Below are 144179 nucleotides of genomic sequence, written 5' to 3' on the forward strand. Positions count from 1 at the left end.
GTTGTACATTTGTTTTTTTTAACCGCATGGATCACAGTTTTTCTGCATAGTATTCTGTTACAGACAGAGCAAATATGATATAAACCTTCCCTAATCTTACTTTGAAAAGCTATGATCCTATGATCTAAATCATGTTGAACTGAGAAGTTTGAATTATGGTGACTGGACAGCTACGATGAGGTTCATAAAATGATAAATTAGCAATTCTCTTAATTAAAATAAGGAGAATTGTGTCAACAATTTACTCGAGAATTGATGGAGGCTGACATTGCAGCCCACAAGTCATTAAAAACTCTTGACACTAGTGTGTTCGGTTTCCTGTCTTTGCAATTTCTTTCTTTGTGTTTCTGGTCGAATACTGATCGTGTTTAGTAATGAGATCGTTAACTTCTGTTGCTCAAAGTTATCATAATTTTTCTGGGCCTTAGGTCCGTCCATTTTGTAAAACATAATAACGGTATAACCATTGAAATTTCTTATATTACAGTTTTCCACTAAGGAGTCGAATATCCTCAGTTACTTTCGCGTGCGACACTTTTTATACTGCATGGGTAGCCTGATAAATGATTGTTTCCCATCTTTCCTCAACGGAAGCTACAATCATTTTAGAGAGCAACTTCACGTAACTTATAAGTTTTACCTTTCATCTGCACGCGTGCGTTTACAAAAGAAAATAGACCAAATTCCGAGAATACTGATATGGCGACCAAAGCTTATTTTTTACGTTACACAGTATAGCCGCCGTGATGTCAAAGAGAAACATTGCGTTAGTTGCATCATCTACTTCCCTAAATGCTCGGCTCCTTGTCGCTTGGAGTTGTATCACTGAGCGCAAAGTACTTGTCGAACCCAATCTGTAGGTTAATGCTCGGAAACTTAACGCTGAAGTATCAAAGAGAATTTTTCGTTTCAGAAACGACGATCTTTGTTGAAATGGAAATTTCTTGATACCTGCTGTCAAGCATCCTCCAAAATAGCTCAGCCGTGAAAAATTACTACAGGAAACGCACGTCCACGCAAGCAACAGGATGTCATTAAAGACGACCTTTGCCGTTTATCCAAAGGAACCTTCTAAGGGGGGGGCACATTGGGATTTTCGGCAAGGTGGGGGAGGGGAGGGTAAGGCTACACGTAGGGTGGGTTTTTTTTATCAACGCCACCTCGAAGTTGGTGACCAAGTTGATTCAACATTCCAATTGAATCTCCAAATTTCAGCTCTTGGTTCGTAAATGGAAATGTTAGATTAAGGATTTTCGATGAAACTTATTAGAGCTATAGCTTTTTGCGACTGCAAAACTGCAATCCTATAGGGGACTTTTGTGCGAATTCCTTTAGACTAGGCTCCATTACCAGCTGCTGGGTCCGCAGAGACCACGCTAGAGGTCCTGGGGAGAGCAACTGTTAATTTAAGCAGATACTAGAAGATACGAATGCCAAGTCCATGGCCTTTATAAATCTTGTAATGAAATAAGTGTAGTTTACTCTGTATGTTTCACTTGTCACCACTGTATCGGATCGATCAGGGTTTTAGTAACTGGGATGTGAAAATGTATCGGTTTTGACAGTTTTGCATGCGGTTTTCGGTTTTGACCGAATTTTTTTTGCGGTTTTTCGGTTTTGGATGATTTTTTCTACGGTTGTGCGGTTTCTAATAGGCCCCAAAGCCCCCCTCTACTAACGGTTCAGCTCACCATCTTTGATTTAAATTTCCTCCTTCGATTCTGTACCGCACAAGCGAGACATGACGTCATTTACGGACTGGGGAATCCCCGAAACTTTTCACAAAATAATTTGCATAAGGAAATGTCAATTTAGAAGTCACGCAATCTTTTGTTTACCTTACGTTCTCAATCGTTAAGGGAATAGTTATGGTCATTTTCAGGTGACGCATCTTTGGGCAATCTTGCTAAAATCTTCAAAGTAACGACCGCTCCTTTTTATTCCTCAAAATTGCCAAGGATCAGTCTTTTGGCCGCAGATAAAGTTGTTCAGACTAAAACTAATAAAGACATCAGACCTACAAGTTTGTTTATTAATTCAAAGCGACACGAACTGTAACTTTAAGTTCAAAATTCGTTTAAACGAAAGGAAATCAATTGTAAACCAAAAAAATTGAGATACAAAAAAAACTCCTAATAAAACAGATAATTTACAAGCATATACTCGCGACTGATACTTCATGTTCTATGTAAGTTAAACGTTACTGGTTATGATATAAACAATTCATTCTCACGACCACCAGAAATCAACGTAACCCAATACATTCGAGTTAAATCACAAATTAATATAACATTTTATCTCTTTATTTCGAACATTAAAACAGCCTGTAGAAATGCCAGGAAATTTGATCTCAGCGCTCCCGGTATCTGTCGAATAAAGCAAAAAATATAAAATGAAAAATTCTGTTCTTAATTCATAATTCATTATACGGCCGAATGTCGGAAAGCTCCGTGCTATGCAAGAGAAACTAGAGGGCTTAGACGGAAATGACCTCATGACCGTTTAACGTTTCCACGTTTCGTTTTTGCTCCCTAAGTAATGTAACGTCATAGTCTCAAAATTAGACAGAAATTCAACCAATTAACCTCTATGTGTAACTTCTCCCTAAAATATCCAAACATTATGCAGCAAACAGTTAATGAGAATACTTAAACTTATTAGATAAAGTTTGTTATCTTGATCTGCCACCAAATTCTCAAAACCAATTTACAAGGAAATGTCTAGCAGCCTGAGGGGAGAATTAACAATCAGATTTTGTGAGTTTGGGGTGAAAGGAAATTCATAACCAAAGCGAAATTATAATTTTACCAGCCAAACCACGCTTTTTGATTCTAAAATTATCATTTCTAAATCATTAAGTAACTGTGTGCACTTTCCACATTACTCAATATTTACTTGGCGGCCTAAATGTTTAGAAACTAATTTTTCAGAGATAAATCTGTACTCACATTTGATCTAAAACCTCTCTTCGTGTTCTTAAGGCATCTTCGCGGGTCTCTCGTCATTTTCTACAGGCTGCTTCTCAGGCGGGTTATTACATCCACTCAGTCGTCTTCTTCCTCGCTCTGGTACTCTTTCTTCAGTCTTCCACAGCTTCAAGTACAGGATTGTCACAATCCCACCAAGAAATGCACCAAAGAGTGCACTGCATAAAAGTTCTTCCATCTCTGACAGGGTTATCGAATGAACCTCGAAAATGATTGAAGATTTTATCTACGGCGGCTCCACACAAGCGCGTCGTTAACAGCGCAAGCAACTGGTAGACACCTCTGTGTTTGGATCAATATCAGTACCTGAGTTACTGCCCACCTACCCCTCCCTACCTAACCCAACAACAGTCAATTAATTGCAAGTTAGGGTTAATGTTGGGTTAGGGGAGGGGTAGATAAGGGAACTATATCACGCTTAATAAAGATTGCAGAAGTTAAGAATGTTTGAATGTAGATGGAATGTGTACTAATCTACTTCCGGTATTTCTGCCCACCCAATCTTTTGTTTTATCGTCTAAACTTAATCTCCTGTCATTATTGAAGCTGGCAAAGACATATTTCCTTTTTCGGTGAATATTTTTGTCCAACTAAACTACTAAGAAGCTTTTTGGGGGCAACTTTATCAAGTTCGTTGGACACCAATGCAAGTCGATTCAACTCAAAACTTTCATTACTTTTCATCGAGAACCGGACTGAAAAAAACCGTGTTGCTGTAGTGAAGTCAATAAGAACGACAGCCAATAGAAAACGTCGAGTTGTTGTATTAACGTCAGTGAGAAAACGAGAGCTAATTACATTTGGCGAAGAGAGAAAGGAAACACTAGAGAAAAGAACGCGTGACGGACAGGAATACGCAACGGAGCTGCAATTATTTTAAAAGAAACTGGAGGACTTTCGGCTAACGCTCGGAATTTCAGCCTTTTAACTCTAAGCGATATTATTCACTTTGCCTGATCAAGTAAACCAAATCACGCACGAATAATGTTATTAACTTAGCTTTCAATTGGTCGCGGAAACAAATCACGCGCGAATCATAAGAGGTACCTAAATGTTTACAATCACTTAGAGGCAGAGCTTCTAGCCGCCATAAAAGTCACACCAGCAATTCAACATCAGAGCCCACGTGAGGCTTTCTCGTGATCTGTTCCAGCGAGGGAACGAAGTGATCGTCGCATACTGAGGCCAATGCTCCAAACATATAAATGGCCAGTAGACGATGCATTACAACACCTCCTTGCTTTAGTCGCTGATACTGTGTCATAAAGTCGTTTGGAAAGTCGTCTATGGAGAGTTTGACGCAATTTTCTGATGACATCGAGATTGTTTCGAATTGCACTTTCGAGTTGTTTCGGTTGCATCAAATTCGACCCATCGGATCTCTCGAACGGAACCACGATGACCTGAATTGATTTATTCCGTTGTAAACGATGTTATTGACCCATAAAGTAGACTTGGGTACACGAGACAAGCGAAAAGAACTAGAATTGCAAATCTAGTTATGATGTTTCATTCTCGTTTCATTTCGACACGCAAATCGAGTGCAGAGGGAACTGAATTTCTGATGTTTGTGCCCAGTAACGTTCAATATTGTAAGCAATGTAAAATTTAATAGGGTGGGAGTGCAGATTGTCAGTCTCCAACCATACCATAATTTTTGTCACGCAGCTGTTATAGAGAAAGTTCGTTTTCGTTACTTACGTCACTTGCCGAATCTTTTACGTAAAATAAAACGCTGTGATTATCATAAAGGATACAATGATTTAATGTATCTTACAATAATTATGTTTTATGAAACGGATGCGACACATCAATCAATTTTGCAAATTTCGCTTGATAAAAAATGGCGAAAATAGGTTGATGTGAGTGTCATATGAAAATATAGTTACGCGAAATTCTTGGATGGGCTGTGTTCCATAAATTGGACAATTAGCATTTTTTTATTAATTCTAATGATTTTCTCAATTTATTTTCTTTTGTTTTCTGGTGAACACGGAAGTAATAAGTCATATGCAGGTTTTTCCTTGTGCAGTTCGAATTCCGTCCGTCTTTATCCTACTTTCCGTCTAACCCTTTCGTATTTGTCATGCAAAAACAAGAGGTCTCTCTTGCTGAAATTCATTAACATTTACCTTTAACCATCTCATTTTTAATCCATCTGTGTTTTTCAAATCTTGTTGTATATAAAAATGATAATTGATTATTGTACAGTTACGTGCATTAGATTTGATAAATTGGACGATTCTAATCACGACACCTATTGTTAATGATATTATAATGTCAAAATATCTCCATTTCTTTTTGTACTCTGTATTACATTGAGTACTTTATAATTATGTCATTACCTATACGGGTTTTTCCAACATGCATGTCTTAATAAAAGCACTGTTATAACTAAACGCACAATCCTGTCAAGTGTAGAGTTCTATCTTAACTTGACCTTAATATTAGATACCTATAGGCAAGACTTATCTTCGAAGTTGATTCGATACGAATCGATTCGATACATGGGCTGCGTAGGATACGTGACTGCTCTTACTAAAGTTATATCGAAACGACTGTAAACCTACAGAAGACTTGATGTTTTCTATTCTTCATTCTTCAGTTTTAAGTAAACGGCATCTTACAAGGTTGCTTCGAAGACTCTTGAAATCTACCACGCACAATAATTAACAGAAGTGTGCTAGTCCATAATGCTATGAGCACAGAAGTTGTAAGTGCTACTGAAGTATGTCTTTTCCATCTTCTTCGCCAAACAGCCATAACAGCCATGTTCTGATAGTGAGTCTCGATCGCGAGGGATACGCTGGTGAAAAACCACTCAATCACCAACTGAAGACAAGTTGTTAGAGCAAAAGGCTCCAACACCTCTAATAAGGAGGTGTTTTGAAGGAAATTGAACTTACACAAATACAAGCAGCCGTTAACGGAAACTATAGCAGTTGATTCAAACAGCATGCTCATAATAGCAATATCAGCCATTAGCCTCTCACGGCGAGGAGTGCGAAAACTTCCCCAAGGAGCGGCTGTTCTTTTCCAAATCGAGTGGCAAATATGATCAATTAAGACCATTGCGCTTCTTTCGATTACTTCCACAGTCCCGTGAGTTATCCCTAGAATCGCGATGGATTGTAAACTGCCGAGATCTGCTTGTAAAACGCGAAACATGATCGCCGAAGAGCCGAACAACGGCGCCAGTAAGACATATAAATATCCCGGATGAATGATATCCCGGTGAAGCCGCTGAACACAAATTCGAGAGGTAACCTTTAGAACGACTCCAATTAGAGGCGCAAAGAGAGCGATTAATAGTTTTCCATTCTTGGTTTGTTTATTAAAAGTTGGGTAGATGATCTCGGCCACCGGAATTGCAAGAATGATAATAGATACAGGAACAATTGCCACTTGAAAGAAAATCGTAATCCTCTGCCTTGTTGATTGTCGTGAAACGAGAAAAAAATGATTCGTTACGAGATGTATTTGCCAAGATATAATTACAACACCAAGAAAGTACGGTGGAAGCTTTTGTATCGTAGAAAGTTTAGAATGGGACATTCCGAGGGCTTGAAGAGACACGCGGTAAAGTGCATCCAATAGAAATCCACCGCAGCTCAATGAAATAAGTTTTTTTCTTATTCCCTTGATCTGATAAGGTCGAAAGAGAAATAGGACTACCAAAAATAAATTATTATACATGATGCTACAACACGTTACATCTGATATTGATCTTAACCATTGAACTTTCACAGGAATGGATTTCTTTGGGTAAAATTCGCAGTTGTTTACAGTTTTGTACAGTAGAAATGAAATCAATATGTATAGTGAACCTATGACGGTAGCAGTTAGAAGTGAGATCGAGGCTCCAAAGTACATTGATTTCCAAGCAGTGTGGAGAGTGGATGGTCTTAATCGCTTCCACGCCATTGCTCTATCTTCATCATCTTGTGAGTTGTTTTCGTGTGTTTCTTCATCGTCGTCTGATGAGAATGCGTTTATGACTCTTACCTTAGGACTGCAAGCCATTAAATAGTCCAAGCTAGTTGCTTCTCTCTCGCTGTATTCCTGATAAGTAACCTCCTCAACAGGTTGATAGTTCCATTCTAAACCAGTCTTCTGTAGAGGATCGTAGCCAAAAGCCATTAATCCAGGTTCTTCCGGGTTGTAATGCTCTGTCACGCCTCGTGTAAAACTGAATACGATATGGCCAAACACCTCTATCAGCGTATTGCTTCTCATGGTGCCTTGTCTAAACGTCAAATGTCTTAGTTTGGTGTCTGAAGCGAAGGATTTTATTGCTCTCCGCTTTTGTATTTGATGTTAACTTGCTCAGACGATATTTTATTGTTGTTGTTTTCTGTCAGTTAAGTGGCTCAAGGAAAGGCCAGTGACTCAGTGTTAAACATACATTCGTGTTTTTTACCTTTTAAATGACACTTTCCTCGCCTCATCTCCTCTTACATTCTTGACTCAAGACCAAACCGTGTGAACGGTCCGGCTGCTTGGGCAGCAGCACGTAAGCTTAAGGAATTCTCTCCCAGGTTATCTTGACAAACAACTGTTAAAGTTATTTTTCAAAGGCGTCGAACAACTAGTTAGACTAATTTAGGGAAAGTCTCGTTGCTTTTATGAAATGATTATTAGTTGTGGTGAATTTTATAATTGAGAAGAAAGGAAGTTGATGTCGATGTTTCGAGACTTTGTAGCGGCACGTTTCGAAACTATACAGGGGACATAACTCTCAAGATCTGATTAACTAATTCTTCCTTTAGCTGCTATACATTTACTTGTAAATTATTGACGATCGCGAGAATTTGGTGTCAGATCAAGATAACAACTAACCCGAACTTTTTTAGGATTCTTTTCAGCAATTTCTTTAATTGCATCTTACCGATGAGGATCATTTCCTCACATAAATTTCAACCAAAGGTAAAAAAAATTGGTTATTTTATTTGATTGCGACTCCATTTAATCTTTTTGAGGAAGTTTTCAAGGATGAATTGAAACTGGGATTCGTCACCTTATGTTCGTGGATAACAAGATACATATTTGTTCAAGGTCATAGCTAGAGTCCGAGCAACTGCGTACCTACCCCTCCCTTAACCCGATACTAATCCTTACTTGCTATCAGTTGACTGCTGTTGGGTTAGGGGAGGGGTAGGTGCGCAAACGGTCAGATACTGACATTGTTTTCTGGTGTCTTTCACAAGAACTTTGCACCATTTATCTTTTCAATGTTTTCAGAGACGCTTAATTTGCAATTTTTATTTCAGTTGATTTGTGTGTGCTCGAAGAAAACAATTTCTCTTTTCAGAATCAAGGCTGTAACTTTCAGTAATTTTTTTTAAGCTGCAAAATTTGAGGAATAAGACATTTTCATTTTACTCTTTGGTTTTCATTTCACATGCAATGTTTGTCGTGTGATCATCAATACAGGGTTGTTGGTATTGTTTGATATCAGCAAGACAATACCATCAGGAGTATGCTTATGTATAATTTTAGGGAGTTTCAATTCGTTTAAAACCAAATGATAGGTTCTAAACACGAAACTTTTTCCAAGGAGAGAAGGTAATTTCAAGAAGATTTCATCCACAATTTTACGATACGTGAAGACCAATTAAGAATAAAGACCTCAAACATGCACGTTGCGCTTGGTTGGTTGAGGGTATGGAGATTCGAAACCCCGTTTCACGCTCCTAATAAATGAATAACATTCATTTATATGTCTCCACATTATTCAAATCAAACACCGGATGTCTTTCAGCTGACTATAAGGGCGTGACAGTCATTCTAATTCCTTTTGCATGTTCCCACATTATCGCCATGTGAAGTCAGGTCGTTTCGGCTCGTTGTATTTCAAAGTTAATTTCCCTTTATCCGCTGATAACAGCCATTATTCACCACTTTGAAGGTTTATTTGGATCCAACATAATGACCAGCTCCCAGTTAATCTCTCTTTACCCACTTCTAGTTGATAATCAAATAGTGTGTCACTTGAGTTTCGAAACCTCGAAGGAGGGTCATATTCTTTCTTTGTTCCATGGTCTTAATAAATGGATAAAATCCATTTACAATGGCTGGAAACATATGAAAATCATTTTTGTGCACTGCGGTTGAAGAAACAAATATAGGATCGATCCTTGCAGTTATGAACACTACTGAACTAGCAGTAACTGCGAGGATCGATTCTATATTCGTTTTTTCAACCGCAGTGCGCACAAATGAATTTCATATGTTTATAGCCATTATTCGCCACTTCGAAGGTTTATTTGGATACAACATAGTGACCAGCTTCCAGTTAATCTCTCTTTATTCATTTACAGTTAATAATCAAATTAGTGTTTCACTTGACCACCAACGCAGCATAACTTGTTCTTCATTATTATCTTGTTTGGTTTAACTCATAACCTTGCTCTACTTTGAATGGGTTCGAAACCGTAAAATCCACAAAGAACACAAAAGGTTACTAAAGGAAAGGCACACCTAATTTAAGAGTAATAGAATTCCGCCTTTCTGATCATTGTCTGTCAAACACTTTGAACAGCGCCATGAGTAGCAGTACACTGACTGAGGTCTTTGGTCATAATGTGTTCAGTTTTACGCGAGGCGCGACAGAGCATAACAACCTAGAATAAACTACATTTACGGGGGAATCTTTTGGCTACGATCCTCTACAGAGTAAGGGTCGCGAATGGATCTAACAACCTTTTGATGAAAGTTATTTATTAAAAACATTTATCAAGAATATAGCGTCACAGAAGTCGCAGTTGTGAGATAGCCCAAGACGAACAGACGATAGCCCTAGACGAACAGTTTTCCAAATTTGCTGCGAAGACAACGGTACCATGAAACTTAGCTTACGCCCGTTAGATATTATCGAGGACCATGGCTGGAAAAACTTTGCCTCTTCCACAAAGAAGACCATGAACCAGAAGATACAAACGAAGGAATTCACTGAAGAGAAAAAGGCAATGGTAAAAACAGCAAAAGGGAAAAAAATGATTTCAATGTATGTCATTTCATTTCATTTGGTTAACAATCATTATTCAACGAGCCTTTTTTTAACACTGATGAAAGGCCGGGCCCAAAATTTTTGAAACCATCATCCAAAACATGGCACCTTTCTTTTCATGTTTACTGAATACTTTGCTACTCAGTGCCACGCAGCTCAAGGGTATCTTTCTTTAAGTCGTTTTTATAAACTCATTTATCCATTTATCTTTTATCTATCTAGTTTTCTTTTCTCAGAATAAAAATCTGATTATCACAGAGTTTGTTTTGAGTAATCAGGACGAAAAAACAAACATTTACAGCATTTTAACCGGTTTCGAGATTTAAACTTTGCCTGTTGTAAAATCTTGCGGTTTCTCAAAATTTTCTGGAAAATGCTGGGTGGTTGGAATACGGCAATGATCCAAACCGTACAATTTCGATGACTTCATTGTCTCTCTTCGATCATTTTCAAAGCTTTCAACCGTCATTTCACCTTAACTATTAACTTTCAATGGAATGATCATGCCTTGTGAAGCAAACTTTATCGAAACATTTACATCAATATTTGATGTAAATAAAAATTATATTTTAACTTGTAGCTGTGCTGTCTCACCTGTCAATCGGGTCCATTTTCTCCAGTAAAAGCAACAGCCTTTCACCAACAAACTATTTCACGTGTAACTCAAGACAGAGAAGCTGAACGTCATGATGAAGACCAACAAGTTCACGAAGCTCCTGTACGAAAGAGGAAGAGAAACAAAACGACTATGTAGTTTTTTTAACTGCAGCTTTAGCAATAGATCTTGATGATTAATTTTGGTGATATTTCAGAGCATTTGGTACTGATGTGCAAACTGAGGACTCACACATTCACATACAGGATGACAGGAAAAAGAACAACAACTTGGCAAAAGATCTAATAAATCAGGCTATTTATAACATTAATGGGGTAGGTTTCTAAAGAGGCTGTGGTGTTGCGTCGGTGGGAGAGTATAACAGGGTTATTTTGTTTTATCAACTGAGTTGATAACGTGAAATTGGCCATCGTAAGTAGTTCAGAGCTGGCGTTCGAGCGTTATCCCTCGTCAGCTTTGAAACTCGTAGCGGTGGCCAATTCACGTTATCAACGCAGTTATTAAAACCAAATACCCTATCAATGAAATAACTGAGAAACTACGAGCGCCCTGATTGGTCAAATAACCTGTCGCTTGGACCCATAGAAAATTGAAATATATTGTGTTTTGTTTTAAGTTTATTATAAATACAATATATCCCACTTTCTATCGGTTTACCGGACGGGTGTAAATCACTCGCCTCACAAGAACGCGCTTCGTTCGTTTTTTACCTTAACAGAAGAGTAGGTGAAGTCCATTGTGTCAATCATTTTACACAGGACGAATGCTCTTATTTCAGTGTCTTTAAGCAAAACCTAAAGCATCCCTAAAGGTTGACTTAAGCTTTAGACGTCTTTAATTCTAAACCGAAATATCCAAAAGCTAACCGCTACCTTTCATGAATCTTTAACATAAGGTGAACTTTAATAACGTAAATCTTTTAGCATCCTTTAAGTGGTCTCTTTCTTGGCACAAAAGAGGGTTTTTAATTAATATACATTTAATTTACCTTTGAGCAACTTTACGTCTTAATCAGTTTTACCTTTTATTTGCGCGCGTGCGTTTACAAAGGAAAATAGATAAATTTCCGAGAATACTGAATTAGCCATCAAAGTTTATTTGTTCAGGTAAATTAAACAATATAGCCGCCGTGATGTCAAAGAGTAAACATTGTGTTAGTTACATCATCTACTTCCCAAAAACTGGGGAACGTTCTATGCTTGGTTTTTAGTCGCTTGCAGTTTTATCACTGAGCGCAAAGTATTTGTGGAACCCAATCGGTAAGTAAGACGCTTACTTATTGTATTATTCAGTATTATTTTTTGTTATTGTCGTTTTTACCGTGATTGAAAAATTTTCCGCGAATTGAAGTCAGAGATGAAAAAAAATTGAGAATAGCTCAGGTATGCACTTTGTTATGTTTGAAATTTTTTGATCAGGGCCGGTGAAAACTAAGACAAGAAAGTCATGCTCTCGCTTCGAAATAAAATGACAATCAACTTGATTTCGGCACAGCTTTCTGAATCTATTAATTTGATTCAGTCTTGAACGACTTCATTCGTTTAAAAAAAATTAAATTAAACAAAAACGAAAAAAAACAAAACAAAACAAAACAGGAAGGAAGTCTTACTCCTAAGTCTAACCGTTTCGTTGGTGACTAGCTTGAGTTAATTTCATTCTTTCACGGGTCGCTTGGGTCGCTTGGTTCATACATTTTTTCGCTATAACTTCTGATAATTCCGTTCAAAATGTATTTCAACTCTAAGAAGGTGGTGCTCAAAAGAATATTCAGTAAACAAGGGGAAAAACGACGACGATTTCCAAATTATCCTTTGCAAAATTATGAAGAAAATCGAATAGTGCTGAAATCTAGTAGCACGAAAAGAAATGACAGCGACACAAATCATAGAAAAAAAGCTATTTCGTGGGCTTCAAAATTTAATAGATGATCAGCAGACTCGAGACTAAACTGAAATGGACTAATTTTAAAGTTTAATCGCCCATGTGGATTCATATCAACAACTTACTTGCCGTATCTATAACTATCCTCTGTTTGCGCTTGTTATATAACTCTCAAAAAAGATAATTTCGTTGTCCTTAGAGTGGTCTATAAAACCGAAAATTCAAAGGTGATGGTGATCTTTAAAAAGCCGAAGTGATGATTCTCGTTGCAACGACTGCTACATCTTTCAACACAACGCGACGGCGTTCTCGACCCAGTTTCTTATCGACATTTTTGCTGCGCGCGCCGTTCTGAAATAACGTTCCCGCCCTCTTGCTAAACCACTCTAATGTCTTTTTAATCCAAAGGGTAATTTAGTGTTAACAACTGAGTTGAAAACGTAAATTGGCCACAGTAAAGGGTAAAAAAAGCTGGCATTTCGAGCGTTAGCCCTACTAACGGTCCAGCTCACCATCGAGTTCTCTGCAGCTTCGTGTCAGAGCATTCGATGGTTAAATTCGACGGTAGAGGGTTTGATATTTTGTGAGGGTGAGACACGGAGTCTTTCTTTGTATCACGCTCGTGACAAAACGAGTATTTACTTTATTTCACTTCGAAACAGTTTAAGTTAGTGAAGTGAATGCGCCACCTAATAATTTTAAATGCTGTAACTACAGTTCAGAATACTCTGAGCCTCCAGGCAACCATACTTTAATTCTCAGTTCTTTGCAAAAAAATCCGCTTTCCGGCATTAAAGAGAAGAAGCGAGCAGAGTGTAAGTACAGGCATTCCAGTATAAGCGACGAACAATTTCATAATAAGCTTTTTTTCTGTCGGTAATATCAAAAAGCTCGTTATCGCGTGTGAACAAGCAAGTTACTAATTAAAAAAAAGAATTCATCTCCTGAATGACATTTCCATAACTCCTTGTAGCAATTCCATTCCTGTCATTAACACGTTTATAACACGTACACTGGATTAATTTCACACCAAGTCTAGGTTTTACTTTAGTTCAAATTTCCTCTTTTGATTCTGTGCTACAGGCGCGGCGACTTCTCAAGTGAGACATGACGTCATTTATGGTAGGGGAATCCCCGAAACTTTTCACAAAATAATTTGCATAAGGAACTGTCAATTTGGAAGTCACGCAATCGTTTGCTCACCTTTCGTTCTCAATCGTAAAAGGGAATAGTTCAGGTAATTTTCAAGTGACGCATCTTTCGGTATTCTTCCCAAAATCTTCGGAGTAGAACTTCTGATAAATAACTCTCTGAAAACAAAGACCGCTCCTTTTCATTCCTCAAAATTGCCAAGCATCAGTCTTTCAGCTACAGGTAAAGTTGTTCAGACCGTGAAAATTAATACAAGACATACAGGTTTGTTTATTTATTTAAAGCGACACGAACTGTAAATTTAAGTTCACAATTCGTTTAAACGAAAGGAAGTCAATTGTAAATCAAACAAAAAAATTACAATGAAAATAAAGAAAAACTCCTAATAAAACAAACAATTCACAATCATATACGCGCGACTGATACTTCAAGTTCTATGTAAGTTAAACGTTACTGATAATGATAAAAACGATTCATTCATGCGACTACAAGAAATCAATCATAACCTGTGACATACGTGTTAAATCACACATTTACAGTTTTTACGCTGCTCTTTCTCGTACATTAAAACAGCATGTAGAAATGCCAGGAAATTTGATCTCAGCGCTCCCGGTTTCTGTCGAATAAAACAAAAAATATAAAATTACCAATTCTATTATAATTTGTTATTCATTACACTGCCGAATGTATTCCGAATTAATCTTTCAAGCACAAGCAGAAGCCTAGACGGAAATGACATCTATGCGGTTCAGAGCTACGGCAAGCGAAATTTCAGATTTTAAATTTTCCTTTCGGCTATTTTCGCTCTTTACTTAAATTTGATGCGACGTTTCCATTCGACAGAATTTTAACCTATTAACCTATAAAATATCAGAAGCGATTGAAATGTAACTTCTCACTGTAATGTCCATACATTATCCAGCAAACAGGTAATGAGAAAACTTTAACTTATCAGATAGAGTTTGTGATCTCATCATCTTAATTATTTACAGGCTGGAAGTGCACTCTACTCAGTCACAAATAAATTGTAATCAGCGTTAGAGGGGTTCGGGGGTCATCAAAAATTTTAGCAATTTTAATAATTCGTCTAAAATGATCACTTTCATGTACCTGTAAGCACTTTCCACATCACCCAATATTTATTTGGTATCCTACAGTTTTAGAAACTAATTTTTCAGAGACAAATTTATACTCATATTTGATTTAAAACCTCTCTTCGTGTTCTTGAGGCATCTTGGCGGGTCTCTCGTCATTTTCTACAGGCTGCTTCTCAGGCGGGTTATTACATCCACTCGGTCGTCTTCTTCCTTTCTCTGTCACTCTTTCTTCAGTCTTCCACAGCTTCAAGAACAGGATTGTCACAATTACACCAAGAAATGCACCAAATAGTGCACTACATAAAAATTCTTCCATCTCTAAGGTTATTACATGGACCTCGAGAATGTTTGAAGATTATACTGTGACGTTTGCGTTCAAAGCGTAGGACGGCCCCTATTTGGGGCGCGTGATGAATTAGTTAATTATGTTTGGCTTACTTTTAAATTTAGCCAAACTTATGTAAAAATAAGTTCACGTCACGTTTCGCTCAATTTCAGGCGTGAATTTGCATAACTTTCATGGACGAAATCTCTATGAATTTCAAAGATCCAAACCATTTTCTAAACTACATCTGCTTTATCTTTATCCACTTAGCAAACAAAGCTTTCCAAATTACGGTCAAAACACCAGACGTAGTTCGATTCGAATTTCTCGATCTATCCTAGATTCTCCGACCGCATCGAAACAGGTACACAGCATCCATCTAAGAATCCTAGTGGAACGTGACGTAAAATAAGTCACGCGTTACTTGGTGCTTATACATATGCACGAAACCGGTTCGAAGAATTACACTCTTTGTCAGGGTTGAAGTCGTCGATTAAAACCGGAATTCTTAATGGATTACACACTTTGTCCGTGTTGAGGTCGTAATAAGTAATTTGTTTCCAGTCGGATTTATATCTACTGTAGGATTTTACACCACTAGCTGACGGCGTAATTTCATTTAGTAATTCCATTTAGTCTCTATTTACATGCAGTAAGACTTTACGCCTGGCCCAGTAACTGACGGCGTAATTTCTTCAGTCGCGAAATCCGTTGTTTTCTTGAGACTACCAATCCCACTAAGAGATTACGATCTCAAATAAATTTCTTGAAAAAAAAAAACGCAACAGAAGAGATTATCGAAAGCAGTCAATAATATTGGTGAAAAGATTTCTGCTTCTTACGTATAAGCGCTGCTCTTTCAAGGAATAGCATATTGTGCTGCTACGATATAAAGCTTCCGGCTAGGTGTAGGGAAGGGGAGCTTAATCATGACGAAGTAAGATTCACACAATTATTAAAGGTTTCTCTCGTTTGATACTTGACGTATGGGGACTCAAACCGCACCAATAACCATTGCAAATCTAGTAAGAAAAATGTGCCAGTCTTCAAATGTGGCAACGAAACGACCGAATTGGGTTCAAGAAGACCGTATGCGACGTTATCATGTTAATCCGGTGAGGAACTAGCGTGATAAATGTGATGAACTTATCCCTGTATTGAGTGGTCACCCATGGGAAATGGCGGGATGAACGTTTAATCGAGGATAACATTCTCCCTCTAGGAAGATGGAAAGAACCATCAAAAATAGCTCAATGCAAAGTAGAGAATAATGGATCCATTTGAATTGGATCCAGCGCTGGAACGGGGATTTCCCTCTCTGATGTAATTGCATAATAATCTCTCGGTTTAAAAATAACCCAATGACCGGTTCTGTTTACAGTTTGTTCCCGAATTTTTCTTGACTTCCCGATTATGTCCCATTTAGATGTCTTATTCTTTGTAATGCAGCCAACAACTTCAATTTCAGAATTATAAGCGAATAATTCACAAAATAATTGTGCGGAAGCTGTTAAATTTGTCTTTTTCCTAGGACAGAGCGGTTATCTATTCCGCAAACAAATCACGCGCGAATAATACGATATTCTTTAAAGTTTACTCTGATTGACAACAGAACTTTAAGCGAGACTTAAGATACAAAAAGATTGAAAAAGCGGACCTTGAATGTAACTTTTCTTTTACACAAAATATTTCATGTGTTGATAGCCTATGAAAAAGGGTTGTCTACTCACAAATAAATAACTGTCACCGAAGAAGTTTGTTACTTTACGGACAAGTCATACCTCACAGTAAATCATAAAAAAAACTATCAGCAGAGTACTCCAAAAGCTTCAACAAAAACTTATGACTTGGGGCTAGGAAGTTGTTATGCATAGAGATATCAGCTCTAACAATTCTTCGCTCAATAAGTTCCCACACAGTAATGCATAGAGATATCAGCTCTTAGTAAAAATTCTTCGCTCAATAAGTTCCCACACAGTAAATGCTAGCTACGGTATACGTTCTTCTTTGGCAGCTCTTTATATCTGTTGAATTAAAGAAAAAATTGCATCACTAGAGTTTCAGTATCTTCCTCAGTTATGTGTAACTGGCCACCGATTCTTCGGACGATGTCGTGTAACGCTACCCCGAAATCACAACACGTGACTTAAAGCTACGTTACGGTGACGTAACGAAAAGCAGTCTGCTGTTTTACTTTGTGAAAATGCTAATTATATAACGATTGATGGCGTTTATCAGAGGATAATGGGAGCATTTCAACTAAAATAATAGTTTGAACACCGACCTTAATAACGCATCTCCTCGTGTTCTTCTGCCCTCTTGTCAAGTCTTTCATCATTTTCTTACGGCAACTTATCCACAGGGTTGTTAAGATCATTGGGTTCGTCTTTCACTTCTCCGATCTCCTCTCGCGCTCCTTTCGGTCCACATCCCTTACCTCCCAAAAATTTGAAGACAAGCCATGCGGTGATAATGCCACTTATGGTGCTGCATACTTCACTCCAAAGAACTTTGTTAGGGGACATTTCGTCAAGTTCGTCGGAAACCAAATCTATTTACCACGTCTCGCTTAACACTTTAAGTCAGTGCGCCTCCACTACACCCGCTAACTCGAAATCTACTGCCAAATTCGCCACCGTTTCCATAGCGTTTGAACATTTTATGACGTCATGCTATGCCATGCACGAATGGGCCTCAGCGTACCGGACTCCAAAATCCGTCCGAAGGAGGTCATCTCGGGTAGATTTCCGATTACGAAATCCGAGCTCCGCCGATGTTGTGCTCGTGATAAAGGCCCTATTTAGCATTTTTGACCCGCATAATAGAGTAGAAACGAACAGGTACTTCGTTTTTACTCATGTCTTCGTAGTAGCGTTAAGATATTTGCATTTTTTTCCGTTGCTTACCTATATTACAGACTCCAAAAAATTTTTGCGATGCCTCCTTTTCATGGATGGCCGATCACAACTACAACATAGTGACACCTCCACGAAATCTGTCAAAAGGAGGATATTAAAACACCAGAGGTCATCTCGGGTAGATTTCTGATGGGCCTTCATCACGAAGACAACATCGGGCGAACTCGGATTTTCGTAATAGGAAATCTACCCGAGATGACCTCTTTCTGACGAATTTTGGAGTCCGGTACGCTGAGGCCCATTCGTGCATGGCATAGCATAGTCGGCGCTTGAGTTGACATTCTTGATGTGTGCGAGTTTCGGCTGTTTGGCAGGCTGGCGTAGCTAGCTTAGCAAATTTTTAAAAAAAAATTAAATATTTATGTAGTATGATGACGGTTACGGCACCTGCCTTCGGAGAAAAAATAAAAATATGGCATGCTACGTAAAGGCCTGTCTCGATTGCACTCGGCAACTTTTGAGTAGCTTTTGGCGTTTAAAGCAACTTTTTGCGATTCTTGTAAAGGCCTTAAAAATTTTGGTATTTCTGAGCAATTTTTGCACAGAATATAGGTTTAGAGCACATGTTAAGCATAAAAGAGTCAACGATATCCACTTATGCAAATTTTTTGTTGATCAACCTTCTTAACGCATATCCTGTTATTTGAACGTTTCGTTCGGTAAGACGCCAAATGAACCATGCGTGATAAATATGCTTAACTTAAAATATGATAGTAATACGACCAAATGCATGAGTGGAGACTCGGAGACAAAGCCAGAGTAGGTGCTTTTTAGGTCAAGTTTCGTAGAAAAGCAAAACACGGTAAACCCTTGATGACTCGTACAGTAAAAAGATAAAGCATAATACAAAACACGCCTCACAGAAATGGTGATTGACGGATTTCAGTCAAACCTTCATTAAGCGGTCACCCACGGGAATTGGCGGAATGAACGCCAATAGGTTGACTGCTTAATACAGATTCCACAGATTTGGGCTAATATGAAAAAACGTTGAAAAACGTCATTTTATGTCACAACTGTCAGCTAGATGTTCAAAGACTCGCACAGAAATACTACGAACATTGATTTCAAGATATGAATAGGAATTGAATTTTACTTGAAAGATTATACTTAGCTTTATTGGAGTGCTCCCGCTTTCAGGCGCCGTTTTCATGGTCTCGGGTGCCCGAGACAACCTTCCCCCCTGAGTTTCGTTCACTACTAGTGGGACACGATACAAACAGGCCATTGGTACTCACTTAAAGGTGACTCAGTAAAGACCGCTTAATAGAAAATGATAGTAACTAAGGGGTAGAAATTTCGGGACTTTGAAAACCGACCGCTAAATATTGGGTGATCGCTTAATACGGTGCCGTATTACGGTTTCGGAATAATGCCACCTGACAAAACAGGAAAGAAAAGAAAAGAAAAGAAAAGAAATACTTTTTATCATTAAATCATCCACAGCCGCGGTGATTATGAATGTATATGTAGCCTCAGAAGTCGAGAAAGGTTAAGGACGATTGATTGTACAGGGAGAAAAAAAACCTCTTGATAAACAACAAAGGTTAATGAAGGATTCGACCGCAAAAAGCGATAAAACTCGAACGGAAATTGATGGTTAATAAGATTTAGTTCTGCTCCAGGGGATTGATACCCTTTTTCTGCTTTTGTCATGAAAGTAGTGTTCTTCTTCTGATAAATATCTCACTGAAAACAACGACCGCTACTTTTCATTCCTCAAAATTGCTGCGGAACGGTCTTTAGGCTACGAGTAGAGTTGCTTAGACTAATACGATTAATACAAGTCAAACAAGTCCGTTTATTATGGAATGTGCAAAGTTGTACCTACTCCATGGTGAATTGTAAAGACGAAAATGGCGTCATTGCGGTTATTCGAGATTCTAAATTTCCTCTTGGCTGTTAACCTTTAAACTTTATGAAATGATTAAAATGTTACTTCTCCCTTTAATATCCACACATTATCCAGCAGATAGGCGATGGGAATACTTAAACTCGTCAGTTAGAAGTTGTAACCTTGATCTAACACCAAATTCTCGTAACTAATTTACAAGGAAATGCGTAGCAGACTATAGATGTTCTCGTTGCTTTCTTGTTCTCGGACTGGTGGGCAAAAAGTATATGGGAAGAAAAATTATTCTTTTCGCAGCGAGGTCATGAACCACATCGCCATTTGTTGTGCCAAGAGGGGATTCCTCTGTTGGATGTCGTTAGAATAATTGTCTCTTGGTTTAAATGTCACGCTATTCTTGGCTGTGTTTTCAGTTTCCTTTGCAACTGTCTGAATGTCTTTGACGGGCTCGCTTTAGATGTTCTATTTTGGTAAAGTGACCGAGATCGTCAGGATCAGAATTGTACGAGTACAACTCATTAAAAAAATCGTAGGAGTTCGTCACTTTTTTCTTTCCCTAAAACGTCGTTTTATTTCGCCTGGCCAAGGACACGTACCAAGCATGAGGAATATTATTCACTTTCCCCGATCAAGCAAACCAAATCAAGCACAAACAACTTTATTCACTTAGCTTAGTCTACGAAACAAATCACGCGCGAACAATGAAAAGTACTTCAATGTTTACGATCACTCAACTTGAACTAAAACTGAAAGTTTAAAAATCTCCAAGAAAGGTAGCATCAAATTAAGTTTTCCACTAAACAATAAAATATCAATAGCATAAAAATAGCATCGATCAAGTTGTTTGGCTTTCGATTGTTAACACTTTTGACATGACTTAGTGTGCCATTTACTAAACGGTCAATTAAAAATTCCAAAACCTACCGAAAAAAAGTTTAACATATTACAAATAATTTGTATCACACATATACAGTTCTCAGTTCTAAATGTCTTAGGTTCCCACAGCAAATGCCAGCTACAGCATAAATTCTTTCTTGATAGTTCTTTGTATCTGTTGACTGAAATAAATAAATAAATAAATAAATAAATAAATAAATAAATAAATAAAGGAATAAGCACGGGAATCCAAACGACCGGAAATGGCCTGGCCCTTCTTGTAACGTCATGGATATGTTGACAATTTTATTAAATGCCGTCAACAACGAAAAAAATACGCCTGGTCAGGTTAAGGTTTAAGCCAGACATGATATGCAAATTTCATGGCGCCTAAAGCAGAAACAAAACACTAGAAAGTTATTAAACTAAAAAGCGCGAAATGTTCACGTTTCCATCTATAGGTTTGACATTTGAAATAAAATAATGCAATAAAAACTTACCTTATTAGAGCCTTTCTTCATGTTCTTGAGCTCTCTTCTCGGGCCTATCATCATTTTCTTCAGGCAACTTAGCCGCGGGGTTATTACGATCGTCCCGTTCGTCTTTCACTTCTTTCATCTCCTTATGTCCTCCTCTTAGCTGAGATCTTCCACTCTCCAAAAATTTAAGGAAAAGCCATGCCACGATAACTCCGCTTATGGCACCGCATACTAAACTAATAAGAAGCTCCTTTGGGGACATTTTATCAAGTTCGTCGGATACCGATGCAAGTCGATTTAAACTCAAGACTTTCACTACAATTTATCCAGTACCAGACTGAAAAGAACCTGTGTTGCTCTAGTGAAGTCAACAAGACCGACAGCCAATAAAAACCGTCGATTTGTTGTATTAACGTCAGTAAGAAAACGAAACCAATGATATTTGGCGAAACCACATTCCATTGTTTTATATACTTGTTTTGATATTTTAGAGACAAAGGAAATTAATAAAGGAATAAATTAATAAATCAACCAAGGAATTATTAGAGAAGAACGCGCACAACTTGGAGCACTCCAGTTCCAAGTTGCGCGCACAACTTGGAGCACTCCAGTTCCAAGTTGTGCGCTCAACTTGGGACACTCCAGTTCCAAGTTGTGCGCACAACTTGGAACAAGAGTGTTCGAAGTTGTTCTTAATTGGTCACGGTAAAGAGTTTCTAAAGCTAGCTCGTCCTATATTCTTAATGTATTACCAACTTTGAAGCCAGTTTATTTTTCTGCTGGAAGTTGATAATGTTAGAGCTATGCTGCAATTTTAGAGCATACAGGTCTTAACTCAGATATTGATTTGATTCTCGTTCTATGAGTTATTTTGTTATTGTCTTCATCCTTTTCCTTTGAGAATAATATTCTCTCTCCTTATGTGATCGGTTACACCTGTCCGTTAATATGCGTCGTTGATATGCTCTTCCAAAGTAGCGGTTTAGTTTTGCTCTCGGCGATAATACCATTTTTTCTATTTTTGACATGAAGATATTGGCAAAAGCCTCAGCCGTTGTATCTCGCTTCATTCCTCAAAATTAGTGCGGATCGGTCTTTTGTCCACGAGTAGAGTTGCTTAGACCAAGATTAATGCAAGTCAAACAGGTCTGTTAATTATAGTGACACGAACTGTAGCTTTTAGTTCAAAATACGTTTCAACGAAAGGAAGTCAATTGTAAATCAAACAATAAAAAAAAATTACAATGAGATTCTGGCAAGTATTACACTCCCTGCTGCAGGATGTGCAAAGTTGTGCTTATTTAGCAAAATGTCAAGACGAAAATGGCGTCATTACGGTTATTCGAGATTCTAAATTTCTCCTTGGGTGTCAACCTTTTTAAAAACTCTCTGCAGTGATTAAAATGTTACTTCTAGGAAACCACATCGCCATCTGTTGTATTAGGAGGGGATTCCCCCGTTGGATTTCGTTTGAATAATTGTCTCTTGTTTTAAATGTCACGCTATTCTTGGCTTTGTCTTGAGTTTCCTTTACAACTATGTGAATGTCTTTTACATGCCCGCTTTAGATGTTCTATTTTGGTAAAGTGACCGAGATCGTCAGGATCAGAATTATATTTGAAGAATTCATTAAAAAATCATAGGAGTCCGTCACCATTTTCCTTTCCCTAAAACGTTAATTTATTTCGCCTGGTCAAGGAAAATGTACCGAGCGTGAGGAATATCATTCACTTTGCCTGATCAAGCAAACCAAATCAAACACGAATAATTAACGAGGCAAAAAACTGAGGGGCAGGGCTTCCAGCCGCCATAAAAGTCGCACCAGCAACATCAGAGCCCATGTGAAGCTTGTTCGTGATCTGTTCCAGCGAGGGAACGAAGTAATCGTCGCATACGTACTGAGGCCAGTGCTTCAAACTTATAAATGGCCAGTACAAAATTAATTACAACAACCCCTTGCTTCTGTCGCTGATACTGGGTCATATAATCGTCTGGAAAGTCGTCTATGGGGGGTTTGACGCAATTTTGTGATGACACCGAAGTTGTTTCTAATTGCACTCTTCGAGTTGTTTTGGTTGCATCAAATTCGACCTAGCGGGACCACGGTGATTTGAATTGATTTCTTCCGTTGTAAACGATGCTATTGACTTATAAAGTAGACTTGGGTACATGAAGCAAGCGAAAAGAACTAGAATTGCAAATCGACTTAAGACTTTATTTCCTCGCTTCATTTTGAACGCGTAAATCGAGTGCAGAGCGAACTGAAAAATCTTACAAGTTTACTGATGTTAGTGCCCAGTAACGTTCAACCACTAAGAGATGTAAAATTTAACAGGGTTGGAGTGCGGATTGTCAGTCTCCAGCCATACCATAATTTTTGTCACGCAGCTGTTATAGAGAAAGTTCGTTTTCGTTACTCACGTCACTTGCCGAATCTTTTACGTAAAATAAAACTCTGTGGTTATCGCAAAGGATACAATGATTTAATGTATCCTACAATAATTATGCTCTATGAAACGAATGTTACACATTAATTAATTTCGCAAATTTCGCTTGATAAAAAAAATTGCAAAAATAAGCTGACGTGAACGACAAGTGTCATATGAAAATATGATTACTCGAAATTCTTGGTTAGGCTGTGTTTCATGCATTCCACAAAAGTGTAAATTGAACAATTCTCATTATTTTTCTTTTTCTAATGATTTTCTCAGTTTATTTTCTTTCGTTTTCTCGTGAACAGGAAAGTAATAAGTCATTTGCGGCTTTTCCTTGTGCAGTTCGGATTCCGTTCGTCCTTTATCCTGCTTTCCCTGCAAACCTTTCCTATTTGTCATTTGTCAACCACTCTCTAAATCAATTATAAGACCCCCCACCCCTCCCCCCAAAGGTTCATGGAATCAAGTAACAAGGGCAAAATAGATAAAACTGAAGTCATCAAGGAAAGCGAGACCTTTTGTTAATGATATTATAATGCAAAAATATCTCCATTTCATTTTGTACTGTGTATTACATTGAGTACTTTATAATTATGTCATTACCTATGCAAGTTTTTCCAACATGCATGTCTTGATAAAAGCACTGTTATAACTAAACGCACAATCCTGTCAAGTGTAGAGTTCTATCTTAAACCTTAAAATTAGATCGTGACCTATGAGCAAGATTTATATTTTAAAGTTTATTCGATACAAGTCGATTCGATACATCGACAAAGCCGATTCGATACATGGGCTGCTTAGGTTACGTGACTGCTCTTACTGAAGTTATATCGAAACGACTGTAAACCTATAGAACACTTGGTGCTTTCTATGCTTCATTCTTCAGTTCTAAGTAAACGGCATCTTAAAAGGTTGATTCGAAGACTCTTTAAATCTTCCATGCACAATAATTAACACAAGTGTGCTAGTCCATAATGCTATGAGCACTGAAGTTGTAATTGACATTAAAGTATGTCTTTTCCATCTTCTTCGCCAAACAGCCATAACAGCCATATTCTGATAGTGAGTCTCGATCGCGAGGGATACGCTGGTGAAAAACCACTCAATCGCCAACTGAAGACAAGTTGTTAGAGCAAAAGGCTTCAACACTTCTAATAGAGAGGTGTTTTGAAGGAAATTGAAATTATACAAATACAAACAGCCGTTGACGGAAACTATAGCAGTTGATTCAAACAGCATGCTCATAATAGTTATATCAGCCATTAGCCTCTCACGACGAGGAGTGCGAAAACTTCCCCAAGGAGTTGTAAAAGCTCGCAATTTCTCTTCTCAGAATCAAGGCTGTAACTTGTTGTTGGGTTAGGGGAGGGTTAGGTGCGTAGTTGCTCAGAAACTGACATTGTTCCTCGGTGTCTTTCACGAGAACTTTGCACCACTTATCTTTTCACTCTTTTCATCATCAAGGCTGTAACTTTCAGTAATTTTTTAAGCTGTACAATTTGAGGAATAAAACATTATTTACTTTTCCTTTTACTCTTTGGTTTTCATTTCACATGCAATGTTTGTTGTGTGATAAGCAATACAGGGTTGTTAGTATTGTTTGATATCAGCAAGACAATACCATCAGGAGTATGCTTAGGTATAATTTTAAGGAGTCTCGATTCGTTTAAAACCAAATGACAGAGGTTCTAAACACGAAACCTTTTCCAGGGGGAGAAGGTAATTTCAAGAAGATTTCGCATGGGGAGAGTGCGGCATCCTTTTCAAAACCGCCTTACCTTCCCTCCACAGACGTGATCCTAAAATCTAGAGCGTAATCATGCCGGACACTCCACTCGACTTCTTGGTTCAGAACTCAGCTGTAAGATCGACAGCAACGAATCTTAAGCCACAGGATAACAAGTATAATGACTGCTTTTAATTAGTGAGATGCGAACGTGTACAAATTTCAGAAGCAATAATTTCACAGCGGGTTGCATAATCAGTCACAATTTCTGTTCCTACATAATTTCTGCTCCTTTCTCTCCACACACCATTCAAGACACCGAGTTCAGATGAAATTTTAGAACTAAACTGGTAAAATCGATACCCTGTTTGACAAAATAATTCTGTTAACAACCACACCTTAATGAACTGTGCATGCCACCACTTAGCTAGAAGAACCTTAAATCTTGGAGTGACGTTACTTACAAAAATAATTTTAAACCGCTGTAGGATGCCTTTTGGCTGACTAAAAGGCGCGCCAGTCATCATCACAGTTTCACAGACCCAACTCAAGATTTCATTCGCCCGCTTTCGTTATATATTTCACAAATGAAGCTTATTTCACTACCTGTCCGAAAGCATGCAGTCGAGAAAAGAAAACTTACGAAAAACAAAACAAAAATGCATCTACAAAGTATCCTATTTTGAGGAAGCAAAGGTGGTAATCATATGCCAATTTAACTAAACGGCATTTTACAAGTCTTATTTGACGAATCTTCAGCAAAGCGCTGATGGACAATCGTTAAAAGGTTTGTACTGGTCCAATTTGCTATAGATACTGATGTAATAATCGCCAGAACTATATGTCTTTTCCATCTTCTTCGCCATATGGCCATGATAGGCATATTCTGATAGCGGGTAGCGATCATAATCGACAGGGTGATAAAGAAACACTCGATCGTCAGTGGAACAGAAGTGAAAATGGCAAAATACTTGAGTAAATTTACAAAGGTTTCGTTTTGTAAGTATATCATTTGATACAAGTATAAAACACCGTTTACAGACACTATAGCAATTGATTCATACAACATGCTCATGATGGCGATATCAGCCATTAGTCTCTCACGGCGAGGAGTGCGAAAACCTCCCCAAGGAGTTGATCCTCTTTTCAGGATCGCATGGCAGAGATGATCAATTGCAACCATGGTGCTTCGTTCTATGACCTCTGCAGCGCCGTGAATAATCCCAATAATAGCGATGGACTTTAAGCTATCTAGTTCCGCTTGTAAAATGCGGAACATAACCGCCAAAGCGCAATACAACGGCGCCAGCAAGACATACGAATATCCCGGATGAGTAATGTTGCATAAGCGCTGAACAAAAATTCGTGAGATGACTTCGAGTACGACTCCAATGAGAGGAGCAAATAGAGCGATTAGTAATTTCCCTTCATTGTCTTGTTTATTGTAAGCTGGATAAATCAACGATGCCACTGGAATGGCTAGAAACAAACGAAAATAAGCAGGTACTATCAGTTGAAGGAACAAAATCAGCTGTCCTTTCTTCGTTGTAGGGCGGAAATGTTTAGTCAATAAATATGCCTGAACGCAATCGTTCATCACCAATAAAATATTTATCGGAATCTTCTGCACTGATGATAGATTGGAATGAGATATATTCAGGACTTGAAGACCCAAGCGATAAAGGGAATCCAAGCAGTACGTCACACAACAGACTAAAAATAGTTTTCTTTTCACTCCTTTTAACTGATACGGACGGAAAAGAAATAGCAAATACACCAAGAACCAAATGTAAAGGAAGGCACAGGCAATGATATCCGAGATCGATCTCATCCACTGTATTCCTATTGGAATAGACTCCTTTGGGTAGAATTGGCAGTAGTTTACAGTCTCGTAACATATGTACGATGTCAGTATGAACACTGAACCTACAAAGGTAGCCGTTAAAAACGAAATCAAAGATCCAATGTACATTGATTGACAAACTGAAAGGAGAACGGATGGTCTGAGTCGCTTCCAAGCCATTGCATCATCTTCCTCTGTTTGATTTTCTGGTACTTCTGGGTTCTCTACTGAAGAGGCGTCGATAAGCCTTGCACAAACATCGCTGGAAGGTAGATAGTCCTGAGCCGTGGCCTTTCTGTAGCTGTATTGTTGATAAATGACCTCGTCGACAGGATGGTGAAACCACTCGCGTCCATTGTTTAATAGAGGATCAAAAACCCGCGCCGTAATTTCAGGTTCCTCTGGGTTGCAATGCTCTGTTACACCGCGTGTAAAACTGTACACGATACGGCCAAAAGCCTCAGCTATGAGTGTAAGGCTGGACATTTGAGATATGCTCAAAAGAGAGGTTTAAAATCCTTGTACTGCGATAGGTGACTGTAATATTGACATTAGTATAAATTTGGAAACCGAAATATTCTTCAAAATTATCTTTCAGCTCGAATTTCGTTAATCATGTATAGCGCTGATAATATAATATTTATTATCGGGTTCGAAACGACCGGCTGTTGTATCAGCTTTGATACTGCTTTACGTCAGAAGGGAATTACTGCGCATTAGGCGGATATTCATCCACAATTTTTCGATACGTGAAGACCAATTCAGAATAAAGATCTCAAGCATGTACGTTATGCTTGGATGTTTGAGGGTAGTGAGATTCGAAACCCCGCAGAAGGGTCATTTTTTTTCTTTGTTCCACGCTCCTAATAAATGAATAACAGTCATTTACATGTTCCCACATTAAATAAAATCATCAAATCAAACACCGGATGCCTTTCAGCGGACTATAAGGGCTTTTGCATGTTCCCACATTATCGCCATGTTTAATCAGGTCGTTTCTGTCCGTTGTATTTCAAGGTTAATTTCCCTTTATCCACTTTAAGTTGATAATCAAATTAGTGTTTCACTTGACCACCAATGTAAGATAACAACTTGTTCTTCGTTATTATCTTGTTAAGTTTGACTCAGAACCTTTCTCTAACTCGAATGGATTCGAAACCGTAACATCCCCAATGAACACTACAAGTTACGAAAGGAAAGGGACACCTAATTGATTTACGGCGAAGTCTTGGCTACGATCCTCTACAAAGTACAGGTCGCAAATGGATCTATCAAACTTTTGATATAAGTTATTTATCAAGAATATTTATGAAGAATATAGCGTCACAAAAGTCGCAGTAGTGAGATAGCCCGATACGAACAGATGATAGCCCGAGAAGAACAGTTATCAGGATTTGCTATGGAGACAACGGTACCACGAAACTTAGCTTACGCCCGTTAGATATTATCGAGGACCATGGCTGGAAAAACTTTGCCTCCTCCACAAAGGAGACCACGAACCATGCGATACAAACGCAGGAATTCACTGAGGAAAAATAGGTAATGAAAAAAAAAAAAATGATTTCAATGTATGTCATTTCATTTCATTTGGTTAACAATTATCATTCGACGAGCCCTTTTTTTTTTCACTGATGAAAGGTCGGGCCCAAAACTTTTGAAACCATCTTCCAAAACATGGCACCTTTCTGTTCATGTTTACTGAACACTTTGCTAATAAGTGCCACGCAGCTCAAGGGTATCTTTGTTTAAGTCGTTTTTATGAATTCTTTTATTCATTCTATCTAGTTTTCTTTTCTCAGAATAAAAATCTAATGATCACAGAGTTTGTTTTGTGTAATCAGGACGAAAAAGCAAACATTTACAGCATTTTAACCGGTTTCGAGATTTAAACTTTGCCTGCTGTAAAATCTTGCGGTTTCTCAAAATGTTCTGGAAAACGCTGGTTGGTTGGAATACGGTAATGATCCAAACCGTACAATTTCGATGACCTCGTTCTCTCTCTTCGATTATATATATTTTCAGAGCTTTCAACACTCATTTCATCTTAATTGTTAACTTTCAATGGAATGATCTTGCCTTGTGAAGCAAACTTTTTCGAAATATTTACATCGATATTTGATGTAAATGAAAATTATATTTTAACTTGTAGCTTTGCTGTCTCACCTGTCAAACGGGTCCATTTTCCCCAGTAAAGGCAACAGTCTTTCACCAACAAACTGTTTCACGTGCAACTCAAGACAGAGAAGCTGAACGTCACGATGAAGACCAACAAGTTCACGAAGCTCCTGTACGAAATAAAAAGGGAAACAGAACGACTTGTAGTTCTTTTAAATGCAACTTTAACAGAAGTTATTGATGATTAATTTTGGTGAGATTCCAGAGCATTTGGTACTGATGTAAAAACTGAGGACCCACACATTCGCAACAGGATAACAGAAAAAAGAAGAACAACATCACAAAAAATCCAATAAATCAGGCTATTTATAAAATAAAGGAGATAAGTTTCCAACTCACGTTGACAACGCAGTTGATAAAACCAAATTACCCTATTTATAATGGTAATTGAACTGAGTGGAGTGCAATTTGGGCTGAAATCACTAGTACGATTTCAGACCAAAATTGCACAACACAAAGTTCAATTACCACTTTATTACATCCATTTTGAAATCGCCCAAATACAGGACTTCAAATATTTTGTTACTACAATACTGAGCCAGTTTCAAATTAAATTAATCCATTTTTTGGGAGGAAAAAATAAGAGTTTTGGAAACAAAAGTTGCAAAATTTGCCACATGACACTTCATGTCTTTCATCTTCCTGCAATTTGATCGGTTACTTTAAACAAGCCTTAAAGTCTGATTGGTTGTTTTGTTTTTGGTGTAGCCTCCTCATAAAGCAAAAAAATGGTGCAATTTGTAAATAAATCGCACCAATTAGAGCCAATCAGATTACAGGGACCACCAGTGATTTCAAAAAGGGTGTAATAAATAAAATAAATGAGACGCTACGAGCGACCCGATTGGTCAAAAACCTGTCGCTTAGACCCATAGAAAATTGACACATACTGTATTTTGTTTTAAGTTTATTTTATAAATGAAATATTTCTCCGGGTTTTCTGGTGTAAATCGCTCGCTTCCCGTTCGTGATTTACACACTTCTCTCTGTTCTCCTAACATCCCGCGTGGCTTAAGACGCTGGTAACAGAGAGAACGTACAGTCTCAGTATTGCTTAACCCTCGACTCCCTAACATCAGTATGAATATTCTCCATACTACTCCCTTGAAATTTCCTAAGGTTCTGACAAGGAGAATTTGTTGAACAATCAAGAGCTTCTTTAGTTGGTGATCATTTCCTTTATTCTCATGACTTTAATGTTTGATTCAGTGGTGATGTTGTAAGGAGAAGTTAGATGTTAGTCACTCTTAGGGGTTAAAGGGTTAAATGGACAGCGGCAAAAATCATCCATCTATTGACTGACTAACGAGGATCTCAATGTACGAGATCCAGATTTAAAACTCACTGCCTTGAATGCAACTCTTTCAGTTCACTACTTAAGCATCTACCTATCTGTTTCCTATCTTTGCAATTTCTATCTTTGTGTTTCTGGTCGAATACTGATGGTGTTTAGTTATGAGATCGCAACTTTTGTTGCTTATAGTTATCATAGAATTTTCTGGTGCCTTGCGTCTATTTTGCAAAACATAATAGTGGTATAACCATTGAAAATTTCTTACACTACAGTTTCACCATTAAGGAGTCGAATATCCTCAGTTAGTCTCGCGTGCGACACTTTTTATACTGCGTGGGTAGCCTGATAAATGATGGTTTCCTATCTTTGCTGAAATCGAAAATTCTTCATACCTGCTGTCATGCATCTTTCAAAATAGCTCAGCCGTGAAGGAAACGCACGTACTCACAAGCAACAGAATGTCATTAAAGACGACCTTCGCTGTTTTATCCAAAGGAACCTACTAACGATCCAGCTCACCATCGACTTCTCTGCAGCTCCGTGTGGGAGCATTCGATTGTTAAATTCGACGGTAAAGAGTTCGATTTTTCGTGGAGGTGAGACACGGAGTCTCTCTTTGTATCTCGCTCGTGACAAAACGAGTATTTACTTTATTTCACTTCAAAACAGTTTAAGTAAGTGAAGTGAGTGCGCCACCTAATAATGTTAAAAATCTGTTACTACACTTCAGGATACTCCGAGCTTCCGGGCAACCATGCTTTAATTCTCTGTTCTTTACAAAAACCCGCTCACCAGCATTAAGGAAAAAAACGAGCAGAGCGTTAGTACGGGCATTCCAGTTTAAGCGACGAACAATTTCGTAAAAAGCTTTTTTTTCCGCCGGTAATATCGAAAAGCTCCTTATCGAGTGTGAGCAAGCAAGTTACTACTAAAAAAATTCATCTCCTGAAGGACATTTTCATTACTCCTCTCAGCAATTCCATTGCTGTCATTAACACGTGGATGGCACGTATACGAGGTTAATTTCACACCAAGTCGCGGTTTTACTTTAGTTCAAATTTCCTCTTTTGATTCTATGTCGCAGGCGACTTCACAAGTGAGACATGACGTCATTTACGGATAGGGGAATCCCCGAGAGTTTCCACAAAATAATTTGCATAAGGAAATGTCGATTTGGAAGTCACGCAATCGTTCGTTTACCGTTCGTTCTCAATCGTATAAGGGAACAGAACAAGTCATTTTCAAGCGACGCATCTTTCGACATCCTTACCAAAATCTTCAAAGTAGAACTTGTGATAAATAACCCACTGAAAATAACGACCGCTCCTTTTCATTCCTCAAAATTGCCAAGGATCAGTCTTTCAGCTACAGGTATAGTTGCTCAGACTAAAATTAATACAGGACATACAAGTTTGTTTATTAATTTAAAGCGACACGCACCGTAACTTTAAGTTCACAATTCATTTAAACGAAGGAAGTTAATTGCAAATCAAACAAAAAAAATTACAATGAGATACAAGAAAAACTGCTAATAAAACTAACAATTCACAATCATTTACTCGCGACTGATACTTCATGTTCTATGTAAGTTAAACGTTACAGATTATGATATATACGATTCATTCAAGCGAACACAAGAAATCAATCGTAACCTGTTACATACGAGTTAAAACACACAAAAACAGTTTATGGCTTTATTCCGGTACGTTAAAACAGCCTGTAAAATTCCAGAATATTTTATCACAGCGTTTCCGGTTTCTGCCGAATAAAACAAAAAATATGAAATTATCATTTCTATTCTTAATTCATTATTCATTACACTGCCGAAAATCCTGAAGTTGAGCTTTTGCAAGCAAAAGCTCAGATAGAAATTACGTCATTACTTTGGCGAGCTTAATTTACATTTAAGGTTATTTGTGCTTTCTAAATTACTACTGAATTTGCACGGATGTGACGTCATGTGTTCAGAAACACTAGTTATCTAAGTGCTAGTGAACCGAAAACTTATACATCTCAGAAGTGATTAAAATGTAACTACTCGTTGTAATATTCATACATCATCCAGCAAACAGGTAATGAGAATACTTAAACTTATCAGATAGAGTTTGTTATCTTGATCTAACACCAGACTCATAATTAATTTACGAGTAGGTTGCTTTGCTCGACGGTGGGCCTCGCAGCTTCCAGCATCACGGGTATCGCAGGATTACGTAAATCAGTCTGGTGCATAATGAAAAATTATAAAACACACCTAAAGAAGTCCTAAAAATTGTATTTTTCGCTGAGAGAAGCGTATCTAAATAAAACTAAGAAACACTGACGTGCAACATCACAAACTAGCTAAAACTAAAACAAAAAATTCTTACGGTTCCAAAAGCGTGCGATGGTGGCGTATATCAAAGGATAATGGAAGCATTTCATCCAAAACAAAAATTTGAAAACCGACCTTAATAATGCATCTCCTCGTGTTCTTCAGCCCTCTTGTCGAGCCTTTCATCATTTCCTTCAGGCAGCTTATCTGCTGGGTTGTCACGATCATACTGCTCGTCTCACAATTCTCTGATCTCTTCTCGCGCTCCTTTCGGTCCCGATCCTTTCTTTTCCAAAAGCCATGCGGTGATAATGCCGCTCAAGGTGCCGCATACTACACTCCAAAAAACTTTGTTGGAGGGCATTTCATCAAGTTCGTCGGAAACCAAATCTATGTACCACGTCTCGCCAAAATCAACTCACACAGCGCGCGCCCTGATTAAGGATGCAAGTTTGATGACGTCACACGTTTTCTTTTTCAAGCCCTTTATTGGTGGAAATGCCGTCTATAAATAAGCCTCCTATCGAGGATGAGTTCCTGTCTTTAGCCATAGGGGCAAGCGCTTAAATAACTTTACACAATTGATGAAAATCGACGATCCGGAAATCAACCGATCAATCGAACAATCTTTGGAAATCGATGATCTGAACATCAATCAATTAATCGATACTATCGAAAAGCTTCTTACTGAATAACTTACAGGGAGAAAAAAAACCTCTTGATAAACAACAAAGGTTAATGAAGGATTCGACTGCAGAAAGCGATAAAGCTCGAACAGAAATTGATGATTAATAAGATTTAGTTCTGCTCTAGATGATAATACCCTTTTTCTGCTTTTGTCATGAAAATAGTGGCAAAAGTTAAGCCTCGGCCGTTGTAGTGTTCTTCTTCTGATAAATATCTCACTGAAAACAACGACCGCTACTTTTCATTCCTCAAATGATTGCTGCGGAACGGTCTTTAGGCCACGAGTAGAGTTGCTTAGACTAATACGATTAATACAAGTCAAACAAGTCCGTTTATTATGGAGAGTGACACAAACTGTGATGACTTTTAGTTCACAATTCGTTTCAACGAAAGGTAGTCAATTGTAAATCAAACAAAAAAATTACAATGACATTCAGGCAAGTATTACACTCACTGCTGCTGAATGCCCAAAGTTGTGCCTACTTAGCGAAATGTAAAGACGAAAATGGCGTCATTGCGGTTATTCGAGATTCTAAATTTCTTCTTGGCTGTTAACCTTTAAACTTTATGAAACGATTAAAATGTTACTTCTCCCTTTAATATTTACACATTATCCAGCAGATAGGTGATGGGAATACTTAAACTCGTCAGTTAGAAGTTGTAACCTTGATCTAACACCAAATTCTCGAAACTAATTTACAAGGAAATGAGTAGCAGCTTGCTGTTCTCGGACCGGTAAGCAAAAAGTATATGGGAAGAAAAATTATTCTTTTCTCAGCGAGGTCCTGAACCACATCGCCATCTGTTGTACCAAGAGGGGATTCCTCTGTTGGATGTCGTTAGAATAATTGTCTCTTGTTTTTAAATGTCACGCTATTCTTGGCTGTGTTTTCAGTTTCCTTTGCAACTGTCTGAATGTCTTCTCGGCAAACGTGCCTCTCGCGCACAGACCAATAAGCGAGCGCTAATTGCAGACTGCAATTAGCAATGCAGACTGCACTGAGACCACCGCAAACATAATCTCACATGTACAGATCTTCAACGAAAATAAACAATAAAAGAACAAGCACGGGAATCCAAACGACCGGAAATGGTCTGACCCTTTGGCCACTGTAACTTCTTGTATATTTTTCCGATTTAATTAAATGCCGTCAACAACGAAAAAATACGCGTGGTCAGGTGTAAGGCCAGACATAATATACAAATTTAATTGAGCCTAGAGCAGAAACAAAACACTACAAAGTTGTTCAAACTAAAAGAAAATTCCTGACAGGCCATGCAGCGCGAAATGTTCACGTTTCCATCTATAGATTTGACATTTGAAATAAAATAATACAATAAAAGCCCACCTTATTAGAGCCTTTCTTCATGTTCTTGAGCTCTCTTCACAGGCCTATCATCATTTTCTTCAGGCAGCTTAGCCGCGGGATTATTACGATCGTCCCGTTCGTCTTTCACTTCTTTCATCTCCTTATGTCCTCCTTTTAGTTGAGATCCTTCACTCTCCAAAAATTTGAGGACAAGCCATGCCACGCTCCGCTTATGGCACCGCATACTAAACTAATAAGAAGCTTTTTGGGCGGCATTTTATCAAGTTCGTCGGATACCAATGCAAGTCGATTTAAACTCAAGACTTTCACTACAATTCATCCAGTACCGGACTGAAAAGAACCTGTGTTGCTGTAGTAAAGTCAATAAGACCTACAGCCAATAAAAACCGTCGATTTGTTGTAATGACGTCAGTAAGGAAACGGAAGTCAGTGCTCTTTGCGAAACCACATTCCATTGTTGAATGTACTTGTTTTGATATTTTAGAGACAAAGGAAGACAAAGGAAATTAATAAAGGAATAAAGTAATAAATCAACCAAGAAATTATTAGAGAAGAACGCGCACAACTTGGAGCACACCAGTTCCAAGTTGCGCGCACAACTTGGAGCACTCCAGTTGCAAGTTGTGCGCTCACTTGGAACACTCCAGTTCCAAGTTGTGCGCATAACTTGGAACAAGAGTGTCCCAAGTTGCTCTAAATTGGTCACGGTAAAGAGTTTCTAAAGCTAACTCGTCCTATATTCTTAATGTATTACCAATATTGAAGCTATTGCATTTTCGGCGGTAAATTGATAATGTTTGAACTACGCTGCAATTTTAGAACATACAGGTCTTAACTCCGATATTGATTTGATCCTTATTCTATGAGTTATTTTGTTGTTGTCTTTATCCTTTTCCTTTTAGAATAATAGTCTCTCTCCCTATGTGATCGGTTACGACTGTCCGTCAATATGCGTCGTTAATATGCTCTTCCAAAGTAGCGCTTAGTTTTGCTCTCGGTGATAATACCTTTTTTCTATTTTTGACATGGAGATATTGGCGAAAGCCTCAGCCGTTGTATCTCGCTTCATTCCTCAAAATAAGTGCGGTTCGGTCTTTTGACCACGAGTAGAGTTGCTTAGACCAAGATTGATACAAGTCGAACAAGTCTGTTTATTATAGTGACACAAACTGTAGCTTTTAGTTCACAATTCGTCTAAACAAAAGGAAGTCAATCGTAAATCAAACAATAAAAAATTACAACGCGGAAATTCTGGCAAGTATTACACTCACTGCTGCAAAATGTGTAAAATTGTGCTTACTTAGCGAAATGTCACGGTGAAGACGAAAATGGCGTCATTACGGTTATTCGAGACTCTAAATTTCTTCTTGGCTGTCAACCTTTAAACTCTCTGAAGTGATTAAAATGTTACTTTTAGGAAACCACATCACCATCTGTTGTATCAAGAGGGGATTCTCTCGTTGCATGTCATTAGAATAATTGTCTCTTGTTTTAAATGTCACGCTATTCTTTGGCTTCGTCTTGAGTTTCCTTTGCAACTATGTGAATGTCTTTTATAAGCCCGCTTTAGATGTTCTATTTTGGTAAAGTGACCGAGATCGTCAGGATCAGAATTATATTTGAAGAATTCATTAAAAAATCATAGGAGTCCGTCACCATTTTCCTTTCCCTAAAACGTTAATTTATTTCGCCCGGTCAAGGAAAATGTACCGAGCTTGAGGAATATCATTCACTTTGCCTGATCAAGCAAACCAAATCAAACACGAACAATTAACGAGGCAAACAACTGAGGGGCAGAGCTTCCAGCCGCCATGAAAGTCGCACCAGCAACATCAGAGCCCATGTGAAGCTTGTTCGTGATCTGTTCTAAGCAAGTGCTCCAAAAATAAAAATGCCCGATAGAAAATTAATTACAACACCTCCTTGCTTCTGTCGCTGATACTGGGTCATATAATCGTTTGGAAAGTCGTCTATGGAGGGTTTGACGCAATTTTGTGATGACGCCGAGGTTGTTTCCAATTGCACTCTTCGAGTTGTTTTGGTTGCATCAAATTCGACCGAGCGGAACCACGGGGATTTGAATTGATTTCTTCTGTTGTAAACGATGTTATTGACTTATAAAGTAGACTTGGGTACATGAAGCAAGGGAGAAGAACTAGAATTGCAAATCGATTTAAGACTTTATTTCCTCGCTTCATTTTGGACGCGTAAATCGAGTACAGAGCGAACTGAAAATCTTACAAGTTTACTGATGTTAGTGCCCAGTAACGTTCAACCAGTAAGAGATGTAAAATTTAACCGGGTTGGAGTGCGAATTGTCAGTCTCCAACCATACCATAATTTTTGTCACGCAGCTGTTATAGAGAAAGTTCGTTTTCGTTACTCACGTCACTTGCCGAATCTTTTAAGTAAAATAAAACTCTGTGGTTATCGCAAAGGATACAATGATTTAGTGTATCCTACAATAATTATACTCTATGAAACGAATGTTACACATTAATTAATTTCGCAAATTTCGCAAAAAAAAAAAAATTGCAAAAATAAGCTGACGTGAATGACAAGTGTCATATGAAAATATGATTACTCGAAATTCTTGGTTAGGCTGTGTTTCATGCATTCCACAAAAGTGTAAATTGAACAATTCTCATTATTTTTCTTATTCTAATGATTTTCTCAGTTTATTTTCTTTCGTTTTCTCGTGAACAGGAAAGTAATAAGTCATTTGCGGGTTTCCCTTGTGCAGTTCGGATTCCGTCCGTCCTTTATCCTTCTTTCCCTGCAAACCTTTCCTATTTGTCATTTGTCAACCACTCTCTAAATCAATTATAAGACCCCCCACCCCTCCCCCCAAAGGTTCATGGAATCAAGTAACAAGGGCAAAATAGATAAAACTGAAGTCATCAAGGAAAGCGAGACCTATTGTTAATGATATTATAATGTCAAAATATCTCCATTTCATTTTGTACTCTGTATTACATTGAGTACTTTATAATTATGTCATTACCTATACGGATTTTTCCAACATGCATGTCTTAATAAAAGCACTGTTATAACTAAACGCACAATCCTGTCAAGCGTAGAGTTCTATCTTAAACCTTAAAATTAGATCGTGACCTATGAGCAAGATTTATATTTTAAAGTTTATCCGATACAAGTCGATTCGATACATCGACAAAGCCGATTCGATACATGGGCTGCGTAGGTTACGTAACTGCTCTTACTGAAGTTATATCGAAACGACTGTAAACCTATAGAAGACTTGGTGCTTTCTATGCTTCATTCTTCAGTTCTAAGTAAACGGCATCTTACAAGGTTGATTCGAAGACTCTTTAAATCTTCCAAGCACAATAATTAACAGAAGTGTGCTAGTCCATAATGCTATGAGCACAGAAATTATAAGTGCCATTGAAGTATGTCTCCTCCATCTTCTTCGCCAAACAGCGATGACAGCCATGTTCTGATAGTGAGTCTCGATCGCGAGGGATACGCTGGTGAAAAACCAATCAATCACCAACTGAAGACAAGTTGTTAGAGCAAAAGGCTTCAGCACTTCTAATAGAGAGGTGTTTTGAAGGAAATTGAACTTATACAAATACAAACAGCCGTTGACGGAAACTATAGCAGTTGATTCAAACAGCATGCTCATAATAGTTATATCAGCCATTAGCCTCTCGCGACGAGGAGTGCGAAAACTTCCCCAAGGAGTTGTAAAAGCTCGCAATTTCTCTTCTCAGAATCAAGGCTGTAACTTTCAGTAATTTCTTAAGCCGCAAAATTTGAGGAATGAGACATTTCTCTACTTTTCCTTTTACTCTTTTGTTTTCATTTCACATGCAATGTTTGTCGTGTGATCAGCTATACAGGGTTGTTTGTATTGTTTGATATCAGCAAGACAATACCACAGGAGTATGGTTATGTATAATTTTAGGGAGTTTCAATTCGTTTAAAACCAAATGACAGAGGTTCTAAACACGAAACCTATTCTTTGGGGAGAAGGTAATTTCAAGAAGATTTGGCATAGGGAGAGTGCGGCATCCTTTTCAAAACCGCCTTACCTTCCCTCCATAGACGTGATCCTAAAATCCAGAGCGTAATCATGCCGGACACTCCACTCGACTTCTTGGTTCAGAACTCAGCTGTAACATCGACAGCAACGAATCTTAAGCCACAGGATAACAAGTATAATGGCTGCTTTTAATTAGTGAGATGCGAACGTGTACAAATTTCAGAAGCAATAATTTGACAGCGGGTTGCATAATCAGTCACAATTTCTGTTCCTAAATAATTTCTGCTCCTTTCTCTCCACACACCATTCAAGACACCGAGTTCAGGTGAAATTTTAGAACTAAACTGGTAAAATCGATACCCTGTTTGACAAAATAATTCTGTTAACAACCACACCTTAAAGAACTGTGCATGCCACCACTTAGCTAGAAGAACCTCAAATCTTGGAGTGACGTTATGTACAAAAATAATTTTAAACCGCTGCAGGGTGCCTTTTGGCTGATCAAAAGGCGTGCCAGTCATCATCACGGTTTCGCAGACCCAACTCAAGATTTTATTCGCCCGCTTTCGTTATATATTTTCACAAATGAAGCTTATTTCACTACCTGTCCTAGAAGTATGCAGTCGAGAATAGAAAACTGACGAAAAACAAAACAAAATGCATCTACAAAGTATCCTATTTTGAGGAAGCAAAGGTGGTAATCCAATACCAACTTAACTAAACGGCATTTTACAAGTCTTATTTGACGAATCTTCAGCAAAGCGCTGATGGACAATCACTAAAAGGTTTGTACTGGTCCAATTTGCTACAGATACTGATGTAATAATTGCCAGAACTATATGTCTTTTCCATCTTCTTCGCCATATGGCCATGATAGGCATATTCTGATAGCGTGTAGCGATCATAATCGATAGGGTGATAAAGAAACACTCGATCACCAGTGGAACAGAAGTGAAAATGGCAAAATACTTGAGTAAATTTACAAAGGTTTCGTTTTGTAAGTATATCATTTGATACAAGTATAAAACGCCGTTTACAGACACTATGGCTATTGATTCATACTGCTCATGATGGCGATATCAGCCATTAGTCTCTCACGGCGAGGAGTGCGAAAACTTCCCCAAGGAATTGATTCTCTTTTCAGAATCGCATGGCAGAGATGATCAATTGCAACCATGGTGCTTCGTTCTATGACCTCTGCAGCGCCGTGAATAATCCCAATAATAGCGATGGACTTTAAGCTATCTAGTTCCGCTTGTAAAATGCGGAACATAACCGCCGAAGCGCAATACAACGGCGCCAGTAAGACATACGAATATCCCGGATGGGTAATATTGCATAACCGCTGAACAAAAATTCGTGAGATGACTTTGAGAACGACTCCAATGAGAGGAGCAAATAGAGCAATTAGTAATTCCCTTCATTGTCTTGTTTATTGTAAGCTGGATAAATCAACGATGCCACTGGAATGGCTAGAAACAAACAAAAATAAGCAGGTACTATCAGTTGAAGGAACAAAATCTGCTGTCCTTTCTTCGTTGTAGGGCGGAAATGTTTAGTCAATAAATATGCCTGGACGCAATCGTTCGTGACGAACAAAATATTTATAGGAATCTTCTGCACTGAAGATAGATTGGAATGAGATATATTCAGGACTTGAAGACCCAAGCGATAAAGTGAATCCAAGCAGTACGTCACACAACAGACTAGAAATAGTTTTCTTTTCACCCCTTTCAACTGATACGGACGGAAAAGAAATAGCAAATACACCAAGAATCAAATGTAAAGGAAGGCACAGGCAATGATATCCGAGATCGATCTCATCCACTGTATTCCTATTGGAATAGACTCCTTTGGGTAGAATTGGCAGTAGTTTACAGTCTCGTAACATATGTACGATGTCAGTATGAACGCTGAACCTACAAAGGTAGACGTTAAAAATGAAATCAGAGAGCCAATGTACATTGATTGACAAACTGAGAGGAGAACGGATGGTCTGAGTCGCTTCCAAGCCATTGCTTCATCTCCCTCTATTTGACTGTCTGGTACTTCTGGGTGCTCTACGGAAGAGGCGTCGATAAGCCTCGCACGGACATCGCTGGAAGGTAGATAGTCCTGAGCCGTGGCTTTTCTGTAGCTGTACTGTTGATAAATGACCTCGTCGACAGGATGGTGAAACCACTCGCGTCCATTGTTCAGTAAAGGATCAAAAACCTGCGCAGTTATCTCAGGTTCCTCTGGGTTGTAATACTCTGTTACACCTCGTGTAAAACTGTACGCGATATGGCCAAAAGCCTCAGCTATGAGTGTAACGCTAGACATTTGAGATATGCTCAAAAAGGAGGTTTAAAATCCTTGTACTGCGATGGGTGACTGTTATATTGATATTAGTATAAATTTGGAAACTGAAATATTCTTCCAAGTTATCTATCAGTTCCAGTTTCGTTAATCATGCATAGCGCTGTTATTATAGTATTTATCATCGGGTTCGAGACGATCTGCTGTGGTATCAGGTTTGATACTGCTTTACGTCAGAAGGAAGTTACTGCGTATTAGGAGGATATTTATCCACAATTTTACGATACGTGAAGACCAGTTCAGAATAAAGATCTCAAACATGTATGTTGTGCTTGGATGTTTGAGGGTTTTTAGGTTCGAAACCTTGCAGGAGGGTCATATTTTTTCTTTGTTCCACGCTCTTAATAAATGAATAACAGTCATTTACATGTTTCCACATTATTCAAATCAAACACCGGATGCCTTTCAGCTGACTATAAGGGCGTGGTAGTCATTCTAAATCCTTTTGCATGTTCCCACATTATCGCCATGTTTAGTCAGGTCGTTTCGGTCTGTTGTATTTCAAGGTTAATTTCCCTTTATCCACTGATAGTTGATAATCAAATTAGTGTTTCACTTAACCATCAATGGAGCATAACAACTTGTTCTTCGTTATCATCTTGTTTAGTTTGACTCAGAACCTTGCTCTGACTCGAATGGATTCGAAACCGTAATATCCACAAAGAACGCAACAGGTTACGAAAGGAAAGGGACACCTAATTTAAGAGTAATGAAATTCCACCTTTCTGATTATTGTCTGTCGAACACTTTGAACAGCGCCATGAGTAGCAGGACACTGACTGAGGTCTTTGATCATAATATGTTCAGTTTTACGCGAGGCGCGACAGAGAATAACAACCCAGAATGAACTACATTTACGGCGTAGTCTTTTGGCTTCGATCCTCTACAAAGTACGGGTCGCGAATGGATCTAACAACCTTTTGATGAAAGTTATTTATCAAGAACGTAGCGTTACAAAAGTCAAAGCAGTGAGATAACCCAAAACGAACAGACGATAGCCCTAGACGAACAGTTATCCGAATTTGCTATGAAGACAACGGTACCATGAAACTTAGATTACGTCCGTTAGATATTATCGAGGACCATGGCCGGAAAAACTGTGCCTCCTCCACAAGGAAGACCATGAACCAGAAGATACAAACGAAGGAATTCACTGAGGAAAAAAAGGTAATGAAAAAAAACAACAAAAGGAAAAAAATGATAATTTCCGTCAATGTCGTATTTCAATGTATGTCATTTCATTTTATTTGGTTAACAATTATTATTCAACTAGACCCTGTGAGCAGGGTAACTGGGATACATGGATGGAACTGGATCCTTGAGATCAAGGGTAGTGATACTACGGGTGTTGGACTAGTATACTGAAATAGTGAGCTCAAGTCTGGCCAAGGGCATACACCTATTTCAAAAAAGGTTGTCACCAGGCGATAGGTGAGAAGTCATTCCAAGACGGAAGGGAATTATGGGTATACAACTCAGTAAATAGTTCTCGCTGAGTGTTGTACATTTGTTTTTTTTTTAACTGCATGGATCACAGTTTTTCTGTATAGTATTCTGTTACAAACAGAGCAAATATGATATAAACCTTCCCTAATCTTACTTTGATCATGAAAAGCTATGATCCTATGATCTAAATCATGTTGAACTGAGAAGTTTGAATTATGGTGACTGGACAGCTACGATGAGGTTCATAAAATGATAAATTAGCAATTCTCTTAATTAAAATAAGGAGAATTGTGTCAACACTTTACTCGAGAATTGATGGAGGCTGACATTGCAGCCCACAAGTCATTAAAAACTCTTGACACTAGTGTGTTCGGTTTCCTGTCTTTGCAATTTCTTTCTTTGTGTTTCTGGTCGAATACTGATGGTGTTTAGTAATGAGATCGTTAACTTCTGTTGCTCAAAGTTATCATAATTTTTCTGGGCCTTAGGTCCGTCCATTTTGTAAAACATAATAACGGTATAACCATTGAAAATTTCTTATATTACAGTTTTCCACTAAGGAGTCGAATATCCTCAGTTACTTTCGCGTGCGACACTTTTTATACTGCATGGGTAGCCTGATAAATGATGGTTTCCAATCTTTCCTCAACGGAAGCGACAATCATTTTAGAGAGCAACTTCACGTAACTTATAAGTTTTACCTTTCATCTGCACGCGTGCGTTTACAAAAGAAAATAGACCAAATTCCGAGAATACTGATATGGCCACCAAAGCTTATTTTTTACGTTATACAGTATAGTCGCCGTGATGTCAAAGAGAAACATTGCGTTAGTTGCATCATCTACTTCCCTAAAACTGGGGAATGCCTTATGCTCGGCTCCTTGTCGCTTGGAGTTGTATCACTGAGCGCAAAGTACTTGTCGAACCCAATCTGTAGGTCAATGCTCGGAAACTTAACGCTGAAGTATCAAAGAGAATTTTTTCGTTTCAGAAACGACGATCTTTGTTGAAATCGAAATTTCTTGATACCTGCTGTCAAGCATCCTCCAAAATAGCTCAGCCGTGAAAAATTACTACAGGAAACGCACGTCCACGCAAGCAACAGGATGTCATTAAAGACGACCTTTTCCGTTTATCCAAAGGAACCTACTAAGGGGGGGGGGGGGGGCACATTGGGATTTTCGGCAAGGTGGGGGAGGGGAGGGTATGGCTACACGTAAGGTGGGTTTTTTTTTTATCAACGCCACCTCGAAGTTGGTGACCAAGTTGATTCAACATTCCAATTGAATCTCCAAATTTCAGCTCTTGGTTCGTAAATGGAAATGTTAGATTAAGGATTTTCGATGAAACTCTCCAGAGCTATAGCTTTTTGCGACTGCAAAACTGTAATCCTATAGGGGACTTTTGTGCGAATTCCTTTAGACTAGGCTCCATTACCAGCTGCTGGGTCCGCAGAGACCACGCTAGAGGTCCTGGGGAGAGCAACTGTTAATTTAAGCAGATACTAGAAGATACGAATGCCAAGTCCATGGCCTTTATAAATCCTGTAATGAAATTAGTGTAGTTTACTCTGTATGTTTCACTTGATCGGATCGATCAGGGTTTTAATAACTGGGATGTGAAAATGTATCGGTTTTGACAGTTTTGCATGCGGTTTTCGGTTTTGATCGAATTTTTTTTGCGGTTTTTCGGTTTTGGATGATTTTTTCTACGGTTGTGCGGTTTCTAATAGGCCCCAAAGCCCCCCTCTACTAACGGTTCAGCTCACCATCTTTGGTTCAAATTTTCTCCTTCGATTTTGTACCGCACAAGTGAGACATGACGTCATTTACGGACTGGGGAATCCCCGAAACTTTTCACAAAATAATTTGCATAAGGAAATGTCAATTTAGAAGTCACGCAATCTTTTGTTTACCGTTCGTTCTCAATCGTTAAGGGAATAGTTATGGTCATTTTCAGGTGACACATCTTTGGGCAATCTCGCTAAAAATCTTCAAAGTAACGACCGCTCCTTTTTATTCCTCAAAATTGCCAAGGATCAGTCTTTTGGCCGCAGATAAAGTTGTTCAGACTAAAACTAATAAAGACATCAGACCTACAAGTTTGTTTATTAATTCAAAGCGACACGAACTGTAACTTTAAGTTTAAAATTCGTTTAAACGAAAAGGAAATCAATTGTGAATCAAACCAAAAAAAATGAGATACAAAAAAAAACTCATAATAAAACAAATAATTTACAAGCATATACTAGCGACTGATACTTCATGTTCTATGTAAGTTAAACGTTACTGGTTATGATATAAACAATTCATTCTCACGACTACAAGAAATCAACGTAACCTAATACATTCGAGTTAAATCACAAATTAATATAGATCGTTTTCAGTCACGTGACCACTTTACAATTGGCCGCCATATTGGTGCAAATGTAAACAGTGAACTCGTATCGCGTGAGCTCTAAAAAAAGGTTTTGTGTGCGATTTTTGGCTGTGGAACCCGAACTGTTCGTGATAAAGGAGTTTATATGGCAAGAATTCCTTCAGTTGTAACGAATCAAGGCGACGAAATAAGAATTCTTAGCGAGGAAAGGCGAAAAAATGGATTTCTGCCATCAGCCGAAAAGACCTCACGGACAGCATTTTGGAGCACGGACGAGTCTGTGGTAGACATTTTATCTCAGGGAAAGCTGCAAAACTGTGGGATAGGTACAATCCAGATTGGATTCCAACCCAGAATTTAGGCCATAATAAATGTGATGCCGCAGAAAAGCTTCAAGCAGATCTAGAAGCTGCCGGGAAACGAGACGAGAGGGTCAGAGATCGTGAGATGAAGCGTGTTGCGGCAGAAAATGAAAAGCGGCTCAGGGAAGAAATCGAGGCCAAGCGACAAAAAATTGGCGAACCAGGGGAAAAGGTCAGTGACATTTCTTTCAATTTGGATTCAGCGATGGAAGTGGAAACTGAAACAGGGACAGCTACTCAAACTGAGGAGTTCGATTATTTATTTCACATCTCGACTGCCAAACCACCATTCGATGAGGCTTACTTCGCAAATGACAACGAGAAGGTGAGATTTTACACTGGATTGCCTGCTTATGATGTCCTGCAAACAGTTTTACAGTATGTTTCGAAATTCGTTGTAAGAAAGTCGCCAACTTTGTCACAGTTTCAAGAATTTGTTCTCACTTTAATGAAACTTAAACTGAACATGCCAATGCAGGATCTTGCTTACCGCTTTGGTATTTCCATTGCAACAGTTTCAAGGACATTCTCTGCATGGATGGTCGTCCTTGATGCTAGATTAGCCTTTCTCATAAGGTGGCCAGAGCGTGAGGACTTATGGCAGACCATGCCTCAATGCTTTCAAGTTGCCTTTGGCAACAAAACTACAGTAATTATTGACTGCTTTGAGGTCTTCATCAATAGACCGTCCAATCTCATGGCCAGAGCATGATGTGATGTGATGTGCGTGACTGTTGGCTTGGTGTTTGTTGTCATGTGCGTGACTGTTGGCTTGGTGTTTGTTGTATCCAAGACCATGCGCGCAGTTTATTGTTCCATCTTTCTCGGTAATGATCCAGATTGGAATCAAGGCCTCGTTCATCCGCTGAGAGTGCCGCACTTTCGCCAACACGACAAACTTGCTTGCGACCATATGCCCTTGCACGTTGTAAACAAACCCCGAAACCATTTGATTGTAAGCTTCCAGACTGCGAAAGACTTTAAATTGCTTTTGCGTGTAAAAGCTGGTCTCAAGAACCAAATAACAGAGTAAATCTGTCGATTCAACCGGCGGAAGACAGTCAGGTTCGAAGTGTTTCCCCTCTATCAAGGCAGGATCGATTCCAATCGTCGAGATTTTCTTAACGTAGCGCTCTCTGACTTTCCCATCCAGCTTTTTAGCGTAATCAATCAGACAGTGGAATTTGAACAACATTGTCAGGATCAGACGAAGAATTTTTTTTCCTCGGAAGCCATAATTTTCGACTGTGAACTGAGAAGAATTATAACTTTGGACTCTGCATATATTTCTTACTGAAACACGTGACTCGGATGTGCACCAACATGGCGGAAATTATTTCTGTGACGTCACGTGAAAACGATCTATTTCATTTGATTGCGACTCCATTTGATTTTTTTGAGGAAGTTTTCAAAGATAAATTGAAACTATGATTCGTCACCTAAGGAAACTGTGGTGCTGTGTCGGTGAGAGAGTATGACAGATAATTTAGGGTTAACAACTGAGTTGAAAACGTAAATTGGCCACCGTAAAGAGGTTAAAAGCTGACATTTTGAGCTTAGTCCTTCGTCAGAGCGATTGGCGAAGGGCTAACGCTCGAAACGTCAGCCTTTACACTATTTACGGAGGCCAATTTATGTTTTCAACTCAGTTGTTAACACCAAATTATCTGTTATTCGTAACATTGTGTTCATTTATAACGACATACATATTTGTTCGAGGTCATAGCCAGAGTCAGAGCAATTGCGTACCTACCCCTCCCTTAACCCGACATTAATCCTTGCTTGTTATCAGTTGACTGTTGTTGAGTTAGGGGAGGGGTAGGTGCGTAGTTGCTCAGATACTGACATTGTTCCCCGGTGTCTTTCACGAGAACTTTGCACCATTTATCTTTTCATTGTTTTTAGGGGCGCTTTATTTACAATTTTTATTTGATTTACGTGTTGTAAAAGCTCGCAAAAAACAATTTTTCTTCTCATCATCAAGGCTGTAACTTTCAGTAATTTTTTAAGCTGTACAATTTGAGGAATAAGACATTATTTACTTTTCCTTTTACTCTTTGGTTTTCATTTCACATGCAATGTTTGTTGTGTGATCAGCTATACAGGATTGTTAGTATTGTTTGATATCAGCAAGACAATACCATCAGAAGTATGCTTATGTATAATTTTAAGGAGTTTCGATTCTAAACACGAAACCTTTTCCAGGGGGAGAAGGTAATTTCAAGAAGATTTCGCATGGGGAAAGTGCGGCATCCTTCTCAAAACCGCCTTACCTTCCCTCCACAGACATGACCCTAAAAATCCAGAGCGTAGTCATGCCGGACACTCGACCCGACTTCTTGGTCTAGAACTCAGCTGTAACATCGACAGCGACGAATTTAAGTCACAGGATAACAAGTATAATGGCTGCTTTTAATTAGTGAGAAGCGAACGTGTACAAATTTCAGAAGCAATAATTTCTCAGCGGGTTGCATAATCAGTCACAATTTCTGTTCCTACATAATTTCTGCTCCTTTCTCTCCACACACCAATCAAGACACCGAGTTCAGGTGAAATGGAAAACCAAACCCAATTTTAGATCCAAACTGGTAAAACCGATACCCTGTTTGACAAATGAATTCTGTTAACAACCACACCTTAAAGAACTGTGCATGCCACCACTTAGCTAGAAGAACCTCAAGTCTTGGAGTGACGTTACTTACAAAAATAATTTTAAACCGCTGCAGGGTGCCTTTTGGCTGACTAAAAGGCGTGCCAGTCATCATCACGGTTTCACAGACCGAACTCAAGATTTTATTTGCCCTCTTTCGTTATTTATTTTCACAAATGAAGCTTATTTCACTACCTGTCCGAAAGCATGCAGACGAGAATAGAAAACTGACGAAAAACAAAACAAAATGCATCTACAAAGTATCCTATTTTGAGGAAGCAAAGGTGCCAACTTAACTAAACGGCATTTTACAAGTCTTATTTGACGAATCTTCAGCAAAGCGCTGATGGACAATCACTAAAAGGTTTGTACTGGTCCAATTTGCTACAGACACTGACGTAATAATCGCCAGAACTATATGTCTTTTCCATCTTCTTCGCCATATGGCCATGATAGGCATATTCTGATAGCGTGTAGCGATCATAATCGATAGGGTGATAAAGAAACACTCGATCACCAGTGGAACAGAAGTGAAAATGGCAAAATACTTGAGTAAATTTACAAAGGTTTCGTTTTGTAAGTATATCATTTGATACAAGTATAAAACACCGTTTACGGACACTATAGCAATTGATTCATACAACATGCTCATGATAGCGATATCAGCCATTAGTCTCTCACGGCGAGGAGTGCGAAAACTTCCCCAAGGAGTTGATTCTCTTTTCAGAATCGCATGGCAGAGATGATCAATTGCAACCATGGTGCTTCGTTCTATGACCTCTGCAGCGCCGTGAATAATCCCAATAATAGCGATGGACTTTAAGCTATCTAGTTCCGCTTGTAAAATGCGGAACATAACCGCCGAAGCGCAATACAACGGCGCCAGTAAGACATACGAATATCCCGGATGGGTAATATTGCATAACCGCTGAACAAAAATTCGTGAGATGACTTTGAGAACGACTCCGATGAGAGGAGCAAATAGAGCAATTAGTAATTCCCTTCATTGTCTTGTTTATTGTAAGCTGGATAAATCAACGATGCCACTGGAATGGCTAGAAACAAACAAAAAATAAGCAGGTACTATCAGTTGAAGGAACAAAATCAGCTGTCCTTTCTTCGTTGTAGGGCGGAAATGTTTAGTCAATAAATATGCCTGGACGCAATCGTTCGTGACGAACAAAATATTTATAGGAATCTTCTGCACTGAAGATAGATTGGAATGAGATATATTCAGGACTTGAAGACCCAAGCTATAAAGTGAATCCAAGCAGTATGTCACACAACAGACTAAAAATAGTTTTCTTTTCACTCCTTTTAACTGATACGGACGGAAAAGAAATAGCAAATACACCAAGAACCAAATGTAAAGGAAGGCACAGGCAATGATATCCGAGATCGATCTCATCCACTGTATTCTTATTGGAATAGACTCCTTTGGGTAGAATTGGCAGTTGTTTACAGTCTCGTAACATATGTACGATGTCAGTATGAACGCTGAACCTACAAAGGTAGCCGTTAAAAATGAAATCAGAGAGCCAATGTACATTGATTGACAAACTGAGAGGAGAACGGATGGTCTGAGTCGCTTCCAAGCCATTGCTTCATCTCCCTCTATTTGACTGTCTGGTACTTCTGGGTGCTCTACGGAAGAGGCGTCGATAAGCCTCGCACGGACATCGCTGGAAGGTAGATAGTCCTGAGCCGTGGCCTTTCTGTAGCTGTATTGTTGATAAATGACCTCGTCGACAGGATGGTGAAACCACTCGCGTCCATTGTTCAGTAAAGGATCAAAAACCCGCGCAGTTATCTCAGGTTCCTCTGGGTTGTAAAACTCTGTTACACCTCGTGTAAAACTGTACACGATATGGCCAAAAGCCTCAGCTATGAGTGTAACGCTAGACATTTGAGATATGCTCAAAAAGGAGGTTTAAAATCCTTGTACTGCGATGGGTGACTGTTATATTGACATTAGTATAAATTTGGAAACTGAAATATTCTTCCAAGTTATCTTTCAGTTCCATTTTCGTTAATCATGCATAGCGCTGTTATTATAGTATTTATCATCGGGTTCGAGACGATCTGCTGTTGTATCAGGTTTGATACTGCTTTACGTCAGAAGGAAGTTACTGCGTATTAGGCGGATATTTATCCACAATTTTACGATACGTGAAGACCAGTTCAGAATAAAGATCTCGAAACCTTGCAGGAGGGTCATATTTTTTCTTTGTTCCACGCTCCTAATAAATGAATAACAGTCATTTACATGTTTCCACATTATTCAAATCAAACACCGGATGCCTTTCAGCTGATTATAAGGACGTGTTAGTCATTCCAAATCCTTTTGCATGTTCCCACATTATCGCCATGTTTAGTCAGGTCGTTTCGGTCCGTTGTATTTCAAAGTTAATTTCCCTTTATCCACTGATAGTTAATAATCAAATTAGTGTTTCACTTGACCACCAATGGAGCATAACAACTTGTTCTTCGTTATTATCTTGTTTGGTTTGACTCAGAATGGATGAATTGCTCTGACTCGAATGGATTCGAAACCGTAATATCCACAAAGAACGCAACAGGTTACGAAAGGAAAGGGACACCTAATTAAAGAGTAATAAAATTCCACCTTTCTGATTATTTTCTGTCGAACACTTTGAACAGCGCCATGAGTAGCAGGACACTGAATGAGGTCTTTGACTATAATATGTTCAGTTTTACGCGCGGCGCGACAGAGAACAACAACCCAGAATGAACTATATTTACGGCGGAGTCTTTTGGCTTCGATCCTCTACAAAGTACGGGTCGCGAATGGATCTAACAACCTTTTGATGAAAGTTATTTATCAAGAATGTAGCGTTACAAAAGTCAAAGTAGTGAGATAACCCAAAACGAACAAACGATAGCCCTAGACGAACAGTTATCCGAATTTGCTATGAAGACAACGGTACCATGAAACTTAGATTACGCCCGTTAGATATTATCGAGGACCATGGTCGGAAAAACTGTGCCTCTTCCACAAGGAAGACCATGAACCAGAAGATACAAACGAAGAAATTCACTGAGGAAAAAAAGGTAATGAAAAAAAACAACAAAAGGAAAAAAAATGATAATTTCAATGTCGTATTTCAATGTATGTCATTTCATTTTATTTGGTTAACAATTATTATTCAACTAGACCCTGTGAGCAGGGTAACTGGGATACATGGATGGAACTGGATCCTTGAGATCAAGGGTAGTGATACTGCGGGTGTTGGACATGTATACTGAAATAGTGAGCTCAAGTCTGGCCAAGGGCATACACCTATTTCAAAAAAGGTTGTCACCAGGCGATAGGTGAGAAGTCATTCCAAGACGGAAAGGAATCATGGGTATACAACTCAGTAAATAGTTCTCGCTGAGTGTTGTACATTTGTTTTTTTAACTGCATGGATCACAGTTTTTCTGTATAGTATTCTGTTACAAACAGAGCAAATATGATATAAACCTTCCCTAATCTTACTTTGAAAAGCTATGATCCAATGATCTAAATCATGTTGAACTGAGAAGCTTGAATTATGGTGGCTGGACAGCTACGATGAGGTTCATAAAATGATAAATGAGCAATAATTCTCTTAATTAAAATAAGGAGAATTGTGTCGACACTTTACTCGAGAATTGATGGAGTCTGACATTGCAGCCCACAAGTCATTAAAAACTCTTGACACTAGTGTGTTCGGTTTCCTGTCTTTGCAATTTCTTTCTTTGTGTTTCTGGTCGAATACTGATGGTGTTTAGTAATGAGATCGTTAAATTCTGTTGCTCAAAGTTATCATAATTTTTCTGGGCCTTGGGTCCATTTTGTAAAACATAATAACGGTATAACCATTGAAAATTTCTTATACTGCAGTTTTCCTCTAAGGAGTCGAATATCTTCAGTTACTTTCGCGTGCGACACTTTTTATACTGCATGGGTAGCCTGATAAATGATGGTTTCCCATCTTTCCTTAACGGAAGCTACAATCACTTTAGAGAGCAACTTCACGTAACTAATAAGTTTTACCTTTCATCTGCGCCCGTGCGTTTACAAAAGAAAATAGACCAAATTCCGAGAATACTGATATGGCCACCAAAGCTTATTTTTTACGTTATACAGTATAGCCGCCGTGATGTCAAAGAGAAACATTGCGCTAGTTGCATCATCTACTTCCCTAAAACTGGGGAATGTCTTATGCTCGGCTCCTTGTCGCTTGGAGTTGTATCACTGAGCGCAAAGTACTTGTCGAACCCAATCTGTAAGTCAATGCTCGGAAACTTAATGCTGAAGTATCAAAGAGTATTTTTCGTTTCAGAAACGACGATCTTTGTTGAAATCGAAATTTCTTGATACCTGCTGTCAAGCATCCTCCAAAATAGCTCAGCCGTGAAAAATTACTACAGGAAACGCACGTCCACGCAAGCAACAGGATGTCATTAAAGACGACCTTTTCCGTTTATCCAAAGGAACCTACTAAGGGGGGGGGGGGCATTGGGATTTTCGGCAAGGTGGGGGAGGGGAGGGTATGGCTACACGTAGGGTGGGTTTTTTTTATCAACGCCACCTCGAAGTTGGTGACCAAGTTGATTCATCATTCCAATTGAATCTACAAATTTCAGCTCTTAGTTCGTAAATGGAAATGTTAGATTAGGGATTTTCGATGAAACTTTCCTGAGCTATAGCTTTTTGTGACTGCAAAATTGCAATCCTATAAGGGACCTTTGCGCGAATTCCTTTAATTTAACTAGGCTCCATTACCAGCTGCTGGGTCCGCAGAGACCACGCTAGAGGTCCTGGGGAGAGCAACTGTTAATTTAAGCAGATACTAGAAGATACGAATGCCAAGTCCATGGCCTTTATAAATCCTGTAATGAAATTAGTGTAGTTTACTCTGTATGTTTCACTTGTCACCACTGTATCGGATCGATCAGGGTTTTAATAACTGGGATGTGAAAATGTATCGGTTTTGACAGTTTTGCGTGCGGTTTTCGGTTTTGATCGCATTTTTTTTCGGTTTTTCGGTATTGGATGATTTTTTCTACGGTTGTGCGGTTTCTAATAGGCCCCAAAGCCCCCCTCTACTAACGGTTCAGCTCACCATCTTTAGTTCGAATTTTCTCCTTCGATTCTGTACCGCACAAGTGAGATTTGACGTCATTTACGGACTGGCGAATCCCCGAAACTTTTCACAAAATAATTTGCATAAGGAAATGTCAATTTTGAGTCACGCAATCTTTTGTTTACCGTTCGTTCTCAATTGTTAAGGGAATAGTTATGGTCATTTTCAGGTGACGCATCTTTGGGCAATCTTGCTAAAATCTTCAAAGTAACGACCGCTCCTATTTATTCCTCAAAATTGCCAAGGATCAGTCTTTTGGCCACAGATAAAGTTGTTCAGACTAAAACTAATAAAGACATCAGACCTACAAGTTTGTTTATTAATTCAAAGCAACACGAACCGTAACTTTAAGTTCAAAATTCGTTTAAACGAAAGGAAATCAATTGTAAAACAAACCAAAAAAATGAGATACAAAAAAAAACTCCTAATAAAACAAATAATTTACAAGCATATACTCGCGACTGATACTTCATGTTTTATGTAAGTTAAACGTTACTGGTCATGATATAAACAATTCATTCTCACGACCACATGAAATCAACGTAACCTAATACATTCGAGTTAAATCACAAATTAATATAACAGTTTATCTCTTTATTTTCGTACATTAAAACAGCCTGTAGAAATGCCAGGAAATTTGATCTCAGCGCTCCCGGTATCTGTCGACTAAAGCAAAAAAATATAAAATGACAAATTCTGTTCTTAATTCATAATTCATTATACGGCCGAATGTCTAAAAACTCTGCTATGCAAGAGAAAATAGAGGGCTTAGACGGAAATGACGTCATGACAGTTTAGCGTTGCGACAGGCAATATTCTGGACTTAGCAGATTTCACGGTTGTTTTGCACCCGAGCACATAGTTTTATGTAACGTCATAGTCTCAAAATTAGACAGAAATTCAACCTATTAATCTCTATGTGTAACTTCTCCCTAAAATATCCAAACATTATGCAGCAAACAGTTAATGAGAATACTTAAACTTATTAGATAAAGTTTGTTATCTTGATCTGCCACAAAATTCTCAAAACCAATTTACAAGGAAATGTCTAGCAGCCTGAGGGGAGAATTAACAATCAGATTTTGTGAGTTCGGGGTGAAAGGAAATTCATAACCAAAGCGAAATTATAATTTACTAGCCAAACCACTCTTTTTGATTCTAAAATTATCATTTCTAAATCATTAAGTACCTGTGTGCACTTTCCACATCACTCAATATTTACTTGGCGGCCTAAATGTTTAGAAACTAATTTTTCAGAGATAAATCTGTACTCACATTTGATCTAAAACCTCTCTTCGTGTTCTTGAGGCATCTTCGCGGGTCTCTCGTCATTTTCTACGGGCTGCTTCTCAGGTGGGTTATTAAATCCACTCAGTCGTCTTCTTCCTCGCTCTGCTACTCTTTCTTTACTCTTCCACAGCTTCAAGTACAGGATTGTCACAATCCCACCAAGAAATGCACCAAAGAGTGCACTACATAAAAGTTCTTCCATCTCTGACAGGGTTATCAAATGAACCTCGAAAATGATTGAAGATTTTATCTACGGCGGCTCCACACAACGCGCGTCGTTAACAGCGCAAGCAATGGTAGACACCTCTGTGTTTGGATCAATATGCGCAATATCAGCACCTGAGTTACTGCCCACCTACCCCTCCCTACCTAACCCAACAACAGTCAATTGATTGCAAGTTAGGGTTAATGTTGGGTTAGGGGAGGGGTAGATAAGGGAACTTTATCACGTTAAAAAAGATATCAGGACTTTTCTGAGTTATTTGAATGTAGATCGGGATGTGTACGAATCTACTTCCGGTATTTCTGCCCACGCAATCTTTTGTTTTATCGCCCAAACTTAATCTCCTGTCATTATTGAAGCTGGCAAAGACATATTTCCCTTTTCGGTGAATATTTTTGTCCAACTAAACTACTAAGAAGCTTTTTGGGGGCAACTTTATCAAGTTCGTCGGACACCAGTGCAAGTCGATTCAACTCAAAACTTTCATTACTTTTCATCGAGAACCGGACTGAAAAAAACCGTGTTGCTGTAGTGAAGTCAGTAAGACCGACAGCCAATAGAAAACGTCGAGTTGTTGTATTAACGTCAGTGAGAAAACGAGAGCTAATGACATTTGGCGAAGAGAGAAAGGAAACACTAGAGAAAAGAACGCGTGACGGACAGGAATACGCAACCGAGCTGCAATTATTTTAAAAGAAACTGGAGGACTTTCGGCTAACGCTCGGAATTTCAGCCTTTTAACTCTAAGCGATATTATTCACTTTGCCTGATCAAGTAAACCAAATCACGCACGAATAATGTTATTAACTTAGCTTTCAATTGGTCGCGGAAACAAATCACGCGCGAATCATAAGAGGTACCTAAATGTTTACAATCACTTTGAGGCAGAGCTTCCAGCCGCCATAAAAGTCACACCAGCAATTCAACATCAGAGCCCACGTGAGGCTTTCTCGTGATCTGTTCCAGCGAGGGAACGAAGTGATCGTCGCATACTGAGGCCAATGCTCCAAACATATAAATGGCCAGTAGACGATGAATAACAACGCCTCCTTGCTTCTGTCGCTGATACTGGGCCATAAAGTCGTTTGGAAAGTCGTCTATGGAGAGTTTGACGCAATTTTCTGATGACGCCGAGATTATTTCGAATTGCACTTTCGAGTTGTTTCGGTTGCATCAAATTCGACCGATCGGATCTGTCGAACGGAACCACGATGACCTGAATTGATTTCTCCCGTTGTAAACGATGTTATTGACCCATAAAGTAGACTTGGGTACACGAGACAAGCGAAAAGAACTAGAATTGCAAATCTAGTTATGATGTTTTATTCTCGTTTCATTTCGACACGCAAATCGAGTGCAGAGGGAACTGAATTTCTGATGTTAGTGCCCAGTAACGTTCAATATTGTAAGCAATGTAAAATTTAATAGGGTGGGAGTGCAGATTGTCAGTCTCCAACCATACCATAATTTTTGTCACGCAGCTGATATAGAGAAAGTTCGTTTTCGTTACTTACGTCACTTGCCGAATCTTTTACGTAAAATAAAACGCTGTGATTATCATAAAGGATACAATGATTTAATGTATCTTACAATAATTATGTTTTATGAAACGGATGCGACACATCAATCAATTTTGCAAATTTCGCCTGATAAAAAATGGCGAAAATAGGTTGATGTGAATGACAAGTGTCATATGAAAATATAGTTACGCGAAATTCTTGGATGGGCTGTGTTCCATAAATTGGACAATTAGCATTTTTTTTTATTAATTTTAATGATTTTCTCAATTTATTTTCTTTTGTTTTCTGGTGAACACGGAAGTAATAAGTCATATGCAGGTTTTTCCTTGTGCAGTTCGAATTCCGTCCGTATTTATCCTACTTTCCGTCCAAACCTTTCGTATTTGTCATGCAAAAACAAGAGGTCTCTCTTGCTGAAATTCATTAACATTCATCTTTAACCATCTCATTGTTAATCCATCTGTGTTTTTTCAAATCTTGTTGTATATAAAAATGGTAATTGATTATTGTACAGTTACGTGCATTAGATTTGATAAATTGGACGATTCTAATCACGACATCTATTGTTAATGATATTATAATGTCAAAATATCTCCATTTCATTTTGTACTCTGTATTACATTGAATACTTTATAATTATGTCATTACCTATACGGGTTTTTTTTTTTCCAACATGCATGTCTTAATAAAAGCACTGTTAGAACAAAACACATAATCCTGTCAAGTGCATAGTTCTATCTTTTAAGATAGAACTAACATTAAAATTCGAGACTTATGGGCAAGATTTATCTTTAAAGTTAATTCGATACAAGTCGATTTGATACATCAACAAAGTCGATTCGATTCATTGGCTGCGTAGGTTACATGACTACTCTCACTTAAGTTATATCGAAACGACTGTAAACCTACAGAAGACTTGGTGTTTTCTATGCTTCATTCTTCAGTTCTAAGTAAACGGCATCTTACAAGGTTGCTTCGAAGACTCTTGAAATCTACCACGCACAATAATTAACAGAAGTGTGCTAGTCCATAATGCTATGAGCACAGAAGTTGTAAGTGCTACTGAAGTATGTCTTTTCCATCTTCTTCGCCAAACAGCCATAACAGCCATGTTCTGATAGTGAGTCTCGATCGCGAGGGATACGCTGGTGAAAAACCACTCAATCACCAACTGAAGACAAGTTGTTAGAGCAAAAGGCTCCAACACCTCTAATAAGGAGGTGTTTTGAAGGAAATTGAACTTATACAAATACAAGCAGCCGTTAACGGAAACTATAGCAGTTGATTCAAACAGCATGCTCATAATAGCAATATCAGCCATTAGCCTCTCACGGCGAGGAGTGCGAAAACTTCCCCAAGGAGCGGCTGTTCTTTTCCAAATCGAGTGGCAAATATGATCAATAAAGACCATTGCGCTTCTTTCGATTACTTCCACAGTCCCGTGAGTTATCCCTAGAATCGCGATGGATTGTAAACTGCCGAGACCTGCTTGTAAAACGCGAAACATGATCGCCGAAGAGCCGAACAACGGCGCCAGTAAGACATACAAATATCCCGGATGAATGATATCCCGGTGAAGCCGCTGAACACAAATTCGAGAGGTAACCTTTAGAACGACTCCAATTAGAGGCGCAAAGAGAGCGATTAATAGTTTTCCATTCTTGGTTTGTTTATTAAAAGTTGGGTAGATGATCTCGGCCACCGGAATTGCAAGAATGATAATAGATACAGGAACAATTGCCACTTGAAAGAAAATCGTAATCCTCTGCCTTGTTGATTGTCGTGAAACGAGAAAAAAATGATTCGTTACGAGATGTATTTGCCAAGATATAATTACAACACCAAGAAAGTACGGTGGAAGCTTTTGTATCGTAGAAAGTTTAGAGTGGGACATTCCGAGGGCTTGAAGAGACACGCGGTAAAGTGCATCCAATAGAAATCCACCGCAGCTCAATGAAATAAGTTTTTTTCTTATTCCCTTGATCTGATAAGGTCGAAAGAGAAATAGGACTACCAAAAATAAATTATTATACATGATGCTACAACACGTTACATCTGATATTGATCTTAACCATTGAACTTTCACAGGAATGGATTTCTTTGGGTAAAATTCGCAGTTGTTTACAGTTTTGTACAGTAGAAATGAAATCAATATGTATAGTGAACCTATGACGGTAGCAGTTAGAAGTGAGATCGAGGCTCCAAAGTACATTGATTTCCAAGCAGTGTGGAGAGCGGATGGTCTTAATCGCTTCCACGCCATTGCTCTATCTTCATCATCTTGTGAGTTGTTTTTGTGTGTTTCTTCATCGTCGTCTGATGAGAATGCGTTTATGACTCTTACCTTAGGACTGCAAGCCATTAAATAGTCCAAGCTAGTTGCTTCTCTCTCGCTGTATTCCTGATAAATAACCTCCTCAACAGGTTGATAGTTCCATTCTAAACCAGTCTTCTGTAGAGGATCGTAGCCAAAAGCCATTAATCCAGGTTCTTCCGGGTTGTAATGCTCTGTCACGCCTCGTGTAAAACTGAATACGATATGGCCAAACACCTCTATCAGCGTATTGCTTCTCATGGTGCCTTGTCTAAACGTCAAATGTCTTAGTTTGGTGTCTGAAGCGAAGGATTTTATTGCTCTCCGCTTTTGTATTTGATGTTAACTTGCTCAGACGATATTTTATTGTTGTTGTTTTCTGTCAGTTAAGTGGCTCAAGGAAAGGCCAGTGACTCAGTGTTAAACATACATTCGTGTTTTTTACCTTTTAAATGACACTTTCCTCGCCTCAGCTCTACTTATATTCTTGACTCAAGACCAAACCGTGTGAACGGTCCGGCTGCTTGGGCAGCAGCACGTAAGCTTAAGGAATTCTCTCCCAGGTTATCTTGACAAACAATTGTTAAAGTTATTTTTCAAAGGCGTCGAACAACTAGTTAGACTAATTTAGGGAAAGTCTCGTTGCTTTTATGAAATGATTATTAGTTGTCGTGAATTTTATAATTGAGAAGAAAGGAAGTTGATGTCGATGTTTCGAGACTTTGTAGCGGCACGTTTCGAAACTATACAGGGGACATAACTCTCAAGATCTGATTAACTAATTCTTCCTTTAGCTGCTATACATTTACTTGTAAATTATTGAAGATTTCATCCACAATTTTACGATACGTGAAGACCAATTAAGAATAAAGACCTCAAACATGTACGTTGCGCTTGGTTGGTTGAGGGTATGGAGATTCGAAACCCCGTTTCACGCTCCTAATAAATGAATAACATTCATTTATATGTTCCCACATTATTCAAATCAAACACTGGATGTCTTTCAGCTGACTATAAGGGCGTGACAGTCATTCTAATTCCTTTTGCATGTTCCCACATTATCGCCATGTGTAGTCAGGTCGTTTCGGCTCGTTGTATTTCAAAGTTAATTTCCCTTTATCCGCTGATAACAGCCATTATTCACCACTTTGAAGGTTTATTTGGATCCAACATAATGACCAGCTCCCAGTTAATCTCTCTTTACCCACTTCTAGTTGATAATCAAATAGTGTGTCACTTAAGTTTCGAAACCTCGAAGGAGGGTCATATTCTTTCTTTGTTCCATGGTCTTAATAAATGGATAAAATCCATTTACAATGGCTGGAAACATATGAAAATCATTTTTGTGCACTGCGGTTGAAGAAACAAATATAGGATCGATCCTTGCAGTTATGAACACTACTGAACTAGCAGTAACTGCGAGGATCGATTCTATATTCGTTTCTTCAACCGCAGTGCGCACAAATGAATTTCATATGTTTATAGCCATTATTCGCCACTTCGAAAGTTTATTTGGATCCAACATAGTGACCAGCTCTCAGTTAATCTCTCTTTATTCATTTACAGTTAATAATCAAATTAGTGTTTCACTTGACCACCAACGCAGCATAACTTGTTCTTCATTATTATCTTGTTTGGTTTAACTCATAACCTTGCTCTACTTTGAATGGGTTCGAAACCGTAAAATCCACAAAGAACACAAAAGGTTACTAATGGAAAGGCACACCTAATTTAAGAGTAATAGAATTCCGCCTTTCTGATCATTGTCTGTCAAACACTTTGAACAGCGCCATGAGTAGCAGTACACTGACCGAGGTCTTTGGTCATAATGTGTTCAGTTTTACGCGAGGCGCGACAGAGCATAACAACCCAGAATAAACTACATTTACGGGGGAGTCTTTTGGCTGCGATCCTCTACAGAGTAAGGGTCGCGAATGGATCTAACAACCTTTTGATGAAAGTTATTTATTAAAAACATTTATCAAGAATATAGCGTCACAGAAGTCGCAGTTGTGAGATAGCCCAAGACGAACAGACGATAGCCCTAGACGAACAGTTTTCCAAATTTGCTGCGAAGACAACGGTATCATGAAACGTAGCTTACGCCCGTTAGATATTATCGAGGACCATGGCTGGAAAAACTTTGCCTCTTCCACAAAGAAGACCATGAACCAGAAGATACAAACGAAGGAATTCACTGAAGAGAAAAAGGCAATGGTAAAAACAGCAAAAGGGAAAAAAATGATTTCAATGTATGTCATTTCATTTCATTTGGTTAACAATTATTATTCAACGAGCCTTTTTTTAACACTGATGAAAGGCCGGGCCCAAAATTTTTGAAACCATCATCCAAAACATGGCACCTTTCTTTTCATGTTTACTGAATACTTTGCTACTCAGTGCCACGCAGCTCAAGGGTATCTTTCTTTAAGTCGTTTTTATAAACTCATTTATCCATTTATCTTTTATCTATCTTGTTTTCTTTTCTCAGAATAAAAATCTGATTATCACAGAGTTTGTTTTGAGTAATCAGGAAGAAAAAACAAACATTTACAGCATTTTTACCGGTTTCGAGATTTAAACTTTGCCTGCTGTAAAATCTTGCGGTTTCTCAAAATTTTCTGGAAAATGCTGGGTGGTTGGAATACGGCAATGATCCAAACCGTACAATTTTGATGACTTCATTGTCTCTCTTCGATCATTTTCAAAGCTTTCAACCGTCATTTCACCTTAACTATTAACTTTCAATGGAATGATCATGCCTTGTGAAGCAAACTTTATCGAAATATTTACATCAATATTTGATGTAAATAAAAATTATATTTTAACTTGTAGCTGTGCTGTCTCACCTGTCAAATTTCGAGCGTTAGCCCTACTAACGGTCCAGCTCACCATCGAGTTCTCTGCAGCTTCGTGTCAGAGCATTCGATGGTTAAATTCGACGGTAGAGGGTTTTATATTTTGTGAGGGACACACGGAGTCTTTCTTTGTATCACGCTCGTGACAAAACGAGTATTTACTTTATTTCACTTCGAAACAGTTTAAGTTAGTGAAGTGAATGCGCCACCTAATAATTTTAAATGCTGTAACTACAGTTCAGAATACTCTGAGCCTCCAGGCAACCATACTTTAATTCTCAGTTCTTTGCAAAAAAATCCGCTTTCCGGCATTAAAGAGAAGAAGCGAGCAGAGTGTAAGTACAGGCATTCCAGTATAAGCGACGAGCAATTTCGTAATAAGCTTTTTTTCTGTCGGTAATATAAAAAAGCTCGTTATCGTGTGTGAACAAGCAAGTTACTAATTAAAAAAAAGAATTCATCTCCTGAATGACATTTTCCTAACTCCTTGTAGCAATTCCATTCCTGTCATTAACACGTTTATAACACGTACACGGGATTAATTTCACACCAAATCTAGGTTTTACTTTAGTTCAAATTTCCTCTTTTGATTCTGTGCTATAGGCGACTTCTCAAGTGAGACATGACGTCATTTATGGCAGGGGAATCCCCGAAACTTTTCACAAAATAATTTGCATAAGGAACTGTCAATTTGGAAGTCACGCAATCGTTTGCTCACCTTTCGTTCTCAATCGTAAAAGGGAATAGTTCAGGTAATTTTCAAGTGACGCATCTTTCGGTATTCTTCCCAAAATCTTCGGAGTAGAACTTCTGATAAATAACTCTCTGAAAACAAAGACCGCTCCTTTTCATTCCTCAAAATTGCCAAGCATCAGTCTTTCAGCTACAGGTAAAGTTGTTCAGACCGTGAAAATTAATACAAGACATACAGGTTTGTTTATTTATTTAAAGCGACACGAACTGTAAGTTTAAGTTCACAATTCGTTTAAACGAAAGGAAGTCAATTGTAAATCAAACAAAAAAATTACAATGAAAATAAAGAAAAACTCCTAATAAAACAAACAATTCACAATCATATACGCGCGACTGATACTTCAAGTTCTATATAAGTTAAACGTTACTGATAATGATAAAAACGATTCATTCATGCGACTACAAGAAATCAATCATAACCTGTGACATACGTGTTAAATCACACATTTACAGTTTGTAGCTTTATTCTCGTACATTAAAACAGCATGTAGAAATGCCAGGAAATTTGATCTCAGCGCTCCCGGTTTCTGTCGAATAAAACAAAAAATATAAAATTACCAATTCTATTCTAATTTGTTATTCATTACACTGCCGAATGTATCCCGAATTAATCTTTCAAGCACAAGCAGAAGCCTAGACGGAAATGACATCTATGTGGTTCAGAGCTACGGCAAGCAAAATTTTTAGATTTTAAATTTTCCTTTTGGCTATTTTCGTTCTTTAAGCTTAAATTTGATGCGACGTTTCCATTCGACAGAATTTTAACCTATTAACCTATAAAATATCAGAAGCGATTGAAATGTAACTTCTCACTGTAATGTCCATACATTATCCAGCAAACAGGTAATGAGAAAACTTTAACTTATCAAATAGAGTTTGTGATCTCATCATCTTAATTATTTACAGGCTGGAAGTGCACTCTACTCAGTCATGAATAAATTGTAATCAGCGTTAGAGGGGTTCGGGGGTCACCAAAAATTTTAGCAATTTTAATAATTCGTCTAAAATGATCACTTTCATGTACCTGTAAGCACTTTCCACATCACTCAATATTTACTTGGCGGCCTAAATGTTTAGAAACTAATTTTTCAGAGATAAATCTGTACTCACATTTGATCTAAAACTTCTCTTCGTGTTCTTGAGGCATCTTGGCGGGTCTCTCGTCATTTTCTACAGGCTGCTTCTCAGGCGGGTTATTAAATCCACTCGGTCGTCTTCTTCCTCTCTCTTTCACTCTTTCTTTACTCTTCCACAGCTTCAAGTACAGGATTGTCACAATCCCACCAAGAAATGCACCAAATAGTGCACTACATAAAAATTCTTCCATCTCTAGCAGGGTTATTACATGGACCTCGAGAATGTTTGAAGATTATACTGTGACGTTTGCGTTCAAAGCGTAGGACGGCCCCTATTTGGGGCGCGTGCATTAGTTTATTATGTTTGGCTTACTTTTAAATTTAGCCAAACTTATGTAAACAATTAGTTCACATTACGTTTCGCCTCAATTTCAGGCGTGAATTTGCATAATTTTCATGGACGAAATCTTATGAATTTCAAAGATCCAAACCATTTTCTAAACTACATCTTCTTTATCTTTATCCACTTAGCAAACAAAGCTTTCCAAATTACGGTCAAAACACCAGACGTGGTTCGATTCGAATTTCTCGATCTATCCTAGATTCTCCGACCGCATCGAAACAGGTACGCAGCATCCATCTAAGAATCCTAGTGGAACGTGACGTAAAATAAGTCACGCGTTACTAATTTTTTTTTTGTTGGCAACCGTCTGTCTCGGAAGACAATGGAAATCTGCACCTAAGAAGTAGAATCACTTCAAGCTGCACCGCCGGCTGTGGCTGTGAAGCCCAATACGGGAGCCGCAGACCCGCTGGCATTTTGTGCAGGTAAAGTCATTTGTGGGGGTTGGTTGAATGGGGGCAGACTGGAGCCTCTGTCGCCTGTGAGTCCTCTTCACCTCCCACTGGCTCTCCCTCTTCAACTCGGCTTGTTTGACGCCGGCCTTGACAGTCGATCGCCAGAGTGTACGGTCGGCTGTTGCTGACTTAAGGTTTCCAGGGCTGATGCTGCAGGTCTTCAAGTCACGCTTGCAGACATCCTTGTAGCGCAGAGTTGGTCGTCCCGTTGGCCGCGTCCCTGTGGCGAGCTCACCGTACATGATGTCCTTTGGGATGCGTCCATCATCCATTCTGCATACATGGCCGAGCCAGCGCAGTCGCCTCTGGGTCAGCATGGCATACATGCTGGGTAGACCTGCCCGTGATAGGACCTCTGCATTTGTGATGCGGTCTTGCCAGGTGATGCCAAGGAGTCGTCTAAGGCAGCGCATGTGAAAGGCATTCAACCTGCGTTCTTGGCGGGAGTAGAGGGTCCATGTCTCACTACCGTAGAGAAGGGTGCTCAGTACGCAGGCTTGGTACACCTTCATCTTTGTGTTGATGGTCAACAGGGAATTGTCCCAAACTCTCTTTTCGAGGCGAGCCATTGCCGTTGCTGCCTTTCCTATCCGAACATTGAGCTCAGAGTCCAGGGATAGGTTGCTGGAGATGCAGGAGCCAAGGTAGGTGAAGTTGTCGACTACCTCTAAGGCGTGCTCGCCAATGGTGATGTGTGGGGTGACGCTGACACCTTGGCCCATGATGTTAGTCTTTTTCAGGCTGATGGTTAGGCCAAAGTCATTACAGGCTTCCGCAAAGCGTGTGATGAGCCGCTGCAGTGCCTCCTCGGTGTGGGCGGTGAGGGCAGCATCATCCGCAAACAACATTTCCCTGATGAGAACTCTGCGCACCTTGGTCTTAGCACGGAGGCGGGCCAAGTTGAAGAGGTTCCCGTCGCTCCTGGTGTGGAGGAAGATGCCATCTTCAGACTCACGGAAGGCATAGCACAAGAGAAGGGAGAAGAACACTCCGAAAAGTGTCGGGGCCAGGACACACCCTTGCTTCACGCCGTTCTTGATTGGAAAGGGGTCTGAGGATGATCCGTCAAACTGGACTGTACCGTACATGTCATCGTGGAAGGATGTGATCATCTTCAGGAGCTTTGGCGGACACCCAATTCTTTCCAAAAGGGCAAAGAGACCGTTTCTGCTCACCAGGTCGAAGGCCTTGGTCAGGTCAATGAAGGCAAGGTAAAGTGGGCGTCTCTGTTCGCGGCACTTCTCTTGAAGCTGTCTGAGGGAGAATACCATGTCGATTGTCGATCTCTCTGCACGGAACCCACATTGCGACTCTGGGTAAACGCGGTCAGCCAGCAACTGCAGTTTGCTAAGCACGACGCGAGCAAAGGCCTTTCCTACGACGCTGAGAAGGGATATCCCACGATAATTGTTGCAATCGCTGCGCTCGCCCTTGTTCTTGCAGAGCGTGACAATCTTAGCGTCCCGCATGTCCTGGGGTATCGTGCCCTCCTCCCAGCATTGGAGCAGGAGATCGTGCAGGTGGCCGAGAAGAGAACTCTCACTTGCTAGCTTAACAATCTCGGGGGGAAGGCCGTCACTGCCTGGTGCTTTGCCGCTGGCAAGGGACTTGATGGCTTTCCTCAGCTCGTCAACTGTGGGTGGTGTGCCAAGCTCTTCCATGGTGGGTAGGGTGGTGTTCTCGATGGCGGTGTTGGTGACAGTGGTCTCCCTAGAGTACAGCTCCTGGTAATGCTCCGCCCATCTCTCCATCTGTTTGCTGCGGTCGGTGATGATCTCGCCTGTGGTGGACTTGAGTGGAGCAATCTTGATGGCGCTAGGGCCAAAGGCTTTCTTCATGCGCTCATACATGGCGCGGATGTTGCCACAGTCCGAGGCGATTTGGATGCTGTGACACAGGTCGAGCCAGTAGTCATTTGCACACTTGCGAGCAATCCTCTTGACGTTGTTGCGAGCAGCTCTGTAGGCAGCCAGTGTTTTCTTGGAGGGCTGTTTCTTGTGCTCGAGGAGTGCGGTGCTCTTGGCAGTGATGGCGGGCTTCATCTCCTTGATCCCCGCCTCGAACCAGTCTTCACTTTTTCTCTCCCGCATTCCGAAGGCGTCTGAGGCCGCCTCATACATGGTGTCTCGGATGTAGTTCCATCGCGCTGTGGCACTGTCAGTTGGACAATCCTCTAAGGCTTTCTCCATGGTCTCGGCAAAGCGTTCACGCGGTCCTGGGAGTGAAACTCTGGCTGTGCCAATACGGGGGCGTCCTTGCTGTTTGGAGCGATGAATGCGCTTGGGCTGGAGACGCACCTTGCTGCAGACCAGGGAGTGGTCCGTGTCGCAGTCGGCACTGTGGTATGTGCGAGTGATGAGCACGTGGTTGAGCAGGGACCTCCTGGTGATGACGAAGTCCAACTGGTGCCAGTGCTTGGATCTGGGGTGTCTCCAGGACACTCTGTGCTGCGGTTTAGTGGAGAAGAAGGTGTTGGTGATGCACAGACCATGGAAAGTGCAGAGTTCAAGTAGCCGCTGTCCGTTCTCGTTAAGCTTGCCCACTCCGAAGTGTCCTATGCATCGCGGCCATGAGTTGTGGTTCGAGCCTACCCGGGCGTTGAAGTCTCCAAGTAGGAACAGGTCTTCTTTCTGTGGGATCTCTCTGATCTTGGCTTCAAGCTCCTCGTAGAATGCATCCTTAGCCTCGGGTGTAGCGCAGAGTGTGGGAGCATAGACGCTGAAGATGTTTGCTGGTCCAGAGGGGGTCGAGAGGCGGAGAGAGAGGATCCTTGCAGTCCCCTGAGAAGGAGGCTCCATTGAAGACAGGAGGGTGTTGCGCACTGCGAATCCGACCCCATAGAGGCGGCGCTCTTCTGGCTCGAGTCCCTGCCAGAAGAAGGTGTAGTCCTTCTCCTTGAGACTGCCACTTGCGGGGAGGCGTGTCTCCTGAAGGGCGGCGATGTCGACCTTGAGTTTGGACAGCTCACGGTCGATGATGGCGGTTTTCCTGGCATCATGGATTTGCTGGAGGTCGTCAGAGAGGCCAGGACACATTGTTCTGACGTTCCAAGTAGCAAGCTGTAAGGCTGGCGATTTCTTGTTTCTTTGTTGTTTGCCTGGTGCGGGGGCTTTACAACCTGCCTGTCGGTTTTGCCTAAGCTCCAAGCACCCAATGGAGCAAGCAGGTTGTGGCGGGGTAGCAACTCAATTGTCCGGGGGCTGCCCGGCTTGAGGCGGGCGTTAGCTACCCAATAGGGCTCAAAGACCCCTCCCACCGTCGAGAGCAACCCCTGGCGCCCGGCTCTACGCCAAACGAGCCTGGACTTATAACCGGTAGACTGCTGCTCTCCGTGTTGTGCCCACGCTGGTCAGCGAAGCTGGAGTGACCTCTCCAGGTGCAGGCCTGGGCGGAAGATATGGAAATCCTGGTGTGCCCAGTCGCCAGGATCCCCCTCTCGGCGTTGCTGGTAGGGTCCGACGGAAAGGACGAGCCGATACGGTCGGTGCCAGTGCAGCTGCAGGAGTTGCCGGAAGGTTTCACATTGTTCCACCAGCCGCCTACGGGGCTCTACTCCGGATTTTCTGTAAGGGTTTACTCCCATAGCCTTCACTTCTACCAAAGCAACCACAAGGCAGTGGTGGTTCTGCGGCAGGTAGTACTGGGTTACAGGGTACCAGTAGCAGGCAAAATATGTACCTGACCTGACTTTCACGCGTTACTAATACATATGCATGAACCCGGTTCGAAGAATTACACTCTTTGTCCGCGTTGAAGTCGTCGATTAAAACCGGAATTCTTAATGAATTACACACTTTGTCCGTGTTGAGGTCGTAATAAGTAATTTGTTTCTAGTCGGATTTATATCTTCTTTAGGATTTTACACCACAAGCTGACGGCGTAATTTCATTTAGTAATTCCATTTAGTCTCTATTTACAAGCAGTAAGACTTTACGCCTGGCCCAGTAACTGACGGCGTAATTTCTTCAGTCATGTAAACACACTGCGTAATTTCATTTAGTAAATCCATCCAGTCGCTATTTACATGCGGTAGGATTTTACGCTTGGCCCAGTAACTGACGGCGTAATTTCTTCAGTCGCGAAATCCGTTGTTTTCTTGAGACTACCAATCCCACTAAGAGATTACGATCTCAAATAAATTTCTTGGAAAAAAAAAAAACGCAACAGAAGAGATTATCGAAAGCAGTCAATAGTATTGGTGAAAAGATTTCTGCTTCTTACGGGTAAGCGCTGCTCTTTCAAGGAATAGCATATTGTGCTGCTACGATATAAAGCTTCCGGCTAGGTGTAGGGAAGGGGAGCTTAATCATGACGAAGTAAGATTTACACAATTATTTAAGGTTTCTCTCGTTTGATACTTGACGTATGGGGACTCAAACCGCACCAACAACCATTGCAAATCTAGTAAGAAAAATGTGCCAGTCTTCAAATGTGGCAACGAAACGACCGAATTGGGTTCAAGAGACCGTATGCGACGTTATCATGTTAATCCGGTGAGGAACTCGCGTTATAAATGTGTTGAACTTATCCCTGTATTGAGTGGTCACCCATGGGAAATGGCGGGATGAACGTTTAATCGAGGATAACATTCTCCCTCTAGGAAGATGGAAAGAACCATCAAAAATAGTTCAATGCAAAATAGAGAATTATTGATCCATTTGAATTGGATCCAGCGCTGGAACGGGGATTTCCCTCTCTGATGTAATTGCATAATAATCTCTCGGTTTAAAAATAACCCAATGACCGGTTCTGTTTACAGTTTGTTCCCGAATTTTTCTTGACTTCCCGATTATGTCCCATTTAGATTTATTCTTTGTAATGCAGCCAACAACTTCAATATCAAAATTATAAGCGAATAATTCACAAAATAATTGTGCGGAAGCTGTTAAATTTGTCTTTTTCCTAGGACAGAGCGATTATCTATTCCGCAAACAAATCACGCGCGAATAATACGATATTCTTTAAAGTTTACTCTGATTGACAACAGAACTTTGAGCGAGACTTGAGATACAAAAAGATTGAAAAAGCGGACCTTGAATGTAACTTTTCTTTTACACAAAATATTTCATGTGTTGATAGCCTATGAAAAAGGGTTGTCTACTCACAAATAAATAACTGTCACCGAAGAAGTTTATTACTTTATGGACAAGTCATACCTCACAGTAAATCATAAAAAAAACTATCAGCAGAGTACTCCAAAAGCTTCAACAAAAACTTATGACTTGGGGCTAGGAAGTTTGTTATGCATAGAGATATCAGCTCTAACAATTCTTCGCTCAATGAGTTCCCACACAGTAATGCATAGAGATATCAGCTCTTAGTAAAAATTCTTCGCTCAATAAGTTCCCACACAGTAAATGCTAGGTACGGTATACGTTCTTCTTTGGCAGCTCTTTATATCTGTTGAATTAAAGAAAAAATTGCATCACTAGGGTTTCAGTATCTTCCTCAGTTATGTGTAACTGGCCACCGCGATTTAAGGCCACGTTACGGTGACGTAACGAAAAGCAGTCTTCTGTTTTACTTTGTGAAAATGCTAATTATATAACGATTGATGGCGTTTATCAGAGGATAATGGGAGCATTTCAACTAAAATAATAGTTTCAACACCGACCTTAATAACGCATCTCCTCGTGTTCTTCTGCCCGCTTGTCAAGTCTTTCATCATTTTCTTGCGGCAACTTGTCCGCAGGGTTGTTAAAATCATTGGGTTCGTCTTTCACTTCTCCGATCTCCTCTCGCGCTCCTTTCGGTCCACATCCCTTACCTCCCAAAAATTTGAAGACAAGCCATGCGGTGATAATGCCACTTATGGTGCCGCATACTACACTTCAAAGAACTTTGTTAGGGGACATTTCGTCAAGTTCGTCGGAAACCAAATCTATTTACCACGTCTCGCTTAACACTTTAAGTCAGTGCCGCTCCACTACACCCGCTAACTTGAAATTTTCTTCCGAAGAAGACTCCGTTTCCATAGCGTTTGACATTTTATGACGTCATGCATTGTCAAATTTTTCAAAAACATTAAATATTGGTGTAGTATGATAACGGTTACGACACCTGCCTTCGGAGAAAAAATAAAAACATGGCATGCTACGTAAAGGCCTGTCTCGATTGCACTCGGCAACTTTTGAGTAGCTTTTGGATTTCGTTAAAATAATTGTCTCTTGTTTTACATGTCACGCTATTCTTGGCTTTGTCTTGAGTTTCCTTTGCAACTGTCTGAATGTCTTTGATGTGCTCGCTTTGACCGAGATCGTCAGGATCAGAATTGTACGAGAACAATTCATTAAAAAAATCGTAGGAGTTTGTCACTTTTTTCTTTTCCTAAAACGTCGTTTTATTTCGCCTGGTGAAGGAAAACGTACCAAGCATGAGGAATATTATTCACTTTGCCTGATCAAGCAAACCAAATCAAGCACAAACAACTTTATTCACTTAGCTTAGTCCACGAAACAAATCACGTGCGAACAATGAAAAGTACTTCAATGTTTACGATCACTCAACTTGAACTAAAACTGAAGGTATAAAAATCTCCAAGAGAGGTGGCATTAAAGTAAGTTTTCCACTAAACAATAAAATATCAATAGCATGAAAATAGCATTGATCAAGTCGGTTGGCTTTTCGATTGCAAACACTTTTGACATGACTTAGTGTGCCATTTACTAAACGATCAGTTAAAATTCCAAAAACTACAGAGAAAAAGTTTAACACATTACAAATAATTTGTATCACACATATACAGTTCTCAGTTCTAAATGTCTCAGGTTCCCACAGCAAATGCCAGCTACAGCATACATTCTTTCTTGATAGTTCTTTGTATATGTTGACTGAAAGGCAAAAATCGTATTACTTGGGTTTTTGTTCATTCTTTATTCAGAGACCACGAGAATGCCAAAAAATGACCTTTACACAAATATGCTTATCAGCAAACGTGCCTCTCGCGCAACAGACCAATAGACGAGCGCTAATTGCAGACTGTCTGCACTGAGGCCACCGCAAATATAATCTCACCGATCTTCAACGAACATAAACAATAAAAAAACATGAGAATCCAAATGACCGGAAATGGTCTGACCCTCTGACCACTGTAACATCTTGGATATTTTTACAATTTCATTAATTGCCGTCAACAACGAAATTACGCCTGGTCAGGTGTAAGGCCATATATGATATACAAATTTAATTGAGCCTAGAGCAGAAACAAAACACTAAAAAGTTGTTCAAACTAAAAGAAAACTTTTGACAGGCTATACAGCGCGAAATGTTCACGTTTCCATCTATAGGTTTGACATTGGAAATAAAATAATACAATAAAAGCCCACCTTATTAGAGCCTTTCTTCATGTTCTTGAGCTCTCTTCTCGGGCCTATCATCATTTTCTTCAGGCAACTTAGCCGCGGGGTTATTACGATCATCCCGTTCGTCTTTCGCTTCTTTCATCTCCCTATGTCCTCCTCTTAGCTGAGATCCTTCACTCTCCAAAAATTTGAGGACAAGCCATGCCACGATAACTCCGCTTATGGCACCACATACTAAACAAATAAGATGCTTTTTGAGGGACATTTTATCAAGTTCGTCAGATATCAAACTCAAGACTTTCACTACAATTCATCCAGTACCGGACTGAAAAGAAACTTTGTTGACGTAGTGAAGTCAATAAGACCGACAGCCAATAAAAACCGTCGAGTTGCTGTATTGACGTCATTAAGGAAACGGAGGCTAAGTTGGTATTTGGCGAAAATACACCACATTCCATTGCTTTATGTACTTCTACCGATATTTTAGAGACAAAGGAAGACAAAGGGAATTAATAAAGGAATTAATTAATAAATTAACCAGGGAATCATTAGAGAAGAACGCGCACAATATATACGCACAGTCAAAAATTTTTTAGTTATTACTGCAAATATTATTTCTAGTAATGCCTTAAATTCTTTTTTGGAAAGTTCTCCTAGGTAATTCAATCTTTGATATGTTAAAGCAACATATCAGATCAAGAAAACTTCAAAATTAGTTATCATTCAGTCAGTACTGGTGACTACCTTTCCTTCCATTTATTTAATAACCATTTCACTCCCAAGATCAAAATTCCAATTCTTTGCACTTTCCTTCATCCATTTTTGATGAATTTTCGTTTGAGATTTTGGTGCTTAATCGAACAATATCCTTCAATTTATATCCTTTTTTCTTCTCATCACCCCTCTGCTCAAAAATGTATTAATACTTTAAGCCATTAGGATAAAATCTTCTTTGGTCATTCTTGAGAGGAAAAGGGTTAAGTTAAAGCAATTTTGTGGCCCTATCCTCATGTTACATTACTTTAATTTGTAAACTATGATAGTTGTAGTCTAGTAAAAAATGCAGTTGATAGGATTGTTACTGTACTGCTTGGAACATAAATGAATGTAAATCAGAATGCCTGCTTTTTTTCCTTATTGTGTTTGGTGTCTCAAAATTTCTTCCTTCAACAGATGTCTTCTTTGAAGAAACAACATGATGATCAGAACACTAAAGAAGCCAATTCACTTCAGTTCAAGAGTATTGTGGAAGCAAGGTATTGTAAATCATGATCAGATTTTCACTCTGATGCCTACAAATTTCAAATGTTAAATTATTATTGATGTTAATTATTAACTGGTTGACTTAGCTCACAATCAGGGTGTGCATGTGGTTTATAGTCATGTTTGAGATTAAATTTTTGTTGAAGTTATTAATGGTGCATTAAATAATAACTTGAATAGTGAACAGCTATTTTTACTGCAGCAGTGGTGACTCAAATGAACCATTTCCATTCTGTGGTATAGATTAGCTGACATAAAAGAGATAACCAGTGAATTGAGGAGACGCATTGAAGCTGAGGAAGGGGAGAGAAGGGCAGCTAGTCAGCAGAACCAGCTCAGGTAGGGATCACAAGTTTCTTGACTGACAAATTTGTAAAACTGTTTTTGATAAAGAACTATATGTGACATATGATTATATGGCTTTCATTTTATTTCCTCTCAGCACAAAACAGCTGAGGAATCAAGCAGTATACATCTATTCAAGATCAGTTTTAATTGTTTCAGTTTCAAATAATGCTATAAATTATGTTTAAAAGAAACTGTGTTGATGTAGTGAAGTCAATAAGACCGACAGCCAATAAAAACCGTCGAGTTGTTGTATTGACGTCATTAAGAAAACGGAGGCCAATGATATGTTTTATGTACTTATATTGATATTTAGAGACAAAGGAAGACAAAGGAAATTAATAAAGGAATTAATTGATAAATTAACCAAGGAATCATTAGAGAAGAACTAATGCTATGAACACTGAAGTTGTAAGTGATATTAAAGTATGTCTTTTCCATCTTCTTTGCCAAACAGCCATAACAGCCATGTTCTGATAGTGAGTCTCGATCGCGAGGGATACGCTGGTGAAAAACCACTCAATCACCAACTGAAGACAAGTTGTTAGAGCAAAAGGCTCTGACACTTCTAATAAGGAGGTGTTTTGAAGGAAATTGAACTTATACAAATACAAACAGCCGTTGACGGAAACTATAGCAGTTGATTCAAACAGCATGCTCATAATAGTTATATCAGCCATTAGCCTCTCACGACGAGGGGTGCGAAAACTTCCCCAGGGAGCGGCTGTTCTTTTCCAAATCGAGTGGCAAATATGATCAATAAAGACCATTGCGCTTCTTTCGATTACTTCCACAATCCCGTGAAATATCCCTAGAATCGCGATGTATTGTAAACTGCCGAGATCCGCATGTAAAACACGAAACATGATCGCCGAAGAGCCGAACAACGGCGCCAGTAAGACATATAAATATCCCGGATGAATGTAATCCCGGTCAAGCCGCTGAACACAAATTCGTGAGGTAACCTTTAGAACGACTCCAATTAGAGGCGCAAAGAGAGCGATTAATAGTTTGCCATTCATGGTTTGTTTATTAAAAGTTGGGTAGATGATCTCGGCCACCGGAATTGCAAGGATGACAATGGATACAAGAACAATTGCCACTTGAAAGAAAAACGTAATCCTCTGCCTTGTTGATTGTCGTGATAGAAAATGATTCGTTACAAGATATATTTGCCAAGAAAAACTTACAAAACTGAAAAAGTACAGTGGAAGCTTTTGTATCGTAGAAAGTTTAGAATGGGAAATTCCGAGGGCTTGAAGAGACACGCGGTAAAGTGCATCTAATAGAAATCCACAGCAGCTCGCTGAAATAAGTTTTTTTCTTATTCCCTTGATCTGATAAGGTCGAAAGAGAAATAGGACCACCAAAAGAAAACTATTATATATGATGCTACAACACATTGTATCTGATATTGATCTTAGCCGTTGAACTTTCACAGGAATGGATTTCTTTGGGTAAAATTCGCAGTTGTTTACAGTTTTGTACAGTAGAAATGAAATAAATATGTATAGTGAATCTATGACGGTAGCAGTTAGAAGTGAGATCGAGGCTCCAAAGTACATTGATTTCCAAGCAGTGTGGAGAGCGGATGGTCTTAATCGCTTCCACGCCATTGCTTTACCTTCATCATCTTGTGAGTTGTTTTCATGTGTTTCTTCATCGTCGTCTGATGAGCATGCGCCTATGACTCTTACCTTAGGACCGCAAGCCATTAAATAGTCCAAGCTAGTTGCTTCTCTCTCGCTGTATTCCTGATAAATAACCTCCTCAACAGGTTGATAGTTCCATTCCAAACCAGTACCCTGTAGAGGATCGTAACCAAAAGCCATTGATTCAGGTTCTTCTGGGTAGTAATGCTCTGTCACGCCTCGTGTAAAACTGAATACGATATGGCCAAACACCTCTATCAGCGTACTGCTACTCATGATGTCTTTTGTAAACGTCAAATGTCTTAGTTTGGTGTCTGAAGCGAAGGATTTTATTGCTCTCCGCTTTTGTATTTGATGTTAACTTGCTCAGACGATATTTGATTGTTGTTGTTTCCTGTCAGTTAAGTGGCTCAAGGAAAGGCCAGTGACTCAGTGTTAAACATACATTCGCGTTTTTTTACCTTTTAAATGACTTTTTCCTCGCCTCATCTCTTCCTACATTCTTGACTTAAGACCAAACCGTGTGAACAGTCCGGCTGCTAGGGCAGCAGTACGTAAGCTAAAGTAAGTCTCTACCAGGTTATATTGACAAACAGCTGTTTGCTTGACTAATTTAGGAAAAGTCCCGTTGTTTATATGGAATGATTATTAGTTGTCGTGAATTTTATTACCGACAGGAAAGGAAGTTGATGTCGATGTTTCGAAAGTTAACAGAGGACATAACTTCCAAGATCTGATTAATTAACTCTCCCCTATAGCTGCCACACACTTACTTGTAAACTAGTGACGAGAATTTGGTGTTAGATCAAGATAACAACTACTGATACGTTTGTGTTTCCTTATTACTTGTTTGTTGGATAATGTATGGATATTATAGGGAGAAGTAAGATGTTAATCACTTTTGAGAGTTAAAGGGTTAAACTGTAAATAAGAGACTTGATAAACTTTTTTTGTATCAAATGCAAACGTGGCCGATAGAAGTTATCAGATATCGTCCATCAAGGGACTCTGAGTAGTTTCTAACGAAGCTGCACTGAGTTTGTTTATTTTTATGGGCTGTCTGACGGCATGTTTGGTAACTAGGTTAAGGCTTAACCTAGTTACCAAACTTGCTGCCAGGAAGTGATGATGAATCAATGTACCCTCGTCCATTGGAGTAACGTTGTGGCAAAAAACTAGTACGTTTATGATTCGTTCCCGAAATTCTCGCTGTTCATGTTGACCATATTGGCAACTTTATTTTTGATAATATTGATAATTTCAGGGTAACGAAAGTAATTGGTAATATTTTTGAAAATTAATTCATTTGCTGCATTTTACCTGTTTTGAGTTACTCTCGAAACTTTATACTTAACCTTTCCGGTCTCGATCATATCAGCCGGTTGGCGACTCAAAATCAACTTCATTTGTTTTGAAGCGAGGCCCACCGACAACTGCCCCCAGGCCTTGCTCTGAATATGTGGTTTCGTAACTCAGGTGGTTGTGGCGCCCAATTAGTGTCTAAAGGAAGAGGTTCGAATTTGGTCGAGACCTGAACTTTTTCAAGATTCTTTTCTGCAATTTCTTTCAATTACAGCTTACCGATGAGGATCATTTCCTTACATAAATTTCAACCGAAGGTAAAAAAAATTGCTATTTCATTTGATTGCGACTCCATTTGATTTTTTTGAGGAAGTTTTCAAAGATAAATTGAAACTATGATTCGTCACCTAAGGAAACTGTGGTGCTGTGTCGGTGAGAGAGTATGACAGATGATTTAGGGTTAACAACTGAGTTGAAAACGTAAATTGGCCACCGTAAAGAGGTTAAAAGCTGACATTTTGAGCTTAGTCCTTCGTCAGAGCGATTGGCGAAGGGCTAACGCTCGAAACGTCAGCCTTTACACTATTTACGGCGGCCAATTTATGTTTTCAACTCAGTTGTTAACACCAAATTATCTGTTATTCGTAACATTGTGTTCATTTATAACGACATACATATTTGTTCGAGGTCATAGCCAGAGTCAGAGCAATTGCGTACCTACCCCTCCCTTAACCCGACATTAATCCTTGCTTGTTATCAGTTGACTGTTGTTGAGTTAGGGGAGGGGTAGGTGCGTAGTTGCTCAGACACTGACATTGTTCCCCGGTGTCTTACACGAGAACTTTGCACCATTTATCTTTTCATTGTTTTTAGGGGCAATTTATTTACAATTTTTATTTGATTTACGTGTTGTAAAAGCTCGCAAAAAACAATTTTTCTTTTCATCATCAAGGCTGTAAGTTTCAGTAATTTTTTAAGCTGTACAATTTGAGGAATAAGACATTTCTTTACTTTTCCTTTTACTCTTTGGTTTTCATTTCACATGCAATGTTTGTTGTGTGATCAGCAATACAGGGTTGTTAGTATTGTTTGATATCAGCAAGACAACACCATCAGAAGTATGCTTATGTATAATTTTAAGGAGTTTCGATTCTAAACACGAAACCTTTTCCAGGGGGAGAAGGTAATTTCAAGAAGATTTCGCATGGGGAAAGTGCGGCATCCTTCTCAAAACCGCCTTACCTTCCCTCCGCAGACATGACCCTAAAAATCCAGAGCGTAGTCATGCCGGACACTCGACCCGACTTCTTGGTCTAGAACTCAGCTGTAACATCGACAGCGACGAATTTAAGTCACAGGATAACAAGTATAATGGCTGCTTTTAATTAGTGAGATGCGAACGTGTACAAATTTCAGAAGCAATAATTTCACAGCAGGTTGCATAATCAGTCACAATTTCTGTTCCAACATAATTTCTGCTCCTTTCTCTCCACACACCATTCAAGACACCGAGTTCAGGTGAAATTTTAGATCCAAACTGGTAAAATCGATACCCTGTTTGACAAATGAATTCTGTTAACAACCACACCTTAAAGAACTGTGCATGCCACCACTTAGCTAGAAGAACCTCAAGTCTTGGAGTGACGTTACTTACAAAAATAATTTTAAACCGCTGCAGGATGCCTTTTGGCTGACTAAAAGACGTGCCAGTCATCATCACGGTTTCACAGACCGAACTCAAGATTTTATTTGCCCTCTTTCGTTATTTATTTTCACAAATGAAGCTTATTTCACTACCTGTCCGTAAGCATGCAGACGAGAATAGAAAACTGACGAAAAACAAAACAAAATGCATCTACAAAGTATCCTATTTTGAGGAAGCAAAGGTGGTAATCATATGCCAACTTAACTAAACGGAATTTTACAAGTCTTATTTGACGAATCTTCAGCAAAGCAATCACTAAAAGGTTTGTACTGGTCCAATTTGCTACAGACACTGACGTAATAATCGCCAGAACTATATGTCTTTTCCATCTTCTTCGCCATATGGCCATGATAGGCATATTCTGATAGCGTGTAGCGATCATAATCGATAGGGTGATAAAGAAACACTCGATCACCAGTGGAACAGAAGTGAAAATGGCAAAATACTTGAGTAAATTTACAAAGGTTTCGTTTTGTAAGTATATCATTTGATACAAGTATAAAACGCCGTTTACAGACACTATAGCAATTGATTCATACAACATGCTCATGATAGCGATATCAGCCATTAGTCTCTCACGGCGAGGAGTGCGAAAACTTCCCCAAGGAGTTGATTCTCTTTTCAGAATCGCATGGCAGAGATGATCAATTGCAACCATGGTGCTTCGTTCTATGACCTCTGCAGCGCCGTGAATAATCCCAATAATAGCGATGGACTTTAAGCTATCTAGTTCCGCTTGTAAAATGCGGAACATAACCGCCGAAGCGCAATACAACGGCGCCAGTAAGACATACGAATATCCCGGATGGGTAATATTGCATAACCGCTGAACAAAAATTCGTGAGATGAGATGACTTTGAGAACGACTCCAATGAGAGGAGCAAATAGAGCAATTAGTAATTTCCCTTCATTGTCTTGTTTATTGTAAGCTGGATAAATCAACGATGCCACTGGAATTGCTAGAAACAAACAAAAATAAGCAGGTACTATCAGTTGAAGGAACAAAATCAGCTGTCCTTTCTTCGTTGTAGGGCGGAAATGTTTAGTCAATAAATATGCCTGGACGCAATCGTTCGTGACGAACAAAATATTTATAGGAATCTTCTGCACTTAAGATAGATTGGAATGAGATATATTCAGGACTTGAAGACCCAAGCGATAAAGGGAATCCAAGCAGTACGTCACACAACAGACTAAAAATAGTTTCCTTTTCACTCCTTTTAACTGATACGGACGGAAAAGAAATAGCAAATACGCCAAGAACCAAATGTAAAGGAAGGCACAGGCAATGATATCCGAGATCGATCTCATCCACTGTATTCTTATCGGAATAGACTCCTTTGGGTGCACTACATAAAAGTTCTTCCATCTCCGACAGGGTTATCGAATGAACCTCGAAAACGTTCGAAGATTTTATCTACGGCGGCTCCACACACGCGCCTCACCGGCAGCGCAAACAACTAGTAACTTAGCAATCTGAACGTCTCAACGTTTCAAAGTATCAACCATCTTGTCACGGTTTGCAGCTGACGTCATACATTTATGCAAATTAAGCGTTCGCCATGTTGGTGCTCATCTCAGGTGTGAAGTTTCATGCAAATATATCCATCTCTACCGTGCCCTCTTTTAAATACTTTGTTTTATGGGTATTTCCGGTGAAAAAATCCAGAATCACAAGAGAATATTCTCCTTAGGATATCTGTGCTTTTGAACTAAGCGGAGGGCTTAGAAAGCCACGTTCGAGCGATATTTTAAGAAAATTTATGTGGTTGGTGTCGATCCAGTAACCATTCGAAGCGAACACTGAATTCAACTCAGAATGTCTGTCCCTGATAGAAGTCTCGGACCTTCTTTCTAATTTAGTTCTGGAGACAAGTTATTGTGCAAATGAGCAATTGAAAGCATTCAAAAGTCTTGAGGCGTACAACCAAATGGTGTCTGGCTTCGTAACATCGGTCCAAGGAGCAGAGATTGTTAACAAGATTGTAGTTGTGGCGAAGGTGAGGCATTCGCAACGGATGAACGATCTTCTTGCAGACATTTGGATTGTCGCAAAAAGTGAGACACAAATGTACGTCAAGAAAAAGGAACGAATATAATATGAGAGACATACAAAAAGTTCTTCAATCATAACGCACCGATCCCAACGCACTACCTCACGGAAATGCTCGGCTTAAACCTTAAAGAAAATTCGTTTTAATTCATTGAGGAGAGCTTCCTCCAAAAACGTAGAACTACTTTGGGTATGAAAATAGCAGTGTTATTTGCCAATATTTTCATGGCGGAAACTGAAAAGAGATTAATCCAACAAAGCGAAACCAAACCAAAAGGATGAAAACGTTACATTAATGACGTTTTCGCCCTTCGGGATTGCGACAGAAAAGAGATAAATCGGTTCATTGAGAGGGCTAACTATTTTCACCCTACTGTAAAATTTACGACTGAAATATCAGAGAATCAACCAAATCACGTTTCTCGATACCGCGGTGTTCAAAGGGGAAAGATTCGCAAAAAATTCCATCTGGTACATCAAAACTCATTAGAGGCAGACCGAGACTTTCCAAATGACGCACTGCGCCTCGTGTCAACTTTGCCTCTTGACAATCGGCATATAAACATACACAAAAGCCGAAAGGTCACGAACGTTTATTGCCTTTCGTCACAACGTACCACCCGGCAATTAAAAATTTAAAACAAATATTGATGGAAAAATGGAGTCTGATACACAATCAGCCCTTGCTGAAAACAGATTTTACAAAACCTCCGATCATTTTTGATAAAAAGGGAAATCTCTTTAAGACATGCTTGTGAGAGCAAAAAATATAATTTGAAGGCGGTAATGCGACGCGACCACGAAAGCCACATGGGGAGTCCACGCTAGTCTTTACCTTTATTCTCACATCGTGTCGCTGCGACTTATCGCTTGTATCTACTTTCTTCTCTTCTCTGTTGTCAATTCTTCTTCGAAGGAAGACTTACTTTTAATAACTGATGGTATTCGATAATATCCAATCCCTTTGTCCCGATCACTTCTGCTTCCACAGCCCAAAACTACACAAAGAACAATTTCTACTTTCTCACTCACACCTTACTACAAGCGCATTTGTAACTATTTGTTTGGGCACCAACATGGCGGATAGCAACCGTCGTCAAGACAAAAGTCACGTGGGTGAAAACCAAGAATTAGTTAGGGTTAATGTTGGGTAAGGGGAGGGGTAGGTAAGGGAACTTAATCGTGCTAAAAGAGGAAACCGAATTTTTCCAAAGTCATATGGCGGAGTTATGTGGCCTCATGTAACGAATCACGGCAAAAAAACATGCGTTCACTGTTAATTTTCCGAAATGGCGAATGACTGAGAAATTCAACATTAAACTGACGTTTTCCGATACCTGAAAACGTGCGGCAAATTCACTGCTCACCCTCAGTAAAACTCAGGAAAAACACGAAGTTCATCGCAAGTTATCCAGCACCAGGAAAATAGCAATGGATAGCCTGTTCTCCTGAAAGTTTTTCTACAGTTTTTTGGCCACAGATTAAGTTGTTCAGACTAAAACTAATAAAGACATCAGACCTACAAGTTTGTTTATTAATTCAAAGCGACACGAACTGTAACTTTAAGTTCAAAATTCGTTTAAACGAAAGGAAATCAATTGTAAATCAAACCAAAAAAAAATGAGATACAAAAAAAACTTCTAATAAAACAAATAATTAACAAGCATATACTCGCGACTGATGCTTCATGTTCTATGTAAGTTAAACGTTACTGGTCATGATATAAACAATTCATTCTCACGACCACAAGAAATCAACGTAACCTAATACATTCGAGTTAAATCACAAATTAATACAACAGTTTATAACTTTATTTTCGTACATCAAAACAGCCTGTAGAAATGCCAGGAATTTGATCTCAGCGCTCCCGGCATCTGTCGAATAAAGCAGAAAAATATAAAATGACAAATTCTGTTCTTAATTCTGTTCGGCCGGATGTTTGAAAACTGCGTGTTACGCAAGAGAAAGCTAGGACCGAAATGAGACCGAAATGGACACCATTTCAAAAAAATTTGAAGGTTTCTCGGATGTTTTGCTTTCTAAGCACATCATACGTCTCAAAATTAGACAGAAATTCAACCAATTAACTTCTATATGTAACTTCTCCCCAAAATATCCAAACATTATGCAGCAAACAGTTAATGAGAATACTTAAACTTATTAGATTAAGTTTGTTATCTTGATCTGCCTTCAAATTCTCAAAACTAATTTACAAGGAAATGTGTAGCAGCCTGAGGGGAGAATTAACAATCAGATTTTGTGAGTTCGGGGTAAAAGGATATTCATAACCAAAACGAAATTATAATTTTCCAAGCCAAACCACGCTTTTTGATTCTAAAATTATCATTTCTAAATCATTAAGTACCAGTGTGCACTTTCCACATCACCCAACATTCATTTGGCGACCTAAATGTTTAGAAACTAATTTTTCAGAGATAAGTCTGTACTCACATTTAATCTAAAACCTCTCTTCGTGTTCTTGAGGCATCTTCGCGGGTCTCTCGTCATTTTCTACGGGCTGCTTCTCAGGCGGGTTATTACATCCACTCAGTCGTCTTCTTCCTCGCTCTGCTACTCTTTCTTTACTCTTCCACAGCTTTAAGTACAGGATTGTTACAATTACACCAAGAAATGCACCAAAGAGTGCACCATATAAAAATTTTTTCATCTCTGGCAGGGTTATCGAATGAACCTCGAAAATGTTTGAAGATTTTATCTACTGCGACTTTTAAACACACAAGCATCCTCAAACGAACCCTCTAGTGCCGTTTCCACCACATCCGCACATCTCCGAAGGTCGACCAGACAAAAGAACTTTATTTTGTTCTTAAAATAGCATTCTTCTGATGTCACTCACGCCAACACTCTTGAAGCTTATCAATTAGCACATGCTAATTTCCGTGTTTTGTTATCATAGAAGACATAAAAGGGACCAGGGTAATATTTAGCATGATATCTATTTGTTTTCTTTTATTTACATGATAGAGTACAGGTAGAAATTTTTTCATCTCTGACAGGGTTATCGAATTAACCTCGAAAATGTTTGAAGATTTTATCTACTGCGACTTTTAAACACACAAGCCTCGTCAAACAAACCCCTCTCTATGCTCGTTCATGACGTCACTTTTTCTCCAATAGGCCAGCCTTCGTCGCAACACATCCGGCACCAGTTCAAAGGACCAGACGAAAGAACTTTATTTTGTTCTTAAAATAGCGGTCTTCTCATGTCACTCACACCAACACTCTTGAAGCTTATCAATTAGCACATGCTAATTTCCGTGTTTTGTTATCATAAATGACATAAAAGGGACCAGGGTAATATTTAGCATGATACCTATTTGTTTTCTTTTATTTACATGATATAATACAAATAACTGACGTTTTAAATCCTCAGGATTGGCTTTGAATGCTTTTACCTCGCATATTAAGTTGTTTTGGTACGTAACAACGTACTCAAACCGAAAACGCCAAATCCGTTGTTTTCTTGAGACAACCAAGCGCGCTAAAAGATTACGATAAAGTTCTTGACAAAAAAAAACGCAACAGAAGAGGTCATATCGAGAACAGTTAGATCAGAGACTTCAAATATTATTGAAAAGATTTCTGCTCCTTACATTCTGGACAACGATGACAGATATAAAAATAATATGTAGCCATGAAATGGCAAGAGAGGCTGTAGCTTTGACAGTTTCCCTCTATTAAATGACACCCCATTACAAAGTTAATTTGATTTAATCCGAGTAAGTGCTGCTCTTTCAAGGAATAGCTTGTTGTGCTGCCTCGATATAAAGCCTTCAGCCAGGTGTAAAGCAAGGGGAGCTTGATCATGGCGAACTAGGAGTCACACAATTATTTAAGGTTTCTCTCGTGCAATACTCGACGTATGAGGACTCAAACCGTATATAACCATAGAAAATACTTTTGATCATTAAATCATCCACAGCCGCGGTGATTATGAATGTCTATGTAGCCTCAGACGTCGAGAAAGATTAAGGACGATTGATTATACAGGGAGAAAAAAAAACTCTTGATATACAACAAAGGTTAATGAAGGATTCGATGGAAATTGATGATTAATAAGATTTAGTTCTGCTCTAAATGATAATACCCTTTTTCTGCTTTTGTCATGAAAATAGTGGCAAAAGATAAGCCTCGGCCGTTGTAGTGTTCTTCTTCTGATAAACATCTCACTGAGAACAACGACCGCTACTTTTCATTCCTCAAAATTGCTGCGGAACGGTCTTTAGGCTACGAGCAGAGTTGCTTAGACTAATACGATTAATACAAGTCAAACAAGTCCGTTTATTATGGAGAGTGACACAACCTGTGATGAATTTTAGTTCACAATTCGTTTAAACGAAAGGTAGTCAATTATAACTCAAACAATAAAAAAATTACAATGACATTCAGGCAAGTATTACACTCACTGCTGCTGAATGCGCAAAGTTGTGCCTACTTAGCGAAATGTAAAGACGAAAATGGCGTCATTGCGGTTATTCGAGATTCTAAATTTCCTCTTGGCTGTTAACCTTTAAACTTTATGAAATGATTAAAATGTTACTTCTCCCTTTAATATCCATACATTATCCAGCATATAGGTGATGGTAATATTTAAACTCGTCAGTTAGAAGTTGTAACCTTGATCTAACACCAGATTCTTGTAACTAATTTACAAGGAAATGTGTAGCAGATTATAGATGTTCTCGTTGCTTTCTTGTTCTCGGACCGGTGAGCAAAAAGTATATGGGAAGAAAAATTATTCTTTTCTCAGCGAGGTCAGATAAGAAACCACATCGCTATCTGTTGTACCAAGAGGGGATTCCCCTTTTGGATGTTGTTAGAATAATTGTCTCTTGTTTCAAATGTCATGCTATTCTTGGCTGTGTCTTGAGTTTCCTTTGCAACTGTCTGAATGTCTTTGATGTGCTCGCTTTAGATGTTCTATTTTGGTAAAGTAACCGAGATCGTCACGATCAGAATTGTACGAGTACAATTCATTAAAAAATCGCAGGAGTTCGTCATCTTTTTTCTTTCCCTAAAACGTCGTTCATTTCGCCTGGTCAAGGAAAATGTACCGAGCGTGAGGAATATCATTCACTTTGCCCGATCAAGCAAACCAAATCAAGCACAAACAACTTTATTCACTTAGCTTAGTCTACGAAACAAATCACGCGCGAACAATGAAAAATACTTCAATGTTTACGATCACTTAATTAACTTGAACTAAAACTGAAGGTATAAAAATCTTCAAGAAAGGTAACATCAAAGTAAGTTTTCCACTAAACAATAAAATATCAATTGCATAAAAATAGCATCGATCAAGTTGGTTGCCTTTTAGATTGTTAAAACTTTTGACATGACTTAGTGTGCCATTTACTTAACGATCAGTTAAAAATTCCAAAACCTGCAGTAAAAAAGTTTAACATTTTACAAATAATTTGTATCACACATATACAGTTCTCAATTCTAAATGTCTTAGTTTCCCACAGCAAATGCCAGCTACAGCATACATTCTTTCTTGATAGTTCTTTTTATCTGTTGACTGAAAGATAAAAATCGTATTACTTGGGTTTTTATTCCCTCTTTATTTAGAGACCATGAGAATGCAATAAAATGACCTTTACACAAATATGCTTCTCGGCAAACGTGCCTCTCGCACAACAGACCAAAAGCGAGCGCTAATTGCAGACTGTCTGCATTGAGGCCACCGCAAACATAATCTCACATGTACAGATCTCCAACGAAAATAAACAATAAAAGAACAAGCACGGGAATCCAAACGACCGGAAATGGCCTGACCCTTTGACCACTGTAACGTCTTGGATATTTTTACGATTTAATTAAATGCCGTCAACAACGAAAAAATACGCGTGGTCAGGTGTAAGGCTAGACATGACATACAAATTTAATTGAGCCTAGAGCAGAAACAAAACACTACAAAGTTGTTCAAACTAAAAGAAAACTACTGACAGGCTATAAAGCGCGAAATGTTCTCGTTTCCATCTATAGATTTGACATTTGAAATAAGATAATACAATAAAAGCCCACCTTATTAGAGCCTTTCTTCATGTTCTTGAGCTCTCTTCACAGGCCTATCATCATTTTCTTCAGGCAGCTTAGCCGCGGGATTATTACGATCGTCCCGTTCGTCTTTCACTTCTTTCATCTCCTTATGTCCTCCTTTTAGTTGAGATCCTTCACTCTCCAAAAATTTGAGGACAAGCCATGCCACGATAACTCCGCTTATGGCACCGCATACTAAACTAATAAGAAGCTTTCTGGGGGACATTTTATCAAGTTCGTCGGATACCAATGCAAGTCGATTTAAACTCAAGACTTTCACTACAATTTATCCAGTACCGGACTGAAAAGAAACTGTGTTGCTGTGGTGAAGTCAATAAGACCGACAGCCAATAAAAACCGTCGATTTGTTGTATTGACGTCAGTAAGAAAACGAAAGCCAATGATATTTGGCGAAAATACACCACATTCCATTGTTTTATGTACTTTTTTGATATTTTAGAGACAAAGAAGAACAAAGGAAACTAATATAGTAGTTAATTACTATATTAACCAAGGAATCATTTGAGAAGAACGCGCACAACTTGGAACACTCCAGTTCCAAGTTACGTGCACAACTTGGAGCACTCCAGTTCCAAGTTGTGCGCTCAACTTGGAACACTCCAGTTCCAAGTTGTGCGCTTAACTTGGAACACTCCAGTTCCAAGTTGTGCCTATAACTTGGAACAAGAGCGTTCCAAGTTGCTCTAAATTGGTCACGGTAAAGAGTTTCTAAAGCTAACTCGGCTTATATTCTTAATGTATTACCAACTTTGAAGCCATTGTATTGCTGTAAGTTGATAATGTTAGAGCTATGCTGCAATTTTAGAGCATACAGGTCTTAACTCAGATATTGATTTGATTCTCGTTCCATGATCATGAGTTATTTTGTTGTTGTCTTCATCCTTTTCCTTTGAGAATAATATTCTCTCTCCTTATGTGATCGGTTACGCCTGCCGTTAATATGCGTCGTTAGTATGCTCTTCCAAAGTAACGGTTTAGTTTTGTTCTTGGCGATAAAACCTTTTTTCTATTTTTGACATGAAGATATTGGCAAAAGCCTCAGCCGTTGTATCTCGCTTCATTCCTCAAAATTAGTGCGGATCGGTCTTTTGACTACGAGTAGAGTTGCTTAGACCAAGATTAATACAAGTCAAACAAGTCTGTTAATTGTAGTGATACGAACTATAGCTTTTAGTTCACAATTCGCTTAAACAAAAGGAATTCAATTGTAAATCAAACAATAAGAAAATTACAATAAGGTTCTAGGAAGTATTACACTCACTGCTGCAGAATGTGCAAAGTTGTGCTTACTTAGCGAAATGTCAAGACGAAAATGGCGTCATTACGGTTATTCGAGATCCTAAATTTCTCCTTGGGTGTCAACCTTACTCTCTGCAGTGATTAAAATGTTACTTCCAGGAAACCACATCGTCATCTGTTGTATCAAGAGGGGATTCCTCTGTTGCATGTCATTAGAATAATTGTCTCTTGTTTTAAATGTCATGCTATTCTTGGCTGTGTCTTGAGTTTCCTTTACAACTATGTGAATGTCTTTTACATGCCCGCTTTAGATGTTCTATTTTGGTAAAGTGACCGAGATCGTCAGGATCAGAATTATATTTGAAGAATTCATTAAAAAATCATAGGAGTCCGTCACCATTTTCCTTTCCCTAAAACGTTAATTTATTTCGCCTGGTCAAGGAAAATGTACCGAGCGTGAGGAATATCATTCACTTTGCCTGATCAAGCAAACCAAATCAAACACGAACAATTAACGAGGCAAACAACTGAGGGGCAGAGCTTCCAGCCGCCATAAAAGTCGCACCAGCAACATCAGAGCCCATGTGAAGCTTGTTCGTGATCTGTTCCAGCGAGGGAACGAAGTTATCGTCGCATATTGAGGCCAATGCTCCAAACGTATAAATGGCCAGAAGAAAATGAATTACAACACCTCTTTGCTTCGGTTGCATCAAATTCGACCGAGCGGAACCACGGTGATTTGAATTGATTTCGTCCGTTGTAAACGATGTTATTGACTTATAAAGTCGACGTGGGTAAATGAAGTAAGCAAAAAGAACTAGAATTGCAAATCGAGTTAAGACTTTATTTCCTCGCTTCATTTCGACGCGTAAATCGCGTGTAGAGTGAACTGAAAATTTTACAAGTTTACTGATCGATGTTAGTGCCCAGTAACGTTCAACCAGTAAGAGGTGTAAAATTTAACAGGGTGGGGGTGCGGATTGTCTGTCTCCAACCATACCATAATTTTTGTCACGCAGCTGTTATAGAGAAAGTTCGTTTTCGTTACTTACGTCACTTGCCGAATCTTTTACGTAAAATAAAACTCTGCGATTATCGCAAAGGATACAATGATTTAATGTATCCTACAATAATTATGCTCTATGAAACGAATACTACACATTAATTAATTTCGCAAGTTTCGCTTGATAAAAAAAATTGCAAAAATAAGCTGACGTGAATGACAAGTGTCATATGAAAATAAAATTACGCGAAATTCTTGGTTAGGCTGTGTTTCATGCATTCCACAAAAGTGGAAATTGAACAATTCACATTTTTTTTCTAATTCCAATGATTTTCTCAATTTATTTTCTTTTGTTTTCTCGTGAACAGGAAAGTAATAAGTCATTTGCGGGTTTTCCTTGTGCAGGTCGGATTCCGTCCGTCCTTTATCCTGCTTTCCCTGCAAACCTTTCCTATTTGTCATTTCTCAACCACTCTCTAAATCAATTATAAGACCCCCCACCCCTCCCCCCAAAGGTTCATGGAATCAAGTAACAAGGGCAAAATAGATAAAACTGAAGTAATAGGAGGTTGAAAAGGTCAATGTGTTAACAACTTTTGTCGCCGATGGTAGGTGAACAGCACTCAATTTTCCATTTATTCACAAAAATTATTTATCAATTTTCCCATAGTCGCCAAATTTTGTTTTCATTGAACGCTTTTCTGGTAGGGAAAGGTTCATCTCCTAGGTTATCAAGGAAAGCGAGACCTATTGTTAATGATATTATAATGTCAAAATATCTCCATTTCATTTTGTACTCTGTATTACATTGAATACTTTATAATTATGTCATTACCTATACGGGTTTTTCCAACATGCATGTCTTGATAAAAGCACTGTTATAACTAAACGCACAATCCTGTCAAGTGTAGAGTTCTATCTTAACTTGTCCTTAATATTAGATACCTATGGGCAAGATTTATCTTTGAAGTTGATTCGATACGAGTCGATTCGATACATCGACAAAGTCGATTCGATATATGGGCTGCGTAGGTTACTTGACTGCTCTTACTGAAGTTATATCGAAACGATTGTAATCGTAAACCAAGAGAAGACTTGGTGCTTTCTATGCTTCATTCTTCAGTTCTAAGTAAACGGCATCTTACAAGGTTGATTCGAAGACTCGTTAAATCTTCCATGTACAATAATTAACAGAAGTGTGCTGGTCCATAATGCTATGAGCTCTGAAGTTGTAAGTGCTACTGAAGTATGTCTTTTCCATCTTCTTCGCCAAACAGCCATGACAGCCATGTTCTGATGGTGAGTCTCGATCGCGAGGGATACGCTGGTGAAAAACCACTCAATCACCAACTGAAGACAAGTTGTTAGAGCAAAAGGCTCCAACACTTCTAATAAGGAGGTGTTTTGAAGGAAATTGAACTTATACAAATACAAACAGCCGTTGACGGAAACTATAGCAGTTGATTCAAACAGCATGCTCATAATAGTTATATCAGCCATTAGCCTCTCACCACGAGGAGTGCGAAAACGTCCCCAAGGAGCGGCTGTTCTTTTCCAAATCGAGTGGCAAATATGATCAATAAAGACCATTGCGCTTCTTTCGATTACTTCGACAATCCCGTGAATTATCCCTAGAATCGCGATGGATTGTAAACTGCCGAGATCCGCTTGTAAAACACGAAACAATATCGCCGAAGAGCCGAACAACGGCGCCAGTAAGACATATAAATATCCCGGATGAATGTAATCTCGGTGAAGCCGCTGAACACAAATTCGTGAGGTAACCTTTAGAGCGACTCCAATTAGAGGCGCAAAGAGAGCGATTAATAGTTTGCCGTTCATGATTTATTTATTAAAAGTTGGGTAGATGATCTCGGCCACCGGAATTGCAAGGATGACAAGGGATACAAGAACAATTGCCACTTGAAAGAAAAACGTAATCCTCTGCCTTGTTGATTGTCGTGATAGAAAATGATTCGTTACAAGATGTATTTGCCAAGAAAAACTTACAAAACTGAGAAAGTACAGTGGAAGCTTTTGTATCGTAGAAAGTTTAGAATGGGAAATTCCGAGGGCTTGAAGAGACACGCGGTAAAGTGCATCCAATAGAAATCCACAGCAGCTCGCTGAAATAAGTTTTTTCTTATTCCCTTGATCTGATAAGGTCGAAAGAGAAATAGGACCACCAAAAGAAAACTATTATATATGATGCTACAACACATTGTATCTGATATTGATCTTAGCCATTGAACTTTCACAGGAATGGGTTTCTTTGGGTAAAATTCGCAGTTGTTTACAGTTTTGTACAGTAGAAATGAAATCAATATGTATAGTGAACCTATGACGGTAGCAGTTAGAAGTGAGATCGAGGCTCCAAAGTACATTGATTTCCAAGCAGTGTGGAGAGCAGATGGTCTTAATCGCGTCCACGTCATTGCTCTATCTTCGTCATCTTGTGAGCTGTTTTCGTGTGTTTCTTCATTGTCGTCTGATGAGCATGCGTTTATGATTCTTACCTTAGGAATGCAAGCCATTAAATAATCCAAGCTAGTTGCTTCTCTCTCGCTGTATTCCTGATAAATAACCTCCTCAACAGGTTGATAGTTCCATTCCAAACCAGTCCCCTGTAGAGGATCGTAACCAAAAGCCATTGATTCAGGTTCTTCTTGGTTGTAATGCTCTGTCACGCCTCTTGTAAAACTGAATACGATCTGGCCAAACACCTCTATCAGCATATTGCTGCTCATGATGCCTTATGTAAACGTCAAATGTCTTAGTTTGGTGTCTGAAGCGAAGAATTTTATTGCTCTCCGCTTTTGTATTTGATGTTAGCTTGCTCAGATGAGATTTGATTGTTGTTGTTTCCTGTCAGTTAAGTGGCTCAAGGAAAGGCCAGTGACTCAGTGTTAAACATACATTCGTGTTTTTTACCTTTTAAATGACACTTTCCTCGCCTCATCTCTTCCTACATTCTTGACTCAAGACCAAACCGTGTGAACGGTCCGTCTGCTAGGGCAGCAGTACGTAAGCTAAAGTAAGTCTCTACCAGGTTATCTTGACAAACAGCTGTTTGCTTGACTAATTTGGGGAAAGTCCCGTTGTTTGTATGGAATGATTATTAGTTGTCGATGTTTCGAAACCTAACAGAGGACATAACTTCCAAGATCTGATTAATTAACTCTTCCTTTAGCTGCCACACACTTACTTGTAAACTAGTGACGAGAATTTGGTGTTAGATCAAGATAACAACTACTGATACGTTTGTGTTTCCTTATCACTTGTTTGCTGGATAATGTATGGATATTATAGGGAGAAGTAAGATGTTAATCACTTTTGAGAGTTAAAGGGTTAAACTGTAAATAAGAGACTTAATAACCTTTTTTTGTATCAAATGCAAACGTGGCCGATAGAAGTTATCTGATATCGTCCATCAAGGGACTCTGAGTAGTTTCGAACGAAGGTGCACAGAGTTTGTATATTTTTACGGGCTATATCAACCTAGTAACCAAACATGCATCCTTACATAAATTTCAACCGAGGGTAGAAAAATTTTTCTATTTCATTTGATTGCGACTCCATTTGATTTTTTGAGGAAGTTTTCCCTAAAAATGAGTCGAAACTATGATTCGTCACCTAAAGAATCTGTGGTGCTGCGTCGATGGGAGAGTATATCAGATAATTTAGTGTTAACAACTGAGTTGATAACGTAAATTAACCACCGTAAAGGGTTTAAAAGCTGAAATTTTGAGCTTAGTCCTTCGTCAGAGGAATAACGTACCTAGCCAGAGTCCGAGCAATTGCGTACCTACCCCTCCCTTAACCCGACACTAATCCTTACTTGTTATCAGTTGACTGTTGTTGGGTTAGGGGAGGGTTAGGTGCGTAGTTGCTCAGAAACTGACATTGTTCCTCGGTGTCTTTCACGAGAACTTTGCACCACTTATCTTTTCACTCTTTTCATCATCAAGGCTGTAACTTTCAGTAATTTTTTAAGCTGTACAATTTGAGGAATAAAACATTATTTACTTTTCCTTTTACTCTTTGGTTTTCATTTCACATGCAATGTTTGTTGTGTGATAAGCAATACAGGGTTGTTAGTATTGTTTGATATCAGCAAGACAATACCATCAGGAGTATGCTTAGGTATAATTTTAAGGAGTCTCGATTCGTTTAAAACCAAATGACAGAGGTTCTAAACACGAAACCTTTTCCAGGGGGAGAAGGTAATTTCAAGAAGATTTCGCATGGGGAGAGTGCGGCATCCTTTTCAAAACCGCCTTACCTTCCCTCCACAGACGTGATCCTAAAATCCAGAGCGTAATCATGCCGGACACTCCACTCGACTTCTTGGTTCAGAACTCAGCTGTAAGATCGACAGCAACGAATCTTAAGCCACAGGATAACAAGTATAATGGCTGCTTTTAATTAGTGAGATGCGAACGTGTACAAATTTCAGAAGCAATAATTTCACAGCGGGTTGCATAATCAGTCACAATTTCTGTTCCTACATAATTTCTGCTCCTTTCTCTCCACACACCATTCAAGACACCGAGTTCAGATGAAATTTTAGAACTAAACTGGTAAAATCGATACCCTGTTTGACAAAATAATTCTGTTAACAACCACACCTTAATGAACTGTGCATGCCACCACTTAGCTAGAAGAACCTTAAATCTTGGAGTGACGTTACTTACAAAAATAATTTTAAACCGCTGCAGGATGCCTTTTGGCTGACTAAAAGGCGTGCCAGTCATCATCACAGTTTCACAGACCCAACTCAAGATTTTATTCGCCCGCTTTCGTTATATATTTCACAAATGAAGCTTATTTCACTACCTGTCCGAAAGCATGCAGTCGAGAAAAGAAAACTTACGAAAAACAAAACAAAAATGCATCTACAAAGTATCCTATTTTGAGGAAGCAAAGGTGGTAATCATATGCCAATTTAACTAAACGGCATTTTACAAGTCTTATTTGACGAATCTTCAGCAAAGCGCTGATGGACAATCGTTAAAAGGTTTGTACTGGTCCAATTTGCTATAGATACTGATGTAATAATCGCCAGAACTATATGTCTTTTCCATCTTCTTCGCCATATGGCCATGATAGGCATATTCTGATAGCGGGTAGCGATCATAATCGACAGGGTGATAAAGAAACACTCGATCGCCAGTGGAACAGAAGTGAAAATGGCAAAATACTTGAGTAAATTTACAAAGGTTTCGTTTTGTAAGTATATCATTTGATACAAGTATAAAACACCGTTTACAGACACTATAGCAATTGATTCATACAACATGCTCATGATGGCGATATCAGCCATTAGTCTCTCACGGCGAGGAGTGCGAAAACCTCCCCAAGGAGTTGATCCTCTTTTCAGGATCGCATGGCAGAGATGATCAATTGCAACCATGGTGCTTCGTTCTATGACCTCTGCAGCGCCGTGAATAATCCCAATAATAGCGATGGACTTTAAGCTATCTAGTTCCGCTTGTAAAATGCGGAACATAACCGCCGAAGCGCAATACAACGGCGCCAGCAAGACATACGAATATCCCGGATGAGTAATGTTGCATAAGCGCTGAAGAAAAATTCGTGAGATGACTTCGAGTACGACTCCAATGAGAGGAGCAAATAGAGCGATTAGTAATTTCCCTTCATTGTCTTGTTTATTGTAAGCTGGATAAATCAACGATGCCACTGGAATGGCTAGAAACAAACGAAAATAAGCAGGTACTATCAGTTGAAGGAACAAAATCAGCTGTCCTTTCTTCGTTGTAGGGCGGAAATGTTTAGTCAATAAATATGCCTGAACGCAATCGTTCATCACCAATAAAATATTTATCGGAATCTTCTGCACTGAAGATAGATTGGAATGAGATATATTCAGGACTTGAAGACCCAAGCGATAAAGGGAATCCAAGCAGTACGTCACACAACAGACTAAAAATAGTTTTCTTTTCACTCCTTTTAACTGATACGGACGGAAAAGAAATAGCAAATACACCAAGAACCAAATGTAAAGGAAGGCACAGGCAATGATATCCGAGATCGATCTCATCCACTGTATTCCTATTGGAATAGACTCCTTTGGGTAGAATTGGCAGTAGTTTACAGTCTCGTAACATATGTACGATGTCAGTATGAACACTGAACCTACAAAGGTAGCCGTTAAAAACGAAATCAAAGATCCAATGTACATTGATTGACAAACTGAAAGGAGAACGGATGGTCTGAGTCGCTTCCAAGCCATTGCATCATCTTCCTCTGTTTGATTTTCTGGTACTTCTGGGTTCTCTACTGAAGAGGCGTCGATAAGCCTTGCACAAACATCGCTGGAAGGTAGATAGTCCTGAGCCGTGGCCTTTCTGTAGCTGTATTGTTGATAAATGACCTCGTCGACAGGATGGTGAAACCACTCGCGTCCATTGTTTAATAGAGGATCAAAAACCCGCGCCGTAATTTCAGGTTCCTCTGGGTTGCAATGCTCTGTTACACCGCGTGTAAAACTGTACACGATACGGCCAAAAGCCTCAGCTATGAGTGTAAGGCTGGACATTTGAGATATGCTCAAAAGAGAGGTTTAAAATCCTTGTACTGCGATAGGTGACTGTAATATTGACATTAGTATAAATTTGGAAACCGAAATATTCTTCAAAATTATCTTTCAGCTCGAATTTCGTTAATCATGTATAGCGCTGATAATATAATATTTATTATCGGGTTCGAAACGACCGGCTGTTGTATCAGCTTTGATACTGCTTTACGTCAGAAGGGAATTACTGCGCATTAGGCGGATATTCATCCACAATTTTTCGATACGTGAAGACCAATTCAGAATAAAGATCTCAAGCATGTACGTTATGCTTGGATGTTTGAGGGTAGTGAGATTCGAAACCCCGCAGAAGGGTCATTTTTTTTCTTTGTTCCACGCTCCTAATAAATGAATAACAGTCATTTACATGTTCCCACATTAAATAAAATCATCAAATCAAACACCGGATGCCTTTCAGCGGACTATAAGGGCTTTTGCATGTTCCCACATTATCGCCATGTTTAATCAGGTCGTTTCTGTCCGTTGTATTTCAAGGTTAATTTCCCTTTATCCACTTTAAGTTGATAATCAAATTAGTGTTTCACTTGACCACCAATGTAAGATAACAACTTGTTCTTCGTTATTATCTTGTTAAGTTTGACTCAGAACCTTTCTCTAACTCGAATGGATTCGAAACCGTAACATCCCCAATGAACACTACAAGTTACGAAAGGAAAGGGACACCTAATTGATTTACGGCGAAGTCTTGGCTACGATCCTCTACAAAGTACAGCTCGCAAATGGATCTATCAAACTTTTGATATAAGTTATTTATCAAGAATATTTATGAAGAATATAGCGTCACAAAAGTCGCAGTAGTGAGATAACCCGATACGAACAGATGATAGCCCGAGAAGAACAGTTATCAGGATTTGCTATGGAGACAACGGTACCACGAAACTTAGCTTACGCCCGTTAGATATTATCGAGGACCATGGCTGGAAAAACTTTGCCTCCTCCACAAAGAAGACCACGAACCATGCGATACAAACGCAGGAATTCACTGAGGAAAAATAGGTAATGAAAAAAAAAGATGATTTCAATGTCGTATTTCAATGTATGTCATTTCATTTCATTTGGTTAACAATTATCATTCGACGAGCCTTTTTTTTTTCACTGATGAAAGGTCGGGCCCAAAACTTTTGAAACCATCTTCCAAAACATGGCACCTTTCTGTTCATGTTTACTGAACACTTTGCTAATTAGTGTCACGCAGCTCAAGGGTATCTTTCTTTAAGTCGTTTTTATGAATTCTTTTATTCATTCATATTTTATCTATCTAGTTTTCTTTCTCAGAATAAAAATCTAATGATCACAGAGTTTGTTTGGTGTAATCAGGACGAAAAAGCAAACATTTACAGCATTTTAACTGGTTTCGAGATTTAAACTTTGCCTGCTGTAAAATCTTGCGGTTTCTCAAAATGTTCTGGAAAACGCTGGTTGGTTGGAATACGGTAATGATCCAAACCGCACAATTTCGATGACCTCGTTCTCTCTCTTCGATTATATATATATATTTTCAGAGCTTTCAACACTCATTTCATTAACTTAACTTTCAATGGAATGATCTTGCCTTGTGAAGCAAACTTTATCGAAATATTTATATCGATATTTTATGTAAATAAAAATGATATTTTAACTTGTAGCTTTGCTGTCTCACCTGTCAAATGGGTCCATTTTCTCCAGTAAAGGCAACAGCCTTTGACCAACAAACCGTTTCACGTGTAACTCAAGACAGAGAAACTGAACGTCATGATGAAGACCAACAAGTTCACGAAGCTCCTGTTACGAAAGAAAAAGGGAAACAAAACGACTATGTAGTTCTTTTAACTGCAGCTTTGACAAAAGTTCTTGATGTTTAATTTTGATGAGATTTCAGAGCATTTGATATTGATGTACAAACTGAGGACCCACACACATTCACATACAGGATGACAAAAAAAAAAGAACAACAACTCAACTAAAGATGCAATAAATCAGGCTATTTATAAAATAAAGGGGGTAAGTTTCCAACTCACGCTAACAACGCAGTTGATAAAACCAAATTACCCTATATATAAAACATCTGAGATGCTACGAGCGACCCGATTGGTCAAAAACCTGTCGTTTAGACCCATAGAAAATCAAAACATACTGCGTTTCGTTTTAAGTTTATTTTATAAATAAAACATACCCCACTTTCTCTCGGTTTACTGGTGTAAATCACTCGCCTCCCGCTCGTGATTTACACACTTCTCTCTGTTCTCCTAACATCCCGCGTGGCTTAAGACACTGGTAACAGAGAGAACGTACAGTCTCAGTATTGCTTAACCCTTGACTCCCTAACATCAGTATGAATATTCTCCATACTACTCCCTTGAAATTTCCTGGGGTTCTGACAAGGAGAATTTGTTGAACAATCAAGAGCTTCTTTAGTTGGTGATCATCTCCTTTATTCTCCTGACCTTAATGTTTGATTCAGTGGTGATATTGTAAGGAGAAGTTAGATGTTAGTCAGTCTTTGGGGTTAAAGGGTTAAATGGACAGCGGCAAAAATCATCCATCTATTGACTGACTAACGAGGATCTCAATGTACGAGATCCACATTTAAAACTCACTGCCTTGAATGCAACCCTTTCAGTTCACTACTTAAGCATCTACCACGACCATTTTGAAACAAACTTTTTGATTTTCACAAGGACGTGCTTCGTTCGTTTTTTACCTTAACAGAAGAGTAGGTGAAGTATATTGAGCCACACTGTTGGTGAAGCCCAGCGCATGATTTAGCGCTTACGCAATGGTGAATATCTTCAGGTATCCAGCGTGAAAGAAGTACACACCCTTTGTTCCACTCTTCCGGGACAATCGGGGTGTCCCGCGGGCGGTCCCGATCAAACATATCACAGTTGCCGCAAGGACAGCGTTCGTTTAGTTGCTCTTCAACTGAGAATTAATATCAATAATTTTTGAATTTTTTTACCTCCTTTCGATACTAAAATCTGAATCTCTGGTTCTGTGCCTCAGTCGAGTTTGAATTATGTTGGCTGGTCAGCTACGATGGGGTTCATAAAATGATAAATTAGCAATTCTCTTGATTAGAATAAGGAGATTTGTTTAGACACTTTACTTGAGAATTGATAGGCTGACATCGCAGCCCACAAGTCATTACATACTCTTGACACTAATGTGTTCGGTTTCCTGTCTTTGCAATTTCTTTGTGTTTCTGGTCGAATACTGATTGTGTTTAGTAATGAGATCGCAATCTTCTGTTGCTTAAAGTTATCATAGAATTTTCTGATGCCTTGCGTCTATTTTGCAAAACATAATAGTGGTATAACCATTGAAAATTTCTTACACTACAGTTTCACCGCTAAGGAGTCGAATATCCTCTGTTAGTCTCGCGTGCGACACTATAATACAGCATGGGTAGCCTGATAAAGAATGGCTTCCTATCTTTCCTCCATGAGAACTAGAATCATTTTAGAGAGCAACTTAACGTACCTTATGAGTTTTACCTTTCATCTGCGCGCGTGCGTTTACAAAAGAAAATAGATCAAATTCCGAGAATACGGAATATGGCCCCCAAAGCTTATTTGTTTCGGTATACGGTGAAGCCGTGATGTCAAAGAGAAACATTGCGCTAGTTACATCATCTACTCCCCTAAAACTGGAGAACGTTCTATGCTTGGTTTCTAGTCGCTTGTAGTTTTATCACTGAGCACAAAGCATTTGTCCAACCCAATCCGTAAGTCAATGCTCGGAAACTTTACATTTAAGTATCAGAGAGCATTTTTTCGTTTCAGAAACGACGATCGAAAATTCTTGATACCTGCAGTCATGCATCTTTCAAAATAACTCGGCCTCGAAAAATTACGAAACGCACGTCCACTCAAGTAACAGAATGTCATTAAAGACGACCTTTGCCGTTTTATCCAAAGGAACCTACTAACGGTCCAGCTCATCATCGAGTTCTCTGCAGTTTCTTGTCAGAGCATTCGATGATTAAATTCGACAGTACAGAGTTCGATTTTTCGTGGAGGGGAGACACGGAGTCTTTCTTTGGATCACGCTCGTGACAAAACGAGTATTTGCTTTATTTCACTTCAAAACAGTTTAAGTAAGTGAAGTGACTGCGCCACCTAATAATATTAAAAATCTGTTACTACACTTCAGGATACTCCGAACTTCCAGGCAACCAAACCTTAATTCTCTGTTATTTGCAATTCCCGTTCACTAGCCTTAAGGACAAGAAACGAGCAGAGCGTTAGTACAAGCATTCCGGTTTTAGCGAAGAACAATTTCGTAGTAAGCTTTTTTTCTGCCGGTAATATCGAAAAGCTCCTTATCGTGTGAGAGCAAGCAAGTTACTACTTTAAAAATAATTCATCTCCTGAAGGACATTTTCATTACCCCTCTCAGCAATTCCAGTGCTATCATTAACTCGTGGATGACACGTATACGGGGTGAATTTCACACCAAGTCGCGGTTTTACTTTAGTTCAAATTTCCTCTTTTGATTCTGTGCCGCTGGCGACTTCACAAGTGAGACATGACGTCATTTACGGATAGGGGAATCCCCGAGACTTTTCACAAAATAATTTGCATAAGGAAATGTAAATTCGGAAGTCACGCAATCGTGTGTTTACCGTTCGTTCTCAATCGTATAAAGGAACAGTACAGGTCATTTTCAAGTGACGCATCTCTCGACATTCTTGCCAAAATCTTCAAAGTAGAACTTCTGATAAATAACCCACTGAAAACAACGACCGCTCCTTTTCATTCCTCAAAATTGCCAAGGATCAGTCTTTTGACTACAGGTAAAGTTGTTCAGCCTTAAATTAATACATGATATACAAGTTTGTTTATTAATTTAAAGCAACACGAACTGTAACTTTAAGTTCACAATTCATTTAAACGAAAGGAGGTCAATTGTAAATCAAACAGAAAAAATTACAATGAGATACAAAACTCCTAATAAAGCAAACAATTCACAGTCATATACTCGCGCCTGATACTTCAAGTTCTATGTAGGTTAACGGATCATGATATAAACGATTCATTTATGTGACCGAAAGGAATCAATCGTAACCTGTTACATACGAGTTAAATCACACATTAACAGTTTATGGCTTTATTCCGGTATTTTAAAACAGCCTGTAAAATTCCAGAGAATTTCATCACAGCGCTTCCGGTTTCTGTCGAATAAAACAAAAAATATAAATTACCAATTTTGTTCTTAATTCATAATTCATTATACTGTCGAATGCAAAAAACCGTACCGTACGAGCCAACGCCTACGCGGTAATGACGTCATTACTGCCTTGGCTAGTGAAGTCTAAATTCTAAATTTGTTCTTAGTTATCTGAACCTAAAACCTATAAAATCTCAGAAGTGATTAAAATTTAACTTCTCTTTGAAATATCCAGACTTTATCCAGGTAATGGATAAAGTCTGGATATTTCATTACCTTCAAACAGGTAATGAGAGTACTTCAACTTATTAGATGGAGTTTGTGAGACTTGGTAACGCTCCATCGCTCACGCTCAAACTACCGAAGCAAAATCGGAGGATTACTTGAATCAGCCTGTTGCATGATGAAAAATTGTAAAACACACCTAAAGGAGTCCTAAAAATCGTACTTTTCGCAAAGAGAGTAGCGTATCTAAATAAAACTAAGAAACACTGAAGTGCAACATCACAAATTAGCTAAAACTAAAATTCTACCTCTCACGGTTCCAAAATCGTCTAATGTTGGCGTTTATCAGAGGATAATGGAAGCATTTCAACTGAAATAATAATTTGAACACCGACCTTAATAATGCATCTCCTCATGTTCTTCAGCCCTCTTGTCGAGTCTTTCATCATTTTCTTCAGGCAGCTTATCCGCACGGTTGTTAAGATCATCCCGTTCGTCTTTCACTTTTCCGATCTCCTCTCGCGCTCCTGGTCTCGGTCCCGATCCTTTCTTTTCCAAAACATTGAAGACAAACCATGCGGCGATAAAGCCGCTTACGGTGCCGCATACTACACTCCAAAGAACTTTGTTACGGGACATTTCATCAAGTTCGTCGGGAATCAAATCTATTTACCACGTCTCGCAACAGGAATCAAGGCGCCGAAATTCACAAGGGCAATCAGGATACTCAGTGACGCCACGTCACAACGAAATAGACGCGCGCTTTTTATTGGTGGAAATGCCATCTATAAATAAACCTTCTATTGGGGATGAATTCCTGTTTTTAGCCATAGGAGCAACTCTTTACACAATTAATGAATATCGACGATCCAAAAATCAAGCGGTTATAATAATAATAATAATAATAATAATAATAATAGTAATCTATTGTTTATTAGGCGCAAATTAACATCTGAATATGATTAAATGCACCTTACAACACTTTGCGGGGGACTTTGGTCAGACTACATTGAGCAGTTTACAATTCTTTTTTGAAGGAGATTTAGCAGATGCCCCCGATTTCAGAATCTAGGGCAGACCACAACACCGGGAACTACGTCCCCTACTCTTTGCGATAAGTTTGTGGGTTCTTTAACGTCCCTTACTAACCAGTACCAAGAAGATGCAGTAGACTGGGCCTACGGCCTTTCGTCCTTATCCGAGAGGACTAGAATGCCTAAAGCGATCAGTCGAACAATCTGTGAAAATCGACGATCTGAAAATCAATCAATCAATCGATACTATCGAAAAGCTTCTTACTAAATAACCATATGCATGAAGAAACAAATGACTAGAAATTATTACCTGAAGAACAAGTCACGCAATCATCATTTTACCGCCGTTCGTTCTCATTCGTTAAGGGAAGAGCACAGGTTATTTTCTGGTTCTGCATCTTTCGACATTCTTGCCAAAATCTTCGAGATACAAATTCCAAAGGATAACTCGTTAAAAATAAGACTGAGATTAATACAATTCACACAGGTTCGTTTTTTTTTTAAGTCGAGAACGACATATTTGCGATTACTGGCTACTCATTCATTCCGCTTGGACAACATAGCCAGTGTAACTGGATATGTTTATAACACGATACCGTTACAATGATGAAAAAATTGTGCTTTGTTAAGCACAACGAATTTCAAATTCTGAACCTCTCTTGGCTGTTACAAGCCACAGTCAAAAGCCTCAAAAAGATGGGCCCTGGGCTAAGCTTAAGATGCCACAAAAGAACGACAATAAACCCTTATGTGATGAACAAGTAACTTTTCTCCATAATAGTCCAGTGAACAGGTCATGAGAATACTCAACCTAAAATGGTAGAAGTTGTTTTCAGAATCATAACCAAATAATCTACTTAATATCCTGTCGAGTCTGTTAACCTTTCCTGTTTCAATAGTACGTCAGTTTAACGAATTCCGCTTGGTCCAGCAGAACAAATCACGCGCTAACAATACGGTCTCCTTTAATGTTTACTCGGTTGACAACAGGACTTTAAATGAAATTAAGGCCCAAGGATCTTGAAAAAATAGACCTCAGACGACACTTTTAAACTACAAAATATTTCATGTTTTGATCGCCTTCAAACAGTCCTTGACTACTCACAAATGATTGACGGTCATCGATGGAGGTTGTTACAATATCGACAAGTTATAACTCACACTAAATAATAACAAACTATCCATAAAGGATTCCAAAACCTCCAGTTATAGGATCATGTTTTGAAAGCCTCAAAACATTCCTCGAGCACTCACAAATGTTTGAAAGTCATCGTCGGAGATTGTGACTTTATCGACATGTTATAACGCTCGATAAATCATTACAAACTATACATAACGGATTCCATAACCCTACACTAATAGCTTGACAATAAGTTGTAACACCTAAAGAGTATCACCTCTAAAAGTCTTGACTTGCAAAGTTCCCACAGCAAACGCCAGTTAAGTTAAAAGTTCTTCCTTGACAGCTCTTTATATCCATTGAATTAAAAACAAAAATCGCCACACTAGGGTTTTTTTTTTACTTAGCAATGATTTCTCAGTTGCCATACAATTCACCTATTCAGCGATAGATTTCACGTGTGGTGTGGCGTGACTTTCGATGTAAACAATCCGTTCGGACTATACGTGTCCGAACTCCGGCCTCGGCATTTTTCTTAAATAAATTCCCTCTTTCGTAAATAATTTCTACGCTCAAAATTGACTTCTTCGTTTAATCATATGTTTAAATTTGATTGTTTATCGAGCAAACCAATTCTGCGCACAGTGATGCATCTGATCAGGTATTTTCAGGGTGTTAGGAGTGTAGATTATCAAATAAACCCCCGTCTGACAGGAAATTAGTGCCCACGAATCGATACAGAACGAGAGTAAGCGTAATCTAACGCCTAAAGATGAATTATGACACCGAAATCACAAGCGATCTCAGCTTACAGCTGAAACTAAACAAAAATGTAAAAATGCGTGAAATGTTGGCGTCCACGGCGGAAGGGTGATGGGGTATTTCAAATAAAATAATAATTTGAACACCAACCTTAATCATGTCTCTCCTCGTGTTCTTCAGCTTTCCCCTCGAATCTTTCATCATTTTCTTCAGCAGTATATCCACAGGGTTATCGCGATCGTTCCGTACGTTTTCCACTTCTCTGATCTCATCTCCTGCTCCTTTCGGTCCACATCCTTTACTCTCCAAAAATTTGGAGACAAGCTATGCTGCGATAACTCGCTTCTGGTAGCGTAAAATATGCTCAAAAGAAGTTTCTTTTGAGACATTTCATCAAGTTCGTCAAAAACCAAATCTTTTTACCTCGGATTTTACTGCGCCGCGCAACACACTTTAAGTCTACCAAGTAAAGTTGTTCAGACTAAAATTAATACAAGACATACAAGTTTGTTTATTAATTCAAAGCGACACGAACTATCCAATAGGTTGACTGCTTGATACAGATTCCACAGATTAGGGCTAATATCAAGAAACGTTGAAAAACATCATTTTATGTCGCAACTGTCAACTAGATCTTCAAACTGACTCGCACAGAAATACTACGAACATTGATTTCAAGGTATGAATATGGATTGAATTTTACTTGAAAGACTATACTTAGTTTTATTTGAGTGCTCCAAATTCAGGAACCGTTTTTATGGTCTCGGGTACCCGAGACAACCTTCCCTCCTGAGTTCTCATTGACCGTTCACTACAAGTGGAAGTCGATATAAACAGGCCATTGGTACTCACTTAAAGTTGACTCAGTTAAGACGTAAGGAATACTTAAACTCGTCAGTTAGAAGTTGTAACCTTGATCTAACACCAAATTCTCGTAACTAATTTACAAGGAAATGCGTAGCAGACTATAGATGTTCTCGTTGCTTTCTTGTTCTCGGACCGGTGAGCAAAAAGTATATGGGAAGAAAAATTATTCTTTTCTCAGCGAGGTCATGAACCACATCGCCATCTGTTGTGCCAAGAGGAGATTCCTCTGTTGGATGTCGTTAGAATAATTGTCTCTTGTTTTAAATGTCACGCTATTCTTGGCTGTGTGTTCAGTTTCCTTTGCAACTGTCTGAATGTCTTTGATGTGCTCGCTTTAGATGTTCTATTTTGGTAAAGTGACCGAGATCGTCAGGATCAGAATTGTACGAGTACAACTCATTAAAAAAATCGTAGGAGTTCGTCACTTTTTTCTTTCCCTAAAACGTCGTTTTATTTCGCCCGGCCAAGGAAACGTACCAAGCATGAGGAATATTATTCACTTTCCCCGATCAAGCAAACCAAATCAAGCACAAACAACTTTATTCACTTAGCTTAGTCTACGAAACAAATCACGCGCGAACAATGAAAAGTACTTCAATGTTTACGATCACTCAACTTGAACTAAAACTGAAAGTTTAAAAATCTCCAAGAAAGGTAGCATCAAATTAAGTTTTCCACTAAACAATAAAATATCAATAGCACAAAGATAGCATCGATCAAGTTGTTTGGCTTTCGATTGTTAACACTTTTGACATGACTTAGTGTGCCATTTACTAAACGGTCAATTAAAAATTCCAAAACCTACAGAAAAAAAGTTTAACATATTACAAATAATTGGTATCACACATATACAGTTCTCAGTTCTAAATGTCTTAGGTTCCCACAGCATACATTCTTTCTTGATAGTTCTTTGTATCTGTTGACTGAAATAAATAAATAAATAAAGGAATAAGCACGGGAATCCAAACGACCGGAAATGGCCTGACCCTTCTTGTAACGTCATGTATATGTTGACAATTTTATTAAATGCCGTCAACAACGAAAAAAATACGCCTGGTCAGGTGTTTTAAGCCAGACATGACATGCAAATTTAATGGCGCCTAAAGCAGAAACAAAACACTAGAAAGTTATTAAACTAAAAAGCGCGAAATGTTCACGTTTCCATCTATAGGTTTGACATTGGAAATAAAATAATACAATAAAAACTTACCTTATTAGAGCCTTTCTTCCTGTTCTTGAGCTCTCTTCTCGAGCCTATCATCATTTTCTTCAGGCAGCTTAGCCGCGGGATTATTACGATCATCCTGTTCGTCTTTCAGTTCTTTCATCTCCTTATGTCCTCCTTTTAACTGAGATCCTTCACTCTCCAAAAATTTAAGGACAAGCCATGCCACGATAACCCCGCTTATGGCACCGCATACTAAACTAATAAGAAGCTTTTTGGGGGACATTTTATCAAGTTCGTCGGATACCGATGTAAGTCGATTTAAACTCAAGACTTTCACTACAATTTATCCAGTACCGGACTGAAAAGAACCTGTGTTGCTCTAGTGAAGTCAATAAGACCGACAGCCAATAAAAACCGTCGATTTGTTGTATTAACGTCAGTAAGAAAACGAAACCAATGATATTTGGCGAAACCACATTCCATTGTTTTATGTACTTGTTTTGATATTTTAGAGACAGAGGAAGACAAAGGAAATTAGTAAAGGAATAAATTAATGAATCAACCAAGGAATTATTAGAGAAGAACGCGCACAACTTGGAGCACTCCAGTTCCAAGTTGCGCGCACAACTTGGAGCACTCCAGTTCCAAGTTGTGCGCTCAACTTGGGACACTCCAGTTCCAAGTTGTGCGCACAACTTGGAACAAGAGTGTTCGAAGTTGTTCTTAATTGGTCACGGTAAAGAGTTTCTAAAGCTAGCTCGTCCTATATTCTTAATGTATTACCAACTTTGAAGCCAGTTTATTTTTCTGCTGTAAGTTGATAATGTTAGAGCTATGCTGCAATTTTAGAACATACAGGTCTTAACTCAGATATTGATTTGATTCTCGTTCCATGAGTTATTTTGTTGTTGTCTTCATCCTTTTCCTTTGAGAATAATATTCTCTCTCCTTATGTGATCGGTTACGCCTGTCCGTTAATATGTGTCGTTGATATGCTCTTCCAAAGTAGCGGTTTAGTTTTGCTCTCGGCGATATACCATTTTTTCTATTTTTGACATGAAGATATTGGCAAAAGCCTCCGCCGTTGTATTTCGCTTCATTCCTCAAAATTAGTGCGGATCGGTCTTTTGACTACGAGTAGAGTTGCTTAGACCAAGATTAATACAAGTCAAACAAGTCTGTTAATTGTAGTGATACGAACTATAGCTTTTAGTTCACAATTCGTTTCAACGAAAGGAAGTCAATTGTAAATCAAACAATAAAAAAAAATTACAATGAGATTCTGGCAAGTATTACACTCCCTGCTGCAGGATGTGCAAAGTTGTGCTTATTTAGCAAAATGTCAAGACGAAAATGGCGTCATTACGGTTATTCGAGATTCTAAATTTCTCCTTGGGTGTCAACCTTTTTAAAAACTCTCTGCAGTGATTAAAATGTTACTTCTAGGAAACCACATCGCCATCTGTTGTATTAGGAGGGGATTCCCCCGTTGGATGTCGTTTGAATAATTGTCTCTTGTTTTAAATGTCACGCTATTCTTGGCTGTGTCATGAGTTTCCTTTACAACTATGTGAATGTCTTTTACATGCCCGCTTTAGATGTTCTATTTTGGTAAAGTGACCGAGATCGTCAGGATCAGAATTATATTTGAAGAATTCATTAGAAAATCATAGGAGTCCGTCACCATTTTCCTTTCCCTAAAACGTTAATTTATTTCGCCTGGTCAAGGAAAATGTACCGAGCGTGAGGAATATCATTCACTTTGCCTGATCAAGCAAACCAAATCAAACACGAACAATTAACGAGGCAAACAACGGAGGGGCAGAGCTTCCAGCCGCTATAAAAGTCGCACCAGCAACATCAGAGCCCATGTGAAGCTTGTTCGTCCAGCGAGGGAACGAAGTTATCGTCGCATATTGAGGCCAATGCTCCAAACGTACAAATAGCCAGAAGAAAATGAATTACAACACCTCTTTGCTTCGGTTGCATCAAATTCGACCGAGCGGAACCACGGTGATTTGAATTGATTTCTTCCGTTGTAAACGATGTTATTGACTTATAAAGTAGACGTGGGTACATGAAGTAAGCGAAAAGAACTAGAATTGCAAATCGAGTTAAGACTTTATTTCCTCGCTTCGACGTGTAAATCGCGTGTAGAGCGAACTGAAAATTTTACAAGTTTACTGATCGATGTTAGTGCCCAGTAACGTTCAACCAGTAAGAGGTGTAAAATTTAACAAGGTGGGGGTGTGGATTGTCTGTCTCCAACCATACCATAATTTTTGTCACGCAGCTGTTATAGAGAAAGTTCGTTTTCGTTACTTACGTCAGTTGCCGAATCTTTTACGTAAAATAAAACTCTGCGATTATCGTAAAGGATACAATGATTTAATGTATCCTACAATAATTATGCTCTATGAAACGAATGTTACACATAAATTAATTCGCAAATTTCGCTTGATAAAAAAAAATTGCAAAAATAAGCTGACGTGAATGACAAGTGTCATATGAAAATATGATTACTCGAAATTCTTGTTGAGGCTGTGTTTCATGCATTCCACAAAAGTGTAAATTAAACAATTCTCATTATTTTTCTAATTCAAATGATTTTCTCAGTTTATTTTCTTTCGTTTTCTCGTGAACAGGAAAGTAATAAGTCATTTGCGGGTTTTCCTTGTGCAGTTCGGATTCTGTTCGTCCTTTATCCTGCTTTCCCTGCAAACCTTTCCTATTTGTCATTTGTCAACCACTCTCTAAATCAATTATAAGACCCCCCACCCCTCCCCCCAAAGGTTCATGAAATCAAGTAACAAGGGCAAAATAGATAAAACTAAAGTCATCAAGGAAAGCGAGACCTTTTGTTAATGATATTATAATGTAAAAATATCTCCATTTCATTTTGTACTCTGTATTACATTGAGTACTTTATAATTATGTCATTACCTATGCAAGTTTTTCCAACATGCATGTCTTGATAAAAGCAACATTATAACAAAACACACAATCCTGTCAAGCGTAGAGTTCTATCTTAAACCTTAAAATTAGATCGTGACCTATGAGCAAGATTTATATTTTAAAGTTTATTCGATACAAGTCGATTCGATACATCGACAAAGCCGATTCGATACATGGGCTGCGTAACTGCTCTTAAAAATAAAAAATAAATAAATAACTTTATTTAAGTGTCAGTGTATTTTAGCACTGCTGTGCTAATTGGGGACACTGTAAATAAGGAAACAAATATCGTAAATGAACAGAAACTCGTTAAAAACCCCAACTGGTAGGAGGCAGACCAGTTGGCTATTTACAAAGCGTGCAGGAGTTGAATTCGGGGCCGCCGAAGACAAATCCATCCAGTGGCAGGGAGGAGGACTTGAACCCGGGACCTCCGGCTTACAAGTGCAGCGTCCTAACCACTAGGCCACGCCTAACCACTAGGCCACGCTCGCCTCCTCCTCCTCCTTACTGAAGTTATATCGAAACGACTGTAAACCTATAGAAGACTTGGTGCTTTCTATGCTACATTCTTCAGTTCTAAGTAAACGGCATCTTACAAGGTTGATTCGAAGACTCTTTAAATCTTCCATGCACAATAATTAACACAAGTGTGCTAGTCCATAATGCTATGAGCACTGAAGTTGTAAGTGATATTAAAGTATGTCTCCTCCATCTTCTTTGCCAAACAGCCATAACAGCCATATTCTGATAGTGAGTCTCGATCGCGAGGGATGCGCTGGTGAAAAACCACTCAATCACCAACTGAAGACAAGTTGTTAGAGCAAAAGGCTTCAACACTTCTAATAGAGAGGTGTTTTGAAGGAAATTGAACTTATACAAATACAAACAGCCGTTGACGGAAACTATAGCAGTTGATTCAAACAGCATGCTCATAATAGTAATATCAGCCATTAGCCTCTCACCACGAGGAGTGCGAAAACTTCCCCAAGGAGTTGTAAAAGCTCGCAATTTCTCTTCTCAGAATCAAGGCTGTAACTTTCAGTAATATTTTAAGCCGCAAAATTTGAGGAATGAGACATTTCTATTTCTCTACTTTTCCTTTTACTCTTTGGTTTTCATTTCACATGCAATGTTTGTCGTGTGATCAGCAATACAGGGTTGTTTGTATTGTTTGATATCAGCAAGACAATACCACAGGAGTATGCTTATGTATAATTTTAGGGAGTTTCAATTCGTTTAAAACCAAATGACAGAGGTTCTAAACACGAAACCTATTCTTTGGGGAGAATGTAATTTTAAGAAGATTTGGCATAGGGAGAGTGCGGCATCCTTTTCAAAACCGCCTTACCTTCCCTCCATAGACGTGATCCTAAAATCCAGAGCGTAATCATGCCGGACACTCCACTCGACTTCTTGGTTCAGAACTCAGCTGTAACATCGACAGCAACGAATCTTAAGCCACAGGATAACAAGTATAATGACTGCTTTTAATTAGTGAGATGCGAACGTGTACAAATTTCAGAAGCAATAATTTCACAGCGGGTTGCATAATCAGTCACAATTTCTGTTCCTACATAATTTCTGCTCCTTTCTCTCCACACACCATTCAAGACACCGAGTTCAGGTGAAATTTTAGAACTAAACTGGTAAAATCGATACCCTGTTTGACAAAATAATTCTGTTTACAACAACACCTTAAAGAACTGTGCATGCCACCACTTAGCTGGAAGAACCTTAAATCTTGGAGTGACGTTACTTACAAAAATAATTTTAAACCGCTGCAGGGTGCCTTTTGGCTGACCAAAAGGCGTGCCAGTCATCATCACGGTTTCACAGACTCAACTCAAGATTTTATTCGCCCGCTTTCGTTATATATTTCACAAATGAAGCTTATTTCGCTACCTGTCCTAGAAGCATGCAGTCGAGAATAGAAAACTGACGAAAAACAAAACAAAAATGCATCTACAAAGTATCCTATTTTGAGGAAGCAAAGGTGGTAATCATATACCAATTTAACTAAACGGCATTTTACAAGTCTTATTTGACAAATCTTCAGCAAAGCGCTGATGGACAATCGTTAAAAGGTTTGTACTGGTCCAATTTGCTATAGATATTGATGTAATAATCGCCAGAACTATATGTCTTTTCCATCGTCTTCGCCATATGGCCATGATAGGCATATTCTGATAGCGGGTAGCGATCATAATCGACAGGGTGATAAAGAAACACTCGATCGCCAGTGGAACAGAAGTGAAAATGGCAAAATACTTGAGTAAATTTACAAAGCTTTCGTTTTGTAAGTATATCATTTGATACAAGTATAAAACACCATTAACAGACACTATAGCAATTGATTCATACAACATGCTCATGATGGCGATATCAGCCATTAGTCTCTCACGGCGAGGAGTGCGAAAACCTCCCCAAGGAGTTGATCCTCTTTTCAGGATCGCATGACAGAGATGATCAATTGCAACCATGGTGCTTCGTTCTATGACCTCTGCAGCGCCGTGAATAATCCCAATAATAGCGATGGACTTTAAGTTATCTAGTTCCGCTTGTAAAATGCGGAACATAACCGCCGAAGCGCAATACAACGGCGCCAGTAAGACATACGAATATCCCGGATGAGTAATGTTGCATAAGCGCTGAACAAAAATTCGTGAGATGACTTCGAGTACGACTCCAATGAGAGGAGCAAATAGAGCGATTAGTAATTTCCCTTCATCGTCTTGTTTAATGTAAGCTGGATAAATCAACGATGCCACTGGAATGGCTAGAAACAAACAAAAATAAGCAGGTACTATCAGTTGAAGGAACAAAATCAGCTGTCCTTTCTTCGTTGTAGGGCGGAAATGTTTAGTCAATAAATATGCCTGGACGCAATCGTTCGTGACGAACAAAATATTTATAGGAATCTTCTGCACTGAAGATAGATTGGAATGGGATATATTTAGGACTTGAAGACCCAAGCGATAAAGTGAATCCAAGCAGTACGTCACACAACAGACTAAAAATAGTTTTCTTTTCACTCCTTTTAACTGATACGGACGGAAAAGAAATAGCAAATACACCAAGAACCAAATGTAAAGGAAGGCACAGGCAATGATATCCGAGATCGATCTCATCCACTGTATACTTATTGGAATAGAATCCTTTGGGTAGAATTGGCAGTGGTTTACAGTCTCGTAACATATGTACGATGTCAGTATGAACACTGAACCTACAAAGGTAGCCGTTAAAAACGAAATCAAAGATCCAATGTACATTGATTGACAAACTGAAAGGACAACGGATGGTCTGAGTCGCTTCCAAGCCATTGCTTCATCTTCCTCTCTTTGATTTTCTGGTACTTCTGGGTTCTCTACTGAAGAGGCGTCGATAAGCCTCGCACAGACATCGTTGGAAGGTAGATAGTCCTGAGCCGTGGCTTTTCTGTAGCTGTATTGTTGATAAATGACCTCGTCGAAAGGATGGTGAAACCACTCGCGTCCATTGTTTAATAGAGGGTCAAAAACCCGCGCCGTAATTTCAGGTTCCTCTGGGTTGCAATGCTCTGTTACACCGCGTGTAAAACTGTACACGATACGGCCAAAAGCCTCGGCTATGAGTGTAACGCTGGACATTTGAGATATGCTCAAAAGAGAGGTTTAAAATCCTTGTACTGCGATAGGTGACTGTGATATTGACATAAGTATAAATTTGGAAACCGAAATATTCTTCCAAATTATCTTCCAGCTGATAGTTTAATATTTATCATCGGGTTCGAAACGACCGGCTGTTGTATCAGCTTTGATACTGCTTTACGTCAGAAGGGAATTACTGCGCATTAGGCGGATATTCATGCACAATTTTACGATACGTGAAGACCAAGTCAGAATAAAGATCTCAAGTATGTACGTTGTGCTTGGATGTTTGAGGGTAGTAAGATTCGAAACCCCGCAGATGGGTCATATTTTTTCTTGCGTGTAAAACTGTACACGATACGGCCAAAAGCCTCGGCTATGAGTGTAACGCTGGACATTTGAGATATGCTCAAAAGAGAGGTTTAAAATCCTTGTACTGCGATAGGTGACTGTGATATTGACATAAGTATAAATTTGGAAACCGAAATATTCTTCCAAATTATCTTTCAGCTGATAGTTTAATATTTATCATCGGGTTCGAAACGACCGGCTGTTGTATCAGCTTTGATACTGCTTTACGTCAGAAGGGAATTACTGCGCATTAGGCGGATATTCATGCACAATTTTACGATACGTGAAGACCAAGTCAGAATAAAGATCTCAAGTATGTACGTTGTGCTTGGATGTTTGAGGGTAGTAAGATTCGAAACCCCGCAGATGGGTCATATTTTTTCTTTGTTCCACGCTCCTAATAAATGAATAACATTCCCATGTACAATAACATTAACATGTTCCCACATTAAATAAAATCATCAAATCAAATAACTGATGCCTTTCAGCTGACTATAAGGGCGTGGCAGTCATTCTAAATCCTTTTGCATGTTCCCACATTATCGCCATGTTTAGTCAGATTGTTTCGGTCCGTTGTATTTCAAGGTTAATTTCCCTTTATCCACTTCTAGTTGACAATCAAATTAGTGGTTCACTTGACCACCAATGTAACATAACAACTCGTTCTTCGTTAATATCTTGTTTAGTTTGACTCAGAACCTTGCTTTAACTCGAATGGATTCGAAATCGTCATATCCACAATGAACACTTCAGGTTACGAAAGGAAAGGGACACCTAATTGATTTACGGCGAAGTATTGGCTACGATCCTCTACAAAGTACAGGTCGCGAATGGATCTATCAACCTTTTGATGAAAGTTATTTATCTAGTGTCACAAAAGTCGCAGTAGTGAGATAACCCAAAACGAACAGATGATAGCCCGAGAAGAACAGTTATCAGGATTTGCTATGGAGACAACGGTACCATAAAACTTAGCTTACGCCCGTTAGATATTATCGAGGACCATGGCTGGAAAAACTTTGCCTCCTCCACAAAGACCATGAACCACGCGATACAAACGCAGGAATCCACTAAGGAAAAGTAGGTAATGAAAAAAAATAATAATAAATAAAAAATTAAAAAAAAAAAGTTAAAAAAAAATGATTTCAATGTCGTGTTTTAATGTATGTCATATCGTTTCATTTGGTTAACAATTATTATTCAACAAGCCTTGAAAGGCCGGGCCCAGAACTTTTGAAACCATCATCCAAAACATGGCAACTTTCTGTTCATGTTTGCTGAATACTTTGCTACTCAGTGCCACGCAGCTCAAGGGTATCTTTCTTTAACTCGTTTTTATGAATTCATTTATCCATTTATATTTTATCTATCTAGTTTTCTTTTCTCAGAATAAAAATCTAATGATCACAGAGTTTGTTTTGAGTAATCAGGACGAAAAAACAAACATTTGCAGCGTTTTAACCTTTTCGAGATTTAAACTTTGCTGCCTGCTGTAAAAACTTGCGGTTTCTCGCATTGTTCTGGAAAATACTGGGTGTTTGGAATACGGTAATGATCCAAACCGTACTTCATTGTCTCTCTTCGATCATTTTCAAAGCTTTCAACCGTCATTTCGCCTTAACTATCAACTTTCAATTGAATGATCCTGCCTTGTGAAGCAAACGTTATCGAAATATTTATATCGATATTTTATGTAAATAAAAATGATATTTTAACTTGTAGCTTTGCTGTCTCACCTGTCAAATGGGTCCATTTTCGGCCAGTAAAGGCAACAGCTTTTCACCAACAAACTATTTCACGTGTAACTCAAGACAGAGAAGCTGAACGTCATGATGAAGAGCAACAAGTTTACGAAGCTCCTGTACGAAAGAAAAAGGGAAACAAAACGACTATGTAGTTCTTTTAACTGCAGCTTTAACAATAGTTCTCGCCTGCCGCTCGTGATTTACAGACTTCTCTCTTGTTCTCCTAACATCCCGCGTGGCTTAAGACGCTGGTAACAGAGAGAACGTGCAGTGTCAGTATTGCTTAACCCTCGACTCCCTAACATCAGTATGAATATTCTCCATACTACTCCCTTGAAATTTCCTAAGGTTCTGACAAGGAGAATTTGTTGAACAATCAAGAGCTTCTTTAGTTGGTGATCATCTCCTTTATTCTCATGACTTTAATGTTTGATTCAGCGGTGATATTGTAAGGAGAAGTTAGATGTTAGTCAGTCTTAGGGGTTAAAGGGTTAAATGGACAGCGGCAAAAATCATCCATCTATTGACTGACTAACGAGGATCTCAATGTACGAGATCCACATTTAAAACTCATTGCCTTGAATTCTTTCAGTTCACTTCTTAAGCATCTACCATGACCATTTTGAAACAAGCTTTTTGATTTTGACAAGGACGTACTTCGTTCGTTTTTTACCTTAACAGAAGAGTAGGTGAAGTCCATTGAGCCACACTGTTGGTCAAGCCCAGCGCATGATTTAGCGCTTGCGCAGTGGTGAATTTCTTTAGGTATCCAGCGTGAAAGAAGTACACACCTTTTGTTCCACTCTTCCGGGACAATCGAGGTTTCCCGCGGGCGGTCCCGATCAAACATACCACAGTTGCCGCAAGAACAGCATTCGTTTAGTTGCTCTTCAACTGAGAATTAATAATAATAATTTTTAAATCGTTTTAATTCCTTTCGATACTAAAATCTGAAACTCTGGTTCTGTGCCTCAGTCTGTTTCTGGTCGAATACTGATGGCGTTTAGTTATGAGACCGCAATCTTCTGTTGCTTAAAGTTATCATAGAATTTTCTGATGCCTTGCGTCTATTTTGCAAAACATAATAGTGGTATAATATGGCCACCAAAGCTTATTTGTTTCAGTATACAATATAGCCGCCGTGATGTCAAAGAGGAACGTTCAATGCTCGGCTCTTAGTCTCTTGTAGTTGTATCTGAGCGCAAAGTACATGTCGAACCCAATCGACAAGTCAATACTCGGAAACTTTATGCTTAAGTATCAGAGGGCATTTTTTCGTTTCAGAAACGACGGTCTTTGTTGAAATCGAAAATTACCACAGGAAACGCACGTCTAACAGAATTTCATCGTTTTATCCAAAGGAACCTACTAACGGTCCAGCTCATCATCGAGTTCTCTACAGCTCCGTGTCAGAGCATTCGATGGTTAAATTCGACGGTACAGAGTTCGATTTTTCGTGGAGGTGAGACACGGAGTCTTTCTTTATATCACGCTCGTGACAAAACGAGTATTTACTTTATTTTACTTCAAAACAGTTTAAGTAAGTGAAGAGAATGCGCCACCTAATAATGTTAAAAATCTGTTACTACAGTTCAGGATACTCTGAGCTTCCAGGCAACCATACTTTAATTCTCAGTTCTTTGCAAAAACCCGCTCACTAACATTAAGGACAAGAAACGAGCAAAGTGTTAGTACAGGCGTTCCGGTTTAAGCGAAGAACAATTTCGTAGTAAGCTTTTTTTTTCTGCCGGTAATATCGAAAAGCTCCTTATCGTGTGTGAGCAAGCAAGTTACTACTAAAAAAAATAATTCATCTCCTGAAGGACATTTTTATTACTCCTCTCAGCAATTCCATTGCTGTCATTAACACGTGGATGACACGTATACGGGGTGAATTTCACACCAAGTCGCGGTTTTACTTTAGTTCAAATTTCCTCTTTTGATTCTGTGCCGCTGGCGGGTTCACAAGTAAGACATGACATCATTTACGGATAGGGAAATCCCCGAGACTTTTCGCAAAATAATTTGCATAAGGAAATGTAAATTCGGAAGTCACGCAATCGTTTGTTTACCGTTCGTTCTCAATCGTATAAGGGAACAGTACAGGTCATTTTCAAGTGACGCATCTCTCGACATTCTTGCCAAAATCTTCAAAGTAGAACTTCCGATAAATAACCCACTGAAAAAAAAAACGACCGCTCCTTTTCATTCATTAAAAATTGCCAAGGATCAGTCTTTTGGCTACACGTAAAGTTGTTCAGACTAAAATTAATACAAGACATAAAAGTTTTTTTATTAATTTAAAGGGACACGAACTGTAACTTTAAGTTCAAAATTCGTTTAAACGAAAGAAAGTCAATTATAAATCAAGCAGAAAAAATTACAATGAGATACGAGATAAACTCCTAATAAAACAAACAATTCACCCATATAAATTAAACGTTACTGATTATGATATAAACGATTCATTTATGCGACCAAAAGGAATCAATTATAACCTGTTACATACGAGTTAAATCACACAAAAACAGTTTATGGCTTTATTCCGGTACGTTAAAACAGCCTGTGAAATTCCAGAAATTTTGATCACAGCACTTCCGGTTTCTGTCGAATAAAACAAAAAATATTAAATTACCATTGATATTCTTAATTCATTATTCATAATTCTGCCGAAGGTCATAAAGTTTAGGGTTTTGGCAAGACATAGCGTCCACGTGATGACGTCATTACTTGTTAGGTTAGGAAACCTAAGTAAACCTTAAACTTGTAAATCTCAAAAGTGATTAAAATGTAGATTTTCGTTGTAATATACATACATCATCCAGCAAACAGGTAATGAGAATACTTAAACTTATTGGATAGAGTTTATTATCTTGATCTAACACCAGACTTATAACTAATTTATAAGTTGGCGCTGGTCGATGGGGGAGCCTCGCAACTACCTGGTTAACATCGCAGGTTTTACATAAATTAGACTGCAACATCATTAAAAATTTTAAAACACACCTAAAGAAGTCCTAAAAATCGTATTTTTCGCAGAGAGAAGCGTATCTAAATAAAACTAAGAAACACTGACGTGCAACATCACAAACTAGCTAAAACTAAAACAAAAATTCTGACGGTTCTAAAAGCGTGTGATGGTGGCGTATATCAAAGGATAATGGAAGCATTTCATCCAAAATAACAATTTGAACACCAACCTTAATAATGCATCTCCTCGTGTTCTTCTGCCCTCTTGTCGAGCCTTTCATCATTTTCTTCAGGCAGCTTATCTGCAGGGTTGTCACGATCATACTGCTCGTCTCTCACTTCTCTGGTCTCCACTTGCGCTCCTTTCGGTCCCGATCCTTTCTTTTCCAAAAATTTGAAGACAAGCCATGCGGCGATAATACCACTTATGGTACCGCATACTACACTCCAAACAACTTTGTTACGGGACATTTTATCGAGTTCGACGGAAACCAAATCTATTTACCACGTCTCGCCAAAATAAACTCACACTGCGTCGCCTACGGTCGCGTACGCATAGCGAACAAGTCCACCTCTCTAAGAAATGAAATTCGGTGACGTCACGCATCACACGCCAAACCCAATAGAAATAGGTCATGGGTTCAAATCCCGTACAGGCATGAATTTTTTTCAGGCCTTATTTTCACTACTGCCTAAGTTTTTATTTATTTATTTCTCCGTTTTATCACATGCTTGATTGTTTATCGAGTAAGCTGTTATTTTGCTACTGCTGAAGTAGATTCAAAGAGTGTAACAGGACTCGTTGCGGCATGAAATAATCTAACCAATTCTGCGCACAGTAATGCATCTGATCAGGTATTGTATTATCGTCTCAGGGTGATTAGTGTGTAGATTATCAAATAAACCCACGTCTGACAGGAAGTTAACGCCTAAAGATGAATTATGACACCGAAATCACAAGCGATCTCGGCTTACGGCTGAGACATTTCATCAAGTTCGTCAAAAACCAAATCTTTTTACCTCGGATTTTACTGCGCCGCGCAACACACTTTAAGTCTACCAAGTAGAGTTGTTCAGATTAAAATTAATACAAGACATACAAGTTTGTTTATTAATTTAAAGCGACACGAACTGTCCACTAGGTTGACTGCTTAATACAGATTCCACAGATTAGGGCTAATATGAAGAAACGTTGAAAAAAGTCATTTTATGTCACAACTGTCAACTAGATGTTCAAAGAGTCGCACAGAAATACTACGAACATTGATTTTAAGATATGAACATGGATTGAATTTTACTTGAAAGATTATACGTAGTTTTATTTGAGTGCTCCAAATTCAGGCGCTGTTTTTATGGTCTCGGGTACCCGAGACAACCTTCCCTCCTGAGTTCTCATTGACCGTTCACTACAAGTGGAAGACGATATAAACAGGCCATTGGTACTCACTTAAAGGTAACTCAGTAAAGACCGCTTAATAGAAAATGATAGTAACTAAGGGGTAGAAATTTCGGAACTTTGAAAATCTACCGCTGAATATTGGGTGATCGCTTAATACGGTGCCGTTTAAGACAGGTTCGACTTTTCGAACGGAAATTGATGGTTAATAAGATTTAGTTCTGCTCCAGGGGATTGATACCCTTTTTCTGCTTTTGTCATGAAAGTAGTGTTCTTCTTCTGATAAATATCTCACTGAAAACAACGACCGCTACTTTTCATTCCTCAAAATTGCTGCGGAACGGTCTTTAGGCTACGAGTAGAGTTGCTTAGACTAATACGATTAATACAAGTCAAACAAGTCCGTTTATTATGGAGAGTGACACGAACTGTGATGAATTTTAGTTCACAATTCGTTTAAACGAAAGGTAGTCAATTGTAAATCAAAAAAAATTACAGTGACATTCAGGAAAGTATTACACTCACTGCTGCTGAATGCGCAAAGTTGTGCCTACTTAGCGAAATGCAAAGACGAAAATGGCGTCATTGCGGTTATTCGAGATTCTAAATTTCCTCTTGGCTGTTAACCTTTAAACTTTATGAAATGATTAACATCTTACTTCTCCCTTTAATATCCACACATTATCCAGCAGATAGGTGATGGGAATACTTAAACTCGTCAGTTAGAAGTTGTAACCTTGATCTAATACCAAATTCTCGTAACTAATTTACAAGGAAATGTGGAGCAGCAAATTCTCGTAACTAATTTACAGGGAAATGTGTAGCGGCTTGAAGATGTTCCCGTTGCTTTCTTGTTCTCGGACCGGTGAGCAAAAAGTATATGGGAAGAAAAATAATTTTTTTCTCAGCGAGGTCATGAACCACATCGCCATCAGTTGTACCAAGAGGGGATTCCTCTGTTAGATGTCGTTAGAATAATTGTCTCTTGTTTTAAATGTCACGCTATTATTGGCTGTGTTTTCAGTTTCCTTTGCAACTGTCTGAATGTCTTTGATATGCTCGCTTTAGATGTTCTATTTTGGTAAAGTGACCGAGATTGTCAGGATCAGAATTGTACGAGTACAATTCATTAAAAAATCGTAAGGGTTCGTCATCTTTTTTCTTTCCCTAAAACGTTGTTTTATTTCACCTGGCCAAGGAAAACGTACCAAGCACGAGGAATATTATTCCCTTTGCCTGATCAAGCGAACCAAATCAAGTACAAACAACTTTATTCACTAAGCTTGGTCTAGGAAACAAATCACGCGCGAACTATTAAAAGTACTTCAATGTTTACGATCACTCAACTTGAACTGAAACTGAAGGTATAAAAATCTCCAAGAAAGGTGGCATCAAAGTAAGTTTTCCACTAAACAATAAAATATCAATAGCATGAAAATAGCATTGAGTTGGTTGGCTTTTCGATTGTTAATACTTTTGACATGACTTAGTGTGCCATTTACTAAACGATCAGTTAAAAATTCCGAAACCCACAGTAAAAAAGTTTAACATACTACAAATAATTTGTATCACACATATACAGTTCTCAGTTCTAAATGTCTTAGGTTCCCACAGCAAATGCCAGCTACAGCATACATTCTTTCTTGATAGTTCTTTATATCTGTTGACTGAAAGATAAAAATCGTTTTACTTGGGTTTTTATTCTCTCTTTCTTTAGAGACCACGAGAATGCAAAAAAATGACCTTTACACAAATATGCTTCTCGGCAAACGTGCCTCTCGCGCAACAGACCAATAAACGAGCGCTAATTGCAGACTGTCTGCACTGAGGACACCGCAAACATAATCTCACGTGTACAGATCTCCAACGAAAATAAACAATAAAAGAACAAGCACGGGAATCCAAACGACCGGAAATGGCCTGACCCTTTGACCACTGTAACGTCTTGGATATTTTTACGATTTAATTAAATGCCGTCAACAACGAAAAAATACGCGTGGTCAGGTGTAAGGCTAGACATGACATACAAATTTAATTGAGCCTAGAGCAGAAACAAAACACTACAAAGTTGTTCAAACTAAAAGAAAACTACTGACAGGCTATAAAGCGCGAAATGTTCTCGTTTCCATCTATAGGTCTGACGTTTGAAATAAGATAATACACCAAAATCCGACCTCATTAAAGCCCTTCTTCATGTTCTTCAGCCCTCTTCACAGGCCTATCATCATTTTCTTCAGGCAGCTTAGCCGCGGGATTATTACGATCGTCCCGTTCGTCTTTCACTTCTTTCATCTCCTTATGTCCTCCTTTCAGTTGAGATCCTTCACTCTCCAAAAATTTGAGGACAAGCCATGCCACGATAACTCCGCTTATGGCACCGCATACTAAACTAATAAGAAGCTTTTTGGGGGACATTTTATCAAGTTCGTCGGATACCAATGCAAGTCGATTTAAACTCAAGACTTTCACTACAATTTATCCAGTACCGGACTGAAAAGAAACTGTGTTGCTGTGGTGAAGTCAATAAGACCGACAGCCAATAAAAACCGTCGATTTGTTGTATTGACGTCATTAAGAAAACGAAAGCCAATGATATTTGGCGAAAATACACCACATTCCATTGTTTTATGTACTTGTTTTGATATTTTAGAGACAAAGAAGAACAAAGGAAATTAATAAAGTAGTTAATTAATATATTAACCAAGGAATCATTCGAGAAGAACGCGCACAACTTGGAACACTCCAGTTCCAAGTTACGTGCACAACTTGGAGCACTCCAGTTCCAAGTTACGTGCGCTCAACTTGGAACACTCCAGTTCCAAGTTGTGCGCTCAACTTGGAACACTCCAGTTCCAAGGTCACGGTAAAGAGTTTCTAAAGCTAACTCGGCTTATATTCTTAATGTAGTACCAACTTTGAAGCCATTGTATTTTTCTGCTGTAAATTGATAATGTTAGAGCTATGCTGCAATTCTAGAGCATACAGGTCTTAACTCAGATATTGATTTGATTCTCGTTCCATGATCATGAGTTATTTTGTTGTTGTCTTCATCCTTTTCCTTTGAGAATAATATTCTCTCTCCTTATGTGATCGGTTACGCCTGTCCGTTTATATGCGTCGTAAGTATGCTCTTCCAAAGTAACGGTTTAGTTTTGCTCTTGGCGATAAAACCTTTTTTCTATTTTTGACATGAAGATATTGGCAAAAGCCTCAGCCGTTGTATCTCGCTTCATTCCTCAAAATTAGTGCGGATCGGTCTTTTGACTACGAGTAGAGTTGCTTAGACCAAGATTAATACAAGTCAAACAAGTCTGTTAATTATATTGACACGAACTGTAGCTTTTAGTTCAAAATGCGTTTAAACAAAGGGAAGTCAATTGTAAATCAATCAATAAAAAATTACAATAAGGTTCTGGCAAGTATTTCACTCTCTGCTGCAGAATGTGCAAAGTTGTGCTTACTTAGCGAAATGTCAAGACGAAAATGGCGTCGTTACGGTTATTCGAGATCCTAAATTTCTCCTTGGGTGTCAACCTTTAAACTCTCTGCAGTGATTAAAATGTTACTTCCAGGAAACCACATCGCCATCTGTTGTATCAAGAGGGGATTCCCCCGTTGGATGTCGTTTGAATAATTGTCTATTGTTTTAAATGTCACGCTATTCTTGGCTTTGTCTTGAGTTTCCTTTACAACTATGTAAATGTCTTTTACATGCCCGCTTTAGATGTTCTATTTTGGTAAAGTGACCGAGATCGTCAGGATCAGAATTATATTTGAAGAATTCATCAAAAAATCATAGGAGTCCGTCACCATTTTCCTTTCCCTAAAACGTTAATTTATTTCGCCTGGTCAAGGAAAATGTACCGAGCGTGAGGAATATCATTCACTTTGCCTGATCAAGCAAACCAAATAAAAAAAAATTGCAAAAATAAGCTGACGTGAATGACAAGTGTCATATGAAAATAAAATTACGCGAAATTCTTGGTTAGGCTGTGTTTTATTTGATTTACGTGTTGTAAAAGCTCGCAAAAAACAATTTTTCTTTTCATCATCAAGGCTGTAACTTTCAGTAATTTTTTAAGCTTTATTCCTTTTTTGAGGAATAAAACATTTCTTTACTTTTCATTTTACTCTTTGGTTTTCATTTCACATGCAATGTTTGTTGTGTGATCAGCAATACAGGGTTGTTAGTATTGTTTGATATCAGCAAGACAACACCATCAGAAGTATGCTTATGTATAATTTTAAGGAGTTTCGATTCGTTTAAAACCAAATGACAGAGGTTCTAAACACGAAACCTTTTCCATGGGGAGAATGTAATTTCAAGAAGATTTCGCATGGGGAGAGTGCGGCATCAACTCAAGATTTTATTCGCCCGCTTTCGTTATATATATATTTCACAAATGAAGCTTATTTCACTACCTGTCCTAGAAGTATGCAGTCGAGAATAGAAAACTGACGAAAAACAAAACAAAAATGCATCTACAAAGTATCCTATTTTGAGGAAGCAAAGGTGATAATCATATACCAATTTAACTAAACGACATTTTACAAGTCTTATTTGACGAATCTTCAGCAAAGCGCTGATGGACAATCGCTAAAAGGTTTGTACTGGTCCAATTTGCTATAGATACTGATGTAATAATTGCCAGAACTATATGTCTTTTCCATCGTCTTCGCCATTGGCCATGATAGGCATATTCTGATAGCGCGTAGCGATCATAATCGACAGGGTGATAAAGAAACAGTGGAACAGAAGTGAAAATGGCAAAATACTTGAGTAAATTTACAAAGGTTTCGTTTTGTAAGTATATCATTTGATACAAGTATAAAACACCGTTTACAGACACTATAGCAATTGATTCATACAACATGCTTATGATGGCGATATCAGCCATTAGTCTCTCACGGCGAGGAGTGCGAAAACCTCCCCAAGGAGTTGATCCCCTTTTCAGGATCGCATGGCAAAGATGATCAATTGCAACCATGGTACTTCGTTCTATGACCTCTGCAGCGCCGTGAATAATCCCAATAATAGCGATGGACTTTAAGCTATCTAGTTCCGCCTGTAAAATGCGGAACATAACCGCCGAAGCGCAATACAACGGCGCTAGTAAGACATACGAATATCCCGGATGGGTAATATTGCATAACCGCTGAACAAAAATTCGTGAGATGACTTTGAGAACGACTCCAATGAGAGGAGCAAATAGAGCAATTAGTAATTTCCCGTCATTGTCTTGTTTATTGTAAGCTGGATAAATCAACGATGCCACTGGAATTGCTAGAAACAAAAAAAAATAAGCAGGTACTATCAGTTGAAGGAACAAAATCAGCTGTCCTTTCTTCGTTGTAGGGCGGAAATGTTTAGTCAAAAAATATGCCTGGACGCAATCGTTCGTGACGAACAAAATATTTATAGGAATCTTCTGCACTGAGGATAGATTAGAATGGGATATATTTAGGACTTGAAGACCCAAGCGATAAAGTGAATCCAAGCAGTACGTCACACAACAGACTAAAAATAGTTTTCTTTTCACTCCTTTTAACTGATACGGACGGAAAAGAAATAGCAAATACACCAAGAACCAAATGTAAAGGAAGGCACAGGCAATGATATCCGAGATCGATCTCATCCACTGTATTCTTATTGGAATAGACTCCTTTGGGTAGAATTGGCAGTTGTTTACAGTCTCGTAACATATGTACGATGTCAGTATGAACGCTGAACCTACAAAGGTAGCCGTTAAAAATGAAATCAGAGAGCCAATGTACATTGATTGACAACCTGAGAGGAGAACGGATGGTCTGAGTCGCTTCCAAGCCATTGCTTCACCTCCCTCTATTTGACTGTCTGGTACTTCTGGGTGCTCTACGGAAGAGGCGTCGATAAGCCTCGCACGGACATCGCTGGAAGGTAGATAGTCCTGAGCCGTGGCCTTTCTGTAGCTGCATTGTTGATAAATGACCTCGTCGACAGGATGGTGAAACCACTCGCGTCCATTGTTCAGTAAAGGATCAAAAACCCGCGCCGTTATCTCAGGTTCCTCTGGGTTGTAATACTCTGTTACACCTCGTGTAAAACTGTACACTATATGGCCAAAAGCCTCAGCTATGATTGTTACGCTAGACATTTGAGATATGCTCAAAAAGGAGGTTTAAAATCCTTGTACTGCGATAGGTGACTGTAATATTGACATTAGTATAAATTTGGAAACCGAAATATTCTTCCAAATTATCTTTCAGTTCCAGTTTCGTTAATCATGCATAGCGCTGTTATTCTAGTATTTATCATCGGGTTCGAGACGATCTGCTGTGGTATCAGGTTTGATACTGCCTTACGTCAGAAGGAAGTTACTGCGTATAAGGCGGATATTTATCCACAATTTTACGATACGTGAAGACCAGTTCAGAATAAAGATCTCAAACATGTATGTTGTGCTTGGATGTTTGAGGGTTTTTAGGTTCGAAACCTTTGCAGGAGGGTCATATTTTTTCTTTGTTCCACGCTCCTAATAAATGAATAACAGTCATTTACATGTTTCCACATTATTCAAATCAAACACCGGATGCCTCTCAGCTGACTATAAGGACGTGGTAGTCATTCGAAATCCTTTTGCATGTTCCCACATTATCGCCATGTTTAGTCAGGTCGTTTCGGTCCGTTGTATTTCAAGGTTAATTTCCCTTTATCCACTGATAGTTGATAATCAAATTAGTGTTTCACTTGACCACCAATGGAGCATAACAACTTGTTATTCGTTATTATCTTGTTTGGTTTGACTCAGAATGGATGAATTGCTCTAACTCGAATGGATTCGAAACCGTAATTTCCACAAAGAACGCAACAGGTTACGAAAGGAAAGGGACACCTAATTTAAGAGTAATAAAATTCCACCTCTCTGATTATTGTCTGTCGAACACTTTGAACAGCGCCATGAGTAGCAGGACACTGAATGAGGTCTTTGATTATAATATGTTCAGTTTTACGCGCGGCGCGACAGAGAATAACAACCCAGAATGAACCACATTTACGGCGGAGTCTTTTGGCTTCGATCCTCTACAAAGTACAGGTCGCGAATGGATCTAACAACCTTTTGATGAAAGTTATTTATCAAGAATGTAGCGTTACAAAAGTCAAAGTAGTGAGATAACCCAAAACGAACAGACGATAGCCCTAGACCAACAGTTATCCGAATTTGCTATGAAGACAACGGTACCATGAAACTTAGATTACGCCCGTTAGATATTATCGAGGACCATGGCCGGAAAAACTGTGCCTCCTCCACAAGGAAGACCATGAACCAGAAGATACAAACGAAGGAATTCACTGAGGAAAAAAAGGTAATGAAAAAAAACAACAAAAGGAAAAAAAATGATAATTTCAATGTCGTATTTCAATGTATGTCATTTCATTTTATTTGGTTAACAATTATTATTCAACTAGACCCAGTGACCAGGGTAACTGGGATACATGGATGGAACTGGATCCTTGAGATCAAGGGTAGTGATACTACGGGTGTTGGACTAGTATACTGAAATAGTGAACTCAAGTCTGGCCAAGGGCATACACCTATTTCAAAAAAGGTTGTCACCAGGCGATAGGTGAGAAGTCATTCCAAGACGGAAAGGAATCATGGGTATACAACTCAGTCATAATTCTCGCTGAGTGTTGTACATTTGTTTTTTTTAACTGCATGGATCACAGTTTTTCTGTATAGTACTCTGTTACAAACAGAGCAAATATGATATAAACCTTCCCTAATCTTACTTTGAAAAGCTATGATCCTATGATCTAAATCATGTTGAACTGAGAAGTTTGAATTATGGTGACTGGACAGCTACGATGAGGTTCATAAAATGATAAATTAGCAATTCTCTTAATTAAAATAAGGAGAATTGTGTCGACACTTTACTCGAGAATTGATGGAGGCTGACATTGCAGCCCACAAGTCATTAAAAACTCTTGACACTAGTGTGTTCGGTTTCCTGTCTTTGCAATTTCTTTCTTTGTGTTTTTGGTCGAATACTGATGGTGTTTAGTAATGAGATCGTTAATTTCTGTTGCTCAAAGTTTTCATAATTTTTCTGGGCCTTAGATCCGTCCATTTTGTAAAACATAATAACGGTATAACCATTGAAAATTTCTTATATTACAGTTTTCCACTAAGGAGTCGAATATCCTCGGTTACTTTCGCGTGCGACACTTTTTATACTGCATGGGTAGCCTGATAAATGATGGTTTCCCATCTTTCCTCAACGGAAGCTACAATCATTTTAGAGAGCAACTTCACGTAACTTATAAGTTTTACCTTTCATCTGCACGCGTGCGTTTACAAAAGAAAATAGACCAAATTCCGAGAATACTGATATGGCCACCAAAGCTTATTTTTTACGTTATACAGTATAGCTGCCGTGATGTCAAAGAGAAACATTGCGTTAGTTGCATCATCTACTTACCTAAAACTGGGGAATGCCTTATGCTCGGCTCCTTGTCGCTTGGAGTTGTATCACTGAGCGCAAAGTACTTGTCGAACCCAATCTGTAGGTCAATGCTCGGAAACTTAATGTGCGATTATCGGAGGCGAAAGAAAGAGTGGAGTCCAAGTATATGTTTAAAGCTATATATTTAATGAGCAGAGGAGCTCACAAGAGCAGGGCCTGAGGTCAACTGAACTGTTGCATAATCACATTAGGATATTTATAAGTCGAGCGCGGTTGGTAGGTAAGAGGATTAAGGGCTAATCCCACATCCCCCTTTCTAGACATTTCGATACTGTAAGAATGTCTCTGTGCAAAGTCTTCTAATAATGGAAAGCGAGTCTATTAAGTAATTTGATCATGAAACTAATAGCAAATGTTCATTCAGTCCTAATCAAAACCTAATCTCTTGGGCGGGTTGACCTTTCTTCCGGAACGAGTAGCGGTTCCAGGAACGGGAACTGGAATGGAAGACTTTTGGGCAGACATAAAAGCTTCGTTCTTCTCTGCCGGAATAGGTGGCTGATCCTTGGAAGTTTCGGGAGGATCAGGTGGAGGGCTTTCCGTTGTGTACTTTGCTTCTTTAGGATTTGGATTGAGTTGACGTCTGTTTCTTCTAACAGTTGCGTTGCTGTCAGTGTCGAGGTAGTAGGAACGTGGCTGTGGTGTTTTGGATACTACTACCGCGTTCTCTTTGCGATCAGGGATGTAAACACGATCGCCTGGCGACAGATTACTGAGCTCTTTAACTGCATGTCGTCGGTTGTACTCTTTCATTTGCTCGGTCTTAATCTTGGCTTCCTTTTCACGCAATGTCGTTAACTCTGGCCATTGCGGTGTTAGTTTAGACGGAGTAGTTGGAAGGGTGGTGCGTAGTCGCCGTCCCATGCATAGTTCGGCTGGGCTGAATCCGTTTTCCAGTGGAGTAGCTCTGTAAGCGAGTAGTGCTTCATACGGATCGTCAGATTTGGTAAGGAGGTTTTTAGTTGTTTGCACCATGCGTTCAGCTTCTCCGTTGCTTTGTGGGTATTTTGGACTGCTTGTAATGTGTGTGAATCCCCATTTTTCTGCAAATTTGGCGAATTCCGCTGAGGAATACTGCGGTCCGTTATCGGAGATCACGGTTTCTGGAATTCCATGGCGCGCGAAAATCGCTTTTAGGTGATTGATTACTTCTTGAGAGGTGGCTTTTCGAAGTACGCCAATCTCGCAATACCGCGAGAAGTAATCTACCACGAGGACAAATTCCTGTCCTTTCCATTCGAATAGATCGGTTCCTACTTTTTGGAATGGACGCTCAGGTAACTGTGTAGGAATCATGGGCTCTGCACGATTAGTTTTCGTCTTGATACAAGTAGGGCATTCCCTGACAAGATCTTCTATCTGCTTGCTGAGATTCGGCCACCAGACACCACTTTTCGCTCTTTCACGGCATTTCTGGATGCCTTGATGACCTGTGTGTATCTTGTCTAATACATCGAGTCTTAACACTGAGGGAATTATGACTCTGTCGTCTTTCATTAGGATTCCCTGCTGAACTGTGATTTCTGCCCTGTACTGCCAGTACGGTTGGAGTGAACAATTCAAGTGATGTTTCTCTGGCCAGCCTTCACTGCATAACAGCTTAAGCTTTGAACAGACTTCGTCTTCGTCCTGATGAAGGCGTATTTCTTGCAAGCGGCGCTCTGTAGTTGGCAGGCATTCTACTATGTGTGAGACATAGAGGTTTAAATCTTCGTTAAGTTTCTTCTCGTCTTTCGTGAGACTTCGGTGAAGTGGTGCTCTTGATAAGGTATCAGCTGTGGTGAGGTCTTTTCCGGGTACATGGACTATTTGGTACGAGTAGCGCATAAGTCGCATCCGGAACCTTTGAATACGTGGTGGCATGTCCTGGAGACATTTTGATCCTAGTAACGGCACCAACGGTTTGTGATCCGTTTCGATAAGGAACTCTTTACCGAGGACAAAGTCGGCAAACTTTTCACAAGCCCAAGTAGTTGCGAGTGCTTCTTTCTCTATCTGAGCGTATCTTTGTTCAGTAGACGTCATAGAGCGCGAAGCGTAGGCGATTGGCTTCTTTGAGTCATCTTCTTGGACTTGTAAGAGGACTGCTCCTAATCCATACGACGACGCGTCTGCAGATATAATAGTTTCTTTATTGGAGCAGTAATGAGCGAGAACTGGCGCTTGAGTCATTTCTTTCTTCAAGCGAGTGAAAGATTCTTCTTGAGCTTGACTCCAGTGCCATTCGTTCTTGCTTGAAAGAAGATCGCGAAGAGGCATAGTCTTCTCCGACAGATTTTCGATGAACTTTTGTTGGTGGTTGATCATTCCCAGGAATCTCCGTAGTTCTGCAACATTTTGCGGTTTCTCCATCTTTTCAATAGCTGCAGTCTTGTCTGGATCGGGGCCTATTCCTTGAGCGCTGAGACTATGGCCCGCGAACTTCAATTGTTTCCTTGAAAATTCGCACTTCTCTGGGTTCAAGGTGATTCTTGCTCTGATCAATCTTGTTAAAACTGCGTCAAGTCGTTCATCATGTTGTTTTTGCGTCTTTCTATGCACGAGGATGTCATCCATAATGCATATGACTCCTTCTAAACCTTCCAGCTCGTTTAGCATTCTCTTTTGGAATCGTTCTGGTGCTGATTTCAAACCGAAGGGGAGTCGCTGAAAACAATATCTGCCAAAGGGAGTCAGAAATGTGGTCAGGAGTTGAGAGTTTTCTGCTAGCTTCTCCTGCCAAAAACCGGAATTTGCGTCAATTTTTGTGAACACTGTGGACTCTCCAATTTCACCTAGCAAGGCTTCAATCTTTGGAAGTGGATACGTTTCACGGCAAACGTTTTCATTGAGCTTTGTCAGATCCACACATATTCGGATTTTCCCGTTTGGTTTAGGTACTGTCACCATTCCAGCGCACCAATTTGTAGGCTTGTCAACCTTTCTGATTACTCCCAACTTCTCCATTCGGGCAAGCTCTTCTTTTACTTTGCTTTTCATTGGTAATGGAACACGTCGTGGGGTCATGATGGCAAACGGTTGAGCGTCTGACTTCAACTTGATTTCATATTCTCCCTCAAGTTCTCCCAGTCCATGGAACAGTTGAGGATATTTCGCTTTAATACTTTCTTCGTAGCTTTGACTTTGGATTTCATTGATTCGAGCCAATAGATTTAGCTTTTGAATCGCTGGCTGCCCCAGAAGAGGCTCTTTTAGGCCTTTAACAACGTAAATATCTTCGGTCACGCACTTTTCTCCCAGGGATAAAGTGTCACGAATTGTCCCTATTACACAGAGACCCTTGTGATCCGCTCCAAAGAGTCTTTTGGAGGTGTAATGTAGTTTTCCTAAGTTGCATTGGCGAAAGACTTCTTCAGGAATAACTGTGACATCTGCGCCGGTATCAATCTTGAAATTTACTTCGGAGTTTCCTATCGATAGATTTGTACGCCATTTCTCCGATGTTTCGATTGTGTTGACGACTTCGTTGACGGTCATTACAGAGATATCATCTTCTTCCGAATCATCATTAACTCTATGGACTTGTTTTGAGGATTTGCAGACCTTGGAATAATGACCCTTTTTGTTGCATGCATTGCAGGTAGCATCTTTGGCTGGGCAACGCTGAGGAGGGTGACCTGGCTGAGCTCCACATCTGTAACACGATGTTTTCTTTGCTTTCGAAGAAACTCCATAATGCTTGGGTTTTGGACTTCGACGTTTGTTTTCTGGAACTTTCCTGTCATGTATTGCCGATATGTCAGCGGCACTTGAGGGGTTTTGAAGAATTTGATCATGATGTTTCGTGATTTCGGCGGATTTAACTTCTTTAATTACCTGATCCAGAGTTAAGTTGTCATTTGCCATCAATCGACGCCTGAGATGAGAATCACGCAAACCAGCAATTATTTGAGTGTGCACCATTTGGTCACGAAGGTCCCCAAAAGAGCAGAGGTCGGCTCTTCTCTGAAGATCTTCAATTAAGGTGAGGACAGATTCTTTGTCTTGCTGAAAGCGTCTTACGAACTGTGTTCTCTCGAAGACTAAAGCAACTTTTCCTTTAAAATGATCTTTGAATTTTTGTTTGACATTCGCGTACTGGATATCTTCACCTGACAGTTTGAAACTATCATAGATGTCGGCGGCATTATTTCCCATTACGTAAATAAGCGTATTGATGCGCACTTTATCTGACAGCTCATCACGTTCCGTAGCTGCTTCAAATAACTCGTAGCGCTTTATCCAGTGGTCCCAATCGTCTGTTTTGGGATCAAACTTAGCCGGAGGAGGAATATTGAAATTTGCTGCGGCCATTTTTACGCTTCCACTTTGTGGGTTATCCGTCTGTAGTGAAGCCGTTGAAGAACTCGGTTTCACTGGGTCTGTGGGTGGTGACGTGACTGGCGTGCTTGATTCCTCGAATATTTCTTCGTTTGGATCTTGAGCGTTTGAATTCATTCACGCGATGTGAAATGAGGTCGGAAACAACTTTCTTTTCCGCTACTTCTTGTTCCTGCTGTAGGATCCCACTTCTGACACCATGTGCGATTATCGGAGGCGAAAGAAAGAGTGGAGTCCAAGTATATGTTTAAAGCTATATATTTAATGAGCAGAGGAGCTCACAAGAGCAGGGCCTGAGGTCAACTGAACTGTTGCATAATCACATTAGGATATTTATAAGTCGAGCGCGGTTGGTAGGTAAGAGGATTAAGGGCTAATCCCACACTTAACGCTGAAGTATCAAAGAGAATTTTTTCGTTCAGAAACGACGATCTTTGTTGAAATCGAAATTTCTTGATACCTGCTGTCAAGCATCCTCCAAAATAGCTCAGCCGTGAAAAATTACTACAGGAAACGTACGTCCACGCAAGCAACAGGATGTCATTAAAGACGACCTTTGCCGTTTATCCAAAGGAACCTACTGAGGGGGGGGGCACATTGGGATTTTCGGCAAGGTGGGGGAGGGGAGGGTATGGCTACACGTAAGGTGGGTTTTTTTTTATCAACGCCACCTCGAAGTTGGTGACCAAGTTGATTCAACATTCCAATTGAATCTCCAAATTTCAGCTCTTGGTTCGTAAATGGAAATGTTAGATTAAGGATTTTCGATGAAACTTTCCAGAGCTATAGCTTTTTGCGACTGCAAAACTGCAATCCTATAGGGGACTTTTGTGCGAATTCCTTTAGACTAGGCTCCATTACCAGCTGCTGGGTCCGCAGAGACCACGCTATAGGTCCTGGGGAGAGCAACTGTTAATTTAAGCAGATACTAGAAGATACGAATGCCAATTGCAAGTCCATGGCCTTTATAAATCCTGTAATGAAATTAGTGTAGTTTACTCTGTATGTTTCACTTGTCACCACTGTATCGGATCGATCAGGGTTTTAATAACTGGGATGTGAAAATGTATCGGTTTTGACAGTTTTGCATGCGGTTTTCGGTTTTGGTCGAATTTTTTTTGCGGTTTTTCGGTTTTGGATGATTTTTTCTACGGTTGTGCGGTTTCTAATAGGCCCCAAAGCCCCCCTCTACTAACGGTTCAGCTCACCATCTTTGGTTCAAATTTCCTCCTTCGATTCTGTACCGCACAAGTGAGACATGACGTCATTTACGGACTGGGGAATCCCCGAAACTTTTCACAAAATAATTTGCATAAGGAAATGTCAATTTAGAAGTCACGCAATCTTTTGTTTACCGTTCGTTCTCAATCGTTAAGGGAATAGTTATGGTCATTTTCAGGTGACGCATCTTTGGGCAATCTTGCTAAAATCTTCAAAGTAACGACCGCTCCTTTTTATTCCTCAAAATTGCCAAGGATCAGTCTTTTGGCCGTAGATAAAGTTGTTCAGACTAAAACTAATAAAGACATCAGACCTACAAGTTTGTTTATTAATTCAAAGCGACACGAACTGTAACTTTAAGTTCAAAATTCGTTTAAACGAAAGGAAATCAATTGTGAATCAAACCAAAAAAAATGAGATACAAAAAAAAACTCATAATAAAACAAATAATTTACAAGCATATACTCGCGACTGATACTTCATGTTCTATGTAAGTTAAACGTTACTGGTTATGATATAAACAATTCATTCTCACGACCACAAGAAATCAACGTAACCTAATACATTCGAGTTAAATCACTAATTAATATAACAGTTTATCTCTTTATTTTCGTACATTAATACAGCCTGTAGAAATGCCAGTAAATTTGATCTCAGCGCTCTCGGAGTCTGTCGAATAAAGCAAAAAATATAAAATGACAAATTCTGTTCTTAATTCATAATTCATTATACGGCCGAATGTCGGAAAGCTCCGTGCTATGCAAGAGAAACTAGAGGGCTTAGACGGAAATGACGTCATGACCGTTTAACGTTTCGACAAGCGAGAATTTTAGATTTTGAAGGTTTCCTGGTTTTGTCATCCAAGCATATAATTTTATGTAACGTCATAGTCTCCAAATTAGACAGAAATTCAACCAATTAACCTCTATGTGTAACTTCTCCCCAAAATATCCAAATATTATGCAGCAAACAGTTAATGAGAATACTTAAACTTATTAGATAAAGTTTGTTATCTTGATCTGACACCAAATTCTCAAAACTAATTTACAAGGAAATGTCTAGCAGCCTGAGGGGAGAATTAACAATCAGATTTTGCGAGTTAGGGGTAAAAGGATATTCATAACCAAAACGAAATTATAATTTTCCAAGCCAAATCACGCTTTTTGATTCTAAAATTATCATTTCTAAATCATTAAGTACCTGTGTGCACTTTCCACATCACTCAATATTTACTTGGCGACCTAGATGTCTAGAAACTAATTTTTCAGAGATAAATTTGTACTCACAATTTATCTAAAACCTCTCTTCGTGTTCTTGAGGCATCTTCGCGGGTCTCTCGTCATTTTCTACGGGCTGCTTCTCAGGCGGGTTATTAAATCCACTCGGTCGTCTTCTTCCTCGCTCTGCTACTCTTTCTTTACTCTTCCACAGCTTTAAGTACAGGATTGTTACGATCCCACCAAGAAATGCACCAAAGAGTGTACCACATAAAAATTTTTCCATCTCTGGCAGGGTTATCGAATGAACCTCGAAAATGAATATTTTATCTACTGCTACTTTCAAACAAAAGAGCCTCGTCAAACAAACCCCTCTAGATACTCGTTCATGACGTCAGGTAACTTGATTCGTTGATTTCAACAGACTTTGGTATTTCTACTACACCAGCCTTCGCCCCAACACATCTGGCACCACTTCAAAGGGGCTGAACGATAGGATTTTATTTTGTTCTTAAAATAGCGGCCTTCTCATGTCACTCACGCCAACACTCTTGAAGCTTATCAATTAGCACATGCTAATTTCCGTGTTTTGTTATCATAGAAGACATAGAAGGGACCGGGGTAATATTTAGCATGATACCTATTTGTTTCCTTTTATTTACATGATAGAATACAAATAACTGACGTTTGAAATCCTCAGGATTGGCTTTGAATGCTTTTACCTCGCATATTAAGTTGTTTTGGTACGTAACAACGCACTCAAACCGAAAACGCCAAATCCGTTGTTTTCTTGAGACAACCAAGTGCGCTAAAAGATTACGATAAAGTTCTTGACAAAAAAAAAAAAAGCGCAACAGAAGAGGTCGTATCGAGAACAGTCAGATCAGAGACTTCAAATGTTATTGGAAAGATTTCTGCTCCTTACATTCTGGACAACGATGACAGATATAAAAATAATATGTAGCCGTGAAATGGCAACAGAGGGCTGTAGCTTTGACAGTTTCCCTCCATCAAATGACACCCCATTACAAAGTTAATTTGATTTAATCCGAGTAAGTGCTGCTCTTTCAAGGAATAGCTTGTTGTGCTGTCTCGACATAAAGCCTCCGGCCAGGTGTAGGGAAGGGGAGCTTGATCATGATGAAATAAGAGTCACACAATTATTTAAGGTTTCTCTCGTTTAATATTTGACGTATGAGGACTCAAACCGCACAAATAACCATAGCAAATCTAGTACGAAAAATACGCCAGTCTTCACATATGGCAATGAAACGACCGAATCGGATACAAGAAGACCGTATGCGGGTTTTTGTTCTTTCTTTATTTAGAGACCACGAGAATGCCAAAAAATGACCTTTACACAAATATGCTTATCGGCACACGTGCTTCTCGCGCGACAGACCAATAAGCGAGCGCTTATTGCAGACTGTTTGCACTGAAGCCACCGCATATATAATCTCACCGATCTTCAACGAACATAAACAATAAAAAAACATGGGAATCCAAATGACCGGAAATGGTCTGACCCTTTGACCACTGTAACATCTTGGATATTTTTACAATTTCATGAAATGCTGTCAACAAGGAAAAAATTACGCCTGGTCAGGTGTAAGGCCATATATGATATGATATTTAATTGAGCCTAGAGCAGAAACAAAACACCAAAAAGTTAACTTTTGACAGGCCATACAGCGCGAAATGTTCACGTTTCCGTCTATAGGTTTGACATTGGAAATAAAATAATACAATAAAAGCCCACCTTATTAGAGCCTTTCTTCATGTTCTTGAGCTCTCTTCTCGAGCCTATCATCATTTTCTTCAGGCAGCTTAGCCGCGGGGTTATTACGATCATCCTGTTCGTCTTTCGCTTCTTTCATCTCCTTATGTCCTCCTCTTAGCTGAGATCCTTCACTCTCCAAAAATTTGAGGAGAAGCCATGCCACGATAACCCCGCTTATGGCACCGCATACTAAACAAATAAGAAGCTTTTTGAAGGACATTTTATCAAGTTCGTCAGATACCAAACTCAAGACTTTCACTACAATTCATCCAGTACCGGACTGAAAAGAAACTGTGTTGATGTAGTGAAGTCAATAAGACCGACAGCCAATAAAAACCGTCGAGCTGCTGTATTGATGTCATTAAGAAAACGGAGGCCAATGACATTTGGCGAAAATACACCACATTCCATTGTTTTATGTACTTATATTGATATTTTAGAGACAAAGGAAGACAAAGGGAATTAATAAAGGAATTAATTAATAAATTAACCAAGGAATCATTGGAGAAGAACGCGCACAACTTGGAACACTCCAGTTCCAAGTTGTGCGCATAACTTGGAGCACACCAGTTCCAAGTTGTGCGCTCCATTTGGGACACTCCATTTCCAAGTTGTGCGCACAACTTGGAACAAGAGTGTTCCAAGTTTTTCTAAATTGGTCACGGTAAAGAGTTTCTAAAGTTAACTCGTCCCGTAGTCTTAATGTATTACCGACTTTGAAGCCATTGTATTTTTCTGCTGTAAGTTGATAATGTTAAATTTCTTCTCGAGCGTCAACCTTTAAACTCCCTGCAGTGATTAAAATGTTACTTCGAGGAAACCACATCACCATCTGTTGTATTAAGAGGGGATTCCCTTGTTGCATGTCATTAGAATAATTGTCTCTTGCTTTAAATGTCACGCTATTCTTTGGCTTCGTCTTGAGTTTCCTTTGCAACTATCTGAATGTCTTTTATAAGCCCGCTGTAGTTGTTCTATTTTGCTTAAGTGACCGAGATCGTCAGGATCAGAATTATATTTGAAGAATTCATTAGAAAATCATAGGAGTCCGTCACCATTTTCCCTTCCCTAAAACGTTAATTTATTTCGCCTGGTCAAGGAAAACGTACCGAGCGCGAGGAACATCATTCACTTTGCCTGATCAAGCAAACCAAATCAAACACGAACAATTAACGAGGCAAACAACGGAGGAGCAGAGCTTTCAGCCGCCATAAAAGTCGCACCAGCAACATCAGAGCCCATATGAAGCTTGTTGGTGATCTGTTCCAGCGAGGGAACGAACAGTATCGTCGCATATTGAGGCCAATGCTCCAAACATACAAATGGCCAGAAGAAAATGAATTACAACACCTCTTTGCTTCCGTCGCTGATACTGGGTCATATAATCCTTTGGAAAGTCATCCATGGAGGGTTTGACGCAATTTTGTGATGACGCCGAGGTTGTTTCTAATTGCACTCTTCGAGTTGTTTTGGTTGCATCAAATTCGACCGAGCGGAACCACGGTGATTTGAATTGATTTCTTCCGTTGTAAACGATGTTATTGACTTATAAAGTAGACGTGGGTACATGAAGCAAGCGAAAAGAACTAGAATTGCAAATCGAGTTAAGACTTTATTTCCTCGCCTCATTTCCTCGCTTCATTTCAACGCGTAAATCGCGTGTTGAGCGAACCGAAAATTTTACAAGTTTACTGATCGATGTTAGTGTGCAGTAACGTTCAACCAGTAAGAGGTGTAAAATTTAACAGGGTGGGAGTACAGATTGTCAGTCTCCAACCATACCATAATTTTTGTCACGCAGCTGTTATAGAGAAAGTTCGTTTTCGTTACTTACGTCACTTGCCGAATCTTTTACGTAAAATAAAACTCTGTGATTATCGTAAAGGATACAATGATTTAATGTATCCTACAATAATTATGCTCTATGAAACGAATACTACACATTAATTAATTTCGCAAGTTTCGCTTGATAAAAAAAATTGCAAAAATAAGCTGACGTGAATGACAAGTGTCATATGAAAATATAATTACGCGAAATTCTTGGTTAGGGTGTGTTTCATGCATTCCACAAAAGTGGAAATTGAACAATTCTCATTATTTTTCTAATTCCAATGATTTTCTCAGTTTATTTTCTTTTGTTTTCTCGTGAACAGGAAAGTAATAAGTCATTTGCGGGTTTTCCTTGTGCAGTTCGGATTCCGTTCGTCCTTTATCCTGCTTTCCCTGCAAACCTTCCCTATTTGTCATTTCTCAACCACTCTCTAAATCAATGATAAGACCCCCCACCCCTCTCCCCAAAGGTTCATGGAATCAAGTAACAAGGGCAAAATAGATAAAGCTGAAGTAATAGGAGGTTGAAAAGGTCAATTTGTCAACAACTTTTGTCGCCGATGGTAGGTTAATAGCACTCAATTTTCCATTTATTCACAAAAATTGTTTATCAATTTTCCCATAGTCGCCAAATTTTGTTTTCATTGAACGCTTTTCTGGTAGGGAAAGGTTCATCTCCTAGGTTATCAAGGAAAGCGAGACCTATTGTTAATGATATTATAATGTCAAAATATCTTCATTTCATTTTGTACTCTGTATTACATTGAGTACTTTATAATTATGTCATTACCTATACGGGTTTTTCCAACATGCATGTCTTGATAAAAGCATTGTTATAACTAAATGCACAATCCTGTCAAGTGTAGAGTTCTATCTTAACTTGACCTTAAGGGAATAGTTATGGTCATTTTCAGGTGACACATCTTTGGGCAATCTTGCTAAAATCTTCAAAGTAACGACCGCTCCTATTTATTCCTCAAAATTGCCAAGGATCAGTCTTTTGGCCACAGATAAAGTTGTTCAGACTAAAACTAATAAGGACATCAGACCTACTAGTTTGTTTATTAATTCAAAGCGACACGAACTGTAACTTTAAGTTCAAAATTCGTTTAAACGAAAGGAAATCAATCGTAAAACAAACCAAAAAAATGAGATACAAAAAAAACTCCTAATAAAACAAATAATTTACAAGCATATACTCGCGACTGATACTTCATGTTCTATGTAAGTTCAACGTTACTGGTCATGATATAAACAATTCATTCTCACGACCACATGAAATCAACGTAACCTAATACATTCGAGTTAAATCACAAATTAATATAACAGTTTATCTCTTTATTTTCGTACATTAAAACAGCCTGTAGAAATGCCAGGAAATTTGATCTCAGCGCTCCCGGTATCTGTCGAATAAAGCAAAAAATATAAAATGACAAATTCTGTTCTTAATTCATAATTCATTATACGGCCGAATGTCGGAAAGCTCCGTGCTATGCAAGAGAAACTAGAGGGCTTAGGCGGAAATGACGTCATGACCGTTTAACGTTTCGACAAGCGAGAATTTTTTAGATTTTGAAAGTCCTTTTATTTTGCTCCCTAAGCATATAATTTTATGTAACGTCATAGTCTCAAAATTAGACAGAGATTCAACCAATTAACCTCTATGTGTAACTTCTCCCTAAAATATCCAAACATTATGCAGCAAACAGTTAATGAGAATACTTAAACTTATTAGATAAAGCTTGTTATCTTGATCTGACACCAAATTCTCAAAACCAATTTACAAGGAAATGTCAAGCAGCCTGAGGGGAGAATTAACTATCAGATTTTGTGAGTTCGGGGTGAAAGGAAATTCATAACCAAAACGAAATTATAATTTACTAGCCAAACCACGCTTTTTGATTCTAAAATTATCATTTCTAAATCATTAAGTACCTGTGTGCACTTTCCACATCACTCAATATTTACTTGGCGGCCTAAATGTTTAGAAACTAATTTTTCAGAGATAAATCTGTACTCACATTTGATCTAAAACCTCTCTTCGTGTTCTTGAGGCATCTTCGCGGTTCTCTCGTCATTTTCTAAAGGCTGCTTCTCAGGCGGGTTATTAAATCCACTCAGTCGTCTTCTTCCTCGCTCTGCTACTCTTTCTTTACTCTTCCACAGCTTCAAGTACAGGATTGTCACAATCCCACCAAGAAATGCACCAAAGAGTGCACTACATAAAAGTTCTTCCATCTCTGACAGGGTTATCGAATGAACCTCGAAAATGAATAGGGATTTTATCTACGGCGGCTCCACACACGCGCGTCGTTAACAGCGCAAGCAACTGGTAGACACCTCCGTGTTTGGATCAATATCAGTAACACCTACCCCTCCCTACCTAACCCAACAACAGTCAATTGATTGCAAGTTAGGGTTAATGTTGGGTTAGGGGAGGGGTAGATAAGGGAACTTTATCACGTTAAAAAAGATATCAGGACTTTCCTGAGTTATTTGAATGTAGATCGGGGTGTGTATGGGTCTACTTCCGGTATTTCTGCCCACGCAATCTTTTGTTTTATCGTAACTTAATCTCCTGTCATTATTGAAGTTGGCAAAGACCTATTTCCTTTTTCGGTGAATATTTTTGTCCAACTAAACTACTAAGAAGCTTTTTGGGGGCAACTTTATCAAGTTCGTCGGACACCAGTGCAAGTCGATTCAACTCAAAACTTTCATTACTTTTCATCGAGAACCGGACTGAAAAAAACCGTGTTGCTGTAGTGAAGTCAGTAAGACCGACAGCCAATAGAAAACGTTGAGTTGTTGTATTAACGTCAGTGAGAAAACGAGAGCTAATGACATTTGGCGAAGAGAGAAAGGAAACACTAGAGAAAAGAACGCGTGACGGACAGGAATACGCAACCGAGCTGCAATTATTTTAAAAGAAACTGGAGGACTTTCGGCTAACGCTCGGAATTTCAGCCTTTTAACTCTAAGCGATATTATTCACTTTGCCTGATCAAGTAAACCAAATCACGCACGAATAATGTTATTAACTTAGCTTTCAATTGATCGCGGAAACAAATCACGCGCGAATCATAAGAGGTACCTAAATGTTTACAATCACTTTGAGGCAGAGCTTCCAGCCGCCATAAAAGTCACACCAGCAATTCAACATCAGAGCCCACGTGAGGCTTTCTCGTGATCTGTTCCAGCGAGGGAACGAAGTGATCGTCGCATACTGAGGCCAGTGCTCCAAACATATAAATGGCCAGTAGACGATGAATTACAACACCTCCTTGCTTTAGTCGCTGATACTGGGTCATAAAGTCGTTTGGAAAGTCGTCTATGGAGAGTTTGACGCAATTTTCTGATGACGCCGAGATTATTTCGAATTGCACTTTCGAGTTGTTTCGGTTGCATCAAATTCGACCGATCGGATCTGTCGAACGGAACCACGATGACCTGAATTGATTTCTTCCGTTGTAAACGATGTTATTGACCCATAAAGTAGACTTGGGTACATGAAACAAGCGAAAAGAACTAGAATTGCAAATCTAGTTATGATGTTTTATTCCCGTTTCATTTCGATACGCAAATCGAGGTCAGAGGGAACTGAATTTCTGATGTTAGTGCCTAGTAACGTTCAATATTGTAAGCAATGTAAAATTTAATAGGGTGGGAGTGCAGATTAAAGCACACTCCGACATCCGTCAGAAGGAGGTCATCTCGGGTAGATTTCCGATTACGAAATCCGAGCTCGCCCGATGTTGTCTTCGTGATGAAGGCCCTATTTAGCATATTAGACCCGCAAAACAGAGTAGAAATGGAGAGGAAAGATAAATGATACGGTCGATTAACTCCCAGACAATTGAATGGTCCAAACTAGCAAAGGCGGGAAATTTGTTATCGTGCGAGAGATCAAAGTATCTGTTTGCTCACTCAATTCGTATTCAGCGTTCGGCCGTATTCCAATCGATAATAAAGTCTCCTTCTCGTTGTGTGAAATGTTGTAGCTGCAAGGAGTTTTTTCACAGGAAATGCATTTTAACAATTATTTTGGAAGATTCAAGTGCAAACTGGCGTTGTCCAAACTGCGAAAGAGCCCTTAAGCAGGAAGAGAAAAATAACCATTAATTTAACATGTAGTATTAAAAACTGATTCTCAGAACTTCCCATTAGTTGTTTATTAAGATAATCGTCGAAGTGAAATATATATGTGCAGTAATTTTTTATCTATTTAGAAGTCGGCTAAAAGAATTTTTAAAATGTATTCATGAGAAACTGTTTCTTGTTGATCTTTCCCTAAGTACGCTCTTGCGTTTAGAATTGAAAATCCTCATCTAAATATTGTAAAAAATATTATCGTAGAATATTTTCAATGATGATCATGGCACAACACAGATAGAGAAATATAATAGGTGAGACAAGTCACGAATTATCCTTGTCGACAAAAGTAATATCGCCTGCTACATTATATTCAAACTTAATCTCCGTCCAATCGAGGTAATGTACAATTTTCTTATCAATTACCATATTAGAAATAACAATATATCGCTTAAACTCTGAACGTAACTGCGTTAAATTTATTTCATCAGAAATCTAGAAGATTTCCGGTGTTTTAAAATCCTCCTTTTGACAGATTTCGTGAAGATGTCATTACGTTGTAGTTGTGATCGGCCATCCGTGAAAAGAAGGCGTCAAATGTATTTTGTGGAATCTGTCATATAGGTTAGCAACGGAAAAAAATGCAAATATCTTAACGCTAATACAAAGTCATGAGCGAAAACGAAGTAAGTGCTCCTTTCTACTCTATTTTGCAGCTCTAAAATGTGAAATAGGGCCTTCATGAAAACATCGGGCGAGCTCGGATTTCGTCATCAGAAATCTACCCGAGATGACCTCTGGTGTTGTAACATCCTCCTTTTGACAGATTTCGTGGAGGTGTCACTATATTGTAGTTGTATTCGGCCATCCGTAAAAAGGAGGCATCGCAAAAATTTATTGGAGTCTGTAATATAGGTAAGCAACGGAAAAAAATGCAAATATCTTAAGGGTAATACGAAGTCATGAGCGAAAACGAAGCACGTGTTCGTTTCTACTCTGTTTTGCGGGTCTAATATGCTAAATAGGGCCTTCATCACGAAGACAACATCGGGCGAGCTCGGATTTCGTAATCGGAAATCTACCCGAGATGACCTCCTTCTGACGGATGTCGGAGTGTGCTTTCCCAGATTGTCAGTCTCCAACCATACCATAATTTTTGTCACGCAGCTGTTATAGAGAAGTTCGTTTTCGTTACTTACGTCACTTGCCGAATCTTTTACGTAAAATAAAACGCTGTGATTATCATAAAGGATGCAATGATTTAATGTATCTTACAATAATTATGTTTTATGAAACGGATGCGACACAACAATCAATTTTGCAAATTTCGCTTGATAAAAAATGGCGAAAATAGGTTGATGTGAGTGTCATATGAAAATATAGTCACGCGAAATTCTTGGATGGGCTGTGTTCCATAAATTGGACAATTAGCATTTTTTTATTAATTCTAATGATTTTCTCAATTTATTTTCTTTTGTTTTCTGGTGAACACGGAAGTAATAAGTCATATGCAGGTTTTTCCTTGTGCAGTTCGAATTCCGTCCGTCTTTATCCTACTTTCCGTCCAAACCTTTCGTATTTGTCATGCAAAAACAAGAGGTCTCTCTTGCTGAAATTCATTAACATTCATCTTTAACCATCTCATTGTTAATCCATCTGTGTTTTTCAAATCTTGTTGTATATAAAAATGATAATTGATTATTGTACAGTTACGTGCAATTAGATTTGATAAATTGGACGATTCTAATCACGACATCTATTGTTAATGATATTATAATGTCAAAATATCTCCATTTCATTTTGCACTCTGTATTATATTGAGTACTTTATAATTATGTCATTACCTATGCAAGTTTTTCCAAATGCATGTCTTGATAAAAGCACTGTTATAACCATAGGCGGCCCAAGCTCACGTCTCGAGAAAAAGCCAACGATGAATTCATGAACGCGTCACGCGTTGTGTGACTCGGTGTTAAGTTACGGGAGGAACCGTTGAAAATTTGAACACGTTATAAGGCATAGTATGGGGAACGACATATGGTCGATTTACAACGATAAATATTTCGAAATCTGAATATTTTACACGTAAAATCAATAAAAACTTACTCATGCCCTGTGTATCCGTCGTAGTTTCTAGCGATTTCTGCTGTTTTAAGCTTGCTTTACCATCACTGTTAATTAATTTTTTCTAATTCAGTAATTTTTTTTAAGCTGCAAAATTTGAGGAATAAGACATTTTCATTTTACTCTTTGGTTTTCATTTCACATGCAATGTTTGTCGTGTGATCAGCAACAGTGGGTTGTTGGTATTGTTTGATATCAGCAAGACAATACCATCAGGAGTATGCTTATGTATAATTTTAGGGAGTTTCAATTCGTTTAAAACCAAATGACAGGTTCTAAACACGAAACTTTTTCCAAGGGGAGAAGGCAATTTCAAGAAGATTTCATCCACAATTTTACGATACGTGAAGACCAATTAAGAATAAAGACCTCAAACATGTACGTTGCGCTTGGTTGGTTGAGGGTATGGAGATTCGAAACCCCGTTTCACGCTCCTAATAAATGAATAACATTCCACATTATTCAAATCAAACACCGGATGTCTTTCAGCTGACTATAAGGGCGTGACAGTCATTCTAATTCCTTTTGCATGTTCCCACATTATCGCCATGTGTAGTCAGGTCGTTTCGGCTCGTTGTATTTCAAAGTTAATTTCCCTTTATCCGCTGATAACAGCCATTATTCACCACTTTGAAGGTTTATTTGGATCCAACATAATAACCAGCTCCCAGTTAATCTCTCTTTACCCACTTCTAGTTGATAATCAAATAGTGTGTCACTTGAGTTTCGAAACCTCGAAGGAGGGTCATATTCTTTCTTTGTTTCATGGTCTTAATAAATGGATAAAATCCATTTACAATGGCTGGAAACATATGAAAATCATTTTTGTGCACTGCGGTTGAAGAAACAAATATAGGATCGATCCTTGCAGTTATGAACACTACTGAACTAGCAGTAACTGCGAGGATCGATTCTATATTCGTTTCTTCAACCGCAGT

The 144179-nt window shown here is 39.0% G+C and overlaps 6 protein-coding genes, 5 long non-coding RNA genes and 4 pseudogenes across 21 annotated transcripts; all 15 read right to left on the reverse strand.

Moving 5' to 3' along the window:
- Positions 1–5177: 5177 nt before the first annotated feature.
- Positions 5178–7622, reverse strand: LOC149038438 (uncharacterized). The gene has a single exon (XM_089186224.1). It carries the CDS (start codon positions 7221–7223, stop codon positions 5595–5597), a length of 1629 nt encoding a protein of 542 aa, XP_089042350.1. The 5' UTR covers positions 7224–7622; the 3' UTR covers positions 5178–5594.
- Positions 7623–16644: 9022 nt separating this feature from the next.
- LOC149038439 (uncharacterized) lies at positions 16645–18103 on the reverse strand. Its single transcript, XR_016180093.1, has 2 exons — positions 17352–18103; positions 16645–17091 (listed from the first exon to the last, which is right to left on the reverse strand). It is a non-coding gene; the product is annotated as an uncharacterized LOC149038439 (long non-coding RNA).
- A 2343-nt stretch (positions 18104–20446) lies between these two features.
- LOC149038440 (uncharacterized) lies at positions 20447–23347 on the reverse strand. The gene is made up of 2 exons (XR_016180071.1): positions 21214–23347; positions 20447–20895 (listed from the first exon to the last, which is right to left on the reverse strand). It is a non-coding gene; the product is annotated as an uncharacterized LOC149038440 (long non-coding RNA).
- Positions 23348–24515: 1168 nt separating this feature from the next.
- Positions 24516–28748, reverse strand: LOC149038441 (uncharacterized). 7 transcript variants are annotated; one of them, XM_089186070.1, is made up of 3 exons: positions 26339–28748; positions 25777–25780; positions 24516–24778 (listed from the first exon to the last, which is right to left on the reverse strand). In XM_089186070.1, exons 1-3 carry the CDS (start codon positions 27680–27682, stop codon positions 24516–24518), a joined length of 1611 nt encoding a protein of 536 aa, XP_089042196.1. In that variant the 5' UTR covers positions 27683–28748. The 7 variants fall into 7 exon arrangements, with proteins under 7 accessions (XP_089042196.1, XP_089042194.1, XP_089042192.1 ...); XM_089186068.1 differs by lacking the exon at positions 25777–25780 and adding an exon at position 25717 and having other exon boundaries at positions 24516–24728; positions 26286–28748; XM_089186066.1 differs by lacking the exon at positions 25777–25780 and having other exon boundaries at positions 24516–24867; positions 26421–28748.
- Positions 28749–32057: 3309 nt separating this feature from the next.
- Positions 32058–33366, reverse strand: LOC149038442 (uncharacterized). The gene is made up of 2 exons (XR_016180630.1): positions 33112–33366; positions 32058–32423 (listed from the first exon to the last, which is right to left on the reverse strand). It is a non-coding gene; the product is annotated as an uncharacterized LOC149038442 (long non-coding RNA).
- Positions 33367–39535: 6169 nt separating this feature from the next.
- LOC149038443 (uncharacterized) lies at positions 39536–41322 on the reverse strand (annotated as a pseudogene).
- Positions 41323–48487: 7165 nt separating this feature from the next.
- On the reverse strand, positions 48488–50278 carry LOC149038444 (uncharacterized; annotated as a pseudogene).
- A 6058-nt stretch (positions 50279–56336) lies between these two features.
- Positions 56337–59367, reverse strand: LOC149038445 (uncharacterized). The gene has a single exon (XM_089185660.1). It carries the CDS (start codon positions 58933–58935, stop codon positions 57307–57309), a length of 1629 nt encoding a protein of 542 aa, XP_089041786.1. The 5' UTR covers positions 58936–59367; the 3' UTR covers positions 56337–57306.
- A 14138-nt stretch (positions 59368–73505) lies between these two features.
- LOC149038446 (uncharacterized) lies at positions 73506–75199 on the reverse strand. The gene has a single exon (XM_089184078.1). It carries the CDS (start codon positions 75054–75056, stop codon positions 73506–73508), a length of 1551 nt encoding a protein of 516 aa, XP_089040204.1. The 5' UTR covers positions 75057–75199.
- A 13451-nt stretch (positions 75200–88650) lies between these two features.
- Positions 88651–90913, reverse strand: LOC149038447 (uncharacterized; annotated as a pseudogene).
- Positions 90914–92568: 1655 nt separating this feature from the next.
- On the reverse strand, positions 92569–95787 carry LOC149038448 (uncharacterized). The gene has a single exon (XM_089185837.1). The coding sequence runs from the start codon at positions 94723–94725 to the stop codon at positions 93112–93114; it is 1614 nt and encodes a 537-aa protein (XP_089041963.1). The 5' UTR covers positions 94726–95787; the 3' UTR covers positions 92569–93111.
- Positions 95788–108242: 12455 nt separating this feature from the next.
- LOC149038449 (uncharacterized) lies at positions 108243–111798 on the reverse strand. 4 transcript variants are annotated; one of them, XM_089185663.1, is made up of 2 exons: positions 110429–111798; positions 108243–108992 (listed from the first exon to the last, which is right to left on the reverse strand). In XM_089185663.1, exons 1-2 carry the CDS (start codon positions 111688–111690, stop codon positions 108641–108643), a joined length of 1614 nt encoding a protein of 537 aa, XP_089041789.1. In that variant the 5' UTR covers positions 111691–111798; the 3' UTR covers positions 108243–108640. The 4 variants fall into 4 exon arrangements, with proteins under 4 accessions (XP_089041789.1, XP_089041787.1, XP_089041791.1 ...); XM_089185661.1 differs by having other exon boundaries at positions 108243–108934; positions 110347–111798; XM_089185665.1 differs by having other exon boundaries at positions 108243–108839; positions 110276–111798.
- Positions 111799–112591: 793 nt separating this feature from the next.
- LOC149038450 (uncharacterized) lies at positions 112592–114876 on the reverse strand. The gene is made up of 3 exons (XR_016180629.1): positions 114460–114876; positions 113778–113900; positions 112592–113111 (listed from the first exon to the last, which is right to left on the reverse strand). It is a non-coding gene; the product is annotated as an uncharacterized LOC149038450 (long non-coding RNA).
- A 7808-nt stretch (positions 114877–122684) lies between these two features.
- Positions 122685–124400, reverse strand: LOC149038451 (uncharacterized; annotated as a pseudogene). The gene has a single exon (XR_016180631.1). The product of XR_016180631.1 is annotated as an uncharacterized LOC149038451 (transcript).
- Positions 124401–138342: 13942 nt separating this feature from the next.
- On the reverse strand, positions 138343–139297 carry LOC149038452 (uncharacterized). Its single transcript, XR_016180632.1, has 2 exons — positions 139047–139297; positions 138343–138428 (listed from the first exon to the last, which is right to left on the reverse strand). It is a non-coding gene; the product is annotated as an uncharacterized LOC149038452 (long non-coding RNA).
- Positions 139298–144179: the final 4882 nt, after the last annotated feature.

The sequence above is a fragment of the Pocillopora damicornis genome, chromosome 10 (assembly GCF_964200805.1).
Source record: "Pocillopora damicornis chromosome 10, jaPocDami1.2, whole genome shotgun sequence".
Taxonomy (NCBI): Eukaryota; Metazoa; Cnidaria; class Anthozoa; order Scleractinia; family Pocilloporidae; genus Pocillopora; species Pocillopora damicornis.

Excerpts from the sequence above, each read along its gene's own strand:
- LOC149038438 (XM_089186224.1), bottom strand. The coding sequence starts at position 7,223 with ATGAGAAGCAATACGCTGATAGAGGTGTTTGGCCATATCGTATTCAGT.
- LOC149038441 (XM_089186066.1), bottom strand. The coding sequence starts at position 27,682 with ATGTCCAGCCTTACACTCATAGCTGAGGCTTTTGGCCGTATCGTGTAC. Across the intron at positions 24,868-26,420 it reads GATATCGCCATCATGAGCAT|CATGCTGTTTGAATCAACTG; the intron begins GTTGTATGAATC and ends AACTATTATGAG.
- LOC149038445 (XM_089185660.1), bottom strand. The coding sequence starts at position 58,935 with ATGAGAAGCAATACGCTGATAGAGGTGTTTGGCCATATCGTATTCAGT.
- LOC149038446 (XM_089184078.1), bottom strand. The coding sequence starts at position 75,056 with ATGAGTAGCAGTACGCTGATAGAGGTGTTTGGCCATATCGTATTCAGT.
- LOC149038448 (XM_089185837.1), bottom strand. The coding sequence starts at position 94,725 with ATGTCCAGCCTTACACTCATAGCTGAGGCTTTTGGCCGTATCGTGTAC.
- LOC149038449 (XM_089185661.1), bottom strand. The coding sequence starts at position 111,690 with ATGTCCAGCGTTACACTCATAGCCGAGGCTTTTGGCCGTATCGTGTAC. Across the intron at positions 108,935-110,346 it reads ACTTACAAAACGAAAGCTTT|TTCAATTTCCTTCAAAACAC; the intron begins GTAAATTTACTC and ends TATTTGTATAAG.